The sequence below is a fragment of the Microtus pennsylvanicus genome, chromosome 5, assembly GCF_037038515.1.
Source record: "Microtus pennsylvanicus isolate mMicPen1 chromosome 5, mMicPen1.hap1, whole genome shotgun sequence".
NCBI lineage: Eukaryota > Metazoa > Chordata > Mammalia > Rodentia > Cricetidae > Microtus > Microtus pennsylvanicus.
Genome location: NC_134583.1, coordinates 49,570,711 through 49,673,840, shown reverse-complemented (window position 1 = coordinate 49,673,840; position 103,130 = coordinate 49,570,711). Strand labels below are relative to the sequence as shown.

Sequence of the window (103,130 nt, the reverse complement as noted above, 5' to 3'; positions counted from 1 at the left end):
TTTGTATCCACAAAGAATATTTTGTGTGCTACCTGTTGAGCAGTGATCAGGAAGACCATGAACCAACTATCCTGCAGCCTTAACCTTCAGCATGTCTAAAACATACCTTCTAGTAGCAAGGTAACAGGCCATTCCTTCACTTCATAGGGCACCAGTTCCCTTGTGGATGAACTGGGCAGCATGTCTGCCTCCTAGGACTGTTTGTGGAGTGTCTATCCCACAGTGAGATATGCAGTGGGTGCTCAGCACCATCACTGCCTTGAATCTCTTGCTGCTCGGCTGCCCCACTTGACACTCTCTCTGAGGCCACTCTGGATGCCAGAATTGGTGCAGGTCACTCTATTGGTGGGGGGGGTGGCTTTAGGATGACTTCCTTCAAGAGTAGATATTAGCTTTGATGCCTGATGCTTGTTTTCCTGTTTAAATGGTTCCAGCTCTGACCATGGCCTAGAGTGACGTGGCTGGGCCTTTCCCACCCTTGACTTCTATATTCCAGTTCTGTCCACAAGGACCATGCCCACCAGGTACACTTAGGAACTGTTGGCCAGTTCCTTTAGGGTGATCCAGATGACATTGAAGTATCATTTTTTGCACACTGTGGATGTGATACGAGGGAGAAGACAGTGTTGATCTGGATGTCACTGGTTTTAAACACACACTGCATCTTTTTGTTGCTATCACCCACCTGACCCTTTGAAGCTCCTAGGAATGAAAGGAATGGAGAACATTTTTAAAAGAGACAAATTTTCTCCCTCTGTGAAAAACAAGGACACAGCAATCAAACAGTTCAAGTTTAATGTGTTGATACATGTCTGTATTTAGACAAACACTACATTCTACAACATACATAATGCCATTATGGGAAAATACCAAGTTTGTCATTGCACATACAATAAATAAATACATTTGCTTCAGAATACCAAAAAGTTTATTCAAAAAGTCACTTAATAAAAGCACAGTTTTGCAAGTTTGTCTAAAACTCCAGATAATTTTAAACAAAAATAAAATGTCTGACAACTCCAAAATAGGAAAAGACAATCATGTGCAAATTGACAAATCGACATACATGTTCTAGGCGTTGTGAAAACTGGCTAAGTGTGCTCCCAGCAAGAGAAATGCTGCCTGTCCTCACCAAGCTGGAGCTGGGCTTCCCCTTGTATGCTACTCTGAGGTGCTCTATAGAAGACCCTAAATTTTAGCCTCATCTCCAGCTCTACCTGGACCTTAGTGGGGGAGGACGGGGAGGAGAACAGAGGAGAGGGGTGCAGTATCTTTCTTCGGGAAGAAAGAAGGCACAGTGATGAGCTAGGAAAGGTAGTGATGAGATCAAGGGGTAACCTTCACTAACCAAGCTTTGACAGGCCTGCATCTTTATCTTGCAGGTAAAGAGACAGACACAAGAATATGTAGTTTGCTCAAATGTGCTAGCTGCTATAAATGCAGTTGTATACTCCTGGACCAAGTTACCTCTGTGCTGAAAACCCAAACGCATCCCAGTACTTAAGATCTTGAAATGACAGAAAATTGCAAGCTGGAAGTGAATAAGGGCAGGTGGCCAAAAACTAAAGTAAGAATCCATCCCATAGCCTGTTCTGGAGACTAGAGCGGGTCTACTAGCCAGAGCCTAGGGCAGTGTAAGGTCCCAACTCTGCAGGGCAGTTGGGCCCCAGTCACAGTGCTAGGCACCACAGAAAGCATGTTTTGATGGCACCTGGCATCCTGCAGTCCCATGAGGGTATCACAGCTGGGGCAAGGAGTACAGAGAAGGGAAGGCCAGGGCTGTTACTGAGGGGAAGGCAGGCTGTCCACCAAGGAGATGGGTGTTGTGCTTGCAGAGCAGAGCTGTGGACGTCGCTCCTCCCTGCAGACCCCATCAGAGTAGTCATCCCTATGCCCACACTTAGAACTGCTCTACTTCTAAATAAAGTTTGGAGGCAAATACCTTGCCATTTCCAAAAAGAAGGAAAAAATAAACCACTTCTACAATGTTGTTGCTCATCAATGAAGAAGGGAGGTTTACCAGAAGTTCTCTTCCAGCCTGTCATCACACATCTTGGCTCCCAACACCTGTCTTCCCATAGGCATGAACCTGACCTGCTTCCTCTTAGTGTCAAGATTGTTAAGGCACCATCACTACACCATCTCAGCTCCTCCTCCAGTGAGACCGACACTACATTTCCTTGATAGTCTCCTGCTTGGGACCATGGAAGAAAGCACGGAAAGAAGGGACAGAATCCACAGTGGTCACAACTGCCTCCTTTTTTTCCTACTCAAACATAATCTTAAACTTCTGTTGGTTGATTGCAGATTGCCCTTTCCTCTAGACACGTGCACACGCACACACACACACACGCACACACACACACACAGACACAGAGCACCTTGGAGCCAGAAGGACAGAAAAAGCGAGACTCGGACTTGGGGAAGCTAACATCACCACTCTGCAGAGGAAGTGTTTTGGAGCAGAGGGTGGAGGGTTTTAGGGTAGAGAGCCAGTAGCATACAGAGGAGCTGCCTAAGGTTCCAGCTGCCCCACACTTACAGACTGTTCCCTCATCCCACCATCAATGTACTGCCTAGCCAAGGACCAGCTAGGAGGAGAGGGTGTGAAAGGTAAGAAAATGTTACTATGGGAGAGGCTGAACCCAGGGGACCCCGGGGCCCTGGTAGTTGAGGTCCATGGGCCTGTGCTCAAGAAAAGGCAATGTCACCAGGAGCCGAGTCCCAAGGCTGGTCTGAAGCAGGTGACTCAACTGCTCTTGTCACTCCAGTGCCCAACAACGGGTCTTGTGCTGAGGCTACCTTTCTCCATAGTGGGCCTATTTCCTGGTGCAACCAATTTATATTCAGGTAGCCAACACCCTCTTTTGTGTGCTAAAGCAGAGAGCGGAGGCAAAGAGTTTTCCATTGTGCTTCCAGTTCCACCGCTACCACCAGGGTCTCTTCCACCCACTAGACTCCAGAATCAGCCTGTTCAACCTTAAAACTGTCATCCCAGAGAAAGAGCTTGACTAGAATGAAGATCTGGTTCCTACCACTCTAACATCAGATTTCTCCTTATCACGAAAGGGAGGGAGAGGAAACACAGGACTATGGGAAGGAGACAGATGGCACTGTAATCTTTCAGGAGCTAGGCCAGCCCCAGCACAGAAGTCCTGGTGCGCTCAAGACACTAGACTGTAAACAAAAGGCTAACTTACTGGAAGGTCCTCTCATGGAAATGTATGGCTCAGGTGTGTCAGGTCCTGCTATAGCAGTTGTACCTTGCTTAGAAGGAAATAGGAAAATCCAGGGGTTTTTTTCATAAGTAATGTTTCCATTGACTTCAATCCAGCTTCCTTGCCTGTAGAGCCTCATTTACATATTCAAAGTATGACTTTACTTTTTAATTTCTACTTAGCCGTTCTGAGCATATCTGTTTTAAAGCAATGTCTAAAAGTTCTTTTGCTTCCCACTGGTTTCTTACCATCTAGGCAAGAAGCTTGCAAATGACAGTCAAGGCTTGGGCTCTCCCAAGCCCACCAGATGAGTGGTGCCATCCAAGGAAGAGTGGCAATGGAGGGAATGAACCCAGGCTGCCAACCACATCTACACAGAAAGTGTGCAGTGGCCCTGCTGAGGTCTGTGCACAGCTTGAAGCCCTCAGAGAGGGCCAGGCACAGGTCAGATCCAAACAGACAGCTTTCAACAGGAAACTGCCTGATGCCCTACTGAAAGGTTTTCAATCTTAGATATTGACTCCAAGGTCCTAAGTCTCTGGAAATGGGAAGGGAAAGAGTATGCAGAATGGACCACAGAAGGCCAGGGTCTAATTTCTGGGTAACAGTAGGAACAAAGGAACTTGAGGTTCTGAACTCTGTCGTTAACCAGTTAGGTAACCAAGAGACAAGTCCCATGTTCTCAGGGATGAGCATTGCTTTTGATGAGCCATACCACCTCTGAGCGCTGGTGGCCCTAAAATACCACGTTCCATTCCCCCTAAGATTGCCCTCAGTGCTCTGGGCATGCTGGTCACAATGGGAGCTGGGTCTTCCGGAGAGGACATTCTTCCTGAAGCACGGTAACCTCTACCCTACACGTGTGTCCTAGGAGTTGTGCTGGGGCTGTTCAACATCGGAGAGCCCTACTGTAGGGGAGCCTACTGGACGACTCCTGTAACCCCCATCCACTCAGATATTTGGCCTTGAGAGCTGGGTTCTTGCTTCTGGAAGCAACCAATGAGCTACCACTCTAAGCCGCCAGCTAATTCGCACAGCCAGGCCCCTGAAAGCCTAGCAGGGTCCTGCCACTCACCTAGCCCCACTCCCAACTTCCCTTAGGCCTGATGATCCCTTCTGAGGTGGGAGTACTTTCTGCTGACCACCAGGCCCTTCGCCACATAAAGCTACGTGCCCTATATATACGCATGCACTCCTGGGATACCCGTTGTCCTCTGACTTGTAGGCTGAAGTGGATGGCTGGGCCACAGCAGCCCTGCCTGTGCTTCCCCTTCCACTGTACCTCCAGCTGAAGAGGCTGCCCCGTGTGGTAAACACAACTGTGGCAGGGGACTGACCCAAGATTGGTTATGTGTGTTGACCTTGGGGCACAGAAATACTCTTTTCCCTTCATACCCATTTGCTATCCCCCTGCTTCAGCAGCAGAGGCAGAGCGCCAGTTTCTGGTTGGTAAGGCCAGAAAGCCCGCTGAGGGCCTATTAACAGGGAGGCAGAGCTGTCTCGGCGGGCAGGCAAGCTCCACTTGAGACCGGGCCACCCTAAAGGCAGAAGAGGTCTCTACTCGCAGGCCAGCTTGCTGTCAAAGCTGGACAATGCAATGGCAAAGGCCTGCAGTGCACACAGTGGGTAGTTGTAATCCATGGTGAATACATCTTCTGCTACCCGGCCAAACTGCATGACGATGTAGTCCGCTGTGGCCATGCACAAGCACGGATAATGAAGACAGGAAGAACAGATAAAACACAAGAGGGTAAAGAGGGGAGATGCACACAGCAAGGGGTAGGGGAAAAGGACATCCATTTAAAAGGTGTTTCCAAGCCCCAGAATCTGGGGCTGGGGCTCTGATCACTACAGCTAGAAAGTTCTTTCTAATAAAAGCCATATACCCACATCCCGTTACTCTGGCTGGTATGGACCGAGGAGTGAGGGCTAGGCATCACAAGTACAGTGCCAGTACGGGGGGGGGGGGGGGGCAGCGATACTCACGGTCATTGCCGTGGATGATCTGGAAGTTCTTCACAGAAGCCTGTGTGACGCGCCCGTGGAAGTTAAGTACATAGGACTGTGTGTCATCATTCCAGACTGGGGTCTTGTTCTGCAGCTCAATGATGGTCTCTGTGTTCTTGTTCTGCCAGCGTGCTAGCAGTGTCTCGTGCTCCTGGTGGCAGGGAAGTGGGGACAGCCTTACTTGAGCCAGACCCCAGCCTTGGCATCACATCCACCCAAAGGGAGATCTTACCCAGTTCCCTAAACATCCAGGGTTTCTTAAATTGTATCCCCTACACAAAAACCTTGGGGGAATTCTGCCCTTAGAAGCTCATTCAGAGGCTGGGGTCCGGGGAAGTGTTAGAGACTCACATTGCGGGGACGGATACAGACTCTCTCATGAACCATGTTCATGCCTGGGACAATCACACTCATCTTCCGAGGTCCCTTGAAGCCTAGGACATTTGTCTCCTGGGAAAACAAGAGAATTTAGTACTGGCTACCTCAAATTGCTTATCCCTGGGGAAACAGCCAAGGAGGTCAAGAGGAATAAAATGTCTGCAACATCTATACTTGATAGTCTAGTGGTCACCTCTAAAGGTAGCACAGCCTGAACTCTCATTTACAGCCCAGCTTGCTTCAGTCCGTGGCGGCTCAGCACTTAGATCCGTTCACGCTAACTGGGGTCTTAATACTTCACTCTCACACCCATTCCTAACCTATCCACGGTTTCCAGATAACACCAGAATCTAAGGTCACGAGACAGCCACTAACGCGACTCCTTGCTCCTGCCCTGGGCCCCCAAGGCTCTCCTCCCCACCATCTGGTCTCAGCACAGCACCCTGGTTGACAGTCCTAGTAAAGGGTATGTTTTCTTCCCCGCTGAAACTCTTGCTCTATCTCCAGGGCTTACTGATTCGGCCCTTGTTCTTAGTTTCCTTGCTGGCTTAAGTCTCTTCTGAAATCACCCTGCCCTCCTGAGACATACACACAGCTGGTTTTCACGTCTGATCTTGCCGTCCCTGCTGTCCCTCCTAATGGTCCACACACACCTTGGCATTTCATATCTCCATATCTCTAACTTGATTTTTAGCTCTAAGCATTGATCAAGAACGTACTTATTTCAGTTACATCTGTCTTATGGCTTGTCTCTCAGTAAGGATTTAAATGCCATAAGGGTTTGTTTCTATTTCCAACGTCCTAAGTCTTTTCAGCAGTACCTGGAATGTAGATGGGCTCAGGCTGCTTCTCTAAATTTGGCCAGCAGGTGGCACTATGGGATCATCTGAAATGGCTATGGAGTCCTAATAGTCTCTAAGTATCCCTGCCCAGATTCCCAGGACACCCATCCTTCACTTTGGTAAATGAAGAAACCAAGTTTGTAACAGAGCATGCACTTATATTTATGTTCCAGTCCCGTCCTGGTTGGTATAATGTTAGCAGATGCCCCACCTCTAAGCTTCAGTTTCCAGACCCCAGAGGGAACAGCATCTCTGTTCCGAACTGATTCTGAAAGGGCCCTGGTCCATGCAGTGCCTGGCACTGCAACTGTAGCTCGGAGCTGTGAGTAAAGTCCAGAAAGGAACTTAGGCATCTACTTCCTCCTGGCGAAGAGCATCCTGGGTCAGGCTGCAGAGCCAGGGGTGGTTCCCCGAGATCCCTAGGTAGTTAGCCTGCTGCTGTCAGCACTCTGAAGACAGGTAGGGTCACTCTATAGAGGACAGCCCTTTTAGACATAGCCTTGACTATCCGTCAAGATAAATGGGTGGTCCCCACCCCAGTCAGGCACCGTGGCCTGAGTTTCATGTCTGCCTAGAAACCAAGGACTCACATAGCACACAGCTGCCAGCTCCTGGCGCAAAGTTCCACTTTCCAGTGTAGAAGACGATGCCTTCTGAGGGTTGATGCCATTGTCATAAACAGTGAATTTGGTGCCCATCAGGTTGGACCTGAAGAAAGGCACAATCAACAGGCTCGTATACCTCTCCCCATGCCGTGGCACAGCCTGTTCTCGTACAAGAAGCCTACAGAGCATTATGGGATGGACCAGGGGCAGACCTGGGACACTGTGGAGTTACCCCACAAGCAGTCAACTCTAAGTCAACTAAACTCAAGGGGCGTCTCGTTTCGGTGAAGGAAACTCCTTGGGTTTCTATGAACCATACGAGGGGAGAAGGGCACTGATTTTTCTGGAAAGGAAGCAGAGTGGCATCTAGGAGGCCAGAGAAGGTTCTGCACCTCACAGAGAAAGGCTGTCTCTGTCCTTTCCAGGGCTATGTTCAGCTTTGGTCACTCACGTCTCCACTTACTCGTCCTCAATGAGACCTCACTTCTTCAGGGCTTCTTTGCAGCCCTGTCCCTTGGCTATGACCAGTGGGCCAAAGCAACTTTTCCACGATGCCTGCATCAGCATCAGCATCCTGGTTTGACCCGTCACTCATGCTGGGCCTGTGCTCAATACCTTGGGACAGCTTAGTCCTGTCTGATTCAAGGCATAGACTAGCCTGCTGATGGACTTGATGGAGAAGATACTCAGAGATTTCGGAAGACTTTCTGGCCCCTCCCTCCCTCGCCTTCCTGGAAGAGCACTGGTACCGCAATTTCCCAATATAGCTGTCGCCTCCCCGAGACAAGTCTGTCGGGTCCACAGAGATGAGGTAATTAGAAGTTTTGCTCTTCTTTCTCTTCCTTCCCGCCAGGAGGAATACCTTAAAGAGTAAAGCAATTCACATTCCAGATCTAGCCTCTAGCCCATAATTATGGTGGTCACCCACACATCTGGGCTCACACACAAATGGTCACCTTGCTTCCTCTCCCCCAACATAGCTATGCGTGCACACAAGTACAAGGACTGACAAACCCGAGTCCACACGAAATACTATTTTCCCTGGAGAACTGAGGCCGGAGTCAGAACTAAGTTTCCCTCATATTCTAGCCTCCCGGCCTTCAACTGAAAACACATGCCCAGAGGAACTCACCTTCTTGCCGTCCTCACGGTCTAAATGCAGAAAGTAGGTGGGGTACATGCCCCGGTCCATCCCCTTCTTGTCCCGAGTGATGCGGCATTTGACAGTGATCCCCTGTGGGGCTGGCCTCAGAGCAAACTCCTCTAGATCCTGGACCTCAATCTCCACTGGTGGCTCTGGGGCTGCTGGGCTGGGGGCTGAGGCTGCCTCCTATGGAGAGGGAGAGTAAAAAATGAACTCAAAAGGCTCTCCATTCCAGACTGGTGGTCTAGGAGAAGAGTGTGCCTCCTAATTCAGTGTGGGGAAGGAGAGGGAGGCCAGGATCTCGAAATGTGGATGTGGCTGCCGTGACCCAGAGTGAGGAGCTGTCCTCTAGCTTCTTCGTTTCCTCAGCAGTTGCTGGAGGTGGAGGCAGGGATAAGAGCAGTCTCTCAGGAGGGCATCCTGTCCAAGTCCAGCTCTCCCTGCATCCTGGCCCTTTGATCTTGCTGAAGAGACAGGGAGCACAGCGGAGAAGCAGAAGAGCCCAGCTTTAGAGCCTTCATCTGGACACCTCACTTAAGGGAAGCCAGCAGCTCATAATGTTGACACACACACAAACTACCACCTCATATTCTAGTCTATCAACTTGACGTAGCATAGTCAAGGGGTGAAGAGGCTTGTGCTTGCCCAGACCAAACTCATCTGTGGCCATGTCTATGGTGGTCTTGATGTGAGAGGGCCTGGCCCCCTGTGAGTGCCACCATCCTTGAGCAGGTGGGCTCGGGCTGTATAAAGCTAACTGAGCGTGAACCTGAAGTGAGTGCGCCAGCAAGCTGCGCTCCTCCAATGGTTCTGCTTGAGTACCCTCGATGATGGATGTGACAGCATAGGCCGGATAAACCCTTTCCTCACCAAGATGCTTCTGGTCAGTGTTTCTATTCCAACAGGGAACAAATTAGAACACCAGCCACCGGCAGACCTGACCACTGATGCCAGCCTCCTACAGGAGATAAGGGCTCCTCCTCTTCACTCACCTTGACGGACTTTCTGCTGGTGGCAGAGCTAGGGCGGGTGTTGCTGTTTAGCTGGGAGGAGCTAGAGCTGTTTTCATCCTCCTCCTCTTCCTCATCAAAGCTCATGCTGCTGGAGATGCCTATGGTGAGCAGAGACCATGGAGGGATGAGCAAGCAGACAGATTTTCTAGTGAGAATTTAGGCAGTCACATGTCAGTGTGCGTTCAGACGCATGACTCACCTACGCCCAGGCGCTCATACAGCCATCTGCACACACCCTCACATTGCTGTATGTCCTCCCACTCATCCAGACACATACAGGGACACACACATGAACTGGGGCTTGTCACGATTCTCTTTGGGGTGCATTCCCACCACCCGATTTTAGCTCAGTCCCTACATTGCACCCCTGTTCACTCTCAGGTACATCATCTCTATGGCTTGTGTAGCAAAGCCTGAGCCGAGCCGACCCTGCACAGGGAACCTCCTCCTCTAAGGGCCACGGGTGGCAGTCCCTGCACAGGGAACCGCCTCTTCTAGGGGGCACATGGGTGGCAGACCCTGCACAGGGAACCGCCTCTTCTAGGGGGCACATGGGTGGCATAGGCCACAGACCCCGACATGGACTCTGGCTTAGGTCCTCGCTTGGTCTGTGGGTGGCACTGACTCTGCTTTCCCAGCTTGGCCTGAGCCAGTCTCAGTTCTCCCTGACCTTCTCCCTGACCCAGAATGCTACTCTGGGTGGCCTTAAAAGTTCTTTCCTCGTGAAGTAGTCTTTCAGTAGGTTCCTCATAGTGTGTCTGTATCTGCCGGCTGCACCCAGAACTCCCTGGAGTTAGGTCTCATGCTAGAGAAACTGGGTAGTGAGTTTCCAAGGAGGACCTTCCCGGACTCCCAGCAGCTCAGCAGACAAATGGACAACTTCTTGTTGTCCAAACAAAAGGGGGAAAATTCTGCACACGAACTGGGGCTTCATGGGAGCTACAGACAGGGTTAGGCTGCTGGCTGGCTACCCCAGTTCGTACTTCTTTTTCTTAACTCAGCCTTATCAGGAGGCCTGGCCCGAAACTTCTCATCTGACTCCAATAATGCCCCTCTATGACATCCAGGGACGGGACGGACTGGACCAAACATAAGGAGGCTATTTTCTTGGAGGAGAGTGTAGCTAAGAACCTGGGACTGAGCTTTGGTCCCAGCTGGGCCCCCATGGGGCTCACCCTTCCTCTGCATCGTGGCACGGAGGTCCTGCCCGCTGGGCCGTGTGCCCCCACCGGCTGCTGTCTCCCCTGCATCCTTGGCGTGGTCTGACTGTCCCACAGTCAGGATCTGCACTGGGCCTTGGGCCTCAGACTTGTCTTCTGCCAGAGTTGTTGGCCCGCTGGTGCCTGCAGGCCAGATACTCCTGAGTTACATCCAGAGGAGCGGAAAGCCTGGATTCTCAGGTGTCCAGAAGGGTGGGGGCGGATGACAGGGCCCTCTGCAAAACCTTGTTTGCAAAATTGGCTTTAAAAACAAACAAACTAACAACTACTGTCAGCCTGTTAATACTTGGGAAATTGTAAAGGGGCATGGGCTTCATTTCTTCTCTTCTTTACCCCAAGATACCTGCCAAGGGTTGGTTCAAAATACTCCACATCCTTAAGACAGACAATAACCATCTACAAAACCAACTGCACAGTGGAAAGAACAAGACAGGAAACAAAGATCAATCCAAAGCACAGTTGCGGGCAGTAGTGCTTCCCGGACACAGACATCTACAAGCTACACATGTTGGTGTCCTCTCTTCGCACACTCCACACGTACAATACACTCGCGTACGTCATCAAAAATAGGGCCCTCCTCAAACATGATGGCTGGCCTAGTTGCCTTCCCGAGCACAGGGCCTCCTGTCCCACGTGCCCTATCATCTGCTTGCAGAGCCTGCCTTCTTTACATTCCCTGCCCGAGGGGCTGCAGCTTGAGTTACAGAAAAAGATCTGGCCCATGGGGAGCAGCTTCTCTGCCTGGGTGAGCTTGTCAGCTCTAAAAACTCAAGGATCCTGACACTCCACTGTTCAACTATGACGCAATGGCTGGATATCAATGGCCTTGAACAAGGCTGGAAGAAACAGTAGCTAGGAAACAGGACTCAGGGAAGTGGCCACCATCATGTCATTGATCTCTAGGAATCTGTTAGACTGATGGGGCAGAGGGAACGCACCGGTACATGGGTCAGAGAGTTCTAAGGATAGGGCAGGAAGTTGGGAGAAATCCACATAAGAAGGGAGAGCTGGCAACTGCTGTGGGAGCAGAGAGCTTCAGCTGAAGGGAGCATCCTGGCTTGGGACTGGATGAGGGAGCTTGGGCTGAGGTAAACTGGGAGGAAAGGGGTGGTCCTGGGCCACAGCTAAGCAGTTCTTCACTTCCTGGCAGTCTGACAAAGCCTTGCATACCGCAAACTAGCCAAGGTACTCAGGAGCTAGGCAAAGCCTACTGATGGGCACCCTGGGCACACCTGAGCTCCCGCTCACTGAGCATGCTCATCTGCACCACCTGGAGTCTGGAGGATAAGCTCTGCCCCCACAGAAGCCAGGCCTCTAGGAAGTCTGAGGAGAAGTCAGGCTAACCTTTATGCTTTCCCTTCTTCTCCTTCCTAGGGGCCCCACTCTGGCCCCCCGATGCAGCTGCTGCCTTAGTTTTCTTGGCTGAGGCTGAGGCTGGTGCTGGTGGACGGGTGGCTCCCAGTTGCACACTGGCAAGCGAGTCGGCCTCTTGAACTGCTCAGGAGAGAACCCAAGACAAAAATGGGCATTGGGTGAGATTAGCGCTGCCACTTGCCCACAGGTCCCACCCAGCCCTGGTGCAGCTCTTCACCTGCATCATCAACCCACTCATCTTAACCAGCCACGGGTCAAGGGCAGGACCTCAGCCTTCTACAGTGTCGTCGACAGCTAGGAACCAAAGTTCTGTGCCTGGGCAGGTGCTGGGGTGGGGGTGTCATGAGAATGTGCCATGGAGGACGGGAAGGACATAAAGGCTGTGTCTTCTGAAAGAGACCGCAGACAGGACTCCTCCAAAAAGCCTGCAGGGCCCGTGGGATCCAGTGTAAGGGAGGAGGGGCTGTATGGAACGAAGAGCTAGGCACACTAACAGGGAACTACTGGGAAAGGCACAGCCAGTGTCCTCCACGATCTCCATATAGGAGGGCCCTAATCTGCTCAAAATCTATGACAGTTCTGAATGCTCAGAAGATGACCACCAACAGCCTCCAGCCTAACAGGCTCCCCCGCTCCTTCCTCAACCTCACCACACACTCTGCTACCCAGCGTGCATCCAGCTCCACCAGGCAGCTTTAGTGCCGTGCACGAACCACACACCTTTTATGTTAGCGTGTCACTGCCCGACTGTCCTTTCCATCTGAGTAATTCCTACTTCTGACTTCCTGGGAGCTCCAGAGAAGCTGTCCCCCACTGCCCAATGAGAGCCAGTCCCTTGGCACCTCCTCGCACAGCCTGGCCTCTTCCCACAAAACACACTGCAACCACCTGCTGAACTCTCCCACCTAGACCGGAAGCTCCATGGCCAGAGACCACATTTGTCTGCTCTCTACGTACCCGCAGCCACTAGTCCGCATCCCTTCACTGAATACTCAGCAGATTCATGGGCATGTACCATGAATGAGCTTGGCCACAGGTCAAACACTGGGAGTGTCAGTTCCAGTCACTCCCTTAGCCACCTCTGGCAGTGAGTGCCTGCATTAACACCACCAGCCAGCAGGCGGCAGGGCGCGAGGTAGTTAGAGCTAGGGATGCAGTAAGCAGAAGCATGGGTCTTGCTCAAACAGCAGTTGTGCAGCAGCCTCTCTCGGCTTTGTCCATCACTCAAAGCTGGACAAAGAGAGAAGGCCCCAGAGAAACAGCAGGAACTTCACACATGTCCAGTGTATCCTATGGGGAAGACCTCTAAAGGCCTCACCTATTCTGACCTCAGTGGGGAACAGCAAGGATCTGAATTTGGGACCAGTAATCACTGTGGTTTCTTCCATTTTCAGAGTGCTAAGGCTGACTTCCCCTTTTCATAAGTGAAGCAAAAAGTATGAGAGAGGATAAGCAACTTGCCACATCCATGAGCAAGTCTTGCCATGGTAAGAGGCAGTGGCAAAGCAAGCCAGGTTGCACAGGACCAAAGCCAGTGGCTATCTTCCCTGAATGAAATCATAACATAGCAAACAAGGTACTTCATGCGATCCTCAGCCCTGACAAATGTCCAGGCACAGCTCTCATTATCAGGAATAAAGTGTGTTTCCTCAGAAGATGTGTGCGCATGTGCCAGCCGCGACCTACGCAATTGGTGAATGACACCTAATTCCTTCCCTTTAAAACATCACGACGCTGTGGGGTGAACTAACAGCTGAGCTAGCAGAATGGGAAGAACCTGAGACACTGTAGGGTAGGGGGACAAGGTCTCTGGTCAGAGGAAGAAAGTCCTCCCTGAACTGCAAACAGTACCTGCAGCTGAACGGTACTGGAGGCTCCAGGCAGAAAAGAACCCCAGAAGAAAGTACTTCCTAAGCTACCCACAAAAGCCAGGAAGGTGCCCATGGCCTAACTCCCAATTAGATCTGTGCAGGAATCAGCCACCTGCATGGCTGTCACCTCCCAGCAGAGGGCAGTAAAGACCGAGTCCGTCTAGCTCCTGTCCCCTGCCTTCTCCCTCACAAACCCTGTGGCTCTGAACCCTGGAGAAAGCTGGGGGAAACCCTGGACACCCAGATGGGCAGAACGGGCTCTGAGATAATTCCAGACTGGGCTCTGCTGAATGCCAGGTGTAAGGAAGGCAGCCCTGAGGGATTCAGGCCTCAGCCAGGAGCAGCGACCTCCAGGTCAGAAGCCAGGCACACTGAGGAGGCAAGAGCTCAGAGAGGAAGAGGCAAAGGACAGGGAACGCCTAGTCTGAGTAAGACAGGAAGCCGGGACAGGGATTCCTCACAGGAGAGAATGCTGGCAGGCGTAGGAGCTCAGGGACAGATCCGAAACCTGGACCTTGGAACTCCCAAATCCATCAAGCTAGCCTTTTGGCCTCAGAACCTGACACAACTGGACATAAACAGGAGCCCAAGGCTAAGGATATCTCTCTGCCTTTTTCACCCAGCTGTCCAGCTGAGCCAGACAGATTCAGCCTAGGAAAACCCTCCAGGGTGAGTCCTGCGGTTCCCCCAAGTCCCCTGTACCACTGATCTCCAGGGTGCAGTACTGTGGCACAGGGGATCCCCTAGACTAGCTATCCCGAGGCAGAGGCACGGTGTACCTTGGTAGCTGGTGCTGCCACTGCTGCTGAGGTAGGACTCCACCAGGGGCGCTTGCTCCTCTGATTGCCGCGCCCGCCTGCTCCGGGGTCGCCCGTCTGCATTGGCCTGCACCATCAGGGGCTCCTGGCGCTTCTTCTTCTGCTTCTGCTCCAACAGGGCCCGCTACAGAGGCACAGGGCAGGCACAGAGGTGGACTGGCCCTCCACCTCCTCCAGGTGGAAGGGGTTCCCACAGTGGAGCTGAAAGGAGTACCCTGATCTCTGGACTAGGTTCCAGAAGTTGGACTGGGGTCTCTAGCCTTCTCGGGGTAAGGACTCATGCTGCTGGCATCTGGAGACTGCCAGCTCTGCAGAAGAGGTGAGGACTAGAATAGGGTTAATATATTAATACAGGGCTGATAAAACAGAGAGAGTTTACTTCTCTAACCATCTGACAGGGTCATCCAAAGAAGAGAGACTCATTGCTCCTGGACCCCTGCTGAGATTCTGCCTGCCCACCAGCCCCAGCCTTACTCACCTGCCGGTCAAGCTTCTGCTGCCTCAGGTTGCTGCCCTCATCATCTAGGACACTGCAGAGGGAGAGAAAGGTATTCAGGGCCGCCCAGTGAGGTTCCACGAGGTCCCACCCCCATCCTTTAACCTCCTTTCATGGTTCCCACTGAGTCCACGTGGTGGAGGGAGAAAGAAGGGAGGTTGCTGTCTAGGAGCTAATTCAAGACCAGAAGGGAAGGGGTGCCCTGAGGTAGTAGAGCGCTTGCCTAAGGCCCTGCATCTTGCCTTCAAGACTGGATGTGGTGGATCGTGCCTGTAATCCCAGCTCTAGGGAGATTGAGACGGGAAGACAGGAGCTGGAGACTCAGGGTCAGCCTGGAGACCCAATCTTAAAAATTAGAAAACAAAGCCCCCAAGCCACATTTCTGCCTTGTTGGTAGCATCTCCTCCTTCATTGCCTTGGGGACTTCTGAGCTAGCCTGGCCCTGGTAAGAACAGGATGAAGACCCTTCCGATACCTAAGCAGAGCCAAGCCTGACAGAAAACCAGAGGTACTCAAACAGAGGCATCAGTCATTAGCCAATCCCAAGAATGCTGGCCTCATGCCAGGACTTGCTTCTACAGTTCCTTACCATCTGCTCATCTGCTTCTTTCCATCCTTTCTGGAAAAAGTTGGGTCCCCTGGGACAGACCATCGCCCTATCCAAAGTTCCTGCCTCCCAGGAAGGAATAGGGGATGTACTAACACAGCCCTGCTCCCCTTAAAGAGGGCAGTGTCCTCATTTGGGAGAGGCTAAAATCCTGGCCAGTTTCAACAGGACAAGGCCAGGGCTAAGTAAGAATAACTGTAGGGTAGACACAACTAACTAAGGCATAGCCCAGAAAATGGCTATGGACACAGGACCAGGTAGTGCCAAGGGCATCAGATCCATGAGTCCCACTGGTGAATCTTAGGTCAGTCAGTTTCTTCTTACACAGACTGCTCCTGCCCTCTAGGAAGGCAGAGTAGGAAGAGAGAACTGTTGTGGAATGGTGTTTGTGTACACTGTGAAGATATGTTGTTCTCACTGGCTTAATAAAGAGCTAAATGGCCAATAGCTAGGCAGGAAGAGGTTAGGCAGGACTTGCAGACAGGGAGAGAGTCCTGGGATAAAGAAGGTTGGAGTCACCAGGAGACACAGGGAAAAGTAAGATGAACATGCTGACCCAAGTGGTAGAATGTAGATAAGAAATATGGGTTAATTTAAGTTGTAAGAGCTAGTTAGTAACAAGCCTAAGCTACCAGCTGACCACTTATAATGAATAATAAGTCTCTGTGTGATTATTTGGGAGCTGGCTGGCAGAACAGAAAATTCCACCTACAGAGAATTAGTAATTTAAACCACTTAGCTTTCTTGCTAGATCAAGACACCTCAGGCCCAAATTCTATGATGCTGCCAGGGAATGAGGTGGAACCCGAGGCCGGGAATTCTGGAAGTTCTAGGCTGCTTCTCCTAGTTATGCTAGAGACTAGCTGAACCAGACCATGGGTAGGGACATTGGTTTGTGGGGACTGTAAGGAAGTGGATGAGTGGATCTCAAATGTATGCATGCAGACGTCTGTGCTAAGAGGTAGGCTTGCTTGTGTGAAGGTGAGCATAGTGCATATAGACAGGAAAAGGTCAAAATCACTCCAAAAATGAGGCGCAGTCATGCTTATCCTCTTTCAGCTCAACTACATGTCCCTTAAAGTACTTGTAGAGCTAGCCACCCATCGCCGCTCCCCTCCCTGGCCACCTTTAGCTACCATGCACCATTTAACTGATAGCAGGCCTTCTTCTGGTACCCCTGGATTGATCTGCACATTGGAGGAGCCCCAACTGTCTGTAGGGCTGTGTTGAAAATGATCTCATTTACCAAACCCTTGGCTGCTGGAACACAGGAGAAAACACAAAGACAAGCCTTTAAGTATAAGTCTTCCCATGACAGCCCACCTTTCCAAGAACACCTGCATCTGGGGCTCCCAGACACAAAACCAGGACCCAATGCTTCAACAACCGGACTAAAACCTGAGTCTGGTTGAACTGGTGAACATCTTTCCAGGAAAAGCACACTGACCCTGTGGGTTGGCTCTTTAGAGAGACGTCAGGCCATCAAGACACCAAGGGCCTTGAATGGCTTCCCTACTCACAGCAGTGACACACACAAGGGCAGAGCGCTCCCCGCAGCTCATGTCCAAGTCTCTGGCCCACCAAGGTCTACAGCGGTGCAACTCACTGCTTCTAGAATATGGGTGAATGCAGTAAGGGCTCTCTCCATGACAGCTGCTGGCAGAAGCAGAAAGGTCTGACATCCAGACTAGATCTGGTTGGGCCCAGTGGCCTCTGATCCTGGCAGTTCTGTGCTAGTGGCCTGGTCTCAGAAGTCCCTGTGTGATCTCCAGAGGTCAGTATTGGCTTCTCTGTACCAGTGGGTGAGGTCATTTACCTCTGCAGAGGACAGTGCCGGGGACAGAGGCAGCTCCCTGGGTCATCCCAGGGACTGGTCTTGGCTAAGCAGAACAAAGACTATGTCCTCAGTGCCAGTGAAATTTCTAGAGACATCTAGAAAAGGTAAGGTGAGCATCAGCAGAGTCATCTGCAGAGAGGCTCCAAGGCAGTGTGGAAGTGGTGACCTCACCACCCTGTGCCACAGGAAGGAGCTTTCCTACCACAGGAGCTGTCACTCTCCCTGGACCTTCCGTGCAGTCGTATCTGGGGTTGAATGCTATTTTCCATGAACGCAGTACTTCCTCTCCCACCATCCCCACATTTCCTGTTTGGGAAGACGGACAAAGAGCCACAGGTTGTAGCACCGTTCATTACCAGATAAGATACAGTACAGGTAGTGATAAACCAGCCGGCCTCCATCTTGGGCTTGTAGGCCGTCTTATAATAAAGACAGACTAGGTTCATTCCTATTTATAATTCAATCTGTTTCTCAAGGATTGGGCTATGCCCCACCTGTAACCTTAACTACAAATGGTTCTGTGCTGCCTGTTCCAGGAAATGGCAACCATGCCTTTGTTTCGGGAGGTTGTTAAGACCAACTTGTCATGCTGGTGTTCTGCTTCGGTGCTCCCCAAACTTAGTTGCCTGCCAAATACGCCCATTTGCAAACCCCTGACTCCTAAGCTACAAAAACCTTGTCTTCTCCACATCCAATGCTGATCTCTTGAGCCCCACCTTAGGGAGAGACAGCAGATGAATATGAATAAAGCCTGCTTTAACTAATTTGGCCATGATTTGAGTCGGTGGTCTTTCTCCTCAAATCTGTGGGATTCACAGTAGAAGGAGCTTAACTGTGGCTTTCAGAGAAGTACAAACCAAGAGCACAGTCTCAGCGATTCTTGACGTCAAAGACCTCTCAGCAGAGTCCAGAGACCACCCACCCACTCACTCAGCATCAGCTATGCTCAAAGGGAAGGGTGCTTGCAGCCTAACGGGCGGGCGCTGTTAGAAATGACCCCCTTCTAGGCCCAGCAAGCTGACCGCGGGAGGCCCTGTAATACCCGCCCACCCGTGTAACAGAGAGAAAGCCGGGTTTCTAGGAGAGCTGCAAGAATACTGGGAGATGACAATGGGGCAGTGACAAGCTTGCCCTGGAAGGTAAGGACAATGCATCTGGGCAAAGACAAGCTCCCTGGTGAATAACAAAAGAATCCCCAGCACAGCAGCTTGAGGAACACTGACAATAATGATGGCTGTCTCTAGGGGAAGCAGAACCAAAGCTCCCTCCCTGCCCCCACCCGGCTAGCCCTGCCTCTTGAGCTCCCCTTGCAGCATCATTCCTAGGGTGTCTGTCCTTCATACAACACCTCCCAGGCCTGCTACTTCGACGGGCACCGTTCTAGGCTGCACTGAATGATAACCATGCAAGGAGACATTAATGGCTTTTTAATGACTTTGGTTCCAAATACGGAATCACTGCCAAGCCCAGGCTGCCAGCTGCAGCCCCGCCAGGAGGCTCAGACAGAGACAGGGCACTGATGGATGGGTCTTCCAGCTGACCCTGGCGGCTCCTTCATTATGGTCACCTCCTACTGGAAGCCAGACCTAGAAGGCCAAGGAATGTTCTAGTCACTGGCTCCAGTCTGCAGTATTCCCCAATTTGGCTGCTCTATCCAGGGTTAAAAGGGTGGCAACTTCAACTCCCATGGAGACAGGCTATCTACAGCCACTCACTCCCCTGGAGGGACCAGACAGGTTTCTAGGGACTTGTGCTGTGGGCTGGAAAAGTACAATATGGCCAGTATTATTAGGAAACCTGTTTCCATCCTTCTCTTCCTCCATCCCACTTTGTAAACTCTAATTCACCATCAGTACCAGAGGCCCAGGCCAGGACAACACAGAGACAGACTCAGCCATCTGGATGCTCCATCCAAGCCCATTTTGCAGCCTGCCCCTTTTCTCCTACTTATTCCTTCCCTCAGCCATAGCAGAAGCTGTTCTGAACCTAAAAACCAGAGCAATAGGCTATGAGGACAGGCCAGCCAGACTGGCTGCACCCCCGGGGCCAAGCACCAAAATGAGGGAAGTCTATAGCCATGGCTCCCACTGCCTAGCAGCTGCTTGGCACACAGTTGGAAATGGGGGCAGTTCCGTAGGTAAAAGGAGCTCTCTGAGGATGAGCCATCGCCTTCTGGCTAGGGGTTCCCAAAAACACTAGGTGAATTAAAACTCGTGGCATTGGTTTTGGCTTTGGCTTGGTAACTCAGAACTAGTGGGGAACACGCTCCAGAATCAATTTTATTGTTTTAAGCAAGTACCACAGGGTTCTCTAATAATTGGCCATGCAAATGATTCTTGTGACCACAGCCAGTGATTTTCAAAGAATAAGACACTGGAGTTTCCAGAAGGAATTGCCTGAGGTTGTCAAAACAAGGCACCTGAGGCTATCCTGGCAGTAGAACTATAAGGTGTGTGTGAGGGGGGAGGGGGAGAGTGTCTAACAAGCGCAAAAAGGATAGGAAAACCAGAGTCTCACTTAGACTCAACCCAAAGAAGAGTTTTCCAGGCACAACTGGCTGGTGGAAAATGTCCGACAGAAACGCAACATAATGGGGCAAGGAAACAGTAAGAGGGGTCTATGTGGGCCCTTGCAACCTGATATCCTCTGGGGCCTGGAGCTGCACCTTGCAGGGGTTCTGGAAGGGCCTATGTGGACCCTTGCAGTATGGTATCCTCTGGAGCTACACCTTGCAGGGGTTCTGGAAGGGTCTATGTGGACCCTTGCAGCCTGACATTCTCTGGAGCTGCACCTTGCAGGGGTTCTGGAAGGGTCTATGTGGACCCTTGCAGCCTGACATTCTCTGGAGCTGCACCTTGCAGGGGTTCTGGAAGCTTTGCTGTGATGAGAGAGCACTTAGGTGTGCTGAGAAGCCAGGAATGGGACCAGGAAGTTAGAGGAAGCCCTAAATGTTGTCTGAAGTGTGACATCCCTTCGGCTTAGAGGCAGCATTTTCTCTATGCTGGGAAGTGCTGAAGGCTCAGCCAGACATCACACAAGGTCCCTTGCTCTCAAAGAGTTCATGCTTTGGTGAAGGAAGTCCTGAGCACTACAGGCAAGAACACTGAAGATGCATCTGAACGGATGGCGCTGATCTTGCAGAAGACCTGAGTTCAGTTCCCAGCACCCATGTGGCAGTTTACAACTCCCTGTAACTCCAGCTCCTTGGAATGTGATGCCTCTACCAGCTTCCACCAGCTCCTGAATGCCCATGGAGCACATAAACTCTACAGGCACACACAAACACTCACATAAAAATAAACAAATACAAAAGCACTGAAGACAATATGCCTGAAGCCGCAGTCCTTCCTCGGGGTTCTAGCCACCTATAACTTACAAAAGGCTGCAGGGCCATACACTATAGGCATCGAATACTCGTCAGAAATACTGTTAAAGAGAAATGGGCAGAATTGGAAACGACTCGTAATGGGAAACAAAAGGCAAAACACGATTCTAGCTGTTGATCTTTATAAATGAAATGGCTCCTTTCTAAGTCAGAATGTGAGCTTAATCCATGATCATTATTAGACACTGAACCAAAATTACCCCTAAGAAGATTAGCACCAACTATCACTGCTTTGAAGAAAATGAGCCGAGCCCAGGGAATGCAGGATGCAATCATCAGCGGGAGAGAGAACCCTATCAGAAGAGCTAACTAGTCACTCTCTCTCGGTCTCTCTCCCCCATACGCCACATTCCAGTCCTACATGCTGCGGCATTAGGGAAACCTCACGCTAGTCAGAGCACATGTGCACACGCTGCCCCCTGCCCAGCTGCCAAGAAATGCCTTGTCTTCTGTCTCAGTTTTCTGCCACCAGACAGACCTGTGGCTTTGCCTGCCATCAGCAGCCTAGTAATGCAAAGGGCCATTTGGATCTCCTCTCAATATGGGTCTCCCCATTGGGAAGTCCACTCAAGTCCAGTGCTTCTCCAGACTCTGTACCTGCCCAGGAAAACTGGACAGAGCAGGGGACGAGCCTTCTGATGACAGCCCACCCCCCAGCTGAATACCTACCCTCCCAACACTACAGAACAAGAAGGCGGGTGACAGGAAGGGAGAAAAGAAGCAGGGTGGACCGCCAGGGTGCCAAGCTGCTTTCAGGGCTAGGATTCCAGGGTGCCAAGCTGTGCTTTCAGCTGAGTGTGGGAGGGAGAATGGGGGGTGGTTAGGCTTGGGCTGGGTTGAATGCCAATCACCCATTTCAGGATACCAATGCCTTGGGCACTTGCGACAGAGTTCTCAGAGACAATCTACCTCTTAGAGGTCTCTTTTCTCGGGAGCAGGCTGAATCCTCTCTAACTTGAGGTAGATTTTTTTTTCTCTACAAGCTTTGCAAGTTGCTTTAGTCCTTGGTTTCCTGGCAGAATCAACCCTGGACCACGGCCAGCCTAACCTTTCAATTGTCAATACCTAAGCATGGCATTATCCCACAGTGTAGCCTGTGGCTGGCCACCCCCCTATGGCTGGACCCCCTTGAAGCGGCTTCCACAGCACTGTGTCTGTTCTGCCCACAGGCACCACTGCTGCTGGTAGACAAATGGCCACTGGTACTCTATAGGGTTGCACCAACTTCAAGGAGGTCCTCAGTGCACATGAGCCAAGGAGAGAGCAGAATGGTCCCAGCATTATCTGCATCCCCAGCCTGGATATATGTCAAAGGCAGACGGTCTTTTGAGTTAGTAGAACCCAGTCCCCAGTTCCCAGTAAGTATTCTCCCTTATCCATGTGACACTGAGGTATGGGCTCACATGTCTGCAGGAGATCTTGAGTATGACTCTCTGTGCACACGTATCTGTGTGTGTGTTCCTGTGAAGACAGAAAATAACTCAAGAAGCTCCCACAGAAGCTGAGCTCAGAGGCAGTCACCATTTAAAAAAAAAAAAATCCCTGAATTCCCAGGCCTATGACAGGTGCTTGTTGGCAGAAAGTCCTGCTTTTAACAAGCTACAGCCAGTTCTAGCTGGTTTCTATTTGGGATTCTATCTGGACTGACTCCTGGAAGGGCTCTGTCAGAACCACTTTCTATCAGTGACTGGGCTCAGCATCCTTGCCTAGGGCATGTGGGTCCTGAGTGTCTGATTCTGCAACTCACTGAATAAGCACCTGGGTCAGAAAAAAAAAAGTGGGTCTTGGCAGTCCAGGAGCCTCTTTACACACTTGCCTCTCCAGGAGGCTTAGAAAGGCCGGTAGCCCATGGCAACTAGAGAGCCAATGAGTGGCCACGGATGTGGTGCTGCTATGGCAATGAGCTCTTTTCCCTGGTAATAGAATTGAGTAGAGTGGATGGAGAAAGGCCTGCACCTGTGTGAGCTGGAGACCACCCCTCCCCCACCTCCCCCACAAAACCTTGGGCCTGACATAGGTCTGTCTGACCAACCAAGTATTCAGGAACAGAAGGTGGACCAGGGCTCGTGAGTGCGCGTGAGCGTGTGAGGGCAATTTTCTGTATTATGAGCTAGTAGTCCCTTTAACAAGCAGGTTACTACTACTGAATCTCTGAAAGGTACTGAATAGTACTTGTGAATAGGTAGTATGCCATAGTCCTGTACGGATGTGAATATGCACAGATTTGTAAGTGTGCACCCGTGTGACCCAAGGATTAAGGTCTACGGAGAAATATGGGTACATGTATATGTAAGCTGCCTTGTGGTCTGGATTCTGTCTCACAAAGCTGCATGAGCATCTTTGGCCCAGCGCGCAGATGCCTTGTGTGTGCAAGCGTGAAGATGCAGGGGTGTGTGCGCACAAGCTATCCAGGCGCATGTCCTGGGTGCTGGGCCTAGGAGGCGGCTTACAGCAGTTCCTTTCTCCATATGCCACCAGACTCAACAAGGCCAGAGATCCTTTCAGAACCCCGAGGAAGGTGGAGCACGGCAGGAGGCTTCAAGAACCTCAAAGTTGGGATGATAAACCTCGGCATCTCCAACCTGTGCCCTCGGTGTTGGAAAGGATGCGGAAGGCATTAGTGCCCTGCTTCTAGGCCAGATGGCCCGACCGACGTTGCATCCCGATCCGGGGGAAAGGTGTGTGCCCTGGCAGCGAGCTACCGCCCTCCCCCAACCCTCAGCGTTGTAGTGGGGGTTCCGCACGCGCCCCGGGGCCAGGGAAGCCGGGCCATCGTACCTGTAGGGAATCCAGTCGGAATGCGGCTTGGAAGTCATGTCTCCCGGGGGCGGGGCGGCGGCTGCGGCTTCCAAGGCCGGGACCGCTCGGGGCTGGCGCGGGGACCCTGCTCAGCTCTCGGGCCGCCCCGGACCGCATCCTCCCGGGCCCCGCCGCTGGGCCCCGCCGAGGCCCTCTCTGCACGCCAGGGCCCCGGCCGCGAGCTCCCAGAGCGGGTGCCTGTGCTGTACGGCGCAGAGCAAGAAGCTGCGGGAGTGCGCGGGACCGCGGGAGCGCGCGGGCTGGAGCGTGCCCGAGGCGGGAGAGGTAGTCTGCACCGCAGGCACCAGGTCTCGCGCCCAGGGCTGAGCTCTGAGTGGCAGCCGCCGCCCCGCCCCTGGTCCCGCCCCAGCGGAGACCCCACCCCGGCCCGTGGATGCAGATCGCGCAGCGCCCACCCTCCTCCGGGAAGGACGCTGTCATCCAGCCCAGTTTCTCCCTTTAGGACCTCAGCTGTCTCAGATTTACTGGGGACAGGGCAGAGTAGGGGGACTCCAGTTAGAGATGTCTGAAAGCCTTGGTATGAGTAGTGAGGACTGCTTCCTTCTCAACTTTCCATTTCACACTTCAAGTGCCTGCCTCCAGAACCTTCTGATCTTTAGTTTTAGTAAAAGTGTTTTCTCAGCCAGGGTCCTTCTTTTGGAACTGACACTTCCCCTCATCGCTTCCACAACCAAGAGGAAGGTTATGTTAACTTTTACACTCGAGCTCCTTAGAAAGTTAGAGCATTAGTGGGCACGATAGCTTTGAGAAGCAAATATGTTATCCCATGTCCCAAAGAATGAAGTCTGAGAAATGCTAACAGACCTAAGGGCAAAGAGCAAGGACTGGCGCTGAAAGTGAACCAGGATCTCCTTCAAAGTTCTTTTAGAGGACAGCAAGACCTCAAGAAGGATCCTCTTAACCTTGAATGCTGATGAGGTCCCAGCTGTGACCAGGACCCATGGTTAATAACAGGCCAGGGGAAGGCAGGATGGAAGATCCATAGCAGGGCTAGCTGGAAGCAGGGAGAGGCCAGGCGCTCAGCGACACAGCAGGCTCAAAGGCCGGCCTGAACCCTGTAGTACAGATCAGGGAAGGAGTTACTGATGAGCACAGACCCTACACAGTTCCTGGGTGTCCTCAAGTGGACATTGGGCTCAGCAGCACCAGAGAGCCAGAAAAGCATCCATGGGGAGAAGCTCTGGCAGGGCTGGAAAGAGTGTAGGAATGATGCTCATGTTTAGGGTGGGGTCCCATCTTACTGCCCTGGGGCGGAGCCAGGATCCCCACCCGGGGCTTCTTCCAGCTTCTCAGCATTGCCTCCCCCATAAACTACAAACACAATAATGATGATCAGTGGGTTGTTTGCTGGGACTTTGTTGGATGAGATCTGTATAACCTCATTAATCCTTACCACCACTCTAGGAGGTGTATTAATATTATACATATTTTTCAGCAGAGGAAACCGAGGTACAGAGAAGACAAGCGTCATGCTCAAGGTCACATAGGTGGTCATTCACAACTGTCAGCCCACATTCCTCACCCTCTGTTTCTTAGTAGGACATGCAGTGCACGCGCGTACACCCCCAAGTCCCTCTCTGTCTAGGTAGGAATCTTAGCTCTCTGAACACTGTTATCTTTGAATATTTGCAGCCTCTTAAGGGCTACTACTGTCACCATGAACCTCTAGAAAAACAAAAACAACCCGAGAGTAGCGTGCAGTGCAAAGTGCTTCCTTGCTTTTAGGTCTCGTTCCTGGTTTCCACATCGCCTCCCAGGAAGGGCAGCAGAGAGGGGCTGGCTGGTGCCCCCTTTCCCTAGCAGGTCATAGCAAAGCTACCCCCCCCCAGAGGCATCTGCCCTTCGTGTGCAAGAAGCTTTGACCCCTGAACTCCCTGTTGCCCATGCCACCTCTGCCGGAGTTATAGTTATTTGCTGTCTACCTCTTCAGGATGACAAGCATCTGGGAGACTCTCCCATCACGACTTTGAGGCTGCGTTTTCCCCTTTCTTCCCAAATTATCTGACACCTTAATGCAATCAGAATTAAGTTAGAAGGTCTCAGGAGCCTGGAGTAATTGAATCTATTAAACAGACTTCAGGCTCTGTCCTAAGGGAGCAAAATCTGGAGGTAGAGTGAGATGCAGAAATAAGACAGTTTCTGTGCCTTCTCTTTCGGCAGGAACCGTGTGCACACATGGGATTTGGAAGAACCAGGAAGACTGTGCCAGTGCGTGTATGCATGTATGTGTACCTAAGGATATGTATGGATATGAGATGTGGAATGATCAAGAGCTTGTGTGCATGTATGAGGATGTGTGTGTACATGTGTGTGAACAGTGTGTGAACATGTATGTGTCTAAGTATGTGGCACACCATATATGAGGAAGCCAAAGATCTGTGTGACAGTGTGTGTGCGTGCATGTGTGTTTGTGTGTGTGTGTGATGTTCAAGAGAAAGGGAACCATGTGCTGCTACATAAGTAAGTTTGTGAGAAGCCACTGGAGACTGTGTCAGTGTGTGTGTGTCTGTGTGTGTGTGTGGAGAGAGAGAGAGAGTCAGTCCTGAGTCCTGTCAGCCCCTTTACAGACAAAGCAGGTCTGTTTTTATAAGTGGTGGGAGAGGAGGATGTGGGGGTTCTGCAGGGTTTGTAATGTTCACACTCAACTTCCAACTCATGGCGGATTTTCCCAACTGAGTGGCATCCCTGGCTCACTAAGTTAACCCTGGTACTTCCACCGAAAAGCCGCTCTAGAAAGCCACATGCAGAATTTTATACCAGGCCACAACTAAACATTGTACCTTTTTACAGTTGCGCTACATAAGTGACTTTGGAGAAGGACATCTCTACTGAAACACTCTACACAGCAAATCCAGCACCCTTCCTCACCACTGGCCTAAACACTGTAGGCGTGGAATATCTGCTAGGTTTAAACTCTCCTCATCACACCTTAGGCATTTTTAATGTAGAGACAGTGCGTGAGGGACATGCCATCGAAGCTGGAGCACCCTCGCGCCAGCTCTTCTCCACAGAGAAGTTCACCTAGAGAAGAAGGTTTGCATTCTGGCCCTTTGTTACTGCCATGGAGAGTCTTACGTCTTCAATGCTGAGCACACGTTTATTGAATGAGGCCACTGCTCTCCATTTTGGAAGCAAAGGGACATGAATAATAAATGAATATGTACGCAGAATGGGCTCTGCCTGGTGGCTTGGCATTTAGACCCTGAAGTCTGACAAAAGCAATCCAAATCAATCAGCCGTCTATTAGACCTTACCGGGTCTAAGGCTGAAGCAGGGTTTGGTGGCTTTGGCAGGGATAAGGAGCAAGGCTGCTTTCAGGGAATTGTCACTCTTGCAGAGGAAATAGGGAGAGATGATGACTATATCAGTAACCAAGTGCTGAGGGAGGGGAGACCAGAGAAGGAACAGCCAATGATACAGGAAGGAGGAAGAGCACAGAAAGACTTGCGGTGAACAGAAAAGGGGAATGATTGATTTGGGCCTTGAAGAATGAGAAAAAAAAATTATAGACAGTAAGGAAGGAAAGGGGGAAATGAATAGTTTATGCTAATTTCTAGTTACCAAGAGTCTATGGATATCAGATACTATGCTTTCTGCAGACTAGGTGTCATGAGCAACATCACCGACACAGAGGACTATGTTCTCCAGTGTGCTGGTCTGTGCTGAATGCTTTTTGGTGGCAGCAGATGGGCCTAGACAGTTGAATGAAGCTAGATCATTTGCTAGGATGTTTGGGTTTTATCCTGTAACCAATGGGGAGTCACTAAAGGGCTTTGAGCTGAGGATAAATGGCCCAGGAGTAACCTTTAAACAATTATAATTGGGGACAAGATAACCAAAAGGAGATAAGGCTCATAAATGGTATAGAAAACTGCTAGATGGCTAGCAGGGAATACAGACTGAAATGAGTCGGGTGAAGACAAAATGTGTATCAATAGGAACACAATTCTGCTTACAAGATTAAGAATCTTTGATGAGCTTACAATGTGAAGAACTGGCTAACAAGACGGGGTGTCCTTTTGAGCACCCCAGCATGCTCAAACATTCCAGTGCTTTTCAAAGCTGTGGCGTAGATGGTAGCGTGGCAGTGGCCAGACAGTTTCCTGTGTAAGTCCTATTTAAAGAGCTCCATCGCGGCTGACAATAGAGAAGGAAACAGGTGCGCAGCTGTCTTGATCACACGCGGGTAACAGCTACTAGAGAAACAACCTATCTATTTTCCAAAGTGCTGCTGAACACAATAGCAGATAATCCCATAGACGCAAGCATAGTGTTCAGGGCTCTCAGCTCTGAAGGCATAAAGCAAAGACCAAATGTAACAGTTATGAAGTCAATGCATGATAAATAGAAAACCGCTGGGCTTGAACATGCAGGGCTGTCATTTGCTGAGTGTGTGTCTATGCCAGGCAGTCCTCTGTGTAGTTCATAAAAACAAATCTGGGTGAATGGTGATGAAAGAGAATTCTGCCCTAGGTTCGGGTCAAAGGTATGAATTAATAGATTGCTCATTCAAGAGAGAAGGGCAACACACTAAGTGGGACTAGGAAGAGCCTGGGTCTGTGCTAACACCCATCTTGGCACATCCGAGAGAGGCTACAAAGAAGGTCTGGGGAGGTTTAGAAGGAATCTTAGAGAAAGCCTTGGGGCCTTGTGACTCCTAATTAATTGGAAAGTATGGAGGAAGCTTTGCTTTCATCTCAAATCAAGTAGATGAGACTTTTCCGAGACCGGTAGTGGAATTTAGTGTGTGGCCACAATGGTCTTGGGGCACAGCGGACAGACAATGGATCTATGCCTGACAAATACACAGTAATGACTTGCCTCTTCTCTGATAGCAAAGAGGCTGCTGAGAACTCAGTATAGGCTTGTGCCCCAAGTTTGCAGGACAAAGGGCACAGGAGTGGTTCTTGTAGGTTGACCCTGACCCCAGCAGGATAGCTTTGGCTTAGATGCAGGCCAAATGGTCCCCCAGAGTGGGAGGTGACGATACCAGGGAAGGAGCAAGCATGAGTTTTCTAGGACCTGAGAATGGAACTTGAGAAGGAGCTTTAGGGAGGGACTCAAGGACATCAAGGACTCCGATAGAAGGACCCCCAGTGATAGCATGGTCTCCAGGATCCCACAATAACACTCCAAAGAGAGATGGCCAGAAAAATAGCAGCAGCTCCTCAGTATAGTCATGGAAGAACCCTGACCCCCTCTCCTCCCATCTCTAAGAAGCCAGGAAAGGGCTCAGATAGTTCTTCGCAAGTTCATCTGCTCCCTGGAGGAAGCTGTTCTATGTTACACTGTACTGGGAAACAGTTGTTAAAGCAACCGAAGTTCCAAGGATCTTTTGGGGACTGGGGACGCAGTTCAATGGTAGAAACTTCTACTACCAGGCCCAAGGTCCTAAGTTTGATCATCAGCATTGCAACACACACACACACACACACACACACACACACACACACACACACACACACAAGTTATTTTTAGTGTAATGGACAGATGACAGATAAGACAACTTTGGGTTACCTGAAAATGGCCATAAAAGTCCAAAGATTTTGTTTTGGGAATAAATTTCATCTAATTCTAGGGAAAAAGAGGTTGCATAGATAGATGTAAAGAGATCATAGGAGACAAAAATAAATTTGCTTTATGATGTCTCATGAGTCATGCCCATTCAACTTAGTTATGCATGGCTCCTCTGATCACCGCTTGTGATAGCTACTACCGTGACCCCCATTTCACAGACAAAGAAATAAAAGGGTACAAAATTTGCTCAAGGTCATGTACACAACAAACAATAGAGTCCAAATTCAAATTTAGGTAGCAGAGAGTTCCAGATCCCATAGGTCTAACTGTCATGCGCTAGACAAACCAATAGGAGGCTGAGCTTTTGACTCATTCTTGTACCAGAATTCTAGCTAAAGGAAACAGGCCTATTGATGCACAGATGTAGTCATTAACATTTTATTCAGATTAGAGGAAATCAGCAGGGGTGGGGAGGAATGTCTATTGATTGGGACTCAGTTAAATAAATAATTCTGAGTTCACTGGACAGATCATAAAGTGTCTTTTATGGGAAAAATTTTAAAGACAGAGGAACAGATTAATGTGCTAGGATACTGGCAATATATGAATGGTCTCATTAAAAATAAGATTGCCCAGGGTGAGAAAGGCAGAGTCTAGGGCCACATGAGGGGCCACATCCTCCATTACCTTTGGTTCCTCCTTCCAGATGCTCCTGGTGCCTCTTAAGCGGAGACAACATCCCACCTCCCAGAGTTAGGGAGACCGACAAACACCATCTGTGCACAATGCATTCGATAAACGAAACAATCTAAAACCACGTCGGCTGGTGTGCCCTGAGTCACCTTGGGAGATGTGACACAGCACCTGGACGGCATCACAGGTGACTAGTTACTAATGTAAGCAGAGCAAGAAGGGTCCACAGCCCTTAGTTTGATTTTTATTTATTGTGTGTGCATGGGTGTGTGCACATGTTCACATGTGGAGGCCAGAGGTCAACCTCTAGTTGTTTCCCAGACGCCATGTATTTTATTTTTTGAGTCAGACTATTGATGGGATCTGGGGTTCTCTGTTTTTAGGCTAGACTGGCTGGAGCAAGCCCCAAGGATCCTACTAGCTCTATCTCTCAAGCATAGGGATTACAAGTACAGGCTACTATATTTCACTTTTGACATGGGTACTGGGGATGGAGTTCAGGGCTTCTTACCTGTGCAGCCTGTGACTATTTTACTGGAAGCCAGGAGGTGCAGGAAGGATGCTAGATCATTGCACCTGCCCTTCATCTAGCACACACTTGCTCCATCTTGAGGCACTGACCTGAGGCAGCTTGTGTACCTAGTCAAGTTTTTCTGCTTGCTTTCCCCACAAGCAGACGGCCCCAGCTCTCCCAGGAACTGAGACTAGGGTTCAAAATAGAAGATAAGAGGCCAGGCCCCCATGCCCAGACTCCAGGAGCGCTTGTTTTACTGGCATTATTGGATTTACAGATAAGCAACAGGGAATTAAGCTGGTCAGGAAGGGAGGGAGGGAGCCTTTATTGGTTCATAAGGCAGGATTTATCTGGAGGAGCTCTCTCCTTTGTCAACAGAGAGCCCTTTCCATTGTATCCTGCAGCAAAGGACGTTTTATTCCGTAACCTTTCTGCTGCAAAGCCCATGAGTGTGTATTTTTGACCTGTTTTTTTCCCTTATCTAAGAAAACCAAGGTTATTTAAAGGTTGAAATGCATTTTTAAACAGTCCTCTCCTGAATTCACAAGCTAACTAGAGAAATCAGTCTCTGAAATATAATGTCAACTATTTGCAAAATTTATTATTCCAAATGCCCTGATATGCTTTTGTTTTTTGAGGTGGGGGGAGTCCATAGCCCTTTTCATGGCTACTGATGATTCATAAATATCAGATTCGAAGCCCCAGGTCACTGAGTCTCATAGGGTAGCACCGTGGGAGTGGAGTTAAGCTGTGTCCCCTTCCGGGCCCTGTCTTCCCATCTATGGAATGCGATTAAAGATTCTATAAAGGTCCTATAGATACCAAGCATGCAGGGGAGAGAGCACAGTCCTAGGCTCTGTCATGACTATGCTATGGCCTTGAGGTGCCTCCTCTGCCTCACGAAAAGGAAGATGATTCTAAAGGTTCTATCTAGAACCAGCTTTCTCAGATGTTTTGATATTTTACAGTAGAACCATTGGGAGATGAAAGATGGCTGTAGTTTACTCAACTCTGCAGTGAGGATAGAATCCTCCTGTTCTTCAGAAGAGACACTGGTAGTAAATACAAAGGAGATTTAGTGAGGGAGTTTAATTGTAGTCCTCTTGGTACTGCTGTCTCAGAGGCGCCAAGAACCACTCTCTTGGGGTCACCTCGGTTCCCTCATCTGTTAAATGGAGATAGTGTGGCCTTGTTTCCTGTACAGTAAGTGAGGATGAATTGAGAGGGGACGAAGGGGAACCTGTGAATACTAAAAGCCAAGCTCCAGAGTAAGGTGACATCATTTGCTGAGCCCTCCGGGAAGGGAGCAAAGTACCAGCCGTAGTAGACCTCACTGATGGCTCACAGCAACCAGAGGAGCTTAACAGGAAGAAGCTGATGCGCTGTGGGTGGGCAGAATGCAGGGATTTACTCAGCCTCAGCCAAGGTCTGGGCCCTGGGGCCTCTGCCCACAAAGGAGGTAGAGATGACCAGAGGTGATTGTAATGCCCTGCCTGGTGCTAGCAGGGAGTGGAGCAGCCTCCTTTCCCTTCAGTTTGTCTGAGCTGTGGCACTAAGATGAGGCAATGTGCAGCCGGTTTCCAGACTTCCCTCGGGTGAGATCATGCCCAGAGTGGTGGGGCCAGATAGGGAAGCACCTTCTGAGACTTGCCTGCCTGCCTCGATCTCTTCCGAGTCCTGGTCCTCATCATGGTCTCTCTTCTCTCCATGTCTGTGTTTAGTCTACAATCCCTTCCAGCACAGAGCCTTCCCCTTCCCGGTCTCGCTGCCCGGAGTCCAGCAGGGTGTGGGGACATAGGCACGAGGGCTGTACACTCAGCAGGACCAAGCCCCTGATTCTGAGCTGGATATGGCAGGCTAGCTGGCTGTAGCCCAATCCTCCTGTGGAGACAGATGAGCTGGAACACACTCAGGAAGAACTACAGAGGTTTCAAACTCCTCCCTGTGGACAGAGCCCTGAGAGGCATGAAATTCCTCCTGCTCAGGTCACACTTGCTCTGCCACCTGACGACTCCCTAGGCTCTGCACTGTGTCCTAGCTCCCATGCCTGTGTTTCAGCCCAGCAGCTTCTATGAACTATTGCCCCTCGTTTACCAATGTTTCACCCCATCCATTTCACTCTAGCAGGCTTGAGGATCCTCCTTCGGTCCCTGTAGGTGACTAGACATTTGCTAATGTCAATGTCTGATATATTCGCATGCTTTAAAAACAAGACCAGTGTCTCACTTATCAGGAAACGTAAGTTCTAGGCCTAATTTCCTGGCTTCCTCTGTGCCCATAGGGGAGAGCCTTTCCCTCATTCCTCGGCCTCAGTGTATAGATCTGTGAGAGGAGGGGATCAGATCTCTAAGCCTCCAGAGTTGTATGAGTTCCCATCTGGAAGTTTAGGACAAACGTTTCTCCCTTCAGCCTTCAACGGCTCTGGGAGGGCAGAGCAGGAAGCTCAGACCCAGCAAGATGCTCCCACGCCATACCCAGAAAACAGGTAGGCAGAAAGGACAGAAACCATCCTGACAACAAGCCTCCGTTTTCTGCCTCCCCATGGGAAGAACAGAGGGGATAAACGCCATGGACAACATAGTTATGAAAAGTTCAGTGGTCAGTGGATATGTAGAAAACCCCCTAGATCCTCCTGTCTGCCATCTTCTGTTAATAACAGGATCTGTCATCAGGTCCTGTTATATTTGCTCTGGCTCACCATGCCCAACGCCATTTCCTTTGCCCACGATAATCTGTGCTGGTTTTAAAGCAGACTCTGCCATGAGCTCCCATGTGTCCTCGGAGCGGAGTAGTTAATATACAGAGTTGTTACGTAAGGAGCTGCACCCCCTTTCCCTCTGGCCCCCCTGCAGTCTGTTCTCACATGGCAGAGAGTGATCTTTGCAGAATGCAAATCTATCCTTGCACCTGCTGCTTAAAATCCTTTGCCGACTTCCTTGCTCCAAGGCCAAAATTTTTTTTAATGCCTGCAAAGCTGGTGGTTTCTGCTCCCCAGCCACACTGGTCTTCACACGTGCTAGGTTCTGTCTGTCTACATTTGTTACTGTTTTCTGATGAGTCTGGAGTCCAACTGCCAACCCCACCCTTCCAGACCCAGGCTTTTGCTCCAAGTTGAGGTTGAGTGGAAATAGCCCACTACCCATATAGGCCACAAGGCCAGACTACCTGCATTTCTCTAAAGTTCCTGAGAGGGCACTGATGAGCCCTCACGAGCCTACTGCGTTAGAAAGGCAGATTATTTACAAGACACAAATGTAAATTGGGGTCCCAGGAAGACCTGAAGAAATCAAGAAGAACACCACAAAAATTGAAGTTCATCAAAGATATCAGATTTTAAAAAAAAGTCTATATTATTTTGATATAGAGAAATATTACAAAATGAAAAAGAAAAAAAGATTCATTTATAATGGCAGGACCATGAAGGAAACATTTATAAATGAGGCTCTTTGTGACCCTTAGGAAGAAAACAGTAAGCTGTAATTGAGATTTATGCGAACAACTCAGAGAGATTCCTAAGAACATTGTTTTAAAGACAACAATTCTTCCTAATGAGACTGTTTACTCAAAGAACAGTTCCAAGGAGGATTCTGAAGCTCTGTAATGTTCACAGATTTCTTGAGCCCCGTTTTGGTAATGATTGTGTGTGTGTGTGTGTGTGTGTGTTATACGCAAATACATGTTCAACTGTGTATACATGTTTGTGCTGGTTCATATGGATGCCAGAGGTCAGTGCTGGGTACCTTTCCAGAGAGATTTAACTGAAGAGGGCAGAGCCACCCTGAGTGGGGGCAGCAGCATTCCAAGGGCTTGACCCCTAACTAACTAACACAGTCATCTCTCTCTGCTTCCTGACTAGAGACCGGCCACCTCATGCTCTGGCCACCATGCTGTCCCTGTCACTGTGCACTGTATGCCTTTTTAAATTGTGACCCAAGTTAAATTCTTCCTTAAGTTGCTTTTGTTGGATAATAAGAAAATTAACTAATCCCCCGTCCGTCTGTGTTTTAATCCCCCCACGCTACCCCCAGCCCCATTTCACCCAATCACTGGGGCTTTTTGTCATATTGAGAGCCGGGTTTAACTGACCTAAGTTACAGCAGTCTGGGATAGAGTCTTCCCCCTGGATAATTCAAAATAAGATTATCTCAAAAGAAAAAAAAAGTGAGCCCAAACAAAAGGACATAGGTGAAGAAAAAAAATTCTGATAATGATTAATGAGAGGAACATCAGTCCTAACAGCTATCAAAGCATAGGGCTTTGATCATGGACGTAAGTGTCACATGGATCGTCAAACAGATAAAAACAAGAAAACTGGGGCCTGGAGCAATGGCACACTGGTTAAGAGCCCTGGCTGCTCTTCTGGAAGACCCAGGTTTAATTCCGTATATCCACATGGCAACTTGAATAATCTGTAACTGTAGTCCCAGAGGATCTGATGCCCTCTTCTGGTCTCCATGTATCAAGTATACATGTACATGGTACACAGGTACACATGCAGGCAGAACACCCATACACATAAAAACAAAGCAAAGGATAAATAAATAACAAAACCCCTAGAAAGCTACGTGATGTGGGATTCCCCTCTGTATGCTGTGAATACCATTGGTGAATAAAGAAACTGCCTTGGCCTGTTGAAAGGGCAGAACTTAGATACGCGGGAAAAACTAAACTGAATGCTGGGAGAAAGGAGGCAGAGTCAGGGAGAAGTCTTGGAGCCGCTGACAGAGACAGACATGCACATGCTGCTAGGCCACGACCTCGTGGTAATGCACAGGTTAATGGAGATGGGTTAAATTAAGATGTAAGAGTTAGCCAATAAGAAGCTAGAGCTAATGGGCCAAACAGTGATTTAAATAATACAGTTTCTGTGTGATTATTTCGGGGGTCTGGGTGGCCGGGAAAAGAACAAGTGGCTCTCCTACAACAGCTATGCTCTTAATATTCATTCTCTATAAGAATTAAATCAGCACCCCCACACACATACACACACACAACACTAAGAATGCTAAAGAAAGCAATGTCAAAAGCTTAATTAATTTATGGTTGTTATCCGCAGGGGGACAAAAAGAGATTTAGAGTTATGAGGCCAGGGGCTAATTTTTCAGCTCAAATAACTGTTGCTGTTGTGGTAAGAGATTTATGCAAAGAAAGAAGACAAGATAGAATAGTTAGAGCAGGAAGAACCCTGGGCTATGAGCCAGGGGTCTGAATCCCAGCCACAACTTCTCCCTGCTGAGCAATCTTGGGCTAGGCCTTCCCCTTTTCTGGGCCTCAGTCCAACATCTCAAAGATACAGGAATAAAGCAGGTGACCTCTGGTGGCCCTTCTAGCTCAGCTGTCTGGGATGCAGTTTCCACAGCAGATTTAGAAAGTAGCACAGGATGATGTTTGGATGTTTCCTCCCCTGAATCATCAAGGGGCCTCAAAGGCCAGATCTGTTTGGCGGCGAGGCTCACTGTGTACTTAGCCCTGTTGTCGTGGGGATTTAGAGATGAATGGGGCATGGCACAGGCCTGGCCTGTGAAGACAAAGGTCAGAGAAGGACACCGATGGCAGACATAACAAATGACAGGCTCAGCCTAGCAGACCTGAAGGTATGGTGGGAGGAAGAGGGGCACCAGGTTGGAATCTACGGGCCAGGCATCCAAGGTTATAGTGTTCGGTGAATGTACACATGGCAAGGGAGCTCCAGGAAGGGGAGGAGACTGGGATGGGTGGCGGGGCTGGCCTTTGTGAATAGCAGATGCATAGAAGGAAGAGGACTTAGAGAAGTATTTAGGGCCAGGGAAATCTGACTAGTGTGTGTGTGTGTGTGTATGTGTGTGTGGACACATGTATGCATGCATGATGTGTGTATGTGTGAGTGTGGGTGCAAATGTGTGAACGTGGATGACTCACGTCCTGACACCTGTGTGTGGAAGTCAGAGAACAACTTTGCTCTCTGCCTTGTTTGTTCGACGCAGCGGCTCTCTTTGGTTGTTTGTTGCGGTGTGCACCAAGGAAACTGCCTCATGAGCTTCTGGGAATTTTATCTCTGCCTCCCATCTTGCTATGAATGTGCCTGGATTAGAAGATGTGCCAAATGGATCTGGCTTTACATGGGACTTGGGGATTTGAACTCAGGTCTTTACACTTTCGTGGCAAGTGCTTTACCCACTGAGCCACCTCTCCAACCTTTGAATCTCTTAATAATGGGAAATGCCGGAGTTTGCTAGTGATTGGGAAATGGTATGGTCTGAGGCTAGACATGGTGGTGCATGTCTGAAATCCCAGCACTCAAGAGCCTGAGGAAGTAGGATTGTTGTGAGTCTGAGGTCATCCTGGCCTGAATAACAGGACATGTCTCAAATAAGCAAAAGAAGAAAGGAAATGAACAGAACTCTGTTGCTAAAGACACACTTTGGTTACAGAACACGGAAAAACAGTGTCATAACTGAGCTGAGAGCTTCCTCCCTGCGGGCTAGCCTTTGTTGCCAGCAGTTGCTACAGAGATGGTTGAAGACAAAAGTCAGTAATGGCCTTCCCCGGCTTTAGAACGTGTACGCCACAACACCTCCTTGTCATATGTGAGGTGCTTTATGGACATAAGACTTTATGAGTGAGGACTGAAGGAGAGGGAACCAGCTTGCTGATTAAACCTGAGGCGCGCTCCGTAGGTGGGAGCTCATGCAAAGGCCCGCTGCTGAGGAAAACACTACTACTTTTGTGTTGTTAACTGAACACGTCAACCCGACTCCTAAATATTCATGTTTATACCTAGACTAGTGTTATCCTCAGCCTCGAACAAAGAGACTTCTGTTTGTAGCAAATAGCGGTTACGGCAGAGCGTCACGCTGATCTAAGTGTTGAAAACAAATAACTGTTGAACGCTCAGCATTAAACAGGACCCCACCCATGCCACCCTCTTCCAAGGCTCGGGGAAGATTGTGGAAAGAGGGAGCAGGAAGAACTGAATGACAGAAAATGAGATCTGTGAAATGCGGTCTGATCGGCACGACAGAGCTGAGACACTAGTGAGCGCACATCAGAGAGCCCATCAGAAACGGAAGTAGTAAATAGTCAGTCACAGATGGGGGAGGGGCTCAGATAGCCCTGTTCCCCACCCCAGGGGAGCTAATGCAATTGAGGGATGCTTGTGGTGGAGAAGTCACTGTCTGCAGATGCATCCCTGGTAGTGGTTAGCACAACACCCACGCTCTTGCAGTGGCCCTGGTTAGACCGGTGGGTCACAGCGAAACAACAAAAGCAAAAAGACACGAAAGTGGGGTGGCGACTCGGTGGAGATGGAGGCTGGTGGATGAGAGAGGAGGTATCAGCGTGACCAGAATTTATTATATTCATGCATGGAGCTGTCAAAGAATAAATTAAACTGCCATAACACAAAACGAATGGTTATTAATGTGACATGATAAAAAAACAAAAGGAGGAGAGAAACGCTGTGATTTGAAGGGAGATCACAGGAAACCGTTTGAGCTGTGGGCTGTGAGGGAGGAGAAACACTGGAGGTGCCCAGGACTCAAGGCAGGAAAGGCACATCCTTTGGAGGCGGCGGCTGCAGCCAGGCTTCCTGGTCTCCTAACCGTGACTCTAGCACCGACTCGGTCTGTCACCTTAGATCATTTCTCATCTGCAGACAACCGGAATTATTTCTAAGGGCATATCAAGGGGTCATGGGATTTAATTAATGAAAGCCACTAGATCAGACTTCCTCATCTATCAGACTCCAACTCAGACACTCTGAAGTCTATGATTTCGAGGGCAGTGAAGGTATCCACAGCCACAGAAACTGCCTACTGGGTGCCTGCATAGTGTTAGGTGTTTTCCGTCACTATTGCGGGGTCACACACAGCTCTGGGGGTGAGGTGTTAATGCACCTACTTTTCAGAGAATGAAACCAATACTCAGTGTTGTGACAGGCATTTGCTCTTGCCTATGCTGTATATCTGCCCCGCTAAATTCACCAATACTCCAGGCTAGACCAACCCAGAAGTTTTCTGTTCTGGGCTTAATTCTGGTCCAACCACAGACCATGCTGGTTGGCGCACTTGGTCTCCACTTCCCCACTTTGTGTTCACAGGGTTGGGTTTGTTTTTATTTTCTTTTGCCCAAGATGGATACTGACCTGGGCTTTCATATCTGCTTTAGGTATTGGAAGAGGTAAAAGGAAGAAAAGTGGTATTACCTGATCAAGAAAACCAGACATGGTAGTGCATGCCTATAATCTCAGCATTCAAAAAGGCTGAGGCAGGAGGACAGCAAATTTGAAGCCATGCTGAGCCTCAAGACCCTGCTTCAAAAAAAAATCAAAATATCCACAGAGTATTTTCATGCATTCATCTCGTTTATTCTTCTCAGCTCCCCCATAAGACAGCCATGAATGTCCCTGCTTTCCAAACAAGGATGCCAGGCTCAGAAACACGTACCAGAAGCCAAATGACAAAGCGCAGCGTCAGGATCAGAACCCATGAGCTACACTCCTGCATCAAACTACTTCTCAGCTGTCTCGGTACCATTCTCGGCTCCCTGCCACTTCTGCCCACAGCTGTCTAGCCCAGCCTCACCCAAGCCCAGGTTCTATGAAAAACAGGCCAGGAGGGGGGGGGGATATGAAGATTTTTCGTTGCTCAGAGCAAGGCCTGACATACAGGACACCCGAGACACCTGTCACCAAAGCAGTGTGCACAATTATTCCCCTTAGCCTGACGGCCATGATCCTGGCCTGTCCTCTGCAGACAACTCTGCCCCTGTCCAGGTGGTGGGTGGGAATGTTGTGGGCGACCAACTTCTACCGCTTCTCTGAGCAGCTGGGCCCCACTGTACACACATGCTGACTCTTGCCCAGGATCCTGCTTCAGCTTAGGCCCCTGGCACTGGGCCTATACGATCCCTTGGTTACATACGTCATCCTGCTGCTCCTCTCTGCCTCAAATACCCCTGAGGATCCTCATCTGTCTGTTCTCAAGCCTGATGAGTCTTATGGAGCCCCGATTTAAGATCCTCGTCTCTCAAGCTCTGCTACGTCCTCCTGCTGCCCTGACTTTGTCTGTCCTGACCGCATTCCTCCATCACCCGGTCTGTCTGTCCTGAGATTCCAGGAGGCCCCACTGCCTGCAACATCACGCCACTCATCCATCCCCACTTACTCTGCCTGTCCTTCAGCTTCATTGTTTTGAGCCAACGTGTTCTGACAGCCTTCCCTGTCATTGCCTGAGGGTAGGCTGGGTTTCTTAATTAAATCAGCATGTCCTAGTCTTCTTGTCCACAATTCTCAATCTTAGACCTCAGCCACAGCACCAGTGTTCAGCCCCCAACCAGCGCTATAGCCTGACACAAGCTGGTTTCTCTGCTCACCATCAGAGCCCTGGCTTGACAAGCACTGGTAAAGTCTTGGTATTGACACACGATGGTCACTGGATGGATAGACAAGCATACTCTAGATCTCCACAGACACAGCTGTAAACACAGCTTCTACCCAGAAGGCCACAGTTGTGTGAGTGATTCTACAGGTCTCAGTAGAACTCAGGCACAGCCCACCAAGCTGAGGACAGGCAGAAGAACAGGACTCTCCATCCTCTCCTCCGTATTAGTCCTCTACCAGGAGCAAGTGATGCTGTTTGGAAACTACAGTCATAACTCATTCTCCACGCATTTGAAGCGGTAATCTTGGAGTGCATCCCGGCCTATCATGAGAAGACTGAAGCGGAGTATGTCTAGCCAAGGACAGCAGGCTTTGCTTTATTGAACCGGGGTCTCTCCATGTATTGTCCAAGTGAGTCTGATTCCCCAGCCTTAGCATCTTGAGGAGCTGAGACTACAGAGATCCACCACCATGCCCAGTTGGTCCTGATTCAGCTCGTTGACTCAGAACAGATTTCTGTCAAGTCACTGTCATCATTGTTATGAGACGAATAATCCCCATCAGCTCTCAAGAGTCCCAATAATGTCGAACTGTATGTATCCTTACGTCATCATCACACATAAGAACTTTACAGCACCACTCATAACGAGTATGGCAAAACAGGGGAAACCCATAAACAGAACAGCTGCCAATACATAAAAACATGAAGCTCCATCTATTGGAGTGCCGTAGGGATACTCGTGTATAACTAGTACTATGGCAAATGGCTTCAATATATCTGAGTAACTATCTAGTAATGTGTGGCAAGAACTATAAAACTGTTCATGCCCTTTGACCTAGCAAAGCCACTTAGGGGAATGCTTCCCAGTAAAACACCAAGAAAGTAATTTGTACAGAGATATTCATAGCTGTGGTATTTATAATAGCGAGAGGTTGGAAGGAACCCAAAGGCTCAGCCCTCAGGGACTGACTAAGCAAAGTGGGTCAGGTGAACATTTCAGATGCTCTCCAGCCAGGAGGTGTGGGCATGTGCGGTCTCAGGAGGAACCCATACTTGACCCTGGGCTGAGATGGGACGTAAGCCAACCCAGCCTGCCTCTGCCTTTGGCTTCCACCACGGGAAATGTACAGCAAATCCGTGCTGCCTTCAGGCTGATTCACTCAAGCAGTAGCCTGCATATCAATTGTGAGAGTTTTAAAGGTCATTTATTTTCTTTTGTAAAGGTCATTTTAAATTAATTATGTACATTTTTTTTTAAAAAAGTTGCTTAAAATGCTGGAAAGGAATCCACCAAGATTTCCCAGTAACCCCCAGTAGACTCTACTCCGGGAGTTTGAACTCCAATCTTCTTCTTCGTGTTTCTGCAAGAGGTTCCAGGCTCACCCATGACAAGGGCAGCATGGGAATTCGTGTGGACCTCAGGGTCTTGGGAAAGCCTTGAGTGACATGTCTGTGGACCCAGCCCCCGTGCCTACTGCAGCAACCCCTTGTCTGTGGTGTCCAGACTTCCCACCAGCCTTCCTCCTTCAACCACCACACCTTTCTTTTTCTCCTGGGCAACAGGAGGAGGTTATTTGGATCTCTGGATCTCTCTCTTATGCAAAAGTCCAAGTGACCAGAATGTCTTCCAGAAGCAGGATAGGAATACCCCAAACATGCCTCAGGGCAGGTGGCCTCCTCGAGGGATCTAGGGAATCATGGGCTCCACCCTGGACTCTCCGGGAGTGAGGCTGGCATGTGCATTGTTTAAACTCTCCCAGTGGGTTTTCCATGGTGCAAACCATCACGGGAGAGCCTGGTTTCTGAACAAGGGTATGAGCCTTTTCTAAGGCTCTTAGCTTTGGAGAGAGCTAACTTGCAGCTGGCAATTTTAACAGTGAGACCCCACCCACACAGGTAACACAAACACCATTCAAGGGATGTCTCAGCTAGTAACCCGAAAGATGCCCTCAGAGAGCCCCTCCACAGGCCCAAAGAACAGAAAGGGTCCAGCTTGTGCCTCTGCCAGAACCTGAGCCTAATGCAGGGTCTCTTAGTCCATGCCCTTGTCCCAGGTTGAGAGTGGGGGCCTGTGACCCCACTCACCCCGGCCATACTTACGGAGTCATTTTATAAAGTTGCGTGCGCCTCTCAAACAGCGACCCTCCCCAGGCCCAGGGCCACAACCCGCCCACTGGTGTGGCCTGGGCAGACTCGGTCTCACCGACCCCTGTCTCCAGGACTCTCTTCAGCTTCACATTGGTGCTTGCGTCCCCCGGCCTGTTGTCAGGAAACACCATGAGTCGCCACCCTGTCCCCATCCAACCTCCCTGCCAAGTGAGAGCCAGTGGCAGCCTCCTTGTGGTCCTGGGATATAAAGAACAAAAGAGGACAGAAGAGAACTGAGGGGACAGGGTCTTCCCAGGGTTCCTAGAGAGACTTTCTGAGCCCTATGTGAGGTGCTGTTGAGGGAACAGGAAGAAGGGCACTTGGTTCTGTGATCTCCCTCTAGGCTGTTCCTAGGGAACAAGAAAGCTACGAGGACCTGGAGCTCCCACTAAGTACTGTCTTGGAGCCTGGGATTTTGAAGCCTGGAGTGGTCAGGCCCAGACATTTAGATCCCCTAGATAGCAGGACTAAGATGGAATTGCCTTCCAGGAAACAGGACATGACCTGGACTGGAAGGCAAGCAACATGATCCCTTGTCCCTCAAGCTGACCTCTGTCCTCCTCCTCCTCCCTCACAGGACCCCAGGGCAAGGGTCGGGTCTTCAGTCCATTCCAAATTCTGAGGCCACACCCGAGGACTGAGAGTCAGGTATTGGCTTCTCTGATTCATCTCGGGGGCTCCTCCATCAACTTCCCTCCCCACAACACAGTCATCACACACCGGTGTGCCAGGCCCCAGCTGGTACCTAGCGATCAGCAAGGCTCAAGGAAAGTTTCCAAAGGGGAACAGGACGCCCTCTGTGGAGTCCCACACACGGGCCAGGCCTAAGAGCTAAGTTCTGGCTTCCTGTTCCAGAAATCTCAGCTCTGTGTCTGTAGGGACGGGATGGAAATGTCAAAGCAAGGGGGTCAGATGGGCTGCTTTCTGGCATCATGCTGCAGTTGGTCATGAGCGCGGGAGTGGGGCCTCACTGGGGCGGGGGTCACTTCACTGATATACACACACTGTGACCTACCAGCCAAGCGGGGAGACAAATTCCTATATACTACACAGAGCGGATATTGCTGTGACTGTCATGATGGCAATGGGTCTGGAGACTCGCATGGTATCTGAAGCCCAGCAAGGCTAGCTGGCTTTCTTTTTGTGCTTTTTAGGTTTCCTTTTCCATCTCCATCAAGGACTCACAGATCCTCACTATGTGCCACAATGTCTGGAGTTCTCTGGCCCCGTGGTTTTCAGCTGGTGTATTCCCTTTCATAGGCAGGACAACAGGAAACTTAACCAAACAGCTCTGCATGCAGCTGGGGGTGGGGCAGCAGTGGGTGTTCTTTATCTTCCCTTCCCCCACGCAGCACTTCTTTAGAGATGCTTCTGGAGGACACTGGGGGCTCCAAATGTCATTTGAAAATCACTGGTTCAATCCAACCTTATTTTCATATGAAGAAGCTGAGGCTCAGAGTAGGGAGTTATTGGCCGAAGGTCACACAGCAAGTTGGTAGCAGAGCTAGGACTGGCCTAACCATGTGGTCTCCAGGTCCTGCTCTAAAGCAGCCAGAAGCCTCCCTGATGGCTCTGAACTCCCCATAGCCTTCTCTTCTTACCCATTCTCTAGTTCTACTGCATGGAGGGGCCTACCATCTATGGCACCTACTCCCAGAAATGAGGTCCATGGGGCTCCTGAACTCAATATTAGGTCTTGAAGCTTCTTCTGCAGCTCTTCCCATTCTGTGATCTCCCTGGCGATCTTGGAACTCCAAGACTCTCCCACCTACCCACAGAGGCCCTGGTCTATTCCATGGGTGTCCCATCTACCCACAGAGGCCCTGGTCTACTCCATGGGTGTCCCATCTACCCACAGAGGCCCTGGTCTACTCCATGGGTGTCCCATCTACCCACAGAGGCCCTGGTCTACTCCATGGGTGTCCCATCTACCCACAGAGGCCCTGGTCTACTCCATGGCTCTCCCATCTACCCACAGAGGCCCTGGTCTACTTCATGGCTCTCCCATCTACCCACAGAGGCCCTGGTCTACTCCATGGGTGTCCCACTTACCCACAGAGCTTTTAGTCTACTCCATGGCTCTCCCACCTACTTACAGAGGGTCTGGTCTACTTTCCAGCTGCCGTCTTAACTCCAAGATACCTCCTCTCAATTCCTTCAGAAACACTCTGAATCTCAAGGCCCCAAACTAAACTTAGGTTACCCCAGGCCTGCTCTTTCTCTTGCTCTCTGTTATCCAGTCCCTCATCACTCCAGTAATATTGATAGGCAACCCAATCCCCTCTCCAGCTAGCTCCATGCTTGCCTGAGATTCTTCCTGCGTGTCCCCACTCCTCTATCTGAGAGTTGCTGATTGGGCATAGCGCTCATATGCCTAGCCTCTTTCCAGCTTCCCTGCCTCAGGAATATCAGCTTTGAAAAATCAGTCTTAACACATCACTAGTTAGCTAGGCTCCTCCCTCGGCCATGGATCCGAAACCCTGCCCCTCTCCCTACCCCTCCGCAAGGCCTTGGATCCATCCCATCTCCACTTCTGCTGCTCTTTCTCCTCCACATTGTCCCACCCCAGCTGTGGTCCAGCTTTCCAAATGCCCCACGCAGATCTCTGCTCTCTCCCTCCCTGCCTCGCACACACCCTCTCATCTCTCTCCAGCACTGTTTCTCCAAGAGTGCCCCCCTCTTTCTCCATCCCTTAGTCTATATTCATGATCCCGGGTACTGCGCTGCCTGGACCCTGGAAAGAGGATCGATGCATTTTCAGTTCAGATCCCTGGGGTACTTCCCTCTTAATGTGAAATACACACTGGCTCCATCAGGCCGGAGACTCTGGTCCCACCACCCCCCTGCATCAGCTGGGCCTTCTGCCTGCACACTCTGAAGGGAGAAACAGGCTGTGACTTGGTATCTCCCTCTGGGCTGTGAGCTCCCTTCACACAGTGAGCCTGGCTTCTCCTACATGCAACTCCCTCCTGGTGCCTGGCACAGAGAAGGGACTTAGTGATGAGTGTTAAATGACTTGGGATCTCCATGTGAGCCCCTCCACTCGTGACTGGGGGTGGTGGTAGTCACAGCTGACAGACCACAGCTTGTGAGAATCAGAATCCTTTCCCACCGCTGGCTGCTTGTCACTGGTAGCTGTCCCCTAATCCCCATCACTCTATCCCCTCTATCATAAAGGAGGCATATCATAAGGTGAGGACAATGCCAGGTCTACAAAGTGCCACAGAACAGCTTCAATAGTGACGCTTAATATCCAGCTCTCCAGAAAGTGTCCACGTGAATAATACATAAGTTATTATAAGTTATATTGACATAAATGGAGAGTGAACAGCTGTTCTCTGACCTCTAGATACATAACACACACACACAATAAAGAAGCAAGTAAATAAATAAATGGATATAAGAGGGAAAATCCCAATACTCTTTACTGATTTGCCATATGGCCAGACAATGAATTATCCCATAAATCAATGCATTTGTTGATTGTGCCTCATTTTTTACGTGTACTGCAACGATAAATGGGTTTAGTTCCAATTCAAATGCTGCTTGATATTTTCACTTAATTTAGCACATAAGAGGAAAGCGAACCCACAAAGAACACCCATTCCCCAGAGACCTGAGTGACTTATCTGCTGAGCTGGCTGACAGTTCCCAGTCCTGGAGAGGTATTTCTCCGTGATCTATGTTGTTTGCAACATGGCTATTACAAACACGAAAGCATTTTAGAATTTAATCTACACGTCCCCATCACTTGCTTAAGTCTAGATCTGCAGTAAAAGAACACGTGCCTTCTGGGTGCAGAGCCTGCTGAGTCCCTGCTCTGAAGGCCCTCTCTCCTGGGCTGATTTTGCAGCGTGCTGAGCACGGCATCCCAGTGGCACCGTCATCACACAAACACAGAGGACATGGCTTTGAGAGTGCAGATGTAGGAAAAGCTAAAACAATGAGGAAGCTGAGTGTGTGTGTGTTATTTGTTTTAATTTTTAATTATAATTTTATTTTAAACTTTATACAGTTTTAAAATCATAGCAACATCCAGGCTTAAAGGACTACTTTACATTTTCCTCATTGTGTACAAAAACCTTTTAAAAATAAAATAAAAAAAAAAAAACAAGGCTAGGTGAGGTGACACACACCTTTAATAAATCCCAGCACCTGAGAGGTAGAGGCAGGTGCTTGTCTGCATAGTGAGCCTCAGGCCAGCTAGGCCTGCATAGCGAGACCTGTCACAAAACAAAACGACAAGAACATTCCCTCTGCTGTGCAAATGGATAGCACCAGTCAACATGCATCGACTGTAGCACGGTAACCCTGCAGAAGTGAATGTGATTTATTACCCACCCATAAGGGCAGCCCTCCCTGCTCACCCTGCAGCACCAGGGTACGAGCTGCTACTGTGTGCACTGTATTCGCGCAAGGGACTACCACATGGAGCTCTGCTAATATGTACTGTTAATTTGTGTTATTTAAAAAAAAGTCAAACAGACCCTTCTATGTCATCCAAGCAAGGCTCAGGCTCCTCACCCTTGAGAGAAAAATCTATGCACCTCCCTCATACATCCTCTCTCTCTATGTCTCTGTCTCTGTGTCTCTGTCTCTGTCTCTCTCGTTTTACTGCCTGTGCCTCAGCCCTCTTCCCCCAAACCTACCACACTACTTGAGATATGCCATGCATGTATTTTGGGTACATGTACATCCCTGATGCTCTCAAACTACGTCACACACAGTACCATGCCACGCTTCATTTACCCAACATGTCGCTGCCATCATTCCAATTCTCCCTAATCACCATACATAACATTATATACCACATGTATACATGCCAAGTACCTGGAATTCACATGCTTATCATACACACACCCCCATCAAATAATAATTTCACCTTCCCAAGTATTCTGTATACATGCCCACAATCTTCTAATTCCCAGCATACACACACCACTCATACATGCTCACCACCTACCCGTGTTTCTCCACCTACACACATGTCCCAGGCATCCATGTAGGTCACCCTTACTCTGAGTTCATTCTTCAGGTCATCCTATATGATCCCCATGTTCCAGGATGGGATTTCCCTCTGCCAGCCCTCTGAGACTACATGCTGTATCAAAGAACAGTGCAAAGGAGGGAGATGGGGGGGGGGGGTGATCCTTGTAACAGATGGTAGGCAAGGTGGGAACCATTTCCCCAGAGGTCAGGCCTTGGCCTAAGACACAAGGTGACTCAGGGTATTTGGAAACAGACGGAATAAGGACTACTGGCTAATCAAACACCTTCATTTGCTTCAGATCCAAACCCAGACACCACAGGTGGCCTCAACAGCCCTCTTCTTCCCTTCTCCAGCACCCTCTCCTTGAGGAAAGAAGCTATCTGTATCCTGAAGCTTTTCCCACAAGAAAGCCTTGGTGGGGTGTGAGGGCCTTGCCCAGGCTGCAGTGAATACTGAGCTAACCCTTCCTACTTACTGGAAGCTGAAAATCCTGTAGGGAGGAGAGAGAGGTCACTGGTGTTCTCACAAACCTCGTGGATGGCCTTATCCTTCAGCTCACCAAAGTAAGGCACATCCTGTCTCCTTCTGGGCCCCAATCCTCTGCTCTACTTAAGGTCAGGCCCTATTAGGGCCCTAGGACCATCATCCTGTACTCTTGTCTTGTCCTTACCTGCCCCAGTGCCCTAAGCCATCCAGGGAAATGAGTTCTGTAGTGGGAAGTGTCTCTCTGTTCCCATAGCCGAGTATCTGGTCTGGATAGGCGTGTCCCTGCTGGGCCACCCATCAGCTAGCACAGAAAGAGACAGTTCACAGTAGATACTGGCTGCATTCTGGAGCCACGATGGAGAGATGCCAGCATATTTACTGAGCTGGTCCCAAGCTACTCTAACAGTAGCCTCCAATTAGGTCATGGTGAACACAGGGACACCCTCCCCACAGCACACCATCCCTTCCTTCAGTGCCGACAGCAATAATCCAGAGTCATGGCTGAGGCTTAGATGGAAACACTGAGACACAGACTTCCCTTTGCAAAGTCCTGTTTTCTTTCTCTTATTCTAGTCTTTGGCCATCCCACATGCATGCACACAAGCACACACACACACAATGTATGCACACACACGAGAGAGACAGAGACACAGAGAGAGGGGCAGAGAGACAGAGACAGACAATAGCCCTGCCTGGTATCTATGTACTCTACATCCTGCTGCTTCCAAAACATACTTATTTCAGATTGCCATAGCAACAACAGTCAGCTTCCCTGAATCTAGCCTAGGGTCTTTTCAGTAGATGTAAGCTTAGCATCTGGGCCTGCACCCCAGGCTCGGAGTGGTCATGACACAGCTTAGGGCACAGAGAACAGCTCCAACTCCTTGGCCTCAGTGAACGCCCAGTGAGGACGAAGCTACTCCTTGAGCCTGAAGCTCCCATACGAGGATTCTAGGTCAGGGTCACCCCTCTTCAGAGGGTTTCTAAAATGGAACCACAATTAGCAAGAGGATTTTCCTCCCCTCTCCACACTCCACCTTGCCTGTGGGGCTTCCACTTCATACTCTGAGCCTTTGGCAGCTTGATTGTAATGACAAAAAGCAAGTCACACGAGCACCAAGGCTCTGCTGAAAACTGCCATTCCCTTAGTCAGGTAAATGTGCTTTCCTGTGATGTTTACACACACACACACACACACACACACACACACACACACACACACACGTGTGCCCAAGCATGGGCACAATCACCAAAGAACATGTATGCAATCTACACACAAAGCAGAAATAGCTCTAGATATTATCCGTCTACACATGCTGGCACAGCTACCGACTACCGAGGGACGTACATGCATGCATACACATGCAATGCCAGATGAACATGCTGGGACACACGCATATGACAGGAAAGCACATGGCTACAGAACAATATACGCATCCCAGTGTGTGGATTACAGATGGGCTCATCTTCGTAGCTACTCCCTGCTTCACATGCGGAAACACACACACACACCCTGGCCCTGTCTCTGTTCAGACCCAAGAGGGGGCATGTGGAATGCCATTAAAGAACTTGAAGCCCCTGGAAAGGATTTTGCAAGCTCAGAAGAGACACAGAAGAGACTGAACATATCTTAACATCTACTAGGCATTCAGTCTGGCATCTCAATGAAATGAACTTCCCATAAAAATCTAAGTCTTTATGATGGCTATGGTCATCACCACAGTGATCACTATAGGATACACTATAGGGTCACTATAAGATCTGTTTTTTTTTTCACAAAGAAAAATAGGCAAATCTCTAAACTTAGCATGCTGCATAGTGAAGTAGGCCAGCCTAGGCTATACTGTGAGGCCTGAGGGGGAGGGGAGAAGAAGGAGGAGGGGAAAGAAGAATAGGAAGAAGATGAGAAGAGAGGAGAAGGGAGGGACGGAGAGAGACAGAAAACAGAGAGACAGATACAGAGAAAGAGAGAAAGTGAAGGAGAGAGAGACAGAGAAGAGGAGGAAGAGAAGAGGGAAGAGGAAAAGAAAGGGAAGGGACAGAGAAGGAACAGAGAGAGGGAGAGAGAAACAGAGAGAGAGAATACCTTGTAAAAGAAAAAACAGCATTATGTTCACCTGACAACACAAAGTGTATTGGATACAACTAAACATCGTCATGTTAGTTCTAGCCAATGCAACAATTTTGGGATATTTTCATATAATCACTAGAACCAATATAAGCTGATTATTATTTATATATCTAGTAAGTCTCTGAAAACTATTGGAACTGACAAATAGTTCAGCAAAACTGATAACCATAGAAGAATTGTTCATAAATTATTGTTTTTCCCACATAGCTGAAGCATCTAGTTAAAATAAAACAAAAAGCACTGTATTCAAATAATCTTTACGTAAAGAATACCTATGAAACTTCACAAGAGATATCACTGTGTGTGAAAACAATAAAAAGTCTAAAGACCTCCCCGTGTCACCTGCAGCCCAGCTGACGCAATCGCCCACTTTGTTCTTGCCTGGCGTTAGAACCACCTGTTCTAATCACAGCTGCAGTGGGGCTTCTCTCACAACCAGATGAATTTACTTCAAACTTCCTCAGGAAGAGTAAGAAGTTTTCCGAGACAACCACAGGAGTTCTGTGAAGGTACAGCGTGAAGGCACTTGACAGGCCAGCCACCAAAATGCTCTATGCATTTTTCAGCATCTTCTTGCACAGTACAAACCTGTACCCCACATGGGACCACGAACATGAGAATGACCAACTGCAGCAGAGGTGTGACATAGATGGTCTTTCAAACACACCCAAGGGATGTCGGGTATTTAGCGAATGGTTTAGTGATCCACTTGCCCCGTTCAGAAGAACAAAAGTCTACCCCTACTTCCTATTACACACAGATCCAAGTAACAGGTGGGTTAAAGTGTCATTTACAAAAGGAAACAAGCAGGAAGGCAACAGCATCAGCAGACATCTTTCCGTCATCTGCAGGGAACTGGACATCTCATCTCACTGAGCCCTGTCCCTAAATCCAGAGGCCATGTTTTATCATGTAAAAAAAAACACAGATTTTTATTAAGTTAAAAAATTTAAAATCCCATCTTTTAGGCCACTGCCACTCCAACTGAAGGCATGCAAATTTGGTAGCTATGCCATGAGGGAGCCATTTCCTGTTCTTCAGGGAGAGCCTACATATCGCTCTCCGGAAACCAACACGAGAACATGAACATTATCAAAGACTTTCAAAGACATTCATTCTTTGTGAACCATTAATTTTTTCCCTGAAGCCATTCTAAGAAAATAACTGTAAGAGCCTGGACATTTATGCACTATGTTCATCACGAATTTAGGAATTATGAAAATAACCAAAATAAAGAGATGCTTAGATTTCAGTAAATCCACAAAACCGTCACACAACCATAAAAAATACTTGCTATATTCAGCTCCTAAAAAATACATTACATGATAACTTTACATAACAAAACCTTTTACGTGACTTCACCAGAATGCATGCACACACAAGCAGAAAATGTCTAGTTACAAGCAACTCAGACTGCACGTTCTTATCATATCCAAAATAGTTTTTCAAACAGTGCTTAATAGGAATTTAGACCCATTAAAAAGTTAAGTTTTCATCAGTGATGAAGAACAACACAAAACAAACGACATTACTGTAGGATTCGATCTGCAGTGCCCACCCCTCACTCGCTTCCCCGAGACAGTTCCCAGCAGGACCACACCAGTACGAGCCCTCAGAGGTAAGAATCTGCCAGAAAAGGCTTCTGTCCTCTCTAAATTCAAGCTTGCATTTGTCATAATGACCTCTTCGGAAGTAGACCTGCAGGGTCTCACAAAACTACACTCCAACAAGACATAAGCAGTGTTGTTGAAACAACCGGGAAGCATAAAGCCCAACAGCAAAATATCTTCTCCTTAAGTTCTCCAATTCCGCACAACCTATTTTAAGAGGTCAGACTTCACCAAAGAGGAAAAAAATAGAATGATTGTTTTTAAACAAAAATGTTATGGCTTCATGGTAACAGCCTTTGGATTTACTTCCCTGTCTTTGCAGTGAATTAAGGTTATCAGAACTGGCCACGTAAGCAACATATTTGTTAGGAATGCATCGTTGGAGTAATACTCGATTTCATCACCACCAGAGGAAGGCAAAGCGAGACCACAACTCTATGCTTTGCACACTTTACTAAAATAGCCAAAGTGGACACCAAGACAAAGCACTAGCAGGGCTTGCAGCCACCCAGACTCATACCTGGGAACACTGGCAGGAACCTTCTGGAGAACTGTGGCAGCAGCCACTAGCGGTGAACCTAAAGCTCTGCAATTCTGCCCCTAGAACACATCCCGTGGACATATGTGAGCACGTGTGAGAACCAAGAGATACATACAAGGATGTCCACAGTGGCACTGCTAATAACCGTCAAGCATGACAAATACCCATCAGCAGAATGGAGGAATACGCTGTGCCAGTCGCCTGCCTGAATACCGTATAGAACTACAAGCCTCACAGATGAGTCTCGCTACTGAGCACAGTGAGTCAGTTCAAAAGTGACGACACTAGGCCGGGCGGTGGTGGCGCACGCCTTTAATCCCAGCACTCGGGAGGCAGAGGCAGGCGGATCTCTGTGAGTTCGAGACCAGCCTGGTCTACAGAGCTAGTTCCAGGACAGCTCCAAAGCCACAGAGAAACCCTGTCTCGAAAAACCAAAAAAAAAAAAAAAAGTGACGACACTAAATCATCCCATTTGCATGAATATCAAACAGAGGGTGAAATTAATGTCATGGTAGAAGTTAGGATAATTACTGGATGCCATTTCCAGAACGGATCTCCTCGGGGGCTCCTGGGTGTCAGCGCTCTTCCTCTCGGCACAGGCGGAGTCTACCTGACTGTGTACATGTGCAGACACTCAGTAGAAGCTGTGAAGCTTGGAATTTGTGTATGCTGATGGACAGCGTGAACATACCAGTGAACAGTTGAAAACAGAAATTAATCACCCATAACAGGCTTCCCCTCTGAGGGCTGGGAGCACAGGGAGTTTTTAGTTTTTTATTTTATTTTTAATTACATGTATTGTGTGTGTGTGTGTGTGCATGCACACATGTGTGCAGGAGAACACAGAGCTCAGGGGTGTCAGACCCCTCTGGTGCTGGACTTACAGGCAGCTGTGAGCAACCCAAAGTGGATGCTGAGTAATGAACTTGGGTCTTCTGTAAAAACATTATATACTCTTAACCACTGAAATCTATAGGTAGTTTTGTTTTTCTTTACACTGTTTATGGTAATCTATATTTGAACTAACATGAACATGTGGTTTTTAAAATACTGTTTTATATATGTGTATATGCATATATGCAATGTACATAAACACACATTCACATATACTATCTGAGGCCACCATGGTTCTAAAAGGAATTGTGAGAGTGGTGTAAGCAGCAATAGGTCACCATTTCTTTTCCTAACAGGTATTTATTGTCTCTTCCCAGGCTTGCGGCAGTGGTCCCAGAGTCTATCTAGTTGTATAAAGTGCAGGTTCTTGCCCCGCCCCCGAGTGACTGATTTAGTTGGTCTAGGATGGGTTCCAATATGACACCCTTGAGGTTGAGAACACCAGTACGGGGTCTGAACTATGAAAGCTCCAGCTTTCCCTTCTGGACAAGGGATGGGAAAACCTGCCTGGTGGAGCTGTGGAATGGGAAACATTCCGGGGTTTGCATAGGAGAGCAAGCGTAGGAGAGACCCAGGACAGGCCACGTTCAGCTGGAGCACTGGAGATGGCGGGCAGAAAGGAACGTAAGATTGGCTCAATCTGGCTCTGTGCTCAGATCTGTGACTTCAAGGTTGAAATCTCGAGCCTCAGCTGCACCACAGAATCCACAGGGAGCCTAACAACTATTTCACAGTGTTGTGAATATTAAGTAGGGTAAGCTACCTAAAACACCTGAGCTTGATCTGACAGCAAAGGGAAACCCAGGCCACTGAGAGCAACTGGTCTTGGTTTTGGTTTTCCAAAAGACATGCCCCTTTGCTGAGTGCCTCCTCAGTGCATGGCCCTCCACTAAACGTACAGAGTGAAACAAGATATTATCCTGGTCTCAGAGAGTTCACAGCTTAGTAGAACCCAGGTATCATCCACGGTTACAGTAAACACACCGAGAACCACAGTGGAGTTTACCATTGTGATTGAGAGTATCCAAGGAGTTTTCCTGGGGGAGGAGACAGCAAATCCTGATGGACAAAGAACTGTCCATAGGTAAAAACAGAGGCAGGATTTACATAGAAGGAGCCACTGGAGTGGAAATGAGGACAGGAGCTGGGGAGACCAGTGGTGGCAAGACAGGAGAGGGTGAGACACGCTGGGGCAAGTTCTAAAGAGCCTCTCTCTGGTCTCCACAGTGCTGATCTCTGTGCCACTGAGGTGGTAGAGGTGCGACCAAAATCATTAAATGGGAGATGGGACATCTGTCCTACAGAAAAGAAATCTGGACTTCAGTGTGGCTAATGGACGGGAATAGGGCAGGGCTGGAGGCAACAGGCGGCCCAGGCTGGAATCTACTTAGACTGGGGATGGGGACACTCTGCACTGATCCGGTGCCTGGGGATGGGAGGGGAGAGAAGGAAGGAAAAACCAGGTGGAGTAAATTTAACAACCGTTTCCAGACCTTAGGAAAAACACCAGGGGAGGACAGTGGTTATGGAAGAAGACAACACACGAGGTGGGCACACGTGACCCAAACTGATGGCAGAAGTTTCCAGGCCACAGCTTTGGGGCAGAAAAGTTTAACAGAGTCTAGCGGTCTTCCCGAGTGGAAAAGATGGAGGCCAGCGTTCAAGGAGACCAAGACAACTAGAATTTGGTAATGAGTATATCTGAAAGAGGGGAGCTATATAGGCGAGAGAAGACAAAAGACAGACACACCAAGCGCTTCAGATAGACAGCTCTGTCAGGCCTGGCTGAGCGCGAATCTGTGCACACGCGAGAAAACTACTGAGAAAAGGAAATGACTCGCCAGAGAGCAGACATTTCAGAAGCTCAGAGAGCTGGGAGCAGTTTGTTCCTCTAGGTGTAGAAAGGCCTCCTCCCACCCGGGATACAAACCCGGTCCTCAGATGAGCACTGCTTTCTGAGTGGAGCCAAGTCAGTCCCAGTAGGCTGCCTTGGTTCTGCCTGCACAGTGCAGAGAGGGAAGCCTCGGGTTTGTCTAAGTCTAGAGCATTACATTGTATGTCACAACATTAAATATAACACAACATCACTAAAAGGAATATCATGAAGTCCATCACCTCAACATTAAGTTCACAGAAAGTTCTAGACATGAAAAATAAAGGAAGAAAACAGGATCCAGAACCAGAATAAGTCAATCACTGTGTAGTGTGGGAAGAAATGTATATTTGGACTCCCCTCACCCCCAGTTCCTGCCACAGAACTTTAAAAATCCTTGGAATTTCCCCAGTGATAGGAGTATCCTTTTCAGAAGCTTGTTCTAACCAGCCTGGGCTATGCCAGCGCGGGTTGGTGGGCTTCCAGATCACTTCAGGCTCCATTATAGACTGGTTGCCAACGGGACCAACCATGTGACTGGAGGGTTACAGCTTTCGGTCACACGCAGATGGGGGAGAGGAAGGGAGCTAGAGTTCAGCTACCAGTCTCTAAAGGCGCTGTGTAACAGAACCTCACAGAGCCCTAAACAACAGGGGCTGGAGAGCTGCCATGCTGGTGAACATCTGGAGTATGGTGCTGTAGAGAAGCCACAGAGGCTCCCTCCACACCTGTCCTATGCGTCTTTTCTATTTCTGCTCCTGAGTTTTCACCTTTATAATAAACTGGTAATAGTCAATAAAGCAGCTTTCCTGGGTTCCACCCTCCATTCTGGCAAATTACCAGAGGAGCACGGAGCTGCCCAAATTCTAGCTGGCTGGCTAGAAGTACAGGAGGCAACTGGAGACTTGTTAGCTTCTGACACAGGGGTGGTGGTGTAGGACTGAGTTCTTAACATGGGAAACCCACTGACTGCAGGTGGCAACAGAACTGAACTGTAAGACACCTGGCTGACATCCAGAAAGTTGTCAAAGGGGTTGTTGGTATAGGAAAACAAACAATAAAAAGTCTAACCAATAAACAAGCAAAAAACAAAACAAAAACCCTAGACATTTGAGTGTTGAGGGTAAACGCAGTGCAGGTGAAGCACACAGGTGAGACAGATGTCAAGTCTAGAACAGATGCTAAAGCAATTCTGCAAATTCACTCCATGTAAAGAAAGTAAAAGAAGCTATAACTATGACAGGAGGAACAACAGTTACAGTCAATGCCTACGATGTGCCACTAGTATTAGCTACTAGGTAGAAAAGATCACTGAATTCCAAGCCATAGACAGACATATTCCAAAGCAAAGTTAGTCTTGCACCTTCAGTCCCAGTTCTAGGGAGATGGGGACAGGAAGACTTCAAGTTTGAGACCAGCCTGAGATACATGGACACCTTATCTCAAAAATATATGTATGTGAAAATAAAACAGAAAAAATATGGAAAAAAATCAGTGAACTGAGAAACAGTGTCAAACAACCTACACAGGTGCAATGTACACAGGTGCAGTGCACACAGCTGCAATGCACACAGATGCAATGAACACAGGTGCAATGTACACACCTGCAAATGTTTACAGGTACAGCACACACAGGTGCAGTGCACAGAGGTACAATCTACACAGCTGCAATGTACACAGGTGTAATGTACACAGCTGCAATGTACACAGGTGCAATCTACACAGCTGCAATGTACACAGGTGTAATGTACACAGCTGCAATGTACACAGGTGCAATCTACACAGGTACAATCTACACAGCTGCAATGTACACAGGTGTAATGTACACAGCTGCAATGTACACAGGTGCAATCTACACAGGCACAATATACACAGCTGCAATGTACACAGGTACAATCTACACAGCTGCAATGTACACAGGTACAATCTACACAGCTGCAATGTACACAGGTACAATCTACACAGCTGCAATGTACACAGGTGTAATGTACACAGCTGCAATGTACACAGCTGCAATGTACACAGGTGTAATGTACACAGCTGCAATGTACACAGGTACAATCTACACAGCTGCAATGTACACAGGTACAATCTACACAGCTGCAATGTACACAGGTGTAATGTACACAGCTGCAATGTACACAGGTGCAATCTACACAGGCACAATATACACAGGTTGTATAAAGGCCCCCATTAAAGTTGGGAGAGGTGCAGAAAAAATCTGAAGCAATAATAGCTTCAATCTCTCCAACCTACAGATCTGACAATCTCTAAAGACTTCAACCAAAGAAACATGCAAAAAGCACACCAAGACCCTCATAACCAAACTGTTGAAAACAAGAATAAAGACAAAACCTTAAAAGCATCCAGAAAAACAGGGGCAGGGATTACATTGCAAAGAGAATGAATGGCAGAAACTTCCCATTCAAAACACTACATTTAGAACAAGCACTGAGAGAAAAATGCAAACGCCTGTCAATTTCAACTCTACTGATGGCCCAAGTATCTTTCAAAGATGAAGGCAAAATAATGTTCTTTTCATAGAAACAAAGAGATTAAATCAGTACTAGAGGAAGTCTTAACCTAAGACCTCCAGGGACAGAACAAATGATAATAGAGTGGTAATTTGAATATGTAAAATATATAACTTGAATATATGTCTAAGTATAAGAAGAATACTGGGAATGGGAAATAGAAAGGCACATGCAAATTTTTTCCTCATTAAAAAAATTAGCTAACAAATTGAAACTAGCAACATCAAGATTATACATCCCAGAAATGCAAAATTGACTTATCATGCAAAAACCAATTAACAGAAAACACAATATAAATATAATGAAGAGTAAAGCCTATATTATCACTTCAGTAGATGCAAAATAAAAGCACTCCACCAAACTTAATACCATCTCATGATAAAAGGCCACTCACCAGAGCAGGAATAGAAGGGGACTCCTAATTTATAAGGCAAATCTATGAAAAATCCACATCTAACAAGACACCAAAGGTGAAAAACCAAATGAATCTGCTCAGAGATTAAGACAAATCTACTTACCCATTTGAGGATCTACCCAAGATGGTATGGAAAAAAGTGAAAGAGAAAGTACCCATTTTAGAAAGGAAGAAGGACACTGTCTTCTATGTGTAGATGACATGATTCTGTTTTAAGAAAGTTGACTCTGTCCACTAAAATACTCTAGAATTAATACACAAATGCAAACACTGTTCAGAACACAGGACCAACACAGAAAATCAGTTACGTTCTTATACATATTCAACAAGCAGCCAAAAATTAAACAATTCAATTTATCAGCATCAAAAAATAAAATGCTGTGGAATGATTTTTAAAAAGAATTTCAAAACTATACATTGGAAGCTTCAAGCTTGGGCTAGGGAGACAGCTTAGTCAGCAACAGAGTTTGCTGTGCAACCATGGGGACCTGAGTTCAAATCCCAGAACCACATAAACGGCTGGATGTGGCCATGCACGTGCCTGTAGCTTCGGGGCTGTGAAAGGTGAAGACTGGAGGGAGTGGTTTGTTGGCTGCAGGTTCAGTGAGAGAGACTCTGTCTCAAAGAGAATAAGAGAACAGTATAGCAGGACATCCAACATTCTCCTCTGGGTGTGTGCAGCTGTTCACACATGAGCATTCATAACACGCACACGCACACACGCACGCGCACACGCGCACACACACACGCACACACACGCACACACACACACATCAGAAGAAAACCCCAAAGTTCTGGAGAGAAATTAAGTCCTAGATACATAGGAGATCATCCTGTACTTAGAGTCAGGTGACTAAATGATATTAGAAGGCTCCCTAAATTGATCTACAGACTCAGTGCAGTAACCGTCAGCAGACACCACCTGCTTCCTTTGCTCTGTGTCACAAATGCAACCCCCAAACATATACAATAATAATAACTGAAGTAACTTGGTGGAAGAAATTAAAAATTGGAAGCCAGCTAGGTGTGGTAGCAGACACCTTTAGAGACAGGTGACTCTGAGTTCCAAGCCAGTGTGGTCTTCATAGCAAGTTCCACGGCAGCCAAGGCTATATAGCGAGACTCTGTCTCAAAACAAAAAACAAAACAAAACAAAAACAAAAACAAAGAAAAACTGATGCCAGAAAAAGCAAAGGAACCAAAAATAGGCTAGATCTAGCAAGATGGCTCAACAGGTAAAGGCACTTGTTGTACAAACTTGGAATCCTCGGTTTGAATCCTAGAGCCCAGATAAGGTGGAAGGAATGACCAATTCCACAAAAAGAAAAAAAAAAACACTTCAGGTATAAAATTGGTGAGGTTAAAAGTAAAAAGCGTGGAGAAAGATGCCTGGGCTAATACCAATGAAGTCAAAGCTGGAGTGAAGATTATATTAATAACAGGCTAAGTAGGCTTCAAAGCAATCCACTCTGGAATCAAGAAGGGTGTCCATATTGATACAAGGTGAACTTCTTGATGCTCACAACAACTCCAAATGTTTATATACCTAAGAAGGGAACTTCAATACACAGGAAGCAAGAATTGATCCACCCGGCAATGCCAGCGAAGGGAAAGGTTCTCGGGCATGGTGCAGTGCGCAGCCCAAAACCAGAGCTGAAGTTATTTTCCCTACAAGATCACCAGAAACAAGTGGAGGGGAGAAGGGAAACCAAGACATAAGTTCTCACATCAGAGCTGAAGAGGTGATCACCAGAGAGGTGGGCAGCAAACAAGGGCAGTACAGGGTCACCGACAGCAGAGGAAGGGGTCCCCAGAGATGGGGTGTGCTGCGTTATGTCCAGGACTGCCAGCAGGCAAAGCAGGAAGCAGCAATTGCCCACAACAGAATCACGGGTGGAGGAGTGGGAGCAGAAGCCAGGCTGGAGCTGATGGAGGGCTCAGCAGACAGGAAGTGAGGCGACAGGCCCTGACTTTGACGTCAATAGAGAGAGGAGAGATGGGACTTCATAAAACTGAGGTACTGGGGACTGTTTTTAACTGTGTTGCTGAGGAAGGTGCCAGGAAAACGGAGCATGAGCACACTCTGAAAGTGTGGATAGGAAATGGAACAGGCTGGGATATCAGAGGACGTGGAAAGGGTTATCAGGTCGCTGGTGGCCGGGCTAAAAGGGAGAGTGACATCTATCCCTCAGTGTGTCAGCAGCTTAGGCATAGGTTGCCATGGGTGTGGGGAAGTTAAGGCTCAGGGAAGAGTGGAGAGAAGTTTCCTCCTGATGAGCATCCTTCCCTCTGCAAAGTCCGAGTCTGCTGGAGCTGAGGAGGAGTGGGGAGTGTAGACAATGAAAGCGGTGTTCTGTGAGAACTTCGGAAGAGCTGTGGAGGACTGGAGAGCTGCGGGGCACAGCTGGTGACTCCTGGGAACTCGGACTACAAAGGCAGGCAGCTACCCTCTAAGGATGGGGAGTTGCTCTAACATTAATCTGGAGTATCCACATAAAAGAAGAACAAGAGCTGACTCAGAGTGAGGACTAAAATTGGGAATTTGGGGAGCTAGGGAGGTTAGAACTAGCTAGGTGGTTAGAACTGACTGCTCTTCCCGAGGACCTGAGTTTAATTCCCAACACACACATGGCTGCTCACAGCTACTTGTAACTCTAGTTACGGAGGACCCGACCTGTAACCCCAGTTCCTAAGGATCTGATGTCCTCTTTGGGCCTCCATGGGCACCACGCCTGAAGTGGTCCACAGATACACATGTATGCCAAACACCCATACACATAAAAACAACAGCAACAGCAGCAACCACAGCACAGGAAGGCTGAAGGTCTCAATGAACCAACACAGCTTCAGTGAGGAAGAAAGCATGCATAGGGGTGCAAAGAAATTAAGGGCTCAGAGGTATACCAAATAAGAAGAGGGTATGGAGCTGGGAAGGGGGCATATGAGAAGTTGGAAGTGAGGAGGGATGCAATCAAATTGCATTGCAGACACATATGAAACTCTCAGGTAATATATGAATAAAATGAAAATTAAAGATGTATTTATTTCATTTATGAGTGATTTGTCTGCGTGTGTGTATATGCACCACATGTGTGCCTGCAAAGGACAGAAGAGGGACCGTCGGGAACTGGAGTCACATTTGGCTGTAAGTCACCATGTGCCAGTCCTCGGGAAGAGTGGTAAATGTTCTTAACCACTAAGCCAGCTCTCTAGACCCCAAAATATTCAGAGGCGGCATCTTTTTCCATACCTTCACTTTCAACTATATATCTGAAATGGTTTCTTTTAGGCAGCACATATTTTAGTCAATCTAGTAAATCTGGTCATTAATTGGGAGTTTTTAGACCATTTCCATTTACTGTTGTTATTAATAATAACAACAGTTTTTAATATCATTGAGTTCAATCTACCCTCTTATTAATACTCAGTTCATTCTATTCCTTTAAAATTACTGTTGCTGTTGCAATTATTATTAATTCTTATTATTGTGTGTAGATCTTAGGCACTTTTCATCAAATGATGATGAGATGCCAATGGACATGATAGTCAAGGAGTTGAAGATAAAAACTTAAAGATCATGATCCAAATGAGTTATAATCATGGCCTCAGAAACCTCTTGTACAGTGGTAAGGCCTAGAATGAAACATGACAGGCCAAGAGCCAGACTTCTATTGTTTTCCTATATCCCTAACTGGCTCTAGAGATGTCTGGCCTATGGCCTGCAGGCTGCATGAGGCCCAGGATAGCTAGTGCTGTCACAAGGTCATGCAAGATACACATAGAAATTGCTCTTGCATCTTGTAGTCCATGGGTTAAACACCCCTGTGTGGCCTAAGATGATTCTTTCTTGTCCAGTGTTGCCAAGAGAAGCCTAAAGGTTGAACACCCTTTGCTGACTGTTCCTAGCCTATATGTGCTCCTATAGCTCAGTCCCTGCCTGGTGAAATGTGGAAACCATTTTGAATTATGAAATTTGGCTTGACCTTAAGAGATATTAAAAGAGCCAGGGTGGTATTATAGGACATTAACAAAATAAAGATGTAGAAAATTCCAGAACCAAGTCAGTCTAGAAACATATTATGTCCACGAATCCTTGAGAGCCCAGCCACCAGCTGTAGAGGTCCACATATCACTTAGGGTCTTTCTTTAGCTAAGGCAAGAGCACAGTCACAAGGCCAATGCCACTCCCAAAAAGCTCCACGTCTCCTACACAGTAAGTTTTGTTCCCTCATCTTCAGTGCATAAAAAGAGCCCCAAGGAGATAGCCTGGGCTCCAGTTCCGACTCTCCCAGAACTTGCAGTGTGACCTGGCTCCAAAGCCCTGGTTTTGCCTGTTAAACAAGGGGTTGGATGCAGGATCTCAAAGACACTGGCAGACCTGATGATCTATGGTGTTGGATGTAGGCAGAAGACTGAGCATGAGCTTGCATCACTGCAAACACAGGAGCTGCAGCCAACCAATGGGTGGAGGAGTCCTACAGGCTACATTGGTCATGACAGCAGAAGCAGCCCTTTGGGGCTCTCTGCTGCACCCCTGTCCTCCTCTCCTTCCCAGGAACCTGTGAGCAAGGCTCAGGGGATACCTCTCTTCATGAGATTCTCTAGGTCACCGAGTTAACCTGTTCTGAAGCTGTGTGCAGAAGAGGAGAGCATGGGAGCCTCTGCACAGGGCCATGCCTGAGACCCCCAATTCTGTACAGAAAGTCTCTTTACGGTATCATCACCACACAGCCCATCAATGGTCTATGGGCAACATCCACGGAGATTGGGAGGTGGGAAAGAGGGCCCCAGATGTCCCGATTTCTCTAGTCCTTTTCCTTGGGAGAGCAGGTAGATTCCCCAGGTGCTTGGCACTCCCGGAAGGCTCTCCTCAGCTGGGGAGGGGATCCCATCCTTTTGCTCAGCTACTTCTTTTGCAGGTAGTAATTTTTGCCACCATTCTGGCTAAGAAATGAATCTTGGGGATCCCAATACCAGTAAGCTACAATGGCGTGCTGATCGGGAGTCCTGGGTAAGACTCATCTGTTGTTTGCAAAAGGTAGGTGTAGAGAGGCCAGCCTGGGGCCAGAGACTGCATACATTGATAAAGAAGATGGGGATGTTTAGCATCAAGATCAGTCAGTAGTGCCCCTAGGCCACAGACTAACTACAAGCTGATGAGAACTCATCCCTAGGGAGGTCTAGCTGAGAGCCCCAGGGAAGGCCGGTAAACAGAGCTGGGCCTCTGGGACTTTCAACAGTGCCATCTGGAAGGAGAGGAGACAAAAGGACCACAGAGGATCTGACAGGAGCAAATCAAGCCCACAGTAGCCAAAGTAATACAGACTTACACCCTTCCCTAAACCCCGCTTCTCACACACACCACGGCATGACCACAGAACCACCTACACCGTCCCACCTCCCCACACAACCTCTCCCACAGAGGACTTCTCCAGGGCCAGCTCTCCCTCCTCCCCGGCCTGCTCACCCAGCGATTTCCCTTCCTTCCTTCCAGTACTTCCTCCGGGATGTTCTCCTGAGGAGGAAAAGAACACGTGACTGTCCACGCTCTCGCTGGCTCATCGCCTTGTCCCCACTTGTTGCCAGCCACACCGTGGTCACTCAGCCTCCTTTAGTATCCCGGTCTCAGCATCAGAAAATAGACCAGTGTGGAGGATTTCTGCAGGGCTGTTCACTCTCTGGGTCTACTTAGAAGGTAGGCAGACCAGATCAAGGACAGCAGTGACTGGCTGTGGGGTGAAGCTGGGCTGGGGTGATGGAGGGCAGGCGGAAGAGGCAGAAGGTAGAACATGGGGTGACCAGAAGAGTTGAGGCCTGGTGGTGGGAGGTCCTCATCCGAGTGGTAGAGGATCCCTGAGGTGCTATTTAGATCCTAGGGTGCAGACCTCCTTGGACACATGTTTAGAGCCCAGGGGACTTTGTGGTGTGAGTCTGGGGAGAGGCGGAGAACTCAGAGCCCTAGATGGTGAGACCAGTGAGTGGTGGGCGGAGCAGATACAAGGGCGGATCCATGGGCCAAAGGCAGAGAGTTCAAGTGCTTGCTTACCTTCGGTGGCCCCGTTTCAGGGGCCCAGGCTTCCTGTTCTGCTTTGAATGCCGAGATCCCATGGGTCGGGGAGTGCCTCCTGGGAACAAAATTCTTGTCTGGGTGAAGGAGGGCAAACCCAGAGTGAAAGAAAAGAGGTCCTGGTCCCATGATGGCCAGAGACTGGAGTGAGGTTGGGGGCTGGTCCTGCATCAGACTGTACACAAAGCCCTGGAGACTGTTGACAGTGGTGTCTTCCTTCACCATCATGGCAACAGTTAGACTAACAACCACCAACACTGTTTAACTGGGACACAGAAACCCTTCTGATCTGTTTGTTTGTTTTTCTTTTCCTTTTTTTTTTTTTTTTTTTTTTTGATTTTTGAGACAGGGTTTCTCTGTGGCTTTGGAGCCTGTCCTGGAACTAGCTCTGTAGACCAGGCTGGTCTCGAACTCACAGAGATCCGCCTGCCTCTGCCGCCCGAGTGCTGGGATTAAAGGTGTGTGCCACCACCGCCCGGCTACCCTTCTGATCTGGTATCCCTTCTAAGCTCTTTAAGACCAGACTAAATTCTCAAGGTCTCAGTGGCCATGCCACACAGGGACAGCCAAGTGTTGATTTCCATGGCAACAGAGAGACCGTGTATCACGTCTCTATAGGTTACTATGGTAAACTGGGCGGCGCACAGTGCACTGAAGTGAAAGATCTCATTTGGAAGGTCCACTGAGAGAGGGCCCGGTCGCTGCTGCCCTCTCTATGGCCATATCTGTGTCAGAGGGCAGGATCTGGGGTGGAGAACACGCAACGTTCTTCAACGTGTCCTTCAGAAGCCATTGAGTCCTCGGCCTGTCGTCTCTTGACTCTACTGGAGATAGACCCGGCTGACCTCATGTCCTCACAGCTCCATTCTCACAACCCCCACCCTGGGAGCACATGAACCTGGAGGCTGCACAGCCTCTCCCTGTCTCTAAACCCTTTCCCTAGCCGCTCTGTAGACCCAGCACGCTGCATGTCACCCTACTTCCCACTGTAGGGTGCCTAACCATCCATCCTACAACTTATGCCTCTGCCAATGACCCCAGTCAGGCCACTGTGGCACCATCTTCGCTTCCCGCTTTGCCCTGTCCACCTTCGTCTACCATGGAACATTCTGATGTTCTCCACCTAGTTAGCATCTCTGAACTCCATCTCTTCCTCCCCCAGACTAAGTCTGGCTTAGGATCTCCTCTCCAGCCGCTGGGCATCAGGATAATCCTCCCCTCCACTTCATCCTCCAGCGCTACCAGGGGAAGTTGTCTGACATCAATCTGTCCATGTCCCCTTCTGGTCCTCCTGAACTCCTCAGAAGCACCCGCTGCCTCAGGACAGACTTGGTGCTAACTCCTCAGATGCCCCTGTCAATCTCCAGCCTCCTCCCAGGGACACTGTCCCCTGCCTTCTTCCAACCCATTTCCTCTCTCATTATTCTTCCCCACCCTTCCTCCTGTAAATATTATATCCTGAATTCCAGCAAGGATTAGCAACAATAACGTTTCTAACGAACTGCAGATTTCATTAGAATTGCTAATAAAAATTCTAATTCTAATAAAAATAGAATTTCCAATGAAAGTATCTAAAACATATCTTTGGGATATAACTGCAAATTTTGAAGTGGAAAAATGATTCCCAGATATGGTGCTGACCCCACCCCAATGGGACTCCTGAGACCTGGGTCTCTAGAAGACGGATTAAAGTCTTTTAGAGAAACAAATGGCCAGGGGAGGAGCGCAAACAGCGAGCCCGTTCTACGAGCTCTCCTCCACTCCAGAACACAAGAGCATCATAGAGTGTAACTGAGATGAGTCCTCACCCGCCCCAAGCATTCCTCCGGATACTGCCCTGAGTACGGGCCCTTTCCAGGGGGGAGTGGGAATGCCACAGCCTGCCAAGGCACCCCCTCCTAGCTTCTTGCTTTTCCCACCTTCCTCTCCTCCACGGAACAGTCTGCTGCGTGTGCTTGAACTGGGAAGGAGAGATTTCATCTTTCATAAGCTTCCCCCAATCCCAGATGTTTTCTGTCCTATTTCAGCAGAACAGAAACTTCCAGTTAGAACTGATACTCAGACCGGCATTTTCTCAAGTCCTCCCTGGTCCCTTCCTGCCCAGTCCAAAGGGCTAAGCCGGGAGAAGTGGACCACATAAAAGAGCCAGTTTCTGGGGTGGTGGTGGGGAACCCATCCTTTTCACCTTGGGGCTGCCTCGGGTTCAGTTGCTACCGAGGCTTCTTCCCATGACACCCTGGGGAGGATTAGGGAAGGACATCACAAGGAAGCTTGGGGCTGGATAAGCCCATACCTCCAGTTCAGGCCTCCCAGCAGCTAGGTAAACTGCACACCCCCAAGATCACACCTCCCAGGAGCAGGCAGTCCCCCTGACCCTGAGGAGATGGACAGTGGTTCTGAAACCTCATCTGTACCCGTCAGCATCTAGGTCTGTACTCAGCAAGATCTTCTTCAAGCCCAGAAAGACCTCCCTTTTGTTCTAGATCTGTCCTCCAGGGCCGCACAGAACCTGAGTCTGAGCTACCACAGTATTCTGCGTTCCCTTCCTTAGTGGGGAGCACAACCATCTAAGGAGGGCATTAGTAATATTTCACAGCCGAGCCAAGGCTCAGGAACTCATTCTACAGTGGCAGAGTGGGCGGGCAGAACACAATGCTCGTTCCTACCTGTGAGGGACACGGTGACCTCCTACCGCCAAGAGCCAGCTCAAAAGGGAGATCATGGGATTTGCGGGAAGACAGAGAGGTTTCTCTGCATGTCACCTGAGACTGTTGCTCCTCTGCCTCACCAAGACAGGCATCTGACATTGAGTGGTCAAATGACCCAGGCCCGGGTCTCCCCATAACAAGGCCTCAAGTCTTGGCATCTCCGCAACACATTGACATTGATCTTTCAGTCAATTCTGCTCAGTCCTCCGATAAGGTGAGTACAGCCTGGGGGTGCCAGAGCGAGGGTGCTCTCTGGCGGCCGGCGACAGGGGTTCTCCCCTGACACAGACTCTTTAGCACAATGGGAGCCCTTTAACAAACAAGACCTACCCTCTGAGGAAGGCTGCTTAGCACACATCCATGTCTGTTTCAGTGGTTCACCTCCTAGTCACAATGCGCTCCTCACTGTCTTCCTTCAGCCACATGCTGTCCTCTTCCTGGAAGAATTCAGGCGGGTGTAATTTTCTCCACTCCTGCACACACCCAGCGACACTTTATATACCTGTGTTAGGGATGCTTGCTATACGCTTGCCTGTGATGCCCTGGCTGGACATGCTTATAGGAGGGGCGAACCACCAGCAGGAGCTGTCCTCCAGTTACCATGGCAACCTGCAGACCCAGCTGGCTGGATGGGGGATGGGTACACAGTTATGGGGGTGGGGCAGGAGTGCTGAAGGGACAGGGGTGAGTTCCCAGAGGGAAGTGAGAGTGGCAAGGCCCAGGTCGGCTGGGCTGAAAGACACATGCAGAATATAAACACATGCTAAAGATGTGTATTTGCTTAAATCAAAACCACTGGCTAAAAATCGTGGAGCTGGGTAAGCAAGGCCAAATCTAGGCTTCCCTCGCTTGGGATGTTCGTGCATTCATTTTGTTTTGCTACTTTAAAACAATTACGTAATATGTGGGTACACTTGTGTTGCAGCATGCCGTGAAAACCAGAAGAGAACTTGGGGGAGCCAGCTTTCTAGTCCCAGCATGCGCATCCTGGACATTTATCAAGCTTGGCAGCCTTCTCCCTGGCTCGTGATTATTTTTCATAGATTACATAAAAATATTATTTATTTTGATTTATGAGGCTTTTTTTTTCTTTTTAGACATAGTCTTCCTATCTAGTCTGGCCTAGCCTGTAACTCACTCTAAGTACCAAGCTGGCCTTGAACTTGTGGCAGTGCTCCTGCCTCAGCCCCCGGGGTGCTGCGATTACAGACATTCGAGCTACCATATCTGGCTTGGTTAATGGGCTTTCTAGAGATCCCTTCAATTATGCATGAGAGATAAATGCCTCTCTTACGTCATCTCTGCCTGGCCTTGAAGGAATGGGATAGTCCGAGTCTCCTCAGGGGACTCTGACTGCTGAAAACACACCACACGACAACGCGGCAGTCCATGAGCCACCATCTGCCAAGTGCACAGATTCGTCTCAGTTCTGAGTGTACTGGATGCGGGATCACATGACTCTGTGGGAGAAGAGGGCTTCTGGGAAGCACAGGTGCCTGGCTCCCCCTTCCTGCCCTCCCTCAGGTTGGCTGCTAAGAGGAGGGAGGGGAAACAAGAGGGGGAGTAAGGGAGTGCGCAGGGGAGGCTGCAGTCTTGCATGACTTCCCCGGAACAGCAGGTTGGCTGTAATTGCTCGGAGCTGAGAAGCTGTTGATAAGTGTTCTAATAATCACTCTTCAGATCTGACACCAGCTCAGGCTGGGATGACTGTTTTGAATGGAAATCGAACCCAAACCAGTAATTACCCCGGGGAGCGATGCCAGTCTTCTGGAGCCCGGGTCTAGACAGACACATGGCACCCGCATGCCAACTACGGGTTCTTTCCTAGGGCTGTGCTCAAGAGAGCAAGCTGGCCCGGACTTTGCCAGTGAGATAGGACACAGTGGAGAGGATACCCACTTTTCTTCCTGAGGGACTCACCGTTGTTCCCAGTGTCTGAGCAGAGTCCTACCTCTGGTCTCACTCCCAGTGTCCCTTCCCTCGCTGCTTGATCTAGGGTCTCTGCTGACATGATTCCTCCATGTCAAAAGTGGTGCCTCCCCCACCCCATACACAGCAAAAGTACAATCTTCCAAGGTGATGTCTAGGACCACCGGACATCTAGTGTCCTGTGTCTTGTGTTCTCTGCCTCGCTTCTCACAGGGCTGCTGGACACTAAGGAAGCACAGGCTAGACGCTAAGATGAAGTGATTGGTGGTTCACACACCGGACACACCGAACACCTCCACTGTCTACACTGTGCCTGGCTGAGGCCTACTCAGAATGTCTTTGGGAGTTCCTAAGGGAAGATGGATAAGTAGGCAGAAAATTAAACTACAGGTGGGCCTTGATGGTTTTTACTCAAGGAAACACTCTGAGACACAACTCTGGAAGTGTTTGGGAGAAGCCTCAGGAGAGACAGAGCTGGTCAGGCCAGTGGGTTCACAGTGTGACCACAGCCTTTCAGGCTGTAACTGGATCTGTGTGAATGGTGGCAAGCGACAGAAACCGTGAGGAGCTGGAACCTCGAGTGCCACCTAGTGGTGTCACCCAGAAATGCAGCTTCAGGCCAAGTGCCGTTTTCCTCCCTACCTGTCCCCATCCCCGAACTCAAAGGAGAAGAGAAAGCCTAGGAAATGGGTTTTTGTTTTGTTCACAAAGGCTTGGGGCTTTGAGAGCAGGGTCCAGCATGGGGTCCAGGGTATGGGAACAGCAGGGCAGCAGGTAGGGAGAGGCTGGGCCCCAGGTCCCCTTTCAGGACATTCTGCAGCCTTCTTAACACTTCTCTATTCCACAGTGTCTTCTGTTCCTTCAGCAAGACCCTAGCTGTCACCAGGTCCTGGTCGGGCCTGCAGGGAGTGACCAGAGCCCATGCTCAGCTGGTCTCCCTAGCCTTTCAAGTACCTACATTGACTTGGGGGTCCAGGGAAGCTATACTTGGCATTGTCAAATTATCTGATTTCTGAGGCCTCAGCCCTGAACGTGCTAAGTTCTGGGGTGCTCACCGCCTTATTTCACTTCTTCACCACAGCTGGCTGGTCCCTGAGGTCATGTTCCCAGGGGTGGTGAGCACTCAGCAGAGGGTATATCCATTGTGTGGATGGGGCGAGGGTTGCTCAGGGAGTAGAGTGGCAGCTGTGGGAGGACGGAAGCGAATGGCCACTATGGGGCAGAGCAGAGCAGCCTGGGGAATAGCTAACGGGGTTACAAGCTTTTTCTTAAAGGGCCAGGGAATAAATATTTTAGACTAGTGAGCCAGATTAGCTCCAGATTGCAGAAAGTGCTACATAGTATTTAAACAAATAGGTTTAGCAGTGCCCCCAGTAAACTCTTTACAAAAGCAGGCACTTGTCCGCTGGCCATAATGCCCTGATTCAGTACATCCTGAAGACATAACCTCTTCTTACACACTGCCAAAGCACAGAGGTTGCTCACAGACTACCAGCACACTCACGGAGATCTCCTAGGGCATGGTATGGTCAGGGTTAGGACAGAGCGGTCCGGAGTCAGGAGCTGTGCTCCTCCTCTTGGCCCGCAGCACTCAAGACAGGGGACACTTACCTGCAGGGAAGGCTCGGATGCTGTTGTTATTCCCCTTTCTTCCTCTAGGGGGGTCTCTCTTGGTCTGGCTGATGCTCCTCCAACCCCTTCTCTAGCAGGGAATCCCCCGGAGCAAGGGATGGGGATGGGGTGAATGGGGCTGAACCACCCCAGGGACAAATCAGCAGACAGATGACACCCGGGGAAGGTGAGGTGGCCTGAGGCTGGAGGAGGAAGTGTAACCCAGCACCGAGAGCCAGGGGCCAAGAAGAGGCCAGGCTGGCGCTACTAGCCTGGTGAGGCTGGGTCCCACTGGACTCCCACGGCCACCAGGGACACACATAGCTACCGGGAGGCCTGTCCAGCCTCCCCACCCCAGCCCCTGCTCCCTCGTAGGTGACACTGGGCAATAAGATCACAAGTCCCTGGATGGGGCGGGTACGCTTGCGCTCAAGTTACACTAAAACTGAGACTGAGGAAGATGGTATCGAGGCCCTGCAGACACAGCACGGGCTCATCCAACATTGATGCGGGCCCTGGATTGCCCCAGAGCCCCTCTGAGAAGACGGAGTGAGTATCCCAGGTTTCAGGGTTTGGGGATGGGCTGCCGGACAGGGAAGGGTCCTCTGCCCTTCTGGGCATCACTGCCCAGGGTCACATGGGGATTCTTTCTGGCTCTCTTATTGAACCAGACCCCTCTGGTGAGTGCTCCTGGCAGTGCAAGCCCTGGCTTACTAGGCCACTGTTTTTCAGACATTACTGGTTGACAGAATCTTCCAGGAAAAGCCAGCTTTTCAGCAGGCCCTCATCACACCCAGTAATGGGCTCAGGGGAAGGGAACTGTATTCACACTGCTCCCCCCCCCCCCCAGTGTTATCCCTTCTCCTACCCAATGAAGAGGGAAAAAAGGACTGGTCACTCTCCCTCCCTGTTCTATTTTCTGGTACATGTACTTCCACTCAGATATACAACACTCGGATACTGACCACCTTGGTGGCATGCTCGCGCGTGCGCACACACACACCTGTCTCCAAGGATGCACAAACGTATCCATCTGTATCACGTGCCCCAACCTCAGATGTGTTATTGGTGTTGGCTCAGGGCATGCACACACGCACATATGCTCACACACACACATGCACACACACTCACAGAACCTTTATTCCGGAGGAGCCCAACCCTAACAGCTTCTGTTCTGCGACGGCTGGTGATGGCTATGCAGACACTACTCAGGATGTCAGCCTGTGGAGACAGGGACAGAACCCCACTGGTCTTCCTGCATGGTGCTGCACTGATGTGTCAGAGGAGTGTGGATGGAGGCAGAGCCAGGTGGGATCCAGTCTTTGCTGCCGAATAGAACCTTGTAAAGAATCAATCCTGGGACCCCATGACCCTGACTTCCCTAACTACAAAGATGCCCCAGGCGCTGTGACTTCATCATTTGACCCGAGCTCTGGGCCCATTATTCGTACATTGGTTCCAGTCTGCTAGCATAATTTTTTAGCAGGATTCATCTCTGAAAAATGCCTCTGCGACAAAAACCCTGACAGCCTCAAGACAGACAGATGGATACACACACACACACACACACACACACACACACCCCTTGAATTTTCTTTGTTCATCTCCATTTCAGGCACCAGATTCCCACCTGATGGTGCAGAGGAGGAGGACTGGGAACAAGTCCCTGAACCCCAACTTGGGTACCGTGACTTGAAGAGAATCCTGACCAGCAAGGGCAGAGAGAAAGAAGCCCTGCCCCCCGACTCACGGCCTTTTGTTTTTGTTTTTGTTTTTTGAGACAGGGTTTCTCTGTGGTTTTGGAGTCTGTCCTGGAACTAGCTCTTGTAGACCAGGCTGGTCTCGAACTCACAGAGATCCTCCTGCCTCTGCCTCCCGAGTGCTGGGATTAAAGGCATGCGCCACCACCGCCCGGCTGACTCACTGCCTTTTAAGATAGATCCTCACAGACTCCCTATGCAATGAATCCCGTTTGTCTCATCAGATCCAGCAGATCTGGCCCTGTCCCGCTAAACATCCATGAGAAGAGAAGCTTTGGAACACAGCAGAGTCTCCTGTCACCTGTCACAGGTGGGATCTCAGTCCTGCCTTCCCTGACATCGTCCCTCTACCTGGCCTTTCCAATCACGGAACACACACAACAGGATAGCAGGGTGCAGGGGAATGTTCCGGAAGGGGATCTGAGTCCACTTTGTGCTGACTGATGAGACAGTTGGAGGGTTCTAATGTCCTACACTATCACCCTGTTAACACTGTCCTCGATGTCACTAGGCACGTACAGAAAGTAAACCTCTTAATGCTGTTGTTCCAGGTTAGCATGCTGATAGAGTCATTTTAACTTTTTGCTCACTCCTCAGGGCCTTCCATGTAAGACCTGGGTCCCTGCCCTAACTCCCAAGAGAATCAAAATCACCGAACTTGTGCTTTTGGAAAAAAATAATAAAATGTGAAAATTATAAGAAAGAAAGAAAGAAAGAAAGAAAGAAAGGAAGGAAGGAAGGAAAAGAAAAAAGGAAGGAAGAAAAAGAAAAGAAAGAAAGAAGGGAGGGAGGAAGGAAAGAAGGAAGGGAGGGAGGAAGGAAGAGAAAACAGAATAGGAAAGAGACCAATGACAGGGAAAAGACTGGACCCCTGCCTACCAAGGGCTGCCTGTAACTAAATATCTCTGTGTAGAAGGTGGTATATAAACGACACATGGAAAGGTTACAAGACTGGAGCCAGGGCCCATTATGGCTTTTGTCTTTCTCAAGATCTGGCTCACTTCCACCCTCAGAAGTGCCTTTGTTCCTCCATAAACTCTTTCTTCTGTTATTATTTCTGTTGGCCCCTGTCCAAATCTGTGTTCAGAACATACAAACCCGCAATTGCGCCGAGTACCCTCTGGGCTCCTACATCCACCTTTAACAAGAGGCATGGTGCCTGCCTAACCAGCCCAGTTTCTTCAGCTTCAGGGGAATAGGTCCATGGAGCTAGTGACTTGCCCATTGCCAGAAGGGGGAGCTCTAAGGGTGGGGCATAAACAAACCAGGGACTGCTGACTCTTCTCCATCTTTCAACACACCTGCCTACTTTATACACCCAAGTACAGACAGCGAGCTCACATGCCTCAGGGCTCGGTCTGGCTGCCCCAGGCAGCTGCTTCTGTTCCTTCCTGCTTCTCAGAGGAGTCTGACCCACTAGTGATGATGAATGGCGTGGGTTAGCTGGGCTCACCCTATGGGTCCCCTGTAGTGAACTCTCAGAGCCATGAATATGTCTCAGCTTTAGGGGTGGGACCCTGCTTCACTGTTTAGTGGACTTGTGATTTCCCCCCCATCCTTCAAGGAGCTGAACCTCAGGCACTGGAAGGTCCTGAGACCCTGAGTCTCCACACGATTTTGTTCCTCTCTGCCCACAAGGACCTACAGCTGTGCCCTCCTTTCCCAGCTGGTCCCAACTGGTCCCAGCTGGTGAAGCTTCAAGTCCTGGACTGCCTCCTTCTACAGTTCTCAGCCTTCTCAGGCCCTTCCTTTCCTGCCTGCCTTTCCAACAGCCACTGGACACCTGGGGTGGGGTCTTATTGAGTTAACATAACTATCTGTGTATCTGGGAACTGCCTGCCTTTCAGATTCAACTGGACAGAGACGTGAATGTGGTCTTGCCGTGTACCAGGAACAATCACAACAGCAAACAATCGAACTGCAGTCAGGGCTAGGTGTTGGCCTCGGCACTCTGATTTAATTATCAAGCCGTGTGCACAGTAACTCATCTAATGCACACAACCACCCTTGACGGCAGGTAGTGATGGCCTTTGTACAGGGGAGCAGCAGAAGCTCCAGGCAGTTTAATAGTCCCCCAAGGTCATCTGCTCTGTGCTAGAGCTCTGAATACCATGAAGGGACATTTTCTGGGACTTCAGAAAGCAGAAGCCAGAACTGTTGCTGAAGCATCCCTAAACCCTGGCTTCCCTTCCCTCCTCACACCCACCCCAGTCTAGTGGAGAGTCAGGCTCAAGAGCTCAATTAAAAACTTAAATATTACTTTCAAATATGGATGTGTGGGGTGGTTACATATACATGAGTGTAGGTTACAGCGGAGGCCATATCACAGAAGGTTGTGAGCCATCATACGGGTGCTGAGAAGCGAACTGGGGTCTTCGGAAGAGCAGCAAGTGCCCTTAACTACAGAGCCATCTCAGTAGCCCCAAACACCGCATTTCTGAAAACAGAACACACATCTTGTTAGTGCCCAGTTCTTCTGGAACGATAAAGCGAGCCTTAGTAGAGACAGAAAACTCCCACAAGAAGAATTTAACTACTTCCTGGGCTTATGGCTTGGTTGGTAGAGAACGTGTCTAGAATACACAAGGTAGAGGAGGTCAATCTGGTTCCCTTGTCCTCATGAGCTTCAGGTCAGCTAAGCCACAAGCTTTATTTGGCCTAATCCTACAGAGAGGACAGACATGATCTGTCTGTTAATCCACATCCTACCTGCCTGGGTAAACAGCACCTCACTAGAGTTCCACAGCGGCCTATGCATGTCAGTAAAGTCACCACTCCCAGCTTACAGATGGGGAAACTGAGGCTGAAGAGGATGATCTACTCACTTAATACATTTCTAAGTTGCTTTACCTTTGTTTCTTAAATGTTTATTTTAAAGTATGTGTGTGTGTGTGTACTGCACATGAGTCTAAGTGCCGCGCCAGGGGAGGCCAGAAAAGGAAGCTGGGTCCTCTGGCATTAGAATAACATGTGGTTGTGAGCCTCCTGACATGGGTGCAGGGAACTGAACTCATCCTGAAAGAGCATCCAGTACTCCTCACCACTGAGCCATCTCTGTAGCTTCCTTGTTTCTTTTTTATGCATACATGTGATTGTTAAATCAGCAAAGTGGAAAGGAAGTCCCTTTACTGGGTTGCGTTTACATCGTGAGAGGCAGCTGAGACACGAACCAGATATAAAGTCTAGATTGCAGCTTCATGCCCATCTGTGGCATCTCAGGCATTGAGCCTTCGGGAGCTGTCCCTTGAAATGCTGCCTGCTATGTTCCTGGTCTCTGATCCTGTATTCAAAATTTGCCACAAAGTTATAATAACCAAAGCAGTGAGGTATCTGCATAAGGACAGGAAGACAGGTGGAACCAACTGAGAGTTCAGGAATTAACCTAGTCACTAAAGGTATAAGGAACAACAACAAACAAACAAAAACCAGATAAATTAAACTTTATTAATTTGAACACTTTTGTGATTTGAATGGCTCTGTAAAGGAAGTGGGCAGACAAGCTCCGGAATGGGAAATATCTGTAAAATACGAATCTGAAAGAGTTCAATGGCCAGAACAAATAAATAACCTCTACGACTGAACAATTTAAAGAATTTATTTTTAAAAATGGGCAAAAGAGCTGTGTGGGGTAGTGCATGCCTTTAGTCCCAGCACTCGGGAGGCAGGCAGGTGCATCTCCGTGAGTTCAGGACCAGCCTGGTCTACAAAGCAAGTTTAAGAACAACCAGAGCTGTTATAAATAGAAACCCTGTCTTGAAAAAAAAAATGGTCAAAAGATAGACTCTTTTCCAAGATATAAGAATGGCCAAAGGGTGCCTGAATGATATTAATGCCCACTTTCATTTGTCTTTTGAAAACATAAATTGAAGCCAGAATAGGGTACCATTTTGTGCAACTGAGATGGTTCTAATAATGCAGAAGTGAACAGGTGTTTGAGAAAATGTGAAGTAGGAACACTTCTTATACATTTCTGATGGAAATAGAAAATGCTACAGCTTCAGTAGGAGACAGTTCTGGTTCAAAAAATAAAAAGAGAAAAGAAAGAAAAAAGCTAAGAATGAACAAATAGCAAGTCTGCTCTAAATAACAGAGACTTGGGCATTGGCAGAGCAATTTTCAGAGCTGTGATCCATAGCAATCAAAAGACCAGAACAACCCAAGCTCCAGAAACAGAGGAATGGATAAACAAGATGTGGCATATTGTTCTGCCAAAAATAGGAATGAGGTTGTTGTACTTTCCACAATATGGATGAATCTCACAAACTAAAGGAAAGAAGTCAGACACGAGGAAAAATATCATGCTATCCAGTTTTATGAATTGTTTAGTATAGGCAAATTCATAGCAATACAAAGTAGATTAGAGGTGCCAAGAACTGAAGGGAAGGCGACTTATTGCTCAATGGACAGAGTGTCTGTTCAGGATGGTGTGCTTTAGGAAAAAGGATAATGGTTACTGATGGATGGAACCGATGGGTGGCTCTGAACTGAATTTAGAAACCACTCACCGTATGATCTATGCATCTCACCACCGCTAAAATCCTCCAGCTGTGTTGGTGGACAAAGCAACGAACAACTGGAAACTGGAGGTTTAACGTGTATTTACTCTGTGTGCATGTGCTATGTGTACTTGTGGAGGGGAAAGGACAATTTTGCAGTCAGCTCTCTCTTCCACCTTTCATGGGTTCCAGCAATGGAACTCGGGCCATCAAACTTGCACCACAAGACTGCAGCCATCTCAGAAGCTGGGGAGTTGGGAGTTTTTAAAAAGATGATTTACAAAATTGACTGGAAATATACAACACTTAAGGAATATCTTACAAAAGTTAAGGCCCCTGCATTGAAAACTATAGAACGTGCCTGAGAAAAGACGATGCTGTGAATGAACAGAGATCCATCCTCCCGGGTCACACAGTCTACGAGTACTGGGTTGTCACCTCTCCAACTTGACCCCCAACTCAATGACCCCCAACTCAAATCTAAACTGCTCGTACTGTTGTTGTTTGTGTTGAATTTTAAAAGTCCTCAAATTAACATGAAATGAAAAAGTACCTATTACACTCAAAATGACTTTGATAAAAAACCAAGTTGAAGTTCCATGAACTGCCTGATTTAAAGACGAATAAGGTTACAGAAATCAAGAGAGTATGCTTTCAGCATCAAGACAGTAGGATCACTGGACCAGATTAGACGTAACTTAAAATAAGGACATCCGACTTTGAGACTGGCTGACCCTGATCTCCCAATTCCTTCTCTCGCTTTGAGACTAGCTCTGTTTGTATGGTCTAGGCTGTCCTTGAATGTCTGGGCTGAAATGACCTCCTTTCCAGGTCTCTGAGTTGCTGGCGCACACCACTATGCTCACCTTGGTTGTTCAATGCAGGCTCAAAGCAGAAACAGAGAAAGCCTTTTCCAGAAGTGATGCGAGGGCTAGAGAGATGGTTCAGTAGTTAAAAGCACTGCCTGCTTTTTCAGAGGACCCAAGTCTAATTCCCAGCACCCATATGATGGCTCATAACCATTTGTAATTCCAGTCACAGAGAATCTGATAGGCTCTTCTGGTCTTGGTGGTACTAGGCACCTGTGTGGTACATAAACATGTGTGCTGGGAAAACACTGATGCACATAAAATTTAAAATGTGGAACTGGAACAACTGAGTATCTTTTTAAATTTTTTAACTTTGTTACTTATATATGTATGTGTGCATCTGTATGTATACAGTACGTGCACAGGTGTGTATGTGTGCATCTGTGTGTATACAGTACATGCAAGGGTACATATGTGTGCATCTGTATTTATACAGTACATGCAAGGGTACATATGTGTGCATCTGTATGTATACAGTACATGCACGGGTGCGTATGTGTGCATCTGTATGTATACAGTACATGCAAGGGTACGTATGTGTGCATCTGTATGTATACAGTACATGCACGGGTGCGTATGTGTGCATCTGTATGTATACAGTATGTGCAAGGGTACATATGTGTGCATCTGTATGTATACAGTACATGCATGGGTGTGTATGTGTGCATCTGTATGTATACAGTACATGCAAGGGTACGTATGTGTGCATCTGTATGTATACAGTACATGCAAGGGTACGTATGTGTGCATCTGTATGTATACAGTACGTGCACGGGTGCGTATGTGTGCATCTGTATGTATACAGTACATGCATGGGTGTGTATGTGTGCATCTGTATGTATACAGTACATGCAAGGGTGTGTATGTGTGCATCTGTATGTATACAGTACATGCAAGGGCACATATGTGTGCATCTGTATGTATACAGTACGTGCAAGGGTACATATGTGTGCATCTGTATGTATACAGTACGTGCAAGGGCACGTATGTGTGCATCTGTATGTATACAGTACATGCAAGGGTGTGTATGTGTGCATCTGTATGTGTACAGAATGTGCACGGGTGCGTATGTGTGCATCTGTATGTATACAATACGTGCAAGAGTGTGTATGTGTGCATCTGTATGTATACAGTACATGCATGGGTGCGTATGTGTGCATCTGTATGTATACAGTACGTGCACGGGTGTGTATGTGTGCATCTGTATGTATACAGTACATGCACGGGTGTGTATGTGTGCATCTGTGTGTATACAGTACATGCACGGGTGTGTATGTGTGCATCTGTATGTATACAGTACATGCACGGGTGTGTATGTGTGCATCTGTATGTATACAGTACGTGCACGGGTGTGTATGTGTGCATCTGTATGTATACAGTACGTGCACGGGTGTGTATGTGTGCATCTGTATGTATACAGTACATGCACGGGTGTGTATGTGTGCATCTGTATGTATACAGTACATGCATGGGTGCGTATGTGTGCATCTGTATGTATACAGTACGTGCACGGGTGTGTATGTGTGCATCTGTATGTATACAGTACATGCACAGGTGTGTATGTGTGCATCTGTATGTATACAGTACATGCACAGGTGTGTATGTGTGCATCTGTATGTATACAGTACATGCAAGGGTGCGTATGTGTGCATCTGTATGTATACAGTACATGCAAGGGTGCGTATGTGTGCATCTGTATGTATACAGTATGTGCAAGGGTGCGTATGTGTACATCTGTATGTATACAGTACATGCAAGGGTGTGTATGTATGCATCTGTGTGTATACAGTACGTGCACGGGTACGTATGTGTGCATCTGTATGTATACAGTACATGCAAGGGTGTGTATGTGTGCATCTGTATGTATACAGTACGTGCATGGGTGTGTATGTATGCATCTGTATGTATACAGTACGTGCACGGGTGTGTATGTGTGCATCTGTATGTATACAGTACGTGCAAGGGTGTGTATGTGTGCATCTGTATGTATACAGTACGTGCACGGGTGTGTATGTGTGCATCTGTATGTATACAGTACGTGCACGGGTGTGTATGTGTGCATCTGTATGTATACAGTACGTGCAAGGGTACATATGTGTACTTCTGTATGCATACAGGATGTGCACGGGTACTGAGGGGCCTACTGAAGGTGTCTGATCCACTGTAGCTGTAGTTATAGGTGGTTTGACCTCTCTGAGGTGGGTGCTGGGAACCACACTTGGGTTTTCAGAAAAGTAGCAAGTGCTCTCAACCACTGTAATCTCTCCAGCTGCATCTTTGTCTTAAACCTACATAGCCACACAGCCAAGCATGGTGGCACGCATCCATCATCCCTGCACACAGGAGGTGAGGGCAGGAAGACTGCCAAATTCAAGGCCACCCTAGTCTACGCCAGGAGTTCTAGACCAGCTAGACACAAAGATGGCCTATTTTAAACAAAATGAAACAAAACCAACAGAAAACAGCACTGCACACATAAAAGTAAAACAGAGCTAAATTTAACACAAAAGGGAGGTATTTCTAGGAAAACTTTTGTCTTATGCATTTAAGTCATGGAAACACTTTACTGTGGTTTTGGTAGCCTTAGCTCCTTGGAGGCCTGCTGGTCTCTGCACTGTGATCCAAACAGGCAAAGGACGACACAGTCAAGGACTGGGGGATGGGTCTGGCTTTTCTCACTTTTTGTTAGGCAATGAGTCCTTAATATTTAGGGATAACACATAACAGAAAAAAATTGATAAACTGAACCTCATCACAAGCAAAGATTTCTGCTTTAGAAAACACAGAAGGGGATAGAAAGACAGCGAGAGGACAGCTAGACAACCAACAAAGGACACAACAGTCCAGCAGGCATGGTGTTACACGTTTGTGGGAGGTGGAGGCAGGAAGATCAGGAGGTGGAGGCCAGCCTCAGCTATGCAGAGTTTGAGGTTACATGAGCTCCTGTCTGAACACACACGGTGGGGAGAGAGGGAGAGAGGGAGAGAGGGAGAGAGAGCGAGAGAGCCAAAAATATCAAAAGGTCTCATAAATTCTACCAATAAGGTAACACCTGGTTTGAGGATAGGGAAAACACTTAAACATATGCTTCCTCCCAAAGACAGGTAGATGGCAATTGAAAAGCTGCACATGAAAAGTTGCTTAACATCAATAGTTACCAGGGAAATGCAAAATAAAACCACAGGGACATACCACTGCATACATATTGGAATGCTTCAAGTTAAAAGTTTGCCAATACAGGCTTGTCCCCAGCATGTGGAGGAGATGGGACTCCAACCAGTGCTCACGAGAATGTCCAATGGTTCACCAACTTTGGAAAAGTTTCTGAAAATGTTAAACATACAATGACCATATAACCCAGACATTCCTCTGCTAAATGTCTGCCTACCAACATAAACACACACTTATACACAGACTTGTACTTGATAGTAACACATTTGTATTTGTAATAGCCCCATATTAATGGCAACCCACTTGTCTGCCAGAGGATGACTAGATACTGCAGAATATTCTTATAATGTGAACTTTCTCAGCAGTAAAGAGACGTGATCTACTGACTTGGGCAACAAGGAAGAATGTCAGATGGCCCTGTGGGAAAATGGCAGCCTTGAGGGCATATACTGAGTGATGTCATTTGTTTAAAGTTCTAAGACATACAAACTGAAATGGTTCTCTGAGGACGGCGCACGAGATACAGAAGTTGGAGGAGGAATAGGAAAGAACTGTTACAACCTTGCTCTGCAGCGCTCTAGCCCATTCTGATTATTTGGTGCTGCTCCCGCTAGGGGGCGCTCTTCCGCACTCCTCATTCTCTTGCTCTTTTTATCCACACTGCAAGAAGTAGCCTTTCCATCCCGCACTTGTCCTGGCAGTTGACCTCTGTCCTCTTTACCTTCCTTCTCTGCACTTCCACAAGTTGCTTGGCATTATCCATTTCGAGTGTCCACGTCTATCCCACGTCCACTAGTCGGCAGAACTGAGACTGGGCTGGTTTGTTCACTGCCCCATTTCCCGTCTCTAGACACTGCCACCATCAGTGCTAAAATTATTTAATGAACGGACTGTTTGAAGAGACTGATATGACTATCTTATTTTTGTCAATAGGGGTTACACAACTTGTCACATGACCAGTAACTGGTAGAACTGGGCTTTTAAGTCAGATCATGTTGACTACAGAAAACCAGAAAGTTCTATGCAGTTAATGTCACTTTTACTCAGTCTAAGAGGCCAAACTGGTGAATACATTACTGTCAAAGAAAGCAATCAAAGCTATCTGCAAGAACAGAAAACAATTCTTTTCTCTGTGAACAACTTGGCAATAGCCAGAGTCTAAAACTAGCAGCCCTTCCTCAAGGTGTTTGTACTAATCACACAATAAGACATGAGACATGAGGGAAAGTTCTACACAAACATGGATGTTTATAATAGAATTGTTTATAATAGCAAAAATAACAAACAAACAAACAAGAACAAAAGTCCCCAAAATGGAGTGCCTGGAATGGGTTGGAAATGGTGTGACATCGGAGAGTGACAGGAGGTCATGCCTCGTGTGATCAGCTTTTTAGAAACAGGAAAAGACAAGGCCATTTGCTTAGAGTCTTGGGGTAGAGATCAGAGTCACCTAGTAAGTGGGTCCCAGTATGGTCTGGTGACAAGTGACAGCAATCGGAGCTATTCAGGAGGCCGAGGCAGGAGAACTGAAGAACGTGAGGCCAGCGTAGTGGACTACACAGTAAGTTCAAGCGAGACTCGGGCTCAGGAGTCTCGTAGCTTAGGCTCAGCACTTGCCTGGCACATGTGGGGCCCTGGGTTTTTCCACATCACAAATACATGAGATGGTCCTGCGCGTGATGAAGTGTGGAGAGATATGACGGCCAAGGGAAGTGATGCTAACCATGGAGAAGAAAGAGATGGACAGAAGACATAAGGGGCCTCACCTGAAACCTTTCTGCCACGCTATGAACAAGCCCAAAAAAGCATGTGGAGAGAGAGACACACACAGCTGTTCTGGCTCTCTCAGCCCTGGTACCAGTTGAGAAACAAGCCTGACCCAGGAAAGCTGAGCTGAGCCAGACCATAAGATCTGTCCAGGAAGTACAGCTTACTTGTGAGGTCAGGGTGAGGCAGCTGAAAGACAAAATTCCCACCCGCCTTTTTTCCTGAGGGTCATATGTAACACAGGCTAGCCTAAAACTTTTTCTGTATGACCATGAACTCTTAATTATCCTGCCTCCACCTCCTGAGCGCCGGGACTTCAGGCATGTGCTACCATGGTTTATGCAAAGCTGGGGATTGAACCCAGGACCTCCTGCATTCTTGGTAAACACATAACAACCGAGCAACATCCTGAGCCCAGAGTTTAACTTTTAATATCCTTGTACCTGTGTCATGTAGTATTTTTAACAGTCTTTTGAGGTTGTGTGATTCTTTTGCAATATTTATGTATTGAAAGCCAAAACAGAGATGGTTGCTATCCGACCTGTGGCTCCAGAGAGCAGTCCAAACAGGATTTTCACACCTGGGAACTTCTGCACTGGTGGAGTCTAGTGTCCTAATATCCTTGTTTAGTTCATTTGGACGTGATCCAGGGATTCTGTTTTCTCTTTCTTTCCTTTGTTTTCGGGGGAGGCTCAAGACAGGGTTTCTCTGTGTAACAGCCCTGGTTGTCCTGGAACTAGCTCTTGTAGACCAGGCTGGCCTAGAACTCACAGAAATCCCCCTGCCTCTGCCTCCCAAGTGCTGGAATTAAAGGCATGTGCCACCACCGGCCTGCAGATTCCATTTTCTTTATAAAAGTCCCAAGATATTGAGGATGTCATGATGACAAGAAAAGACTCCTGGAGACAGGACCCCAGAAATATTTTCATGTCATGGCCTAAAAAGGAGACCAGTACCCAGGTCCCGAAAACCAGGGTTCCCAAAGACTGCTACAGTTTTGACTAATGACAGAGCGACAGCAATGATCACTGTGGCCCAATGGTTAGCTCTGCCTTGACATCTAGCACCTCATGTAAGATTGCCAACATGACTCCATCTTACAAATGGAGAAACTGAGGCCCAGAAAAGGGGAAGTTCTTTGAGGTCAGCTAGCTGGAGTCACGATTTGAATCTATGTTGTCTAAGTGCAGAGCCTCTGGTTTGTTTGTACAGGGGCAAAAAACCAAAACCAAAACACAAAACAAGCAAAAACCAAGCACTAGTTACTACTAAAAATTACCGTGACTTTAAACTTTCCTCCTTTATTTTCATTAGGCATTTGGTATATGCTATGACTCGTCTCTACCCGACTGTAGACAGTGGAGCCTGCGGAGTACGTATTTCCATATCCCCAGGGCTCAGCCTATAGTTTGTACTCCATGTATGTTTGTTCGTTAAATATATAAATGTGTGATTTGGGATCGCAACACAAGCTGGTAGGTTTTCTTCTTCTGAGTTGCATATACCAGCCATTTTTGAGTTTTCTCTAGACAGAACACTGCTGTTCAAAAGGGCAGTTTCACTAGAATTGAGAGTTGGCCATGGGGCGGGGTGGGGGGGTGGGTCAGCAGATTGCTGCTAGGGCTGTGCTGAAGGGGGGGGGGATCAGCTGCTTCAAAGAGTATAGCCCCAGAATCGGCCTTAAATGCAAAGAAAGGGATGCATCGGATGCAACCACAAGAGGAAGGAGAGTGGACAAACCTGCACGTTTGCTGGCTAAGAGGAGACAGATAGGGTTTCTGCAGAGGGGAGACCCCGGGCGAGAGAGGTGGGGCCTCGCGGGAATTAGTCTCAGGAAGGAGGAACACCTGTTCCTCTGAATCGTAGAAAAACAAACACGGTCAGAGATGCAGCCAGGGTTTCTCAGAGGAAAGCAGGCCAAGGGAAGAGCAAAGGGGCGGGGAGATCTGTTAATGAAGTTTCTTCCAGCTTTTACTGTTGAAAGCCAGGGATCAGAAAATTCACTCCAGGATTCTGGAGATCCACACACGGCTGGGAACTTAAAAAACGAAGACAGCATCAACGAAACTATTATTCGCATGTTTTCCTTTTTAAATTGGGGATGGAGGTCATTTAACACGCAAAAAAGGGTAAAAAATGGTAGAACGGATATAGTCTCTGAATAATCTACTCTGCTTTATCACTAACTCATTTTGCTGTCCTCATTTTTCTCATTTTGCCCGGAAGGATGATTCCTTCCTCCAGGACCAGTGCGTGGGGAGCGCAGCTCCAAGCCGCCCACGCTGGCAGCCGCTTGCCATCACCGCGGGGTGAACGCGGAGCCTGACACCCCCATTGGAGTCTAGTGCGGTTCCTATGCCCCAACACCCAGCCCAGGGCTGCGACCCGCCAACCAGGTGAATCAGGCAACAACTCCCAGAGGCAAGTCTGCCAGTCTTCTCAGGGATAAATCAGGTCCCTCACTGAGGGTCGGTTGGGCGCACCGCGGCAGCTCGGCCTTTCTGGGGTTCCAGCGCCCACCCGCACCGCAGGATGACAGCCTGAGGACCTTGGTGCCCGCGCATGCTCCTCCTATTGCTCTGACCCGCAGGTGTCAGGATGCCCGCGCCTAAGCTCCGACTCTGGATATATCCCAGGCCATGGGTAACCCGGGTCTCGGATGCATGCGGATGCAGGTGCCGGAATCTATGCGTAGCCCCGGGCGCTGACGCCCGCATTAGCCTTGAGCACGCGCGTCAGCGGCGGCGCCCACGCGTGGCCACCCGGAGGACCGGGAGGAGCTCATTTTCCCCGCGCGCGCCCTACCTATCGTAGCTCCAGCGGCTGTAGGACAGGGTACGGTGGCTGCTCACTCCCTCCATCGCCGTCCTGGACTGGGCTTGGGGCTCCACGGTCAGCGGCGGCTGCGCGGGGGCTCGCTCACTCGCGTTGGGCCGGGCTAGGGCGCGGGCGGAGGACTGTACCATTCGCCCCCCGGGGGTGACCCCCCCTCTGTCTCCACCAATGACGAGGGCGTGCGGGCTGCAGGGACCCGGACCCGAGGGGTCCCCTCCCCTGCGTGCCTGTCCCGCGGGGGCGCGGCTGCGGCAACTCTACTGCTTATTTATTTATTTCCAATGTGCGCTCCACGTTGCCGTGGCAACCGCCCCATCTTTTCCGGCGTCAGTAGAGCACCGCTGCTTTCAAACCTTGCTGGGACCGAGCCGGCTAAGAGGTTGCGCTTTCCGTTTGCATGGGGGAATCCCGGATGCTCTCTTCTTATTCAGGACCCTTCTGCTGAGATGTCTTCCACCCTCCGCAGGGAAAGGGAATACCCATCCCTCTGATTTCCCTATATTCTGAGTTCTCTCGATCCTCCTCTTCCCAGCAGAGAACTCATTCTTGCAGGAACATTACTCTCCAATTCACAATGTTTCTTTTTTTGCTTACAGGGAACAGAAATCCATTCCTTCTACTCTCTTCCTTCACCATATTCCCCGGGCCAACAATTAGCATATTGTGACTTTTGTGGTTCTCAGAGTCAGAGAACCAAGCTCTGTAAACCTCCCATTCCTGGGCCAGTTTGTCCTGTTTACGTCCCTTTGTGCTTTCTTCATTACTACCACAAATCCTTTGGAAAGTATCCAGCTGTCTTGTTCTGTGGGACAGGTTCAAGCAGAGTTCATACAGATCTTCCCTTCTCAATAAGAGGAATACCTGAGATTTTGCAACTGTGCTTCAAAAGTGCCAGATTCCTCCTCCTGCTGGATGCTGACACTAGTAAGAGGCAAGGACCTTTTCTCTGGGGCCTTGCTAGGCAATTCCACCTGCCTAACCGAGGACTCCGTGGTGATGTTTAGGGTATAGCCTCCCCAGTTTTCAGCTCTGGGTCAGAACTTTCGGCTTTAAAGTTGTTTCCAAAATGTACCTGGTGCAACCTAGAGAAGGCTAAGTGGACGAAGCACCAAGATAGAGCAGGTGGAACAGAGGTGACTAGGGCCTGCCTGTCTTCCAGGCTACTCTTCCCCTTCCCCCACCTTGGGTTTCTGGGGTTTACAGGTATAATCTTCTTGCGGAGATCATAGAGGCCTAAGAAGGACTTGTCAGTGCAGCTGTTGTGGGAAGTCTGAGCTAACTTCCCATCCAGGTCAGGGTCATGGAGTGGCCCATATTTATTCTCTGCAGGCAGAGTGCTGGAAGGCAAGATTTGAGCTCTGCTAATGCTTAGAGACTTAATTAACCCCGTGCCTTACAGGAGTGGCAGCTGGCAGTGTACCTGTTGCATCCAGCCTGCATTCGTGCTTTTCCTGAACAGGGTTTTACATCGAATAAATTGACAACACTGGCCAGGGGTGGGGAGAGAATGCTGTCAGTCAAGAGCTCGCAGTGCAAGGGCAGAGACTTGAGTTCCAATGTGAATGAAATGAGGACATGGCCACTGCAAGGTATGGTTGAGGAGGTTTTTATTGTAGATATGAGGGAGAGTGTGGCTAGAGGCATCTAGAAGAGTCCAGACTGAACCAGAGAGAGGAGGGGAGTGTGTGTGGGGGGGACCAAGAGCCACGTGCAGAGGACCCAAAGAGCAAAGAGGGCAAAAGAGAGAGGAAAGAGCAAGAGTGTAGGATTATGTAGGAACCAGAAGCAGGGCAAAGGGAAGGGAAGCCCTGCCTGGAGAGGCTTAGGGTGGGGGCGGGGTAAGAAGAGCAGAGAGGAGCCTCAAGCACTGAGTGCACCTAGAGGCCAGTGTGGGCTTTGGTATGCTAATAAGCCCCACAGTTATCCATTTGTCCCAAGTTTCTTTGGCAGATCCCACATTAAAACAAAACAAAACAAAAACCAAGCCTGTTGGCACTCACTTGTAATTCCAGTTCTGAGGAGGAAGAGACAGGGAGAGATCCTGTCTCAAAAACCAAGGGGGATGGTTCACAAGGATGCACACTTGACGTTACATGCACACATACACAAGCATGAACACAAACACATTCTCACAACTGGGAGACACGACCATGATTTATTTATCTGCCCATCCTCTCTTGAGTCCTCAGGGAATGCAAGCAATCTGGGGCTGTTTCAGGATCACAGGAAGAGCCGAGAAGTGCTTGCTCCTCACACATTCCCCTCCAGACCTCAGACCACACTCAACCAGCTTACCACACTACCACCTTACCCGGTCCTTGTTGCTTTTGAGTTTGCCACCCCTGCCCAGTCATGTCTCTAACCACTAAGTTTCCCAGCTGGCTATCAGAGCTGATAGAACCAGGGTTTTCCAAGAGGTAGGCACTAAGCAACGTGCTGCAACTTAGTGTCTCAAGCAGACACTGTTACTGTTCCCTGTGGAGTTCACACACTGAGTCCTATACAGGATCCCTCTTCTGAACCACATCTTGATGGTGAGACACTTGACAAGCCCATGACCTCACAACAGTGGGTTAAGAATCTAAACGAATTCATTACCCCACGTGAGGTCTGGGTTCATTGTTTGGGCAGAAGTGTGGTAAGACAAGCCCCAAAGAAAGGCTTTATCCATATAGTATGATGGGATGGTTACAGGACTCAAAGGGATCCCCTCAAGGGAAGGGTCCTGTGGCATATGGCAGCATCACCCCACTGGAAACCAGACTGGTGAGAACCAGCAGACAAAGAGGCTTCCTGAAACTGACCCTGGTCACTCTCTGCCAGGCCCCTTCAGCCTGCCTTGGTAAGACCACTGCAGTTACTTTCTCAGGAAACCAGCTAGTTGGCACAGTTTGAGTTCTGTAGCTGTAGGGGCTACAACAGGTGTATTGAGCCCCCGCTCCTGACACTCCAAGAAACAGAACCAAGCTCCAGGTCAGGTGTTCTGACCCAGAGCTGAAAGCTGTGGGGGAGGCTCTGTCTGAGACACCACTAAGGATGGTCTAGACTAGGCTGGTGGAAGCCTAGGCAGGCCCTGGAGAAAGAATATCAGTGCCACCAATCTGCAGGAAGGGAAGGGGGCGGTTCTGAAGCATGGTTGCAAACCCTTGGCTATTTCTGAAGTTGAGAAGGAAGATCTATGTGAACTCCCCTTGAACTTGCAGACTACATGACTTTTAAGGTCAAGGAATAAAATGCTCTTGGTTATTCCTAGTTTTCGCTTGTTCACTGGAGCCCTGAGCCACCATGTTAGAAGTCTAACCACTGAGACCTCTCTGCTGAGAGGAAGCCTAAACCTGCAAGGACAAGGAGAGGGAAAATACACACGCTTCACTTGCCAGTTCTAGCTGAGCCTGGCCTTTGACCCAAGACAGTGAAGCACTAGACAGAGTGAAGAGGTTTTCATATGATGACAGGCCCTAGCCTTTAAATCATCCCAGTTGTCACTCTTCCCAGGTGAGCACTACATATACAAAAGAGAGCAAAGTCATCCTTGCTTCATGACATCTCGCCTTGCCTTGACCAAACAAGGTGAGTTTTATGAAATGGTGGTGGTTTTATGCAATAGACAGCTTAGTTAACAATCCACCTCAGGGGAACTGATGGGCATACTGGCTATGGCATAGTGTGTATAGAAGAACGGCCGTGGAAAATAGACTGCTTTGTCTTAGTAAGGCATTAGGAAGTCAGGAGTTGCTCTCTGGTAGCTGAATGGTGAGTGGCAAGGCTAAAGCTGGAGCAGAGTGAACGCAGAAGAGATGAAACAGTAGTAGGTTCCACCCAAAGATGGAAAGTAGCTGGTGCGGCCTTGGGTGGGGGTGCCCAAGGACCCTGAAGAATGAAATTGTCCATCATTGTAGTTTAAGTTGGTCCTACTCCTTGTTGCTACCCTGTTATCTTGAAACCTTCATCAACAATCTGCTATGTAGACACAGTCTATGATGGTGCTGCAGGCAGTTTGGAAGGTAGGACTCTGGCTTTATGAGACAAGATGGGGTGGGAGGACTGTGGCAACCCCAGCAAGCTGGTGGAGTCTGAGAATTAAGCTAGGAACAAGACCACAATGGCAAAGAAGTTCAGGAGAGAGTGTCACTTCCTGGAAGTCCTTGGATGTACTGAAGGACTAGACTTCCTTAAATAGGAGGCCAAGGGGAAACCTCTAGGACAGAGGTTGGAATAAATTTGGCTGATGATCGCTGAGAAACTACAACCTATTTAACATCTAACATTTGGGAGCTGGGTTACTGGAGACTGAGCCATGGCTTTGTGCATGTTAGGAACAGGAGCTACACCCCCAGCTTCTATTTGACTTCTAAATGTAGACTTAAGCAAGAAAATTACCTTCAGTAAGTTCCAGCTAAGGTGCCAGCTTCCCCAACTCTAAGTTAACAGTCCTTCATTGCCACACCAACTCCAGTGTCGTCTGTGTGACATGACATATGTCATTAATGCTGGACAGGAGCAATGTCTGAGGTTTACATTCCCAAGGACAAGATTTCCTCTTCTAAGGATGCTTTATGTCTAACACCTGTTCCTGATAATATACTTTTCTTAAATATTGCTGATGTGACTAAAAGAAGCTTTCATACTGTGCCAACCAATGATACATGACCTTCTGATTTGTTCTTTGTTTACTATATAATGAAAACATGAATTCAGTAAAATTGCAGCAGATTCTAACCACTCTCTTATGTGTTGTGTCTGTCTGTCATTCGCCAAACTTATGCCTTCCTGTTACCAAGACCCTGCTCCTCCACGGTCAGAGTGGCTCCCCTAAGCCGGTCCGTGGCAAATAGTCCCTGAGGGATCGATATTCCAAAGCAGCATGAAGTATCTGGAAAGCTGTGTGGACCTGAGCTTTGGAGGGCAGGCCTTACCTTCTGTAGTAGAGACGTATTCAAGTTTGGTAACGGAATTCATGTGTGAGTCACTGGGCCCAGGACAGCATGACACTGGGCTATCAAAACCCAAGTATCTCTCAAATACTCACGGCAGCCATAAACCTGGTTTCGTCAGCCACAGACCACTAATTCACTGCATGACAATGGTCACAGGTAAACTATATAAACAGGCAATTGAGGCTCCATGGCATGTATCCTGCTTCCTCACCTCAGACTTTATATATGTGGGGTGTTTTCCACCACAGTTGCTATAGGAAGAAAACATATCTGACTCAGGTATAATGGTGTTTTGTCTGGATATAGTGGAATGAACCAAAACCAAACTCTCAATTGCAATTGGTTCTATAATAAGTTCTTAGGTAAATAGACAGGGACACCCCCACCCCCAGGGGGAGGGTAGTACACTTGGTTATCAATTTTACAGGTAGGGAGATGATCTGCGCTAAGAAGCCCTGTGTTCCACTGGGCAATGAAGAATGATTTGGCTGGGTGAGGAGAGGGCTGCGGGCAGCAAGGCTAGGATACAGAAGTCTGGGGAAAGTGAATGGGAGTGGTGCCATCTACATGAAAAACAGATGCAAGTTTGTCGTGGCAACCCTGCAGATGTCTTTGGACACACAACTTTGCTCAAATGTTGCCGTGTGCTTTCAGTGGTCCCAAAGTATGTTCCCCACCAGATGAGTTTTTATATCTAAGTGATGGCTTATGTTTTCAGCTAACTCTAACCTCAACCTATCCCTCAGACTCTCAATAAAGCAATTTTACCAAGATCTCTACACATAGCCCTCCTCCATACCTCCAAAATCCAGAATGTGGCAAAAGCCTATTTACTGCCCTAAACTCTAGTGCCATATACAAGGGCCAGGTTCCTTAGTAAGGGTCCCACACATATACTAGCTCTGCACTCCTGCCCAGACGTTCTCACCGGAGTAGTCAAGGCTGCGCTGGAGCTGCTCCGAGGCATATCAGTCTTAGGATTTCTATACAGTGGGGCCTAGGTTGTAATATGCTTGTGGTCTGGTTGGAGGGGCATTGGACCCTAGATTTACTTTGTTTCCCCTTCAAGTTTTGAAGTAGATTACTGAATATTTTGGGGGTGAAGACAGCACATACTTTGGTGTCATCATTCTGGGTCTCCCAGGTAGCTAAAGGGTTTTTCCTGGAGCCTGGCCACTCATTTCTCACTGTTTAAGCATCTCCACATAAAGCACTTTTCCTGGGCAACCTTAGTGAACTGCTTAGGCACTGACAACTTGTAGCCATAGGCTTCTGAATTATGCAAATGTGCCCTCTAGTGGTCACGACCATGAAAGTCCATTGAACACTTTAAGACAATGGCAGAACTAGTCATAGGCAGACCTAGTGATGGTGGACTGAGCCCAGGATAGAGTTGACAACCACCACCAGGGGACAGAACCTAAGTGCAGAGCTAGCAGAGGCCAACAAGACAGAAGAGGGACCAAGATGAACCATATTAACCATGGACAAGTAGATATAATAATTCATAGCCTAGACACTACCATAGCCAACTGCTTTCCCTCCTGGGAGATAACACTAAGGGCCAGAGCTTGCATTACTGAGCATGCCCGTCCAATACAAGACAGCCACCAAGAGCAGCGCCTGCACAGACGTCCACTGCTAGTCCAGGCATTACTATCATTTTAATGCACGCCACGACAATCACTACAGATACCACTTTCCTTTTTACATTCTTTTAGACCTGCTATGATCAATATGTAAGGCACTGTCTCATTCTTAACTACACAATATTGAATTTTATGTCATAAAATTACTCATCTGCTGAGTAATGACTCATAAAATCACTCACTTGTGTTGATGAAAATCTTTATGCTAACAGAGCCAGATATAATTATTTATGTACTATATTACATGCACATACATGAATCCCAAGATTAATTTGATAAATACAAATTTAAAATTCTGCAACACAGGCTATCCCTGCCAGAGATGCATCTCTGTCATGCTTCCCTTTCTCTGGCCATCACTGCTAGCCATTCATAGAGCAGAAAACATGATAAGATGGCATTGTATATTATTTATAAGTGACATCAAGCATCTTTGCTTTTTTGTGTTGTGTGTGTGTGTATGTATGTAGGAGTGTAAACTGTTTGTATCTTGACACCCAGCAGATAAGTGGCCTTTGAAAGACTGGCTGTGGGACCAGGTGTGATGGTGCACACCTTTGATCCCAGCACTTGGGAGATGAAGGCAGGTGGGTCTCTGTGAGTTTGAGGCTAGCCTGGTCTACACAATGAGTTCCAGAATAGCTAGAGCAAATAGTGAGTTCCCCTCTCAAAAACTGAAAACAAGGCTGGGCAATGGTGGTGCACGCTTTAATCCCAGCACTCAGGAGGCAGAGGTAAGCCTCTGTGAGTTTGAGGACAGCCTCGTCTGCAAGAGCTATTTCCAGAACAGGATCAAAAGCTACAGAAAACCTTGTCTCAAAAAACCATTAACAACAAAAAAACCTGAAATCAAAACAAAAAGTGGTTGAGCATTCTGTGGCAAGAATATTACATTTTTGACAGGAATCTCAAATATTTCTCCAGCTTTATAGTTGCATTATTTGTATATGTATTTTACCAGTCAAAAGTTTTAAGGGGTTATCGGATATCAATCTTTAAAGACTAGCTTGTGGACTCTCAGTACTTAGGAAGTTCTTCATGGATCATTAAGAACCTTCTACTGGAATGTCTGATTGGTGTTGAGTCACACAGTTTGTGGGCACACAGCTCTGAGACAGGGTTTTGGAAGACATTTTTATTTTTTCACATAAACGTTTAGAAACAGCTTGTCCAGATCTAATTATCTTCGCATTTTACTGTTAATTGTGACAGATACGCAATTTACATTTTCATCGAGAATACGCTGTCTTTGTGTAATTGCCTGTGTTTCTCCTGTGTTCTATTTGCTGTCACACTCATACACAGCTGAAGGTAAGCTTCAATTTTTGATTTTCCTGCCCCCTTCTTCCCTGGCTGGGATTACAAGTGTACCATCACACCCGATTTTATGGGGAGCCCCCCCCCAGAGTTTCATGCACCTTAGGCATTCTACCAAGCCACAGTCCTGAGCTTCTCATTAGCATTTTCATTTTCTTCCACTGTATCAACTAGACAACATTAAAAAAACAAAAACCCTCTTTTCCACATTGTTTTCAATGTATTTTCTTTCATTTAAACACAATGTCTGCCGTCTAGAACAAACTGGGTGATAATGAAAAGCACACCATCAAGTCATACCTGGCTCTATTTAGACGCATTAACCTGCCGCTGTCACACACTAGACCAGTCACTACCCTGCGCTTGCTTCTACTTGCCCGCTTCCCTCCACCTCTAAGGTGACCAACCACTACTGCCTTTTAAGTTCAGCATTCTTTGGCTTTTGGTTTGGTTAGGCACATGCATGCCATATACATGTGTCTGTATGAGCACACCTTTCCAGATCAAATAGTCCACTAAAGCAGATATTTCTCACCGTGAAGATGGGCTCATGGGTCCCAGGGCTGAGGCGTGCGCCCACCCTTTTTTCCTTCTGTTCAGGCTCATTAGCACATCTCCAAGTTCCTCCAGATTGTACACAAGACAACCCCTGGACTGCCATCCGGTAAGATGCTAAGGAGGACAAAAAAAAAATGAAGAAACACACACACACATACCAATTTTGGAGATTCCATTTGCTATGATCCTGAGAGTAAAACAGTATGACTATAAAGCCATTGTGCCAAGAAGGCCGTCTGTGTGGCGCAGGTGAAGCTACCAGAGCCTGGGCTGTGGGTGCACTACTGCTGATGAGTCATGCCAACACTTAACCAGCGTCTCCTCCAATGCCCACTCCCTGTCTTCTGTATGAGCTCAACAACACTTTTCTTTCTCCCAGCCAACAATAAAGTCACATCAGATAAAGTTCATTTACAAAAGGTAGGCTATGTTTATTAGGAGTCCCAAGCAGCTGACTGAGTCATTGTGACTCAAGACACAGACACCCTTTGCCTCCACTTCAGCCTAGTCCTGTGGTGGAAACCAGGACCAGCACAAAAGCCTCTTGGGGCTCCTTCACAGGTTTACAAGTTTCTCGTTGAGGGCAATCTGTGACTGGGTGAGGTTGGCCAGGTAGGTCACCATCAGCAGGTCCTGAAAGACAAATGAAAACAGCGAATGGAGCGGCGACAGAAGTCTGGTGCTGGCTGCTCCACTGTGGACAGCTGGGGCAGACTGGGCAGGGGCTGAAGGTGGAAGCCAGGAGGGGATGTGCACGAACACCATCCTCTCTACCGATGCTTATAGAATCGGGGATGGAGTGGAGGCTTTTGAAGTATGGGTGAGGAAACTAGAATTGTCTCTGTTACCTTGGACTTTAGCAAGTCCTCTACCTGAGTCTAGTTACTTAGGGGAGGAGACCCTCTGGACATGCTGGACTGCCTCCACCCTGGACTGCACCGCAGCCTTCCGTCTACACAACTTCCATGGTCCAGCCATGACTCACATTGATGTTGCTGTTGAGCATGGTCTCAAAGTCATCAGGAACGATCTTGGGTACTTGATTAACCAGGCTCATCAAGAAGCGGCCCACAGTGTTGTCAGCAGACACTTTTCCAGACTGAGCACAAAACAGAGACTCGGTGAGGCACTGTTAGGGACTGCCATGTCGCTGGCAGGCCCACAGGCTGTCAGCCTCCCTTGCCCCCTGACCCCATCTTACCAGCACATCCTCAGCATACTGCAGCACAGTGCTCAGAGCATCCTGGATGCGAGCTGAGGCCCCTCCCACTTGCTGTAGGTCACTTGAGAGTCCAATCACCCGGTTGGGGCTAAAACATGTCTTCATGATGAGATCGACTGTGGGAGTGCAGAGAAAACTTAGTCATGGCAAGAGGAAAGGTCGTTAACCACCTACTAACTCTCTCCACCCACTCTGGACACAGTCAGCTCTCCAAAATCCTGGGTTTCCACGCACTGACTTTTCTTTCTTTGGAGAGCTCAGCTCCTCCACCTGGGTTGTTAACTACTGATGCTGGCCTCTTATGGAGATTATGTGGCCTGTGGTACTGACAATGTCCTACCCTGAACAATCTTCAACTTCTGTCAGCATGAACCTTGAACAGTGTTCTGTAAGCTACCCAAGCCCTCCCTCCACCTCTGCCACAGAGAAACAGCTCCCTCCCTTGATCAGCCTGGGGTCTCTAGGTGTGCAGAGTGGGGGAAGGAAACTCACCGCCAATGCGTTCGGTGTCATAGTATGCATACTTCACTGTGAGAGGTGTGAACATCACTCCCATGGTCCTCCCAGGGACACCCATTAATGTGCTGGGGAAAGAGAAGAAAGGGTAACCAGATGCCCTTGGGAGTAGTTTCCGTGTCCAGACTAGGCTAGAAAGCATCACAGTCACAAGGGCAACACCATCCAGTTGAGAAGGCCAGGACTGTCCCAGAAACATCTTGAGAATAAACTTTTCTTATCCTCTTCAGCCTTGCCTCTTAGAGGATGACTTCATATTGCCAGTAATGAGGATAGGACTCTGGATGTTCCTGGCTGCCTCGACACCCATTTTCAGGGAAAACAGACACACTGGAGTAATCTTTTCCTGGGGCTGAACCTCTCATTATCACTACAAGACCAACTGACTTATGCCCCAAACCACTGGACTGGGCGCTAGAAGTAACTTCACTAAAGTTGTGTTTACTATTTCAACTCTGTATTTTCATATGGATTTTGAGAGGCTGAATTTGTAGAGACTAAAAAGGGGGTGAAGGCGAGGGCTCAATGCCTATCAACAGGCTTAAGCTGTAGTGATAACTCTTCCTTCCTCACTGCTAAAGCCTTCCCAGCAAATCCTGACAAATGGCATTGTAGTTGCCAGCAAGTTCTGTGTCAACACTGCAATGTTATCGTCTAAAAGTATACTGAATCCCAGCTCAAAAGATGTGCTTACACAAGGCCAGCATTCTCTAGCTTATAAATACTATGCTAGATTCTAGGAATAATGAATGTACTGGTTAGGGCTTTTTAATATAAAATTTAAAAATTATTACTATTATTTTATCTGTTTGACATAAACTAGGTCATCTGGAAAGAACCTCATTTTTTTTTTCCCACTAGAGCAGCCTTAGGCCAGTCTGTGGGGCATTTTCTGGATGGAGGATTGATGTAGGGGGTGGTGGTCCTGGGTGGTAGGAGAAAGCAGCCTGAACAAGCCAGGGGAACAGGGAGCAGGCAGCATTACTCTGTGGTTCTGCTTCAGGTGCCTGCCCTGTCTTCCCTCGATGACAGATGTCACCTATAGGGTGAAATAAGCCCCTTCCTTCCCAAGTTGGCTGTGGTCAGTGTTTATTACAGCCACAGAAAGCACTAAGACAATGAAAACTAAAGGCACTACCATGAGGAGTGGTCACAGACGACAAGTGCTCCAGTTTACGTAGGATCAGCGAGTACAAATTATGGGGTCAGACTCTGCTTCAGAACCTTCTCTAATCACAGCTGTCAAAGGAACTGAAGTTCTTGAAGAGACAACGAGCTACAGAGTGAGACCCGAGTGGGGCAGGAGTGGGAGGTCATCCAGGCACAGCGGGAATGCCCCTACTGCCCAGGACTCACCTGACATAAGCCTTGATGCTCATGCGCCCATTCTGCAGACCTGTGTCCACAGTGAGGTGAATGGGGTTTGGGGCCTCCCGGCTGTAGTATTCATGGATCAGCACAGAATGTTCTGTGATGTCATGGCCTGTCGCATACCTGGAAAACAGCAGTTATAGATGCATGGCACCTGATGCCAATACAGAATACAATAGTGGCGGGGGCGTCTCTGGGGTCCTGACACTATGTCAGCAGTAATTAACAATGTCAACAAACTTTGCAATAGCAAAACTATAACTGAAAATAAATATTCTTGACTTTATAGGATCAGATTTATCACCAAAATACTGAATTTATAGGCTCAAGGTTATATGTTTTGAATACTGTATCTCTGAAAGGTGAGACAAGATCTAATCTGATGACAAACAAGACTGCCCTTCAATAAAGACTTTTCCATCCACCTACCCCCCTCAACTTACCAGCCTAGGATGAGCTCATTTGGGGAAACTTTTTTGTGCAATTCATACATATTCTTAGCAAACTCCATGTCAACAGCCACCTAAGAGAGAGGGCAGGAGAGGACATTAAAAAGCTAGTGCACACCAAAACTGAATAGGAAGAATGATCACCCAGCTGATGAAGAAGCCCAGGGTGTGGACAGGGGAAGCTGTGCTCTGCCTGCAGCTCGGGTTACAGACACAGCACAGTGGGGCCTTGAGGGCAGCCAGAAGATGAATACTAGAAACTGCACAGGGGCTGCTGAAATCTACAACTCACTTCATCTTCTGACTCGTTGTGCGGCACTGAAAAGCAGTTGGTGACTTCCACTGAGTGCTTGTCAACAGTTCCTGGAAAAGAGAGAATGGCCAGGTGTTACAAAATCCTGCGGTCCCAGGCTGAAGAGATGGCTCAGAGGTTAAGAGCATTGCCTGCTCTTCCAAACGTCCTGAGTTCAATTCCCAGCAACCACATGGTGGCTCACAGCCATCTGTAATGGGGTCTGGTGCCCTCTTCTGGCCTGCAGGCATACACACAGACAGAATATTGTATACATAATAAATAAATAAATATTTAAAAACAAAACAAAACAAAAACCCCCAAAAAACAAAACAAAACAAAAAATCCTGCGGTCCCACAGTGCACAACTACTTTTCCCCTATTTTTGTTTTGTTTTGGGAGCCAGGATCCTTTGTAACCACAAATGATGGAGAACTCCTGAGCCTCATGGCTCCAGCATCCAAGTGCTAGGATTCCAAGTGTGCCCCCCCCCCCCACACCTGGTTTATGTGGTGAGGACTGAAATCAGTGCTTCATGCATAGCTGGCAGGTGCTCTGTCGCTCTACCAACTAAGGGCTATCTCCAGCTCCTAATTCTGAAATGCATTTGGAGTTCTCCTCAAAGTCAACAAATATCAAGCTAATACATTAGCGCCAAGTTCCACATAAACAGAATCTTCTAGAGAACTCAAACTCTTCCTCCTGTCACCAAGGAAGGTCTCCCTTGGCTGTTACTGTCCACTCCCATTCCCCGGAATACTCACTCTTCACTCTCTAGAGCAATGCTTCTCAAACTTCCTAGAGCTGTGACTGTCATGCTGTGGTGACCCATAAAATTATTTCATTGCTACTTCACAACTGTAATTTTGCTACTGTTATGAAACATAAACTAAATATCTGTTTTTTGATGGCCTTCGGTGACCCCTGTGAAAGCAATGTTCAACCCCAAAGGGGTCTCACTGCTCTAGGGTTTCTCCCTGTATGTTGGCCTGCACAGCTTGCTGAGGCTGACTGCCAACAGAGCCGTCTAGTGTCACTGTAAACACAGCTTTCAGGGCATTACCTGGACCTCCCTTTAGAGAAGCCAGCCCATCTATCACCTCTCTATCTGTGAGTCTACCACAGACATCAGTTCCTGGGTCTCACTGAGCCATGGACTCCAACTTCACTTTCTTCTAACGTACTGGCACCTTCCTGCAAGCTCCCCACCCCTACTGCAACACGTCCCTGCTAGTGGTTTGGTCTGGCATGGTTCTGCTTTCTGAACTATGTATGTTCTTACACCTATGGGCACACATCCTCTCACCGGACCACTCATCAGCATTTGACCGTCACGACTGCTTCCTCCATTCCAGAGCCTTAGGTCCCTTAGTTCTCCATGGCACCAGTCTCTTCTAGTTTTCTCTCTTCCTAATCTGTTGGCTCCGCATTCTTAGTGTTCCTAGTTTTTGCTCTATGTTCCTTTTCTAGGCCAAGTCCTGATCCAGAAACATTTCAGCTGATAAATGTTTGCTTGCCCAATCTCTTATGCATTATTTTTGACCTTTTTTCCCCCTACAAAGGCAGAGTTGAGTAGCTGTGACAGACTGCACACAAAGCTAAAAGTATTTCCCAACTTTTTTTTTTTTTTTTTAAACACTGCCACCAATCCCTGTGAGGTGATTCCATCCGCCTTTATGACTTCAGTTACTTCTTGGCTCCTGGTGGCCAACACATGCTTGCCCACATCTCTTGACATTCTCTCCGTTTACTGTTAAATCCTTTCTTTTACCTCGATTGATTGTGGGTGTGCACGGGCAACTGCTCGCCTGTGGAGCTCAGAGGACAATCTGCAGGAGTTCGTTTCCTCCTTCCACATGGGTTCCATGAATTAAAAGAAGGTCAGGCTTGTGAACCATCTTGGCAGCCTTTCTCACTCATTTTCAACTTAACAAACCCACTGCCACACTCAATGATATCTCAGAAGGAATACACACCAAGCCCAAGTAAAACGCTATTTCCTTTCTTCTGTGCACAGCTGAAGGCCTAGAAATCACCCTCTGAAGCTGCACTTCTGGTCATGCTACGGCCTGCCGTCTCTATTTCCTAGCTCTCAATTCTTCGTCCCTCTGTAGCCCCACTTCTCATGTGCTGTCTCTTTACTGCACCGCTCTCAATCTGTCATCAGGCCCAGCTCAGGTCTACTCCTCTCCACAAAGCAACCATACTCTCATTTCTCCTGTCTTCCAGTTTTGGAGTGAGTGCTGCTCAAGAGCCTCCTGCCACAGATGCAGGTGTCCAGAACCAGAACCAGAACCAACGAGGGCGCCCCCTCCTGCAGCAGAGGCAGGTGTCCAGAACCAGAACCACCGAGGGCGCCCCCTCCTGCCACCCTCTCATGAGAGGGGAATGCTGACCTCTTCAAGCAGCGGACTACCAAGAGCTGTCTTTTTAAAATTTTGTTTCATTTTTAAATTAAAAATGTTTGTTTCTCAACAGTGATACATTTTAGAACCACTACATAAGGTGAAAACAAGTTCTCAGTTTCCAAATTCCAGGCATGTTATTTATTTTTTGAGATTCAGGGATCAAAAAGTTAGTATTCTCAAAACTTTTAAAATTATGGTATTTAAAACATAATATTTATGCTCTATAATTTGAATAGTTAAACTTTTTGTTTAAAGGATAAAGAACACTGAACTTAGTAGTGCTTACAAAGAACTATACCCTATGGGTATATTCACTGAAAATAATTTAGTCAGGTCTTGCTTCCTTGGGAAACACACGTGGGCACCATCCACTGAAGGACTGACTTTACCCTGAAAATGTGTCACGCCTTGCCAGGAACTTTCACATCTTCTCTGTCTGTCCTTCACAACCTTTTAAAACAGTTATGTCTCAGTGTTTCCACAGGACATCACACTAGCAGAGAGTCATCACTTCTATGGTATAGGGACTGTTTCTGCCTTGAGTTTAAGGCTACAACAGTGTTCCTTTGATTGACTTTGAATTCTAAGTACCTAGCAGTTTTATGGTACATGAGTCACCAATGATTTCACTTAGCCAAACAAAGTCTTTTACAAATTAATGCAACCCCAAAGTCTCAGTTCCTACCAAGCACATATCGCTTCATTTGTTTTTCCATCAATAACTCAACTGTTTTGTAGCGGTGGAAGCACCGAGCAGGATTCAATCTGATGGAGAATTCAGAGACTACAGCTGCCTTGCTAAGCTTTAGTAGACATTGGTTCCTCCATGTAAACAGCTCCACAGACTGAAAATTAGATTGCATATTCTATCTGTCAAGTGGCAAGTCATTGATGCAAGCATATTGGTTATAGACGCTCACAATATGGCAGTTCCAGAAAACTAACACACTGCGAGAGGTTAAAAATAGAGGGAAGTTAGGAACTGAACTGAAACGATGGAGAGCACAGAAGATACTTGTGAAGAAGAAAATGCAAGTGTGTTTTGATGAGAGACAATGTATCAACTCTTAAGTTTCTGTAAAGGGCTACACTGTCAAAGAAATGTATGGTGTGCTAGTCTGGCCTCCTGTGTAGTAGAGGGCGACCAACAGCTGCTGTACCTGAGGTGTGCCAATCATCACTTGCTTTCTGTAATAATTTCATTCTCATGAAAACAGTCTGCTAAAAAAGTCCCTGACAGGCCAGGCGGTGATAGCACAGGCCTTTAATCCCAGCACTTGGGAGGCAGAGGCAGACGGATCTCTGAGTCTGAGGCCAACCTGGTCTACAGAGTGAGTTCCAGGACAAGCCCCAAAGCTACAGAGAAACCGTTTTGACCAGCCCCCCACCCCCCACGAATCCACGAAAGAACCAGATATTTGGTGATTTGTCCCATGACAGAAAACTAATAATTGCTGGAGTCTGATTTGTCCACTTTGAAGGAATTGAATGGTCTTCCACAGTACAGGAACTGCTACGAGATCACTAAGAAATAAATGATGGACGTAACTAGAGTGGAAGGCCAGTGTTTAAAAGCTGTTACTAAGGCAGAGTGCAAGCAAGTTGAGAGAGAGAGAGAGAAAGAGAGAAATGTACTCAGCAATCTTCAGTGCTTTTCCATTTACAAACCACTTTAACATAAACTATCTACGTCCCCAAATCTGTAACACAGGCAAAGACAGGATCACTCTTCATTTTCAGGTTGCTTGTAAACAGGTCATACTACTGTTTGCGTCCACATGGAAAATCAGAGGAGCGTGAGGTGGGGGCAGGAACTTGGGCCTGAGCAGATACAGCTTTTAATCCACGGGAAACTAGTATGAGGGAGGTCCTTGGGACTGAGTGGCTGTCTAAAAGTTCAGGAAAGCAAAATATTATATATCCGGAATCAGTTCTGAACATACCTGGTTTACGTGTTGAATTGGGGGAAGCTTTTGACACATCCTCTTCTCAGACATGAGTGGTGGGTACGTGTGTGTGTGTGTTGGTTGGTCAGCGGATAAGAGGGAAAATGTGTGTACTGTGCTTAAAAGAGTCAAGAGCTTTTAACTTCTTGTTGGCAACAAGCACTCTCCGTCCTTAGCCGATAGGAATATAAAATTACACACTACTCAATAGCTTGCACACTTCTGTCGCTCAACACAACAGCGATTCGGCAGGATTCAAGTCACTTGGGAAGGAAAGTGCCATCAAGAAGGTGAAAAAGAGAAGCAGGTTAAGAGTTCAATAGCGATGGGACGAGAGAGATGAACGGGAAGAAAAATATCCCTTTCTTCAGCACTCACCCAGTAGGGTGCCGATAACCCGGGCAGCTCCCTCGTTGCGTCTCTCGTAGCTGTCCACGATGGAGGCCAAAATGACCGGGTGCAGTCTGACCACGCGGCCGCCGGGGAAAGGCCCCGGGAGGGCGGGCCCGGGCTGTGAAGGCGCCGGCGTCTGCGCAGGGGCTGGCGTGGAGGCCGGGGTTTGGCCCGGAGCGGCAGGCGTAGCGGCCGTAGAGTCGGAGGACGAGGCAGGAGCCGGGGCGGCAGCGGGAGTCGCAGCCGGCGCCGGAGCCGGCGTGGGCGCTGTCGGGGCGGCAGCCGGGGCTGCGGTGGCAGCCGGCGCAGGGGTTGCGGCCGCAGTGGCAGCAGGAACACTCGCCGGTACGGTCGGGGATGCCATCTTGCGGAGAAAGAAGGAGCCCAGAACGGAAGGGCGTGAGCCGGACAGTATTGGGAACCTGGTTGGTTGAATTTGTACCACGTGAATCCGCTCTGGATGACTATTGGGCACTGAAATTTCCGGCTGGTTGTAAATGTTAGTGAGCTCTGTGCGCATCTAATTTTCGTCCGATGCACACTCAGTGAGGAGCAGACCAAAGTAGTTCCTAGTAACTTTGGGAGCGACTGAGGCGTGTGTGTTGTGGGGTGGGTGGAGAGAAACAACTAGCAATCTACAGAGTTGCCACCAGATGGCGGTACAGATTAGCGTAAAGGCCGCAATTCTTTTGGACTTAAATTGGATATTAAAAGTCAAAGTGGAGCCGGGCGGTGGTGGCGCACGCCTTTAATCCCAGCACTTGGGAGGCAGAGGCAGGCGGATCTCTGTGAGTTCGAGACCAGCCTGGTCTACAAGAGCTAGTTCCAGGACAGGCTCCAAAACCACAGAGAAACCCTGTCTCGAAAAATCAAAAAAAAAAAAAAGTCAAAGTGATCTTTAAAGGGGCCTTTCTCTCTGTCTCTCTCTCTCTCACACACACACACAGTTTCCCTTTTCTCTCCCTCCCTCCCTTCTTCCTTTCTCTCTCTTTTTTCTTTCTTTCTCTCTGGCTCTCTCTTTTTCTTTCTTTCTCGCTCTGTTTCTTTCTTCTTTAATTCCCTCCTTCCCTCTGTCCCTCCTTCCCTATGTCCCTCCCTCTGTTCCTCCCTCTGTCCCTCCCTCTCTCTTTTCTTTGCTATTTTTGAAGTCAGGATCTACTCTGCAGTTCATGCTGGCTGGAGTTCACTATATAGGTCAGGTTGGCCTAAAATTCACTTCAACCTCCCTGCCTCAGCTTCCTGGATTAAAGGCACGAACCATCATGTCTGGCTAACAGTGCTTTATTTATGATGGCTTCATAAGGTGTCACTAGGGAAGTATGTTCATTCAACAATTTAAATGCTTAATATATACCAGACACTCTTTAGCTGCTTGAGTATACCAGTGAACCAAACAGCCCTGGTTTCCACTTCACTGGGGGAAAAAGAAGCACTAAGTACTGAGTAAATCCTATATTGTGTTAGAAAGTGCTGTGATACATGGTAATTATATATGTATATAAAATTATGTCACATATAA

At 48.4% G+C, this 103,130-nt stretch overlaps 2 protein-coding genes across 8 annotated transcripts; both read right to left on the bottom strand.

The window, feature by feature from the left end:
* Positions 1-778: 778 nt before the first annotated feature.
* On the bottom strand, positions 779-84,840 carry Tub (TUB bipartite transcription factor). Of its 7 annotated transcripts, none has more exons than XM_075971828.1 (12): positions 84,524-84,840; positions 14,969-15,020; positions 14,452-14,614; positions 11,772-11,921; positions 10,383-10,550; positions 9,187-9,305; positions 8,183-8,380; positions 7,800-7,912; positions 7,036-7,153; positions 5,577-5,675; positions 5,205-5,376; positions 779-4,909 (listed from the first exon to the last, which is right to left on the bottom strand). In XM_075971828.1, exons 1-12 carry the CDS (start codon positions 84,682-84,684, stop codon positions 4,776-4,778), a joined length of 1,647 nt encoding a protein of 548 aa, XP_075827943.1. In that variant the 5' UTR covers positions 84,685-84,840; the 3' UTR covers positions 779-4,775. The 7 variants fall into 7 exon arrangements, with proteins under 7 accessions (XP_075827943.1, XP_075827944.1, XP_075827946.1 ...); XM_075971829.1 differs by lacking the exon at positions 84,524-84,840 and adding an exon at positions 23,594-23,767; XM_075971831.1 differs by lacking the exon at positions 10,383-10,550 and having other exon boundaries at positions 84,524-84,800.
* An 8,580-nt stretch (positions 84,841-93,420) lies between these two features.
* On the bottom strand, positions 93,421-101,999 carry Eif3f (eukaryotic translation initiation factor 3 subunit F). The gene is made up of 8 exons (XM_075971827.1): positions 101,597-101,999; positions 96,865-96,935; positions 96,567-96,646; positions 96,109-96,246; positions 94,729-94,820; positions 94,216-94,352; positions 94,000-94,113; positions 93,421-93,647 (listed from the first exon to the last, which is right to left on the bottom strand). Exons 1-8 carry the CDS (start codon positions 101,973-101,975, stop codon positions 93,570-93,572), a joined length of 1,089 nt encoding a protein of 362 aa, XP_075827942.1. The 5' UTR covers positions 101,976-101,999; the 3' UTR covers positions 93,421-93,569.
* Positions 102,000-103,130: the final 1,131 nt, after the last annotated feature.

What these genes read in the sequence shown, in the direction of transcription:
- Tub (XM_075971828.1), bottom strand. Translation starts at nt 84,684, where the DNA reads ATGGTACAGTCCTCCGCCCGCGCCCTAGCCCGGCCCAACGCGAGTGAG. An exon ending in TGGCAGCACCAGCTACCAAG is followed by an intron (nt 11,922 to 14,451) that starts GTACACCGTGCC and finishes TCTCCTGAGCAG; the next exon opens with TTCAAGAGGCCGACTCGCTT. An exon ending in CCAGCAGAAAGTCCGTCAAG is followed by an intron (nt 8,381 to 9,186) that starts GTGAGTGAAGAG and finishes CCCTCTCCATAG; the next exon opens with GAGGCAGCCTCAGCCCCCAG.
- Eif3f (XM_075971827.1), bottom strand. Translation starts at nt 101,975, where the DNA reads ATGGCATCCCCGACCGTACCGGCGAGTGTTCCTGCTGCCACTGCGGCC. An exon ending in GGTTATCGGCACCCTACTGG is followed by an intron (nt 96,936 to 101,596) that starts GTGAGTGCTGAA and finishes TCTCTTTTCCAG; the next exon opens with GAACTGTTGACAAGCACTCA. An exon ending in TGCTCAACAGCAACATCAAT is followed by an intron (nt 93,648 to 93,999) that starts GTGAGTCATGGC and finishes TTTGTCTTTCAG; the next exon opens with GACCTGCTGATGGTGACCTA.